This window comes from Panthera pardus, unplaced genomic scaffold, assembly GCF_024362965.1.
Source record: "Panthera pardus isolate Hobbes unplaced genomic scaffold, ASM2436296v1 HiC_scaffold_13, whole genome shotgun sequence".
NCBI classification, from domain to species: domain Eukaryota; kingdom Metazoa; phylum Chordata; class Mammalia; order Carnivora; family Felidae; genus Panthera; species Panthera pardus.
The window spans coordinates 28,784,536-28,928,714 of NW_026526688.1; the positions used below are offsets into that span (position 1 = coordinate 28,784,536).

Here is a 144,179-nt window from a genome sequence, read left to right on the forward strand (position 1 = left end):
TTCAAACCGAGGAACACTGTATAATTTATAAATTTCCAATGTGTCAAGGTATAAATATCAAGGAAACCCCGATGAAACATTCCAGACTAAAGAGAACTGGCCATGAAATACAATATGTGGTTCTAGCCTAGATCCTTTTGCTGTAAGACCCACTACTGGGACAAATGGTGAGAATTACATGGGGTCTAAGGATTCGACGGTAGTAAGGTATTGGTGTTAATTTCCTGATTTTAATGATCATACTGTTATGTAGGAGAATTTCCTTCTTTATAGGAAACACACACTGAAGTATTCAAGGAGTGGTGAGGCGTCAAGTCAGTAACTTACCCTTAAACAGCCCAAAAGTAAAAGTTTTTTCAACTTTTCTATAAGTTTGTGACTGTTTCAAAAAATTTTTTTGTTGTTCTTCAGATCCAAATAGAGGTAAAATCAGTAACCTTTACCTGAAAACAAGGTCATTCTGCAACAATAGGAGCCCATTTTCCAATTCTTTAAATAGGAAAAATTATAATGCACATCCCAACCCCAAATCTCCAATTTCCTAGAAATGTAACAAAATATGATTAATTACCCATGTACAAACAAGAAGCTATCATGTTTGAATGTAAAATGCTTAAAACATGGCTTTCTGATCACCAAACAAAATGGTTTCAATAAACAGTAGTTTTGTACATAGTAGTTTGTGGGGGATAAGCTTAGGAATCCCCCGGGCTTACACCAATGGGTTAACAAGGCATAAAGAAATACAAAGCCATGGGGTGCGTTTAAGCGTCCAACTTCAGCTCAGGTCATGATCTTGCGGTTTGTGAGTTAGAGCCCCATGTCGGGCTCTGTGCTCTCAGTTCAGAGCTTGGAGCCTGCTTCGGATTCTGTGTCTCCCTCTCTCTCTGCCCCTCCTCCACTCATGCTCTGTCTCTACCAAAAAATGAATAAACGTTAAAAAAATTTTTTTTTAAAAAAGAAAGAAATACAAAGCCATAAAATGCTCACACCTGAGTTTGGGTAAACCAGATTGGCACTCCAAGAATAGGGGGGTGCAAAGACACCCCAAGAATAGGGAGGCACAAAGGTGCCAGGAATAGGGAGGTGCAAGGGCACCCCAAAATAGGGAGTGGGTGCTGACCCCCAAAAATAGAGAGCGAGAGGCAAAGGCCTGAAATAGAAATGGCACAAAGGTGCCCAATATATAGGAATAACAAGATTAGATATTCAGGGTGAAAGCACCCCAAATTTACTACTATAGGAGAAAAGCTACTTTCATAGACTAGGGCCAGGTTAGGTAAATTGGTGGACCATGGACCACTGTGCTGCAGGCAAAGCATCCCGGAGCAGAGATGGTTAACAAAATAAAAGGTGCCTTATTAACCCTGAGGTTATTCCCCCTAGCTGTCTCATCCCCAAGGCTGGCAAAGATAAACAGGCATGGCGCCTCCTGTCTGCTGTTAACAACCATCTACCCATCTGCCCAGCGCCTGGATTTTGTTTTATATTGACCCAAACCCCAAACACAGTATATCTTCAAAATCCCCTTTTCCCCCTCACATCCCCAAGTTAATGTTCCTAGTTTCTTTGCCTCTTTGTACATGCCCATCACATTTGCAAGCCTTCTGATCTGAATAAATACGGGGCAAGGACCCTTATTCAAGGCTCTTGTCTTTTCCTAGACATTAGCCATCTCTCGTTTTAATCCTGAGTCTGCTCTTTTGCTGGCCAAAAGAGAACTTTAGACTTAGAGTCTACAACAGCAGTTATCTTGTTTATCTACAATTTTCTTCAATATGCTCTCATCTGGCATGGCACTCATGACATTCCAGGAAAACCAAGGGCTACACATGAAAGATGAATGTGGAAAAAAAACCTTTAGGACAAACATGCAATAGTGGAGAAAAAGGTTCACATTGAGTATTAGCTGTGATATCAACACACCTATCCTATTTTTGACACCATAATGTTCTGTCTATGCATTTGGAATGTCATAAGATTTTTTATAAATCAAGTGTGGGGGACATATTTTTTCCCAATATTCCACTGGCTGAAAATATATCAAGATATATATGTATATAGTGAATTTGGGGTATTAAAAGCACAGCAGCGGTATTGGGGAAATGAAAATCAAAACCACAATGATATATCATATATCCATTAGGATGGCTACTATAGACAAACAATCCAGCAATAACAAGTGTTGGTGAGGATATGGAGAAATTGAAATCCTCTTGCACTGCTGGTGGGAGTATAAAATAATGGAGCCACTATAGAAAACATTATGGTAGGTCCTTGGAAAATTAAAAATAGAATTACAATGTGATTCATCAGTATCACTTCTGGGTATACATCCAAAACTATTAAAATTTTTTTTAATGTTTATTCTTGAGAGAGAGAGAGAGAGAGAGAGAGAGAGAGAGAGAGAGAGAGACTGAGCATGAGCAGGGGAGGGGCAGAGAGAGAGAGGGAGACACAGAATCTGAAGCTGGCTCCAGGCTCTGAGCCATCAGCACAGAGCCCCAGGGCTCGAACTTATGAACCCCAAGATCATGACCTGAGCTGAAGTCGGACTCTCAACCAACTGAGCCACCCAGGCGTCCCTACATCCAAAACAATTAAAAGCCGTTTTGAGATATTTGTGCACTAATATCCATAGCAGTATTATTCATCATAGCCAAAAAATGGAAGCAACCCAAATGTTCAAGGGATGAATGGATAAAGAAAATGTATTACATATAATGGCATGTTCAGCCTTAAGAAGGAAATAAATTGTGACACATGCTACAACATGGATGGACTTTGAGGCCTTTATGCTAGTGAAATAAGTCAGTCAAAAAAAGGACAAACATTGTAAGACTCCCATTTCTGAGGTATCTAGAGGAGTCAAAATCACAGAGACAAAGTAGAATGGTGGTTGCCAGGAACTGGAAGAGACAGGGGAAAGGGGGAGTTGTTGAATGGGTTTAAGGTTTGTTTGCAAAATGTGAAAGTTCTGGAGATGGGTGGCACTTTCTTCAAAACTGACTTTGTCCCCACTTTTTCTCTTCAAATGCTGTCCTGAAGCCTTTTCTGCTCCATACCCCCTATGGGAGGCTGGCTCTCTACCTTCCTTCCCTCTCACCTTTTCAAAGCTATCCCAAGACTATTTACTTCTGTGATAGTTTCCTGGACCTATACCCATCCTCAAACCTTTCTCACAGGTCAACTATACAAAATCAATCAAAGTAATGTTTCAAGTATGTCATCTATTGCAAATGCACACATATAGCCTGCTGAGCCCGCTGTGTTACCTGTGTGGTCTTCCACCGATTTTTCAGGGCAAAACATTGGGACAGACTAAAAACTAGTTTTCTCACCCTGCTTTTTGGGTTCCTGATCTAGGAGCCTGCAATAAGAAGTTTCTCCTACAACCTTCTGTGAGTACTCATCAAATGGCAAAGTAAAAACAATCTGTTAGTGAATATCCTGGGTGTTACTTTTTTTTTTAAAGATTTTTTTACAGATTTTATTTCTTGGGGCGCCTGGGTGGCTCAGTTGGTTAATCATCTGACTTCAGCTCAGGTCATGATCTCACAGTTTGTGAGTTCGAGCCCCACATCACACGCTCTGTGCTGACAGCTCAGAGCCTGGAGCCTGCTTTGGATTCTGTCTCCCTCTCTCTCTGCCCCTCCCCACTTGTGCTCTGTCTCTCAAAAATAAATGGAAAAAAAATTTTAAACTATAAAAAAAAGATTTTATTTTTTAAGTAATCTCCACACCCAATGTGGGGCTTGGACTCACAACCCCGAGGATCAAGAGTTGCATGCTCTATCGACTAACCCAGCCAGGTGCCCTTATTTTTTTTTAAGTAGTCTCTACTCCCAGTGTGGGGCTTGAACCCATAACCCCAAGATCAAGAGTTTCATGCACTACTGATTGAGCCAGCCAGGCACCCCATGGGTGCTCCCTTTAGATGTCAGTCATAGTAAAAAAAACCAAACCAACCCCAAGATTTGAGGGTGGGAATGACAAAAATTTTCTTGCTTTCCTAAAGACAAAATGAAAATCCATTCCACTCAGTATAAATATACTCCAAGTTACAAATAGCAAATGTGTATCATGCATCTTTTATTGCTGAGCTCAGCCACATGCTGGACATTTGGAATTAAAGAATCAATGAGACATTTCTGGCTTGAAAGGAGCTTACAGTCTTTGTAAGAGTGGGAGACGCATGCAAGAAACCAGCCATTAAAACAAAGTGAGATAAATAATGTGAAAAATGCTTCTGCTTGGTGTTACTAGGTCTTAAGAGGAAGACTATATAATTCATCCTACTGGGATTTAGGAATACTTGTAAGAGTAAGGCAACCCAAAGATGAGTCTTGAACAATCTTTTTTGAGTTATACATGTTGAAAAGTTGAGATGTCTTTATTTTTAGAAAGAGAGAGAGAAAGAGACAGCATCAGTGGGAGAGGGGCAGAGAGAGGAAGAGGGAGAATCTCAAGCAGGCTCCATGCTCAGCACAAAGTGTGATGTTGAGTTTGATCCCACGACACCGCGTCATGACCTGAGCTGAAATCAAGGGTCAGATGCTGAACTGACTGAGCCACCCAGGAGCCCCAAGAGGTCTTTAGACAGAGGAGACACACGTGAATGCATAACTTAAAGCATTCCACTGACATTATGTGTGTGGGTCTATGCAATATGGGGAAGTAAGAGGGATACACATCACACCATCAGTCTCCTATGGAATGATTTAAGTTGATGAAGAGGAACAAGAGACTTAACATCCTTGACAAGATCTCAATCTGGCATAGTAACTTGGCATTATCTGTTGGCCGAACACTTGGTTTACCACAGGAGTGAAGGGAAGTACAAGCACATCCTATAGAACATATCCCTGGTTAAAGTATTCCTGGCAGGACTCTTCCTTTTTATTTTTATTTTTAAATTGTGAAATACATAACAAAATTTACCACTCTAACCATTTTTTAACTTTACAATTCAGTAGTAATATTCTCATTAATATTCAGACATGGTTTTAAAACACCTTGGTTGGGAATCAGTGGATTAGGAGTCATCAATTACTTGACTTAGAACTTCCAACATGAAAAACACACTCACTTCTTAATATAACTAAAATATTAGCCAAAGGATTATAATTATTTGTATGCACATAGAGCAATTATTTTTTAATTGAACATGCAAAAATCTAAGATTACTGTAATGCTTTCTGCATATTCTGTAATTCAAAATTTAAAAGGGATTATGTATTAAGTACACAAATTGATGTATGGAATTAAAAATGCAGGTAACATGTCAAAGAAGAGAAATTTAAGACAGATCTTACATTCTTTTAATCCAACAATACTGGAAACTTTTAACTGACGTTCACAAAGACGACCTGCGGTATGAAAATATCTTGAAGGGTCCTCTGAATGAATTCATTATGAAATAAGCAAATAATGCTTTCCTTCATGGGACTGACATAAAGATTAGTTGATGCATGCACAAACAGAATAGCATACTTTTAGCACAAGTCACATGATCAGTAATTGTTGACTAAATGTAAATGAAATCTTTAACCAAACATGTTCAATTGACTAGTTTTCTCAAAACAAATGTTTTCACATAAAAAAATGAACCTGTCATAGACCTAAGTATTATTCTTATCAAATAAAGGAAAATACACTTTAAAAATGAAAGGAGTTACAAATCCCAAGATATATGCAGCTTCCTGTGACAAATTAGAATGCAATGTATTAAGAGATTAAGAGTTCCAAAGAATATTTCAGAGGAAGCTTCTTACAAATTAAAGAACCAGAGGGGTTCTTTAATGGTTACAAGATTCAGAAATAAGATAGTAACAATAAAGCAGGCGGCAGAGTTTACACCTCAAGAAATGAGTAGGATTTATAGCCTTACAAAATTTTCGTCTTAATTTCTAACAAGTTCTTTTAAATCTTATTTCCACATTGCATTACTAAGCAACAACTTCTTACTTTCTCAGTTTCTTGTCATTAGCTAAGAATCTGTAGTCACTGCTCTTATAATTATATTCATCAGAGAAAATTTAATTTTCTTCCTCCACAATATGCTATTTTTTAAGCTGCATGAAAAACTGGGAGTTTATCATGGTACTCAAGCACTGTCAATATTGTAAACATTGAAATCAAACTATGCCTGTAAAAAAAAACATTTAATAGTTTTAAAATGCCACATATACCTGAACATATTTTTTCCCCTAAAATTACACCCGTCAAAGGGAGTATGTATGTGGCGCCTGGGTGGCTCAGTTGGTTAAGTGTCCAACTTTGGCTCAAGTCATGATCTCATGGTTCGTGGGTTCGAGCCCTGCATCGGGCTTTGTGCTGACAGCTCAGAGCCTGGGGCCTGCTTCAGATTCTGTGTCTCCCTCTCTCTCTGATCCTCCCCTGCTTGTGCTCTGTCTCTCTCATAAACAAACATTAAAACAAAAAAGGAGTATGTATGGAGCCTTACTCTATTGCAAAGACTTAAGTCATTACTTTAAAGAATGTCTTTGGGGAAGAAATTAGCCTGAAATGACCTCAGTGAAAAGTAATTTTGATATGTACACAGATTTAAAAAGCATACACCTCAAACAACTTGTAAGTAAGGACGATCTGCCTTGGAAAATTCTGTCATTGGCTCTAATGATGGCAAAGACATTGATGTCGAAGATACATGACAGGATACAATGAAAACTGTTCTACAAAATGAGCTAAAAAAAGCATTTTAAATATTTTTATATAATATCCAATCGGTATTTAAACATGTATCTGTATGTCTAAAAAGTTTATATATTTATTTAAGTTCACTAAACAACACTTTTGGGAATCTCATTGGGGAAGTGGAGGTAGAGTCTTATCTTTGGCTAGATTCAGAACTTAGGTTGTAGAGGCACTTTTACATCAATGGAAGGCAGAGTGATATAATTAAAACAAAAGAATATAGAAGTTAGGTTGATTACCTCACTGAATATTTCAGCTTACATACGTGTCACCCAGTCATTCTCCATTCCATTACTTTGTTTCTTCCATATTACTTCTCATGATGTGATAAACACACGTTTATTACTTGTGTCTCTTGAACAGCAGGAGAACTGCATGAAGGCAGGGACTCTGGTTTATCCTATGAAACTCCAGGCAGTAAAGAAGTTTGTAGAGTGAGGGGAAAGGAAGGAAGGTGATAAAGGCAAAACCAGCTGCAGTGGATGGAGGGCTCCAGCACTTCAGTCATCTAATTCAGCCAGTTCTTTGTGGGTTGTTATTCATGTAATGGCCATGTGTAAGCCAAGGACCAACCATGTATTTGCTCATTAGTCAAGAAACAAAATAGGAAAAAAACCCCAAAACACTGAAACTAGAAGGAATTCAGTTTATTCCAATAACTCTTACGTTCCAAAAAACAGTAATATTGACAAATAAGCAGCGTTTTTTGTTTGTTTACAATGTTTGCTCAAATTTTAATTTGCTCCTTTACTTTTAGGACCAAAGCACATATTTGAGAGGGGGAAAAAAGAAAATGCTACAGTTTTTCATGCTCTGTTTCAAAGTGCAGATTTTAAAATGTAACTGAATGTTTAGATATGTGTTTTTCATTTTTTTGGAAGAAATTAAAACTCATGAAATAAAAATATCACAAGACAGTATCAACAGAATCTGAATGTTGTTTAAAGAAAGCATCCTTTTAACATTTAACTTCTTGTTTACCTAATAGAGACATTTTTAGTAATAAATTTGTAACATCTTTCAATAACCAAGCATAAATCAAGTGACTGAGACAAAGTCATTTTTTGAATAAGTGTTAGTATTACTGTTTTAATACCTGTTCAGGAGTTCAGAATTTTAGACTATTTTCAAATAAAACAACTGTATGGACAACACCCCCCATCCCCCACCTGTATTATTTTGATATTACTTTAATTCTGTAGTCTCCAGATTCCTTCTTTCTTTCAGTTGCAGTCTTGGCTGGACTTTTCCTCTTTACTTTCCCCTTGTTAGAAAAGAACCCTAAGTAATCTGAATTCTCTCCTATTTGGTTACTCTGGGAGGCTTACCCCGGGAGTTCTTACTGTTTTTCTAAATTGAAAAATTAGTTATTCTATGATAAATTTGGCTGAATTATACTCTTTTTGGAGGCCTGTGCTAGATAGCATAAAAAGTTTGCTCACATAAAAAGTCTGAGAAAACTCTGAGGCTCTGCTGTCTGTTCATTAGATTTAGTCAGTGCAAAGTCTGTGTCACGTTTTTTGGGCCCACTAGCACTTGGGGAAAGGTCAGGTCGAGAGGGATCTTTCTAGCTGGAATCTTACAGAAAACAGGAATGGATGTCAGTGGGCAGAGAGAGTGCTGAAGACCATAGTTATACACTACACCCCTGTTCTACGATGATTATTACGGAGACATTTTTTGCTTTTGTGGAGTGCTGGAAAAAGAAAAAAAATCTATGACCACAGGATTAAAAAACTCTATGTGCTGCATTATTTAAATCACTAAAATACAACTAAACTAATGGCATTAGCTAAAGAAATTAGTCCTTATTATTTGCTACAAAATCACTTTTAAAAAAAGTTTGGATTGTGAAATACAATACAAAAGAAATAATCTTGTGGAAAGGGCTCACTAGAAAAGGTGCTAAATGTGCTTTAATTTCAATATGATATAAAACTACTTCAAACATAAAAACTTAAAAAATCTCTACTCAAGGACAAACACAGAAAATATGCAAACGAAATTCCCTATTAAAATATAGATTGTAAGTAAAAATTGAAAATATTGAAATTAAAGGAATTTGTTGCATTAGACACAGAATTGTAAATTATATGAAGTATCAAGAATTATAAAATTATTGGTCTGATCGATCAATTAAAGTAAAAAAATCCTTTTTTAATCTAAGGTAAATGGCACAATGTTACCATAAACAATATATCAAAAAATATCAGACTTTACAAAAATCTTATTTTAAAGATTTTACTACTATTGCTTAACTTTAATCATATTAAATGTTACATTTACTCTCCTTACTCCATTAGACTAATCTCAAAAGAATCTTTATATAAGCTGTTAACAGTTGTGATAGAAACACTTCAAAATATACATTTCAAAATACTGTTAATGTTTCTGATATTGAAACATTAACCTATTGAAAATACTAGCCTATTGAAAATATAGGTATTGAAAATAGCCTAGTACAGTTCACTAAAATATTGCACGGAACTAATTTTGGTATTTTAGATGTCAGAAATCGATTTCCAATTGCATTCTATGATACGCTGTTACATTTAAACATTTTATAAAGGGCTATATGGTTTATATTTCCTACCACATTTACATATATAAAAAACCGTTAAGTAAAAAATGCTTGGAAAAACTTGTTAAATCCCCTTTATTTCAGTAGACAGAAGACTTTTTTTCATTGTCCTGGCTGAAACGGTTCTTGTTGCCATGGAACTGGAAGAAAAACCACAAAGATTTGAGATAAGTTAACAATACAGACTAATGGCACACAATAGTTTAGTGGAAGACCTGAGTTAAGTTAGAACCAAGATATTAGTCGGGGCGCCTGGGTGGCTCAGTCGTTAAGCGTCCGACTTCAGCTCAGGTCACGATCTCGCGGTCTGTGAGTTTGAGCCCCGCGTCGGGCTCTGTGCTGACAGCTCAGAACCTGGAGCCTGTTTCAGATTCTGTGTGTCCCTCTCTCTCTGACCCTCCCCTGTTCATGCTCTGTCTCTCTCTGTCTCAAAAATAAATAAATGTTAAAAAAAAAAAAAAAAAGAACCAAGATATTAGAGTTCAAACTGCACATCTGCCCTTTGATAGCCATGGGATCCTGAAAAAGATATTTAAGGGTCTTCAAGAAGTACTTTCCTTATCTGTAAAGAACAGTAACATCTCTTCATCCCTCATAGGTATTCTGAGAGATTTAAATGGAGTAAAGGATTCACTGTGACTTGCACACAGGGCTCACTTGGCCCCTTCCCTTAGTTCCATTTATGGTGCTGAATACAAGCACCATGAGCAAAAACATCAATAAATGAGTCACAAGGATTTTCACACCTTTAGAAGGACGTAGTTCCTGAAAGCCTGAGAGGTGATCTCTAGATTATTTGCACTCAGGAAAACTGAGTGTTGTGCTTATTGCCTAACACTGTTAGAGTTGCTTTTGAATAATTGTTTCTTTTCCTTTTATTTTCACTTGATTAATATAACTAAGCAGGTTAACAATTAAGATTTTTGAGAATCAAAGCTGGACTTGATTCCAGAGAGATCTTTTTATTTAAGAACACAAGAAAGCTCAAACTGAGAACCTCTGTGAAACAATTGTATTCAAGATTTTCTTCTTCTGAAATGAAAATTTCTACTTTAATTCGTAGGTTTGCCACATCTACTATAGGTTGGGTGTTTAGCCTTACAGGAGCGGCAGCACATCAAGTTAATCAAAAAGGAAAAAGCACATGGGGCGCCTGGGTGGTTCAGTCCGGTGAGTGACTAACTCTTGATTCCAGCTTGGGTCATGGTCTCACGTGGGATGGAGCCCTGCATCTGGCTGTGTGATGATGGTGCAGAGCCTGCTTGGGATTCTCGCTCTCCCTCTCTCTGCCCCTTCCTAGCACGTGTGTACTTCCTCTCAAAATAAATTAAAAAAAAAAAAAGGAAAAAGGGCAGTCATATACTTCCCCACTTCCATTCCTATTTCTTTCTCCTCTCCTGTATAGTTTTTCTTCAGGTTCTGTTTTAGATGAACAATTTCCAGTCCTGTTTAAATTCATTTGGTGGGCCAGGTGGGAAGGGAAAGACACAGAGATAATTAGAATACCATATAATACTCACATGCCGTATCATGTGAGAAACGTGCATAAATAGTATAAGAGGAACTGTCATATGGGAGAACAGCAAGAAGTTCAATGTGGCCTCAACACAAAGGTAGAAGTGGTGGGAGATGAGGCTGCATATGCTGTGAAGGACCCTGCATTCCAAGCTAAAATTTTTGAAATTTATCCTACAGGTCACAGAGCGTCAGTAGTAACTCCAATGATTTTTTTTAAACAAAAAAAATTTCCTTTTTTGGTTAAATGTTTATTTTGAGAGAGAAAGGGCACGAGGCAGAGGGGCAGAGAGAGAATCCGAAGCAGGCTCCATGCTGTCAGCACAGAGCCAGATTCAGGGCTTGATCTCACAAACCATGAGATCATGACCTCAGCCAAAATCAAGAGTCAGACACTTAACTGACTGAGCCACCCAGGTGTCCCTATTATCATTTTTTTGAAGTTTACTTATTTTTAGTAATCTCTACATAGCCAACATGGGGCTTGAACTCATGCCCCTGGGATCAAGAGTCGCATACTCTTCTGACTAGCTAGCCAGGAGACCTGGGAAATAACTTTTTAATTTGAAAAAAATTCTCTTACATTTCTCTATTTAAGACCTTAAAAGATTGTTAACTTTACTTATGATACACATTACCTCTGATGGTAGAATACTGGGGTGTTAGTGAAAAATTGTAGTTTTTGCAGAATTATTAATAATTGTTTTTAAAATTTGATTTAATACTGGTGTATATAAATTTTAATTTTAAAAATTTATGTTCTAATTATGATATTAAAATTTTTTTTTTAATGTTTATTTTTGAGAGAGACAGAGTGCGAGTGGGGAAGGGGCAGAGACAGAGGGAGACCCAGAATCCGAAGCAGGCTCCAGGCTTCAAGCTGTCAGCACAGAGCCTGACACGGGGTTTGAATTCATGAGAACCTTGAGATCATGACCTGAGCTGAAGTCAGATGTTAAACCAACTGAGCCAACCAGGCACCCCTAATCATGATATTTTATAAATAGAATTGTGCTTAAGAGAAAAAAATTACAACTTCTAGTGGCAAATTACTAAGTTGTTTCACGTATGCCCAAATATTATATTAGAATACCAAGAGAAAGAGGGGCGACTAGGTGGCTTAGGTGATTCAATGTCCCAACTCTTGATTTTGGCTCAGGTCATGATCTGAGGGTCATGGGATCCAGCCCAGCATCATGCTCCATGCTGAGCATAAAGCCTGCTTAAGATTCTCTCTTTCCCTCTGCCCCTCTACCCAGCTCACTCTCTCTCTTAAAAAAAAAAAAAAAAAGAGAAAGGTTGCTTTATCAGATTGAAATTTCTTTGCCAAATTGGTTTTTTACTCTTTTTTTCCTCCACTTATCAATATAATGTATTTTCACAGTAGGAAACCTAGAAAATATAAAAAGCACTCTCCACAATCCCCCGATTTATTATGCAGAAGCAAACAAATTAAAATGTTGCATTTCATTTCAGTATTTCTAGGCATTTTTTTTAAGTCTATTTATTTTTAAGAGAGAGCAAGTATGGGCATGAGTAGGGGAGAGGCAGAGAGAGAGAGACACACACACACAGGGAGAGAGAGAATCTCAAGCAGGCTCCATGCTGTCAGCATGGTGCCCGACATGGTGCTAGATCCCAGGACCCTGGGATCATGACCTGAGCCAAAATCAAGAGTCAGATGCTTAACTGACTGAGACACCCAGGCACCCTTAGTCATTTATTTACACAGGTATATTTATATGACATAGTTTTTAAAACTGCCATTGAAAATGTTTATAAACTCTGTGATTGTTGCATTGTATTTTGCAGTGTGGATTAACTATAACTTACTTAACTATTTCCCAAAGTTGGGTTTTACTAAAGGACATATTTGTGATATTACTAGTCTTTGACAGCCAGATTCCCATGTGACAACATAATTCAACTGCCGAAGATAGGAACAAGACTACAAATCTACACAGAAAAATGACTGCTATATATATCACCATCTGTTGTAAATTCCATTTACATGAATGTACAAAAATAAAAGTAAAAACTCAATAAAGTGAACGTTAAAACGTATAAAACTCACCGTAAGTCCAAGGAACTTGTGGAAGCACACCTGAATCAGGAGGGTAAGGGTATGCAGCTTGTGGGAACGCTTGATGGGGAGCATACTGTGAAAAAATCGGCTGCTGAAAATGATAAGAAACAGGCATTTGAGATTGAAAATGCCCATTCACTGGCACCAAGTCGTTTGCTTGTGGCTCCCCAGAAAAGTAACCAGAATATTGAGAGTACAAAAGATTAGAATGTGCATTTTGGACGGTACTTGCAATTGCAGTCAACATCGCAGAAGGAGGCGGCTGTACTTCGTATGATGTTATCCCATGGTATGTCTGGGTAATGGAGCTGCCACTGCTGTTGCTGTAATGATAAACACACCATGTGTAGTAAGGATATGAAGTTCCAAACGGGTGCTGAGAAGAATTATATATTGGGGTACATGCAGACTGTGGAAGTTCGTTCCAACATGCTGCAGCATTCTGAGTTAGGACTTTGGAATTTTCATTATTCTGTTGTTCAGAAAAAGATTGTTCTGTGGTTTGATTTACACTGAGGGTTATGTTCCCAGATGCTCCAACAGGTATAGTATTGGGACTGAATGTATCCTTCATGCATTTTCCTTTTAACTCAGTTTTTGCAGGCTGTGTTTTATTTACTTGAAGAACAGGAAATTTGTCCTGGATAAATTTGGATTCTGAAGGATTGGTGCATGCAGAATTTTTAATAGATGAATTTAATATTTCATGATCTTGAAGTTCAAAGACAGTGTTATTTGTTTCTAAATTGGCAGGGATGTCTCTAAATATGCCATCTACACTTTTTTGTTCACAACTCGCAAAACAACAATCTTTCTTATCACTCTTTGTTTCAGCAGCACTAAAATTCACATCCCTTTTCTTCATGCTACTTAAGTTTCCCTGTTGTCCAGTGAAATCTTCTGAAGTATGAGATGAAATATTAGTTAAATCTATTTTGCCCTCTGACTTTGATATGCAAGTGTCTTTTAAGTTCTTTAAAGGTAAAAGTGAGCCAAGTAGTGATCTTTCCATTTCAGCCTTTTTTGGAGATACATGGTTTCTTTTCAGATTGTCAGATGAACTTGGTCCTATTTCACTTTCACTTTCGAGATGAGATCTTGTAGTCCTATTAAGTGTAACACATATATACAAACAACTTTAAATATATGGAGTCCCCAATTTTAATATAAACATGTATGTGAAATTTTTATTCAGAAGAATTCTTAAGATTTACATTTTCTCTATCAGCAGTATATATGTAACTTATTTACCCAGTTTTACTCCCTTGCCTTGAATTTAGCTACTTTTCCTGCTGACGGTGATAATATTCCACGTTTCAAATGTATTTCTAATATATTTTGAAATATATATAGTGCAGTCAATATTGTAATTACTTTATGCATTGGACAATTCCTAGCAGAGGTGTTTAGAAGTAGGCAACTATGTCCAATATTTTACTGTAGTTTTGCATACATATACCTCCAACTGTTGATGATCTTCGTTACTTGTAAATGGTTATATGTAACTGATGAAACTACCAGCTGTGCCCTGCCCCTGCCAAAGACCACCTTCTGTCATCAGGAGCTACTAAGGTATTTTGTCTGCTCAAGGTTGAGAATAGGAAACACAGACCTCCAGAATACCATGCCAATTTAATATCCTTGACATTTCTACCTAAATTTAGACAATTTCAAGCAGGCTGAAGGAAGTATCCACTAGGGAAATGTCTAGAGTCAGATAGCTAATATAGGTCCCCAGGATAATTATATTTTTTTGGTGTCTCACCAAATTCTTTGAATTGCATGTGGAAAAGAACATGTTGAAAAGAAAAAAGTAATCACTGCTCCCCAGTCAAGAGAAATTAATTTTTGGCCTGGAATTTATATATCTAATTCATGAAACTAAAAGCCTCGTAGTTTACTTAATCCAGCTTCTCTCAAAGGCAGCTGAGTGACAACCTACATCATCATCCAATCCCATGTAACACTTTGACATTTTGCAGAGACTACAGTTTGGACTTTATCACATTTCCAATGAAGTTTCAGTAATGTCTCAACCCTATAGATTGACAGCAGCCTGTATGGTCATTCTTTTATGTACTCTCTTAGAGGATATTCTTCCATGAAGACAGCACCCTGTATTAAACTTATCTTTGAACTTATTTTCTGCTATGTGAGACAAAGTTCGATTCTCTGAGTAGCAAATACCACCTAGATTTAGTTACCAAAACTAAGATGATTATAGAAGTGGTTTATGTTAACCCTTTACAAACCTATTCATCTTTATGCCACTATGCAATTATTTCAAGAGTCTAGAAAACGATTCTAGAAATGTAGTAAATAAAATGTGTATCGAAAAGAGCAAAACCAAGTAAGACAGAAATGAGAATGCTAATCTTTTGTATTCCATATTACTCATTCTCCTTCATAAAACAGAAAAAAAAAACATGGAAAAAAAATGAAGCTTGTCATAAACTGAAAATATTACAGAGCTGAATGAAATAAGAGATGGTCCACATGTCCAGTGGGACCATTTCATGTCAAAATGAAAAAATATAAACAGTGTAGTGAATTTTTCATAAAAATAATTCAGTTCAAAAATAATAAAAATAATTCATTAAAGGTTTTAAAGCATCCTTTCATGAAAACAGTTGTGTATTTATAATATACGTATGCGTGTTTATGACCAAATTCTTAGTAATATAATTCAGCAATTTCTATCTTTTAACCAATTTTGAAATGATTGGTCTGTAACAATTACAAGTTTAAAAAACTCAATCTAATCACTTGTTATATTATTTCATCTCCTTTTTTAGCCAACCAGCTACTAATCCCCATCAATTCTTTAAGTAATGTCTGTCAAGTATGAATTTTACTTTCTTCCTCTAAAAAAAATCACTCTTCTCTAACTTGCTACTTCTATCTCTACTCAGAACTTCCTTATCTTTAAATCACTTAAAAAATACATTTCACAGGACATTACCCTTTAATACTTACAGAATGAAGTTCAAAGTCTTTAAATCTTAATAAAGCACTGTATAATTTGAAACCTTATTCTCCCCCTCCTAAATTTACTCTTGTCCTTTAAGTTACAGGTATGATCCAATAGAGGTATGTACATAAATGTCTTAGTATTGTTCCTTAGTATGTGCTTAGTTCTGTTTAGTTTTTCTTTACGTAGGTCTGCTGGCAACCTACCTGGAATCCTTGAATGTTGCCTTTTCTCTGTTGATTTTTGTGACATCTTTTATGTCAACCTGTGTTTAAAAGTTACAAAGAGAACCGACATTGGCAATGTTATAAAATACAATACATACATATTTTCATCACAGGTACTTACAATTGCTTGTTTGGTCATCATCTAAAATGCACTGTCTAAAACAACATTCATTAATGATCCTCCTACCTTCAAAAACCAGTGATTCTGTTGGACTTCCCATTATGTCTTAAATGTTTGGAGAAACTTTGAAATAAACAATTTACAATATTTTTTTATCCCCATATCTCACAACAGATCTTGGGGTCCATTTATCACTGCCTTTTTTTTTAAATACATACTCTTTTTAGTAAACTGGTTTTTAAGCTCCATTGTTAAATAATTGCCAGATATGGACTTTCTTTAAGTTTATTTATTTTGAGAGAGAGCGTAAGTGGGGAAGGGGCAGAGAGAGGGACAGAGAAATCCCAAACTGGCTCTGTGCTGCCAGTGCAGAGCCCGACATGGGGCTCCATCTTATGAACCATGAAATCATGACCTGAGCCGAAATCAAGAGTTGGATGCTTCACACACTGAGTCAACCAGGTGCCCCTGGACTTTCTTTTTTCAGTCTGTCAGACAGCACCCTCTTGTAAGCCTTGGGTGACTTGCTACTCCCAACTGTCCTCAGAATCTCTACCCTTTAAATCACTGAAAAACACATTTCACAGGATGTTACGCTTCAATACAGAATGAAGTTCAAACTCTTTTTGCCTATATTTTAGACATTCTATAATCTGAAACAGTATTTGTCTCCATCTTTAGCTTACTACTTGTCCACTAAATTAAATTTTTGTTCCAGACTTAATTTGAAACTCATTTCTCAAATAATGTCAATAAACATTGTATCTTTGCTCATATTATTTTCCACAACTTAGATACCCCTGCTTCATTTTAATCTTCATCAAATACCATTTTTTCCTAATTTAAGGCAATGCTTTGGCCTATGCTCTTCCATGAAATTAAAAAACACAATTTTTTTGTTGTTACTTTTCTTCTCAATACTTACAATACCTTTTTATTATTCTCATTTTACTCTTGATGTGGAGTATTACTGTTGTTTTGGATGTATGCTTACAAACTGGTTGTTTATTAAGCATTTTCCTATAAACACAGTGAAATAAATGATTGGTTTCCTGGTGTCTAGAATTAGTTTAACTAACAAACACAATTACAGTAAGCTGAGAAAAAAATCCCATTTTTCATTTTGCATATAGGTTTCTCTTCTGAACTGAAATTCCCAAAAAATTATTTTAAGAGAAGCCTCTGAGGGTAGAGTAGAGGCAAGTATCAGTTTATTATGGGCCCTGGAGCTAGACTGCCTGGTTTTATATCTGGGCTTACCCATTTACTAACTCTGTAACACTGGGAAAGTGACTCGACCTTTCTATGTGTCTGTTTTCATACCTTTACATAAGGTAATAACAGTACCTACATCATAAAGATTTTGTGAAGAATAAAGAGTTAATACTTGTGCATTTATTACAACAGTGCCAGGTATAAAATAAATATTTTCTATAATTTGTTAAATAAAACTTGTTTATGTAGGACTTCTTGTAACTCCTTTATAATCATCTATTGAAAAATGTCTGTCCTGGGGTGGATGGGTGGCTCAGTCAGTTGAGCGTCGGACTCTTGATTTTGGCTCAGGTCATGATGATCTCATGGTACTGAAATTGAGTCCCATGTCAACGTGGAGCCTGCTTGAAATTCTCTTTCTCTCTCTCTCTCTCTCCCCCCGCCCTCCTCTGACCCTCTCCCTCCCTCGCATGCTCTCTCTAAAGTTAAGAAAAAAATCTGTTCTATTTTTCCATGTGGATGATAATGGTCAAGAACACAGGTTCCATTAGCCAATTTTTAATACTTACTACATCAAGTATAGCCTTGTTATATAGGAGTTACTCAATAAATTACTAACTTACTCACATTCACATTGGACTATTCCTTAAGAAGTTATATAAATTTACATTCTTCCAAGAAATGTTTTCCAAATTAAAAAATTTAATTGTACGTTTAAAAATAAGTATTTGCAAGGTATTTCTCATATAGAGAAACATTTCACTTTATTATAAAGATAATAAAAACTGTTTCATCCAATTCTTTTTTTAAAGTAAGCTCTATGCCCATTATGGGGCTCCACCGTTGGTGAATGCTCCACCGACTAAGCCAGCCAGGCACCCCTAATCCAATTCTATAGTTAGTAAATTCATTTTGCAAGGTAATATTCAAAGCATTCTCAATTTTTACCAATCTGCAAACTACTTGTTTGAAGAGTAGACTTGTTCTCAAAAATAATACTTACTTACATAGGCTTTTGTTTTAAAACATTTGTTACCTTTTGTTTTTTACAGCTGGAAACAGTAGTGTTTTTCTGTTGTTTTTGAGGGTCTCCACATTTGTCTACAGTGATAGATCGTTTTTCAGAAGAATGTGAAACAGTTTTCATTATGCACTCTGAAATTGAGGGCACCTTCATATAAATACTAGATTTATTGCTATCCTTCCTAGGTTTTACATGCACATTCGTTTTTTCTTTTCCCTGCAGTTGGGAAGTCTTCTTTCTGTTATGTAGCATTTGGCACAAAATAAAGGAAATGGTTAATTCAGCATTTTTAGTACATATTATCTTCATATGTTCAATAGTTTTCATGACTTTCATAATATGGGCCATTTTCCCTAAATCTTTCCGAGGGGCAGCCATTATATTTTCGAGCAGTGCAGAAAACTGGTTGTGGCTGTATTCCAACTCTGTCATTGTGCTTCCGTAATTTATGGATGCTACACATGGCACAAAGTCAATATATGTGGAAACGGAATACTGAGACTTCTTTAGAAGTTTTTGTATTTCTGTAAGTTCCTGAAGTTCTCTTGAGAGCAAATGAAGAGCGTATGAGCAATTAACAGCTTCACTATATTTGTAAATAATATCCAGATCTTTCTTAAGTTCAGAAATAGCAGTCTCTATGACTTTCCAAAGGCAATCTGTTGAGTTATCTTTAAGAAATGAAAAAGAAGCCATTTTTTCCTGGCAGTGAACCAGCTCAGGAAGAAGTGACAAATCAAACCAAAGCATACCTCGAAACCTCGGTTTGTCTAGTTTCTTTGCCATTGAGTTTTTAAGAAAGTGAATGGTTTCTGAAAGCATGACAATTTCAATATAGGTTTCAATGGCTGCAGGCTTTAAAATTATGGCCCCATGATTGTGGTTTTTCACCATGTCCAAAACGTTTTCTTCTGTGATAAAAATGTTATCTATGTTCTCTTCTTGCAGCATCTGAAAGTATTTTTTTAAAATTTCTAGGTGTTCGGTACATCTCAAAGTGAGGTCCTGTAATTTCTTAGAGTCTGCAAATTCAGCTTGATCTAGTATTTCGCTAATACAACAGATATCTGGGTGTGAAAGCAAAGTACTGTTAAACCCACAGTTTTCTAGGGTAACTGGTGCTTTGTTTATTAGATCATCTGACTTTCTGGAAGCAATCTCCATATTCTCAAGCACAGTATTAGAAATTTGTTCACTGCTTAAATCCTTAGACAATGTATCATATATCTTTTTCAACTTAGAAAAAGCACACTGATTCATTTTGAGTAGCATTTCTCTATTCTCTCCTGAGTATATTTTGCTGAAAGATTCTCTCTTCTCTTTCCAAATAAGACTTTTTGCAGCATCAAAAAAGATATGTTCCAGACCATAAAGAGATATTTTAATACTTATTGCCTCACTGCTCTTAATAAAATTAACTTTAGAGGTGATCATTTCTATGATAATCCACAAATGGTCTTGTTTTCCTGGATAGGAATCAACTTTAGGAGAGTCCCCATACATACCAATCAGCTTTAAAGTACTTTTTCTTAAGGTTTCTAGGTCTCCTAAACTATCTCCAAAGTTAACTCCACAGGTAAATGGAACAGAAAGAGAAAAGTCAAAGCAATCAGAACAACGCTTCATTACTGCTTCACACTCATTAATCTGTCGTTTGTATTTTAAGAATGCATAGTATGAATTATTTTCCCTTTTGGTTTCCTCAAATAATTCAATTAACTGATCATGATAGTTTTGTAACTCACAGAATGCATTATACTTCAATCTTCCTTGAAAAGCAGGATAGAAGTTGGATTGTTGTTGAAATCCACGTGGTCTACCAAGCAGCTCACTGTACAGTGTTTCATCATACCAGAGCAAGCTTCGGTAGGTTGGTTCACCTCCTAAGAGCCTTTTTTTGTTTTCAATGAATTGAATAGTTTCCATCATCATTTGGAGTTCTACCAAGGAGTCAACAGCACATGGCTTTAATTTGTGTCTGCAATTATTCCACAGGTTTTGTTCTACTAATAGTTCTCTTGAAATCAGGATTTGTTCGAGAGAACATTCTTGGTTTCTTTCAAAAGCTTCAACAAATAAAGGGAGAATACTTTGACAGGCCTTAGTTTCTTCCAGTAGAATCTGCAAAGATGATGTTTCATCTGCCCTTCTCAAAATCTGAGCTAGCCTGGCTGTAAGAGCTGAATGATTAGCTGAGCAATGTTTCTCTTTTAATCCATTCGTGTATGATGCAGCCTTATTCTCAGGAGTAGAGACTTCGGAAGTTTGAGAGTCAGTGTGTAAAACAGGAATAGGATTCATTCCTATAATGCCTGGTTTAGAATTACAGGCTATTTCCGAATGCAATGCAGAGTCAGACTGAGGGTCATTACTAACTTTAACTCCCCCTTCTTTCTCTCTTTTGTTAAGATGATTAGAAACTGGGTTATTCAAAGCGACTGCCTCAGTAATGTTTTCAACGTTTAGATGAGAATCAATCAAGTTATTTTTAATTGTTTTCTTGCTTAAGTAGGAGGATTCTTCTAAGATCTTGTTCTTTTGATTTTTGAACGGAGTCTTAACAGTGCATCCTTCAGTCATGCTTTTTTTGTGAAGTGAATCTCTTGCTTTTTCTGCTTGTTTAACTTTCCACATTTTTCTGTCCCAAATGTCTTTATTTGCCATACACTTTTTTGAAGAAGAACCCTTCATATTATCTTTTAAGAGCAAATAACTATCATTGGAAAATAGTTCCTTCATTGTATTTTTCCTACAACTTTTACTTTCTTCAGTTACTAATCTGAGACCCAACTCAGAATCCTCAAGAACATGTGATTCATTCCCATCTATATGGAAGCAATTACTTGAAGAACATTGTTCTGTCTTTAGAAGTTCCTTTCCATCACATCCTGGCTGGCAGTGTGGTACATTGGTGGATGTTGTAAAAGAATCTACAGCAAAAACTCTCTGTTTATCCAAATAAGATTCTGAAGATTCTCCTTCACTGTCTGTCACTGCTGTGGTTGATAACAATTGAGGAATACTGTCAGACTTTTTGTGTGTTATCAGAGTTAGATTTAATGGGTCCTTAAGGAAGTTTTCTGGAACAGTGCCTGGTTTGGAGCTCTGATTAGCAGCTGTCCGTTCTTCTACAGGCAAATTTACTTCCAGGTTGCCTTTACAATCAGATAAAATAAGGTTATCTGGTGTGCAGACATCAACGTTTAAAAGGTGCTCGATATCTGATTCTAAAACTGAAATAACTATGTCAGTTTTTACCTTTGTGTGTGTTATACAGGTTGCATTATAACTTGTGTCTGTGCTAAAACTTACTTTGTCTTCTTTTATGCAACTTAATGATACTGAATTACTCTTATTTATTACTTTATTAGTCTCGGAATTGTTTTCTGCATCCTTAATATTGTGTGCTGAGTGGTTCTCAGGATTTTCATATTTATTAATGTTTGATAAAAACTTTATGCCAACTTGATTTTCTTTTTCAGTTATTTTCTCATCTGGGCAGGCTGGGGAAAATAGACATCCAGTTTTTCCAGAAAACAGCTGAAGTTCTGATGATCTTCGATTTCTCATCTGGCTCTTGTTATAAGCGGAATGACTGGCACTTTGGGATGTGGAGCACAGGGCTAACTGTGACTCAGGATACTCGAAATCACAAAATTCCCTTACATGAATGGTGGTGTGACTTCTGGAGACACTGCTGGCCATATTTCTCTTAGAAATGCACTCTGCGATTCTCGCTCTACTTGCTTTGTAAGACTTGGGCTTTGATACATGAGTTAATGATTTATCCACTTCAAATCCCAAAGCTCTTTTCTCTCCTGGTTTGCCGTATTTTCTTTTTGACAAAAAATGTTTAGTGGAATAATATCTTCTTTCAGACACAGAGCTATAACCTTGAAGGTCACAACTTTCCCAGAAATTATTGCATATTACTGCATATGATTTTGGTAATGGGCCTTTTCTTTTTTCTCCTACTTTAGCTATAAGTTGCAAAGACGTGTGAACTCTTCTATGAGCTTTTTTTAAATGAAGAACAGCTCTGTCAAGTCTTCTGGAAAGACGTTTGCTTTTGCATAAAGATGCTTCACTATTTAGAATATCAAGGACACTCCTGATGTGTTTTTCCGACTTTGAAAAGGTTTTAATTCGTCCTTGGGATAATGAAGAAAAATGTTCAGAAGAGTCTAGACTGGTTAGTCTCCTCTTCTTCCCATAAATTTCACGACGTCTTACATCCTTATGTGGTGTGTTCTGGTCCCTAAAAGGCATACGTCGCTTTCTTTTGCTAATTCTTGATTGTGTGTCCTTTTTACTTGTAATATCATTACAATCAGTTTTTGACCCTGTCAAGGAACATCTGCTTTCATTATTTAATGCTGTGACATTAGAGGGTTCAGTAGGCAAAGGTCCACTGTTTTGTTTTTCAGACACATGATTCACTTGTGTATTATGACTCACATCAAGAGAAAGAGCAATTTCAGACTTATTCACTAGTCCTGATTCTTGCCTTCTATTACCAAATTCATCTTCACATGGATAACCTGAATTTTCACCAGAGCAGTGGGAATACATTTCAAATCCTGACACTTTCCCCTCCTCATTTATTTCTGGTCCTGTGGTTTTAGTTATGTATTTGCAAAAATTATCTTTCAATGCAAGGGATTCAAAAGTGGGATTGAATCCTGGCATTAATGTATTAGTGATTCTAATTTGTAAATCTGGAAGTAAAAGTGGATTGAGCTCTCCTTTGTTTTTTTGTGTAGAGGGATAAAAACAAATACTTTTCTTAGGGTAATGCTGATCACTATTCTCGTTTCTTCTGGAGCTTTTCCTAACTTCCCTCTCCCCATTATTGCTTCCTAGTAGACCTTCCCAATCAATACGAGACTTCAGAGTTTCATATATGGCCCTAAATTCTTCACATGGATCATTTCTATGGCTATGTTGTTGAATTAGAAAAGCATCATCACACTGTTCCAATCCTACTTCAATCTTATTTTCCAATTTGAAACTCTGAAGAACTGAAGTATCACTTACTGACTGATGAAATGAGTCATGTAATTTATTGTTATCCATATCCATTTCACAATCAGAAACCCTATGTTTTACTAACAACCCAAAATCTAGACTCTCAGAAGAACAAGTTTCTTTAATCTGGTATCTTTGGTGATCTTCACGATCTGTGCCCAATGTAGGCACCGTAGCACCAGCTGTCTGCACTGCAGTACTTGAGGCTTCATGTTCTGAAGACCCTTCAACTTTGGGAAATGCTGTGTAAGCCAAATGCTCTACAGTCCTGCCAGTATTTGGAGCATCTTTTTGTTGTGTGGCAGTCATAGTGTCTTCATTTTCTAACAATGTAGCTTCTGTTGACACATGTCTTTCCCCCGAACTCAAATTAAATGTACAACATTCTTCAGAACTAAGAATTTCTACATTGTTGTAATTTTTATTCTCCCTTCTTTCATCTATGTTGGTGTAACTTTGGTTTGTATGAAAACCCTGCTTCTCCTCTCCATATATATTTTCTCTGCTTTCTGTAGACAAGGCAATGTCTTCCTCTTTAGCCTCATTTTCATTTTCTTTATCATTATCTCCTTGTTCTCTGAAATCAATATTCAGGTGTGTATCACTGTGCAACTCTGCATTACAGAACAGAGTATGACCTTCATCAATTTGAAAAGTTTCTCCACAGTCTCTTTGTATGTTCTCTAATGACACTGGGTCATTTTCATTTCTTCCATGGACACATACATATTCTCTAGTTATGTTATAATCTGAGTTGTCATGAGTTGGTTTAATGTCATGAGATGAAATAATTGTATCAATTGGCAGTTCTTTGACCTGGGGAATGTCTTTTGCTTCCTGGAAAGCATCAGTCACAATGCTAACACAGTTTTGATTTGGTTTTCCCAGTTTTAGTTCCATTAGTTTTTGAGAAACTGCAAAACTTGTATGAATGTTATCTTCATAATCTAAAGAGAGTTGAGGATGCTTCTGTGAAAGGCTCTCCACTCTTTGTAATTCCAAACTTAGATGATCTAGCTCATATTCATCCTTTGTGGTAGATGTGGAAGATTTTTGTATTTCTAATTCTTGAGCAATTAATATTTGATCACAATTTTTCCCATAAGAATCAAGACTCTCATCCTCTTTGTATTCTTGGTACAAAGAAATATAATTATCTACTGGACTGACTTTTGCTTCCTTAGTAAAATCAATTTCCTTCCACAAAACCTGCTTTTCTCCACGTTTGGAATTATTTTCGGGGCCAGTGAAGTCTCTCATTTCTCCAATATTTTGGGTGTACTCATGTATGCTTTCTTTCCTTTGGAGAGGAAAAGCTGTAGACATTTGCTGACCAGTCTGAGATACAGTTTCTAAATTAGAAGACCATGACTCCAGAGAGATGTGATTACTGTGCCCTTTTGTACAAATATTCACTGATTCATAAGAGTTATGTGCTTCACTGTTTTCTTCAATTAAAAGTGGGATGTTGCTTCTCAGTTCAGATCTCTGGGCTTCTTCCTCATTGTGTTTTTGGTTCTCAACTTCTGAAACTACATTTGGCAAATACATTGGAAAGGAAAAATTATCTTGGCCCTTACGCTGTCCTGCTGGGGTAATTTTACTGGGAATTGTATAATCATAGTTGTTAAAGTCCAAGTTGTGAGCTTGAGATTGTGAACCATCAAAAGAAATTTTGAAGCTAGGGGCATCCAAACAATTAGTAAGAACAGAATGATCACCAGGCACAACTTCAGATGAGGAGGCAGAATTATTTGGCATGGATGATAGATTTATTTCTGAATTCACAAAATCTAAACTCTTCTCAAGTGGCAAAATCTCATTTAAATCTGTAATATTATCATGTTTTCCTATGCTTTCTTCTCCCCTCATCAGTCTTGGGTCTTTAATGAGTTTTGAAGTAATAACTGTGCTTGAGCCAGTATTGTTATGAAGGGGGAAAGCAGCAGAAAGACCACTTAAAGTATTTTTGAGATGTGCCAAATTTAACATGGGGTCACCATTAACACTTTCTCTGGTATCACTGGGAATAAATGAAAGACCTGAATCATATATATGAGAAGTGTCTCTACATTCTGCTAAATTGTGCTCCATCTGTCCACCGTATGTTTCATATACAGAAATGTTTCCATTTTTCACATTTCCATAGGAATTAGAAATATTTGTGTTGGAAGGATTTATCTCTGAATTTAGTGAGCCGCAAGAACAGTTTTCCTGAACAAATGGATCTACAGGTTTCCTGAAATGTTCAAAGACGACAGTAGCATCTTTTCCTTTTCCAATTCTTTTGGCAACTGTACAGTTATTCAGAGAGCAGGTTCTTTCTGTAGAAATAATAAGAAAATTAAGAAAAAATAGGAAGGAAAGGGTTTCTACATTCAACCCTTAATTCAAATAAACTATGTCATAGGTGGTTTTTTCTTTTTTTCTTTTAATGCTTATTTATATTTGAGAGAGAGACAGAGAGACAGAGCATGAATGGGGGAGGGGCAGAGAGAGAGGGAGACACAGAATCCAAAGCAGGCTCCAGGCTCCGAGCTGTCAGCACAGGCCCGATGTGGGACTTGAGCTCACAAACCATAAGATCATGACCTGAGTTGAAGTTGGATGCTTAACCGAGCCACTCAGGCACCGCAGTCATAAGTGGTTTTAAATGAAAGTTCGATAAATAGCCTAATGCTGATTAAAGTATGTGTCTCAGAAAAAGCAAGGTGAGAAGAAGATGAAAGACAAACCAATAAAATATAAATGATGTACCAGGAAACTGTGTCCTAGAGGTCTTACGAAGAAAGTATTTACCATAAATTTTTTTGAATTGTGACAAATACAAAGAATAGAAAAATTAAAAAGGAATAAAAACACATTGCTCAAAGACTAGGTATTTCTTATATTAATTTCGTATATTCAGATACTTAATAATAGAATCTACATATTAATAGGCAAAATTGTCTCCCCCTTTTATCTACTGTTACCTTGAGAAAGAAAACAGGAAAGAAACGGGAATGAGGTGAGGAAACAGATCAAAAAGGACCCAAAAAATCCTTCCCAGGAGCAAAAGCAAAGCACTACCCCTGTTCCACTAAAATAAGTATTCCTGCAAGTAATATATACAAACAAAAATCTTGACAATGAAAGCAAATTTTCTCTTATAATTTATAGAAATTTATTCCTAAAATTTCACAAATAACTACATATAATAACAAAGGAACTTATAAGAATGCATATTTACCAAGTAAGCCATTCATAAATTCATAGATAACACCATAAAAATATATTTATTAAAACAAATTAATGATGAGAAATTGTGAGATTTATGACATATACGAAACTATAATCATATTACTGGGAAGTACCATGAAATTCTTTTTCACGATATATCGAAAGATAGCTTTGTTGAAGATTTCTAAATTCTATAACCACTTGTAATTATATACATTTTAAGGTTTATTTATTTATTTTGAGAGAGAGAGTGCAAGTGAGGGACAGGTAGAGAGAGGCAAAGAGGAAGAATCCCAAGCAGTCTTTGCGTCAACATTGCAAAAGAGTCCAATGCAGGGCTGGAATTCACAAACTGTGAGATCATAACCTGAGCCAAAGTCGGATGCTTAATCAACTGAGCCACCAAGGTGCACCTGTAACTATACTTTTTAATTATAATAAGCTATAGTAGAAATCTGACCATAACAGAGATGTAGTTCTTAAGAGGAGGAGCTGCAGTGGACAGAAGAAAAGGTGGATCCCTATACTCACTCCAAAATAAAATTCATTGAAAAAAAAAATAAAACCATGAAAGTATTAGAAGAAAAGACAGAGAGATGGTTTTATAATCCTGAGGTAGAAAAGTACTTTTTAAGAATGCCTGGAGATCAGAAAACTAGAAATTAAGAAATGATGTCAATTACATGTAAATTAAATACCTTAGTAGGTCAAAACTCATGATAAACAAAACTTGGACAAACTGGTACGAAGTATTTTCTGAACGAGCAAGCTTTGTACATCATTACACATATATTAGAGTGCATAAAGAGTATACAGACACATTCAAAAGATTAATAAACAGATACTGCAATAGAAATGTGAGCAAGTGTAAGAACAGGAAAATCACAAATAAAAATTGTCAACAAACACAAAAAGATGTCCAACTCCACTAAATAAACAGAGCCATATTTAAAAACTGCTTAGACTGGCAAAGACTACAAAGAATAATTAATATTCTGCAGATGTAATAAACACTCTTATACTGTTCATGGGAGTATGAACCGGTACTAATTTCCTGGGAAGTAAATCTACAGTTTTCAGCAAAATGTAATACATAATACCCAGTAAATCTATTTTTAGAAATGTTTTACTTATTTTTTGAGAGAGCACAGGCAGGGGAGGGGCAAAGAGAGAGGGGAACAGAGGATCTAAAGCAGGCTTTGTGCTGACAGGATGACAGCAGTGAGCCTTGTGTGGGGCTTGAACTCGTGAACCACAAGATCATAACCTGAGCTGAAGTCAGATGCTCAACTGACAGTCACCCAGGTGCCCCTCCAGTAAATCCATTTTTATGCATTCATTATTCTGATATACTTGCATAAATAACATATACACAAGGATTTTTAGTACCATAATCCAAGACAGCTGGAAGCCAGAAACCTAACTATCAATATGAGACTGGTTAAGATTTCAAGATCTACTACAAAGCTACAGTAATCAAAACAGTATGTTACTGGCACATAAAGAGACACACAAGCTTCCAGTTATAGAATGAATATGTCAAGGGAGTAAAAGGCACAGCGGGCAGAATACAGTCGATGATATTGTAACAGCGTTACATGGTGACAGATGGTACCTACACTTGTGGAGAGCATAGAATACTACAGAGAAGAGCTGGATCACTATGTTGTACACCTGAAACTAATGTAACATTGTGTGTCACCTATAGGCAAATTAAAATATTTGAGAGAGCAGAAGCAGGGGAGTGACAGAGGGAGAGGGAGAGAGAGAGAATCTTAAGCAGGCTCCATGCCCAGTATAGAGCCTGACATGGGACTCAAGCTCACAATGGTGAGATCATGACCTCAGCTGAAATCAACAGTAAGATGCTTAACTGACTGAGCCCTCCAGGCATCCCTCAAATAAAAAAAAAATTTAAAAACGAGACTGGGTAGGGGTGCCTGCAGGGTACAGTCAGTTAAGCCTCTGACTCTTGATTTCGGCTCAGGTCATGATCCCATGGGTTTGAGCCCCGCATCGGGCTCTGCGCTGACTGCATGGAGCCTGCTTTCGATCCTCTCCCCCCCTCTCTGCCCCTCCCCTGCTTGTACTCTCTCTCAAAATAAGTAAACTTGAAAAAATGGGACTGGTTAAATAAATACGGCATATCAAGAATTATAAAAGTACTGTATGTATGTACTATACAAATACACTAGAAAAATAATGTTATGGAGCTGTTACAAAGATTAAGACAGGGGTGTCTAGGTGGCTCAGTCAGTTAAGTGTCTGACTCCTCATTTCGGCGCATGTCATGATCTCACGGATTTTTTGGTTCAAGCCCTGTGCTGGGCTCTACACCATGAGTGAACTAACAGTGTGGACCCTGCTTGGGATTTTCCCTCTCCTCTCTCTCTGCCCTTCCCCTGCTCACACACAGTCTCTCTCTCTCTCAAAATAAATAGACTTAAAAAAAAAAGATTAAGACAAATTAATACAAAGCAACATGGGAAAAGAAACTTAAATCAGTTTAATAACCTGAATTTCATAAATGTATGGTAAATGCATATTAACATATACATAATATTAATTAATAAAGTACTTAATGGGAATGCCAGGTATGGTTTTTCTGATGTCTTATACACATTAACTAATTTAATCTTCATAACATTCCCATTTTATTGATAAGGAAATAAAGAATTATTTGCCCAAGATCACAATTTATAAGCAGCAGAACCTTAATCACTAGGTTACATTATTCACTTAAACTGGATGAAGGCGCTTTAAATTTATTCCCATTTTTAGCAGTCTCACCAAACAACACAGAAAAAAGGAGAACAAAAAACCCAACATCTTCATAATATAAGAAACTGTAAGAAAATGAAATTACAATCACAAAGCAAACTACCAAATAGTTATTAGCACCATGTATTCTGTGATGATGGAAATGTTCTTTATCTATGCTATCCAGTACAGTAGCCAATAGCCACATGTAGTTACTGAGCACTTGGAATGTGGGCAAGTACATAAACAAGGGGTGGTGTGAATGAGGAATTAACATTTTTATTAATTTTAACTAATTTAGGTTTAAATAGCCACATGTGACTAAAAGGCTATTGTACTGGATAGCAAAGATCTAGACTAATCTGGAGAGAGAGGAGTACACTGATAGCCAACACATGTGGCCTTGACTTTGGGCATAATACAGGTGTTCCTCAAACTTTATCAGTCTGAAAGGCATCATTGTTTATTGCTTTTTTTCCTTTTTTTCAAATGAGGTATAATTGATGTACAGTATTATATTAATTAGTTTCTGATGTGCAACATAATGATTCAATATTGAATACACTGCAAACTGATCATCACAGTAAGTCTAGTTACTATCCATCATTCTTTGATTAAAGTAATTAGCTATAAGATTATGGGTGGGTGAGAGTAGAAAGTAGGGAAAGATCCTTATTTTATTGCCTCCATTTTAAGCCATCTGGCTGAGGGATAATGTGGATAGAATGACTAGGCAGAAGCTCATAAAGAAAACAGAAAATTTAAAAAAAAAAATTTTTTTTTTAACATTTTTATTTATTTTTGAGACAGAGAGAGACAGAGCATGAATGGGGGAGGGTCAGAGAGAGAGGGAGACACAGAATCTGAAACAGGCTCCAGGCTCTGAGCGGTCAGCACAGAGCCTGACGCGGGGCTCGAATTCACGGACCGCGAGATCATGACCTGAGCCGAAGTCGGACGCTTAACTGACTGAGCCACCCAGGCGCCCCAAGAAAACAGAAAATTGAGCAAACTTCAAATCAGCTAGGTCTAACAGACATTTACAGAACACTCTACCCAACAAAAACAAAACTTCCCCTCTTCTCAGGTATACATGGAACATTCTTCAGGACAGACCACATGAGAGGGTCAATAAATTTAAAAGGATAAAGATAATACAAATTATATTCTCCAATTACAATGGAATAAAATTAGAAATCAGTAGCAGAAAAAATTTGGGGGAAATTCACATGTACACATAAGTGAAATAAAACACTTTCTAAAAAACCAATGGATTAAATAAGAAGTCAAAGGGAAATTAGAAAATACTTTGAAATGAATGAAAATGAAGACACAACATACCAAAACTTATGGGATGCAGTTAAAACAGTACTTTCAGGGGTGCCTGGATGGCTCAGCTGGTTAAGCCTCCAACTTCGGTTCAGGGCTTGTGAGTTTGAGCCTCACGTAGGGCTCTGTGCTGACAGCTCAGAGCCTGGAGCCTGCTTCAGATTCTGTGTCTCCCTCTCTCTCTGCCCCTCCCTTGTTCATGCTCTGTCTCTCTATGTCTCAAAAAGGAAAAAAAAAAGAAAACCAGGGATATTTATAGCTGTAAATATGTACATTATCAAAGAAGCAAGATCAATACCCTAACCTTCCACCTTAAGACACAAGAAAGAGAAAACTAAACCTAAAGCAAAAAGGAGGGAAATAATAAATGAGAGAACAGAAATATAGAAAAAATAATAATGAAACCAAAAAAGTTGGTTCTTTGAAAAAGATAACAAAACTGACAAAACTTTAGCCAAGCTGACCAAGAAAATAAAGAAGGAAGACTGAAATTAGTAGAATAAGTTAAAGAGAGGATACTACTACTGGCTTTACAAAAATAAAAAGGACTATAAAGAAATACTAGGAACGACAGGATGCTAATAAATTAGGTAAGTTAGATGAAATGGACAAATTCCTACAAAGACACAAACCACTAAAACTGATGCAAGAAGAAACAGAAAATCTGAATGACAGTAAGTGAAGAAACTGACTTACTGATAAAAAACTACCCCCCCCCCAAAAGCCTGAATGGCTTTAATAGTCAAGTCTATCAAATATATAAAGACGTATTAATGTCAATTCTTCACAAACTCTTTCCAAAAAATGGAAGAAAAGGAAACCCTTTCAAACTTATTCTATGAGACCAGTATTACTCTGATACCAAAACATCACAAGAAGGCTACAGATTAATGTATCTTATAAATATAGACACGAAAATCTTCAAAAATTTAGTAAACTGATTCCACCAACATATAATAGGAATCACATACCATGACCAAATGGAATTTACCTCAAAAATGCAAAGTTTACTTAATATCTGAAAATCAATTAGTGTGACACAGCACAGTAACACAGTGAAGACTAAAAATCATGTGATCATCTTGATAGATGCAGCAAAAGGATCTGACAAAATTACTACCCTTTCATGATAAAAACATTCAACAAACTAAGAATAGAAAGGAATTTCCTCATGATAAAAGACATCAAAAAACTCCATAGCTAACATCATACTTACTGGTGAGGGATGAATACTTTCCCCTAAGTTTACAAATAAGGTAAGAATGTCCACTCCTACCATTTCTATTAAACATTCAACTGGAGGTCCTAGCCAGGGCTATTAGGCAACAAAAAGAAATAAAAGACACCCAGATTGAGAAGGAAGAAGTAAAACTAACTCTATTTATAAATGACTTGATCTTTTATATATAAAATCCTAAAGAAATCACTGAAAAACTATTAGAACTAATAATGAGATCAGCAAGACCATTTACAAGATCAATACACAAAAATAACACTATTGCTATATACTTCAAAGAGGAACATAAGAAGTGAAATTGAGCAAACTCTACTTACAAAGGTATCCAAAAATACAATACTTGAAATAAATTTAACAAAAGCAGCATAAAACTTACACCCTGAAAACATTTACTTCCTCCACCAGGGTAGCTATAAACAAAAAGTAAGATAATAACATAGGAAGTGGAAAATCCTAGCACTCGTACACTACTGGTGTAAATGTCACTGGTGCAGCCACTTCGGAAAACAGTTTGGCAATTCCTTAAGTGGTAACAGTGTTATCATATGACCCAGCAATTCCACTCCCAACTATATACCCCAAGAGAAATGAGAACACAGGTCTGTACCAAAATTTGTCCAAGAACATTCATAGCAAGATTATTCATAATTGCTAAAAGATGGAAACAACCCAAATGTCCTCAACTGATATAGTTTCTATTTAATGTAATATTATGCCATAAAAAGGAATGAAGTATTAATACATGCAAGAACCTTAAGAACAGTTAAATGAAAGTCACTACTCATGAAAGGCCACTTTGCTTCACATATTTATGAATTCCCTTATATGAAATGCCCAGAATTGGCAAATACAGTTGACCCTTGAACAATATGGGTTTGAACTACATGGGTTCACTCATAAATGGAATTTTTTTCATGTAATATATTGGAAAATTTTTTGGAGATTTGCCACAATTTAAAAAATCTCACAGATGAACCACATAGCCTAGAAATGCCAATAAAAATTAAGAAAAAGTTAGATATTACTGTAAGAATACAGTATATAGAATATATAACATACAATGTACACATTAATCAATGTTTATGTTCTGGGTAAGGCTTCCAGTGAACACTAGGCTATTAGTAGTGAAGTTTTCAGGGAGTTACAAGTTAAACATAGATTGCGACGCTGGCACCTCTAACCCAAGGGTCAGTCGTACTAAGAGACAGAAGGCAGATTAGCGACTGCTTAGGGGCAGGCCTGAGGAGAAAGGGATATGATGGCTTTTCAAGAGTATAGTTTCTTTTTGAACCGATGATGATAACATATCACACTCACTGAGCTGGCAGAAACAGACATTTTTTTAAAAAGTGTATGTGTTGGCAAAGATATAGAGTAATTATGTAACCTGATGCAACCACTTTTGAAAACTAGTTGATATTATCTTTGGATTAAGTTGTACGTTTCTGATGTAGACATTATATTACTCTATACCAAAACTCTTGCCCATATGCACTGAGACACTTACATAAATGTTTAAAACAGCAATGTCTGGAATATGAAGAAAACTGGCAAGTATCCAAACATCCCCAGAGGAATAGTGTGTAGTCAAAAAACAGAATAATGTGTGTGTGTGAATACATATACATGAAGAAACTCAGGTATGCGTATCAGCATAGAAGAATCATACAAATGGAACGTCTGGGTGGCTCGGTCGGTTAAGCATCTGGCTTTGACTCAGGTCATGATCTCACGGTTCATGGGTTAGAGCCCTACAGTGGGCCCTGTGCTGACCAGCTCAGAGTGTGGAGGCTGCATCAGATTCTGTGTCTCACTCTCTGTCCCTCCCCTGCTTGTGCTCTATCTAATCACTCTCTCTAAAAATAAATAAATAAACTTCAAAAAAAAAAAAAAAAAGAAGAATCACACAAAGATAATACTGAGCAAAAGGAGTCACAAAAACATCTGTAGTATAATTCCAGATACATAAAATTAAAAAGTTAAAGCATAACTATTTTGCTTACAATTTGATAACGTATTAGAAAATAATATTCAGAAGTTCTACTACCAGCACACATGCTACGGAAGCATAATAATGTCTGTATCTTACCAGCCCTCTTAGGAAATCCTGTTGAAAGGAACCTCAAAGATGTAATAAGGTGTCCACTATCTACTTTTTGGCCAATAAATTTTACAGTTACTGTTGCATATGGAAGACAATGCCTAGGTTTATCTACTGGCTTTGAAAGAACATTGTATTCATAGAAGTATACCTGAAAAACAAAGGAAAAAAAAACATTTTAAACTAATTAGTGTTAGCAGAATTGAATAAGCTCATATTTTAAAAAGTTATGTAACTAACTTCATGTTTGTTATTTATTCACCTGCTTCCATATACCCACTTCTCCCCACATTCTTTAACTCTAGTTTTTTTTAAGGTATAAATTTTTTCTCTCAACCACACATATTTTCTTTGGTATGTTATTAGTGTGGGCAGCAGCATAAACAGTCTGTTTTTATTTTTTCTTCTTTTTTAAAGAAAATTTTAAAATGTTTTATTTATTTTTGAGACAGAAACAGAGCGTGAGCGGGGGAGGGGCAGAGTGTGAGGGGAGAGAGGGAGACACAGAATCTGAAGCAGGCTTCAGGCTATGAACTGTCAGCACAGAGCCCAATGAAGAGCTTGAACCCATGAATGGTGAGATCATGACCTGAGCTGAAGTCGGACGTTTACCCAACTGAGCCACCCAGGTGCCCCAGAAACTATTTGTTTTTAAAAAGAGATTTTTTTCCATTAAAAGTTCAACGTTTTAGAGGTGCCTGGGTGGCTCAGTCGGTTAAGCGTTCAACTTCAGCTCAGGTCATGATCTCACGGTTTGTGAGTTCGAGCCCTGCATCTGGCTCTCTGCTGTCAGTGTGGAGTCCCCGTCAGATCTTCTGTCCCCTTCTCTCTGCCACCTCCCCTGCTCATATTCACTCTCTCAAAAAGAAAAAGAAAATTAAAAAAAGTTCAATGTTTTGCATATGCTGTTAACCCTAAGTTTTATTTGGAAGAGAAAGTTAATTAGGAAAATAATAATTGCTTGATACATTTTACATGTGGGAGCATATACATACTTCTAGAAAATTTATCTTCATTTAGTCATATAGATGATGATATGGAATGTTTACCACATATAATTTAATATTCTACAGAAGAGGAAAGGTCTACTAAGTATCTCAGCAATTTATGATGGAAAATTACTGTTTCACATGTAATGATGAACATATAAGCGTTTTCTCCTGTTGTGATTTCAAAATAGCTTGTTATAAAAAAGTTGGCATGTTTTGCAAGTTAGGAATTAATCTATGGAACAACTAAATAAAAGAAAGCAGCCACTGTATTTTGAACAAGGTTAAATGCAAATTTGGAAACTTCTTTACTACATTCCCAAATCACAAATATTAAAGAGCTTTCATTATTTATTTAATGTCTTACTATATTGAATAAAATAAGGGATTTTCATTTAATATTTCAAGAAGCTGTTTTAAGTTGTGTATCATATAGTGTGAAGCATGTCACTTTCAAGTAGTCACATGAACCCAAAAGTTAACATACTGCTGAATTGCAGGCTTGTAACTCAATAGCATCTTTCAGAGAAGGTATACTTCTTGACATGTGGCAATCAAAGTTAGGAGAAGGATCCAAAGAAACTTTGTTTTTATCCAATGAAGGCCGAATTTTCTTCACTTTTCCAAAGAGAACCTAAAAAAAAGGCAAAAAGCAGGTCATAAAAATATATTAGAACATTTTAAACTCCCATACAGAACATAAATTAAAGCCGTCTTTTTTAAGGGAAGAAATACAAATGGATAATCCATATCCCACATGAATAAGATGACTTACTGTATTCATATCAATTCCCCTTCTAAATTAAACTTAGGACTATAATACCTGTAATTAAAATTTTAGAAAACCTATTTGTAGAAATGAATTTTAGTCTAAAAACTTATTTGGAATACTAACAAACAACAGCCCAGAAAATTTCAAAAAAATGTTTTTAGAAGAAAGTTTTGGGTCAGAGGTAACAGAATTATGGAACAGGGCAGGCGACTTGCACTTCAAAGGTATTAAATATATTTAAATTTTTTTTTTAATATTTACCTATTTTCGACAGAGTGAGAGAGAAAGCATGAGCGGGGAGGCACAGAGAGAGAGGGAGACAGAGGATCCAAAGTGGGCTCTCTGCTGACATGGGGCTCGAACCCACGAAATGTGCGATCATGACCTGAGTCAAAGTTGGACGCTTAAGCCACTGAGCTACCCATGTGCCTCAGTATTAAGTATTTTTTTTAAAGGATGGTATTACCACAAAAAAAGGCAGTGGGGAAAAAGAACAAAATAAAAAGCCCCAGGTAAGTCCAAGCATCTATAAAAATACAGTATAATGTTAAAAGTACCATTTGAAATAAGTGAAATGAAAACATATAATAAATAAGTATAAAACAATTGAAAGAATTAAATTACCTTAACATATACACCAAAATAAATGCCAAACCGGTTAAATATTTAAATAATGCAAACACTGTAGAAAGTCAGTATTTATCTAATCTCAAAGTGAGAATTATTTTCTAAGCATATGTGCCATGAATCCATAAACCTAAAACATAAAACTGTAAAATATTACAAAACATTTGTACATCAAAAACAAATGAGTATACTAAAAGACAACCTACTGAGTGGGGGAAAATATTTGCATGTAACATACCCGATAAAGGATTAGTATCCAAAATATATAAAGAACTTCTAAAACTCAACCCCCAAAAAAAAAACAATCCAGTTAAAAAATGGGCAGAAGATGTGAACAGACATTCCAAAGAAGACATACACATGGCCAACAGATACATCAAAAAATGCTCACATCACTCATCATCAGTGAAATGAAAATCAAAACTACAAGATATTAACTCACACGTCAGAATGGCTAAAATCAAAAACACAAACAACAACAGGTGTTGGCAAGGATGCCAACCCTCTTAAACTGTTGGTGGGAATGCAAATGGGTACAGCTACTCTTGAAAGCAGTATGGAGGTTCCTCAGAAAGTTAAAAATAGAACTACCCTATAATCCAGCAATTTCATTATTAGGTATTTACCCAAAGAATTAAAAAAAGACTGATTCAAAGGGATATGTGCACCCTGATGTATAGAGGCATTATCTACAATAGACAAATCATGGAAAGAGCTCAAATGTGCATCGACTAATGAATGAATAAAGAAGAGGAGGTGTGTACACACACACACACACACACACAGAGGAATATTACTCAGCCATAAACAAGAATGATATCTTGCTATTTGCAATGATATGGGTAGAGCTAGAGAGTATTATACTAAGTGAAATAAGTCAAAGAAAGACAAATAGTATATGGTTTCACTCATATGTAGAATTTAAGAAAACAAAAATGACCATGGTGGGGGGGGGGGGGGAGGAAAGACAAGAAACGGACTCTTTTTTAAAAAAAATGTTTAGTTTTATTTATTTATTTATTTTGAGAGAGAGAGAGACAGAGAGAGTGAACAGGGGAGGAGCAGAGAGAGAGGGAGAGAGACAATCCCAAGCAGGCTCTGTGCTGTCAGCTTGGAGCCCGGTGTGGGGCTCAATTCCATGAACTATGAGATCATGACCTGAGCCGAAACCAAGAGTCAGACACTTAAATTGACTGAGCCAGCCAGGTGCCCCCAGACTCCTACCTATAGAGAACAAACTGATGGTTACCAGAGTGGAGGTGGGTGGGAGGATGGGTTAAATAGGTGGTGGGGATTAAGGAGCATGAGCATTAAGGAGTGCTCATGTGGTGAGCACTGGCTGTTGCGTGGAAGTTGTTGAATCACTAAATGGTACACCTGAAACTAACATTACACTGTATGTTAACTAAATGGAATTTAAATAAAAACTTTTAAAAAATGGGCAAAAGACATGAACAGACTTTTCTCCAAAGAAGACATACAGGTAGCTAAAAGACAGATGAAAAGATGCTCAACATCACTCATAACCAGGGCAATACAAATCAAAACCACAAGGAGATATCACCTCACAACTGTCAGAATGGTTAAAATAAAAAACTCAAGAAACAACAAGTGCTGGTGCGGATGTGGAGCAAAAGGAATCCTCGTGCACTGTTGGTGGGAATACAAACTGATGAAGCCATTCTGGAAAACAGTATAGAGGTTCCTCAAAAAATTAAAAATAGACCTACCCTATGATCCAGCCATCACACTACTGGGCATTTACCCAAAAAATATGAAAACACTAATTCAAAGGATATATGCACCCTTATTCTATAGCAGTATTATTTATAACAGCCAAACTATGAAGCAGCCCAAGTGTCCATTGAAAGACGAATGGATAAAGAAGATGCGGTATATAATCATATACAATGGAATAGTATCAGCCATTAAAAAGCATGAAATCTTGCCATTTGCAACAACATGGATGAATCTAGACAGTATAATGCTAAATGAAATAAGCCAGTCAAAGAAAGATACCAAAGAACTTCACTCACATGTGGAATTTAAGAAACAAAACAAATGAACAAAGGGAAAAAAGAGACAGGCATTTGGCTGGCTCAGTTGGTAGAACATGCAACTCTTGACCTCAGGGTCATGAGTTCAAGCCCCATATTGGGTGTGGAGTCTAGTTAAAAAAAAGAGAGAGGAAGGCAAACCAAAAAACAGACTCTGGGGGTGCCTGAGCGACTCAGTCAGTTAAGCGTCTCACTTCGGCTCAGGTCCTAATCTCCTGGTCTGTGGGTTTGAGCCCCACATCAGGCTCTGTGCTGACAGCTCAGAGCCTAGAGCTTGCTTTAGATTCTGTGTCTCCCTCTCTCTCTGCCCCTCTCCCACTCATGCTCTGTCTCTCTCTCAAAAACAAATGAACGTAAAAAAAAATTAAAAAAAAAAAACCACCCCAGACTCTGAACTATAGAGAATAGATGGTTACAAGTGGGGAGGTGGCGGGGGGGGGGGGGGGGGTTGGTGAAATAGGTGAAAGGGATTAAGAGTACACTTACCTTGATGAGAACTGAATAATATATGAAACTTATGAATGACTATATTGTACAGCTTAAACTAATATAACACTGTATGGTTTTCATACATACATACATACATAGTTAATTTCCAGTATGTATACTGGAATATGTATACATACATAGTTAATTTCCAGTAACTATACTGGAATTAAAATTAAAAAATTAAAAATAAAATATCACTGTTTACCAACAAATCTTAAGGATTCTTAATTAATTAATTAATTTTATATAAAGAGAGCACACAAGTGGGGGAGAGCAACAGAGGGAGGGAGGGAGGGAGGGAGGGAGGGAGGGGGAGAGAGAGAGAGAGAGAGAGAGAGAGAGAAATCCCAAGCAGTCTCCACGCTCAGCATGGAGCCCAACATGGGGCTTGATCCCATGACCCTGGGATCATGACCTGAGCTGAAATCAAGAGTTGGATGCTCAACTGACTGAGCCACCCAGGTGCCCTGGGAAATATATTTTAATAATAATTTATAGATAGCATATGTCATAGTAAATTTTATAGATCAATTTGGCTAGGGTATAGTGTCTGGATGTTTGATTGAACATTAGTCTAGATGCTGCTATGAAGGTATTTTGTTGAGATGATAAAAAAATTCCCAGATGAAAAATCAGTTCACTTTAAGTACATTACCCTGGATAATTTGGGTGAGCCTTATTTAATTGGCTAAAGGCCTTAAGAGTAAAAAGGGAAGTGTCTCAGAGAAGAAATTTTTCATCAAGACTTCAGCATAGAAATCTTGCCTTATGGATTTCATACTTGCCAGCCCAGAAATTGTGAATCAATTCCTTTATGTATAAAACATATACAATATAAGACTAAGATGTAGCATATACACAATATATTAATATATTAATTTGGATCAGAGAAGATATTGGCATTGAGTAGGATATACAAAGAAACATTTATGTGGTCATGTATGGAAAACAAAACAAGTATAAAATTTAAAAAAACGAATACAATTAACTGATAAAAGGTGGATGAACATATAATTCATATGACAAAAAGTATACATTTTATTTGAAGTCAGGAATTCAAGGGGTGCCTGGGTGGCCCAGTCAGTTAAGTGTCCAACTCTTGATTTTGGCTCAGGTCATCATCTCATAGTCATGGGAATGAGCCCTGTGTTGGGCTCTGTACTTAGCGTGGAGTCTACTTGGCAATCTCTTTCTCTGCCCCACTTCTGCTCTCTCTCTCTCTCAAAATAAATAAATGAACGTTTAAATTCAGCAATTCTATTATTGTTATTTTTTAATATAATAATACATTCATTCATAATTTAAAAAACTAAATATAATGTGGTATCCTGCATTTGGGTACTAGAAGAGAAGAAAAACAATAGAAAAACTGGCAAAAGGTAGTCTGTAGCCTAGTTAACGGTACTGTACCAATGTTAGTCTCTGTTAGTCTTTTTATTTTATTATTTTTAACTTTTACTTTTTTACTGAAATATAATTGACAAATACAGTATTAGTTTCTTAGTTTTGACAAATGTGTCATAGTGATGTGAAATGCTAACAATAGGGGGATGCTGAGTGAACTGTGTACAGGAACTTTCTGTATTTTCTTTGTAACTTTTCTGTACATTTAAATTTATTATAAATTGGAAAAGTTTATTTTTTAAAAAAGAAAACATTAAGTGATAAAATATTGTCCAGAGAAAAGCCTAGCTCACACAATATGCTTTAATGAATTGATAATGTCTACAAATCAACTAGAAAAAAAAGAAAACACCAAAACGGCAAAGGATATAGCCAACTCACTAAATATTATTAATGAATATATGCAGAATGTTTAAACTCAGCAGTGACTGCAAAAATAACTGAATCATCAATGAGAAACTATTACATATAAGACTGGCAAAGACTTTTTAAAAAAAGTATACTATATATAACAGATGTTCTGACACACTGTGGATAGAAATGTCAACCAGTACAACCTTTCTCAGGATAACTGGGCATTACATATCAAAAGCTTTTACAGCTCCTAATCTTATTCCTAGGTAGGAATTAACCAATTAATTCACAGCAAATAATCATAGGCATAAAAATATACCTACAAGGATGATCAAAGTAGTACATAAAACACACACACACACAAAAGCAAGTAACTTATATCCCCAAATTTTAAAATTTGTTGTGCAAATAATGGTAAGGCTATATAGTAGAATACTGGGTAGTTATTCAAAAGGTTATTAGAGAAAAATACTTATTTAATGCAATTAAAAATGTTTACCTTATAATCAGTGAAAAAAGTGATATAGTATGTAAAGAATACATTTTAATTACAATTATACATGCATATTTGCACACATAAACAGAAGACTAGGTATAGATATACAAGAAAATTAACTGGTTATTAATGAGTTCTTTGGAGCTTCTTAGTATGCACCAGATTTTCTAAAGTCAGGATGTATTGTTTTAATATAAAAATAAATTATGCTTTATTAATTTGATAATATTCGAGGCCTAAGCACATAAGGAATTATTCCAAAGGAAGCATTGGTTTTATGTGTACACACATCCTATATTACAAATCTGAGGATCCTGACTACCTACTCTGAATTTAGTAGTCCTGGCAAAGCTAAATTTAACCATAAAAGTCTATCTTAACCAATTTGTTGATGCTTAAGATTTGGAAAGACTTATTTTTTTCAATTTTGAGTAATTTTAGACTTTCAGAAAAGTTGCTAGTTTTGAAACTAGTTCAGAGGTCCTATATATACGTGTATCCAGTTTTTCCAAATGTTTTTTTTTTTTTTTTAAAGTTTATTTATTTTTGAGACAGAGAGAGACAGAGCATGAATGGGGGAGGGTCAGAGAGAGGGAGACACAGAATCTGAAATGGGCCCCGGGCTCTGAGCTGTCAGCACAGAGCCCGAAGCGGGGCTCGAACTCACGGACCGTGAGATCGTGACCTGAGCCGAAGTCGGACGCTTAACCGACTGAGCCACCCAGGCGCCCCAGTTTTTCCAAATGTTAAACCTTAAATAAACATGGCAAAACTAAACACTGCTATGTTGTAATCTGCAATTAATGTAACACTGTGTCAACTATACTTCAATTAAAAAATAAAACAAAAAGAAATTAACATTGTGTAATACTATTAACTAAAAGAGTAGGAATTTAGTGGGGCACCTGGGTGGCTCAGCTGGTTAAGTGTTTGGCTCAGGTCATGATCTCACAGTTTGTGAGTCTGAGCCTCACATCAGGCTCTGTGCTGACAGTGAAGAGCCTGCTTAGGATTCTCTCTCTGTCCCTCTCTCTCTGCCCCTTCTGTGCTCTCTGTCTCTCTCTCAAAAATAAATAAATAAAAACTTAAAAAAAATTAACAGTAGGAATTTAGTAACTTTAGCTTAAGTCAGAATTCTGTAACCAATGTTTTGTGAAAAAAACACTTAAAGCACTGTGGTATTAATTATGGTCTAAACAAGAGGAAGAAAGAGAAAAGCGTCATTTAAGACAGAGAAAAAAATAAAGACAAAGATGATACAGGCTGAATTTGCTTACTTGGGAGTTTTGTTTTATGCTGCATACCCAACTAAAGTCAGAAATAGGGGAAAATTTCAAATGATGATGACAATAATATACGTATGATTTATTTTATATAATGCAACTTAAGAACACTAATAATTCAGACTGAAAGGAGAATATGTCTGGGTCAATTTAAAGCAACTAAATATAACATTTAGTATTTGTTTTATGCTACCTACCTTAAAAATTATAATACTTTCTACAGTAATGCTTTTACTGTGAGCATAATTCAAAGCAATGTCAACATGTCTAAATACATAAATTCCAAGAAGAGGATTTCCTAATATCTTGAATGTAGATGCTCTGGTACTTATCCCATTTTGATATATTTCAGCCACATCATTCTGAGTAAGTGCTAAAAAGCAGAAATGTTCTTCAAGTTCTCTGCCATGTCTTCCACTCTCACGCATCTCTGACCTAAAGCAAAACAAACTGTGTGTAAGTTAAGTGAGAATATTGACAGAATTTTCAAGGAGAAAATAAACATTTCGACTTACTGCAGTTACAAAGCAAGAGAATCACTGATAACATTCAGAAGCACCACTATTCTGGGGCGCCTGGGTGGCTCAGTCGGCTGAGTGTCCGAGCTCGGCTCAGGTCATGATCTCACGGTCTATGGGTTTGAGCCCTGCGTTGGGCTCTGTGCTGACAGCTCAGAGCCTGGAGCCTGCTTTGGATTCTGTGTCTCCCTCTCTCTCTGCCCCTCCCCTGCTGGCACTCTGTCTCTCAAAAATAAACATTTAAAAAAAGAATTTAAGAAGCACCACTATTCTATTGTAACAAGTTAGGCTGAAAATCATCTAAGGAAAGAATTCATGAAGTAGATAACTACTCATCCAGGATTATGGACTACATTCCGTATAGCCCAGTGATAATAAGGGCTAACATTTCTTGAATGCTGCTAATATGCCCAATATGTTAAGACTTAACTTTTACATGCATTTTCGTAATTTTTTTCTGAACCCTTGAGCAATTGACTATTGTTGTTTTTTAATTGCTGTTGTTATGCCCATTTTTTCCCTAGTCTCCCTAGCCCCTGTTATACTCATTTTAAAAATGAGGAATATGAAGTTCAGAGAATTAAACTTGCCAAAGCAGCAAGATGACAGAGTTGCAATTATATATGGGAACTCTTGTCTGTTAAGTTCCAGAGCTCAGAGTCTCACCTATTTGTGCTATGGACGAAAGAACATACATTTTTCTTTTTTTATAAAGATTCTTTAACATGCATTTCCTAAGTACGTATAGAGACACATGTATGGTAAATTATTAGGGACATTCTCTATTTCTCAGGGATTCATATAACAGCTGGAAAAAATAATCTAGGATTTGATTATAGTGTACTCCTATCACAGAAGAAAATTATGAATCCTACTCAAAACTGATTGTAATCTTAAGTACATACATTTTTTTTTATAATTTTTTAATTTTTAAATTCATTTTTGAGAGAGAGAGAGACAGACAGAGTGTGAGCTGGGCAGGGGCAGAGAGAGAGGGGGACACAGAATCGGAAGCAGGCTCCAGGCTCTGAGCTGTCAGCACAAAGCCCGACGTGGGGCTTAAACTAATGAACCACGAGATCATGACCCGAGCCAAAGTCAGGCGCCTAACCCACTGAGCCACCCAGGTGCCCCTGAAGTATATACATTCTTGCAATTTTGACTGTACTCTGCAACAAGAACTACTTAAACATAGAAAACTTGTATCTCCCAATTGGCAGATTCGAAAGGGAATTTTATATGGCTTGTTCAGATGTAGCAGCAGCAACAACTGCCAAGTCAGGTGATATAATAAAGAGGTTTGATCACTAGAATAGAATGGAAGTGGGATTCCAAATGATCATCACAGTGGAGAACCTCAGAACCTAAAAAGTAATGTGTATACCACAAAAAGAAAATTATTCTTGAATACCACATGCTCCCAACAGTTCTCTGGAATGGCACTCACAGAGTCTGTACAAAGTATACCAAGCACACTGGCATATTGATGTTGATTTTATTTGTATGAATAACTGTTTACATTACACAGGACCAGAAAACACATGGCAACAGTTACAAGCAAGACTGACTGATTATATCATGACCACTCTGTCCCAGGCCCTGGAAATGGCAACCTTAACTTTCAACTCCATGTATCATCATCTCCTGCTCTTGCTTTCAACTTGATATCAGTAGATTCTATGAAACACTAAGATCTCCATGTTGATAAGGTTTAATTCTCACAGAAGAATTATTTTTTTGTTTTCCCAATTTCTCAACTGGTTTTTCCTAGAATCTGGAACATCATAAGCTTTCTGAGCATACCTAGAAGGAATTCCCACATGGGCGTACTAACAACAACAGCACAAAGGATGGGAGGAAGGAAGGAAATGTTCATTGTTGCAAGGTTCTTAACACTACACACAAATATAACGTTATATGAAGGTATACCGCGTAAATCCTAGAGCAGGGTTTCGCAGAAGTGGCACACACCATTGACATTTTGGGTCGAATAATTCTTTGTGTTACCTAGTCATCGTATCAGCTTAACATTATATCCTCTTAAAGGTCTGACTAAAATGTAAAAATATAACCTAGTAAAGATTTGACCCAGGACTCTAAAAACCTTTATAAAGTAGAAAATATTCCCAAGTTTTGTATTTGTTATTTTTTTATTGTTGTTTTTTATTTTAGAGAGAGAAGGGGAGAGAGAGAATCATAAGCAGGCTCCACGTTCGACATGGGGCTTAATCCCATGACCTTGGGATCATGACCTGAGCCGAAATCAAGAGTCAGACGTTCAACTGACTGAGCCACTGAGGCCCCACTTGTATTAGTTATAATACTGATAAATACTTCCTTGTTTTCAATACATGTTTTCAAAATTACATTTGAAAAACATTTAGGATTACATATGATTTAGATAAAGGTGAGCAATAGAAAATTAGTCTATGGAAGTTTTTTAAAAATAATTTAATTCCACTGTAGTTAATATATAGTGCTGTATTAGTTTCAGCTGTACAATATAGCGATTCATAAATTTCATGTATTACTCAGTGTTCATCAAGATAAGTGTACTCATTTAAAAATGTTTATTTATTTATTTTGAGAGAGTATATGTGCACACATGCGTGCATGTCGGGGAGGGTCAGAGAGAGGGGTAGGGGAGACAATCTCAAGCAGGCTCCACACTCAGTGTGCAGCCTGACGCAGGGCTTGATCTCACAACCACAAGATCATGACCTGAGTCGAAATCAAGAGTCGGACATTTAACTGACCAAGCCACCCAGGCACCTCAGATGAGTGTTCTCTTAATTTCCTTCGCCTATTTCACCCATCCCCCCACCACCTCCCCTCTGGTTTTTGTTCTCTATAGTTCAGAGTCTGTTTTTTGGTTTGTCTTTTTTTTTTTATTTGTTTCTTTGTTTTATTTCTTAAATTCCACATTATGAATGAAATTCTATGGTACCATTTCTCTGACTTGACTTAATTTGCTTAGCTTTATACTCTCTAGATCCATCCATGTTGCTGCAAATGGTAAGACTGCACTCTTTTGGCTGAGTAATATTCCATTGTATATACACCATATCTTGTTTATCCACTCATCTTTCAATGGATACTTGGGCTGCTTCCATAGTTTGGTTGTTGTAAGCAATAAGCAAAGGCTGCATATACCCATCTGAATTAATGTTTTCCTATTCTTTGGGTAAATACCTAGTAGTGCAATTGCTGGATTGTAGGGTAGGTCTATTTGTAACTTTCTGAGGAACCTCCATACAATTTTTTCAGAGTGGCTGCATCAATTTACATTCCCACCAACAGTGCAAGAGGGTTCCCCTTTCTCCACATCCTTGCCAACACCTGTTTCTTGTGTTGTTGATATTAGCTATTCTGATAGGTGTGTGGTGATATCTCAATTGTAGTTTTGATTTGCATTTCCTGGATGATAAGTGATGTTGACCATCTTTTCATCTGTCTGTTAGCCAGCTATATGTCCTCTTTAGAGAAGTGTCTGTTCATGTGTTCTGCCCATTTTTAAATTGGATTATTTATTTTTCCAGTGTCTTTAGAAGTTTTTTAAAAGGCTGGTTCTTCAGAGTTATCAGACACTAGGAGCTATGTCAATTTATTAAATGACAGAAGCTCTGAGTCTCAAGACTTCCATTTCAAATACCACAGGTTAAATAAATTTGAACAGTCTTTTGTGTTTGTAGTAACATGTAATCATATAAGAATATAAAGATCTAATACATACAACGTGACTTATTACTGAGAGAGAGAAGCTGAAGAGACCCCATTTTTTTAAATGTTTATTTATTTTTGACAGAAAGAGAGAGACAGAGCATGAGTGGGGGAGGGGCAGAGGGAGAGGGAGACACAGAATCCGAAGCAGGCTCCAGGCTCGGAGCTGTCAGCACAGAGCCCGATGTGGGGCTCGAACTCACAAACTGTGAGATCAAGACCTGAGCCGAAGTCAGACACTCAACTGACTGAGCCACCCAGGCGCCCCATGAGACCCCATTTTTAGAAAGGATCTGCCTCTGCTGTTTTTCTGCGAGGCCCCATTTACTCATGTTCTATATTTTTGCATCTCAATAAACCAAAGAAGCTATGTTCCCACCCTAAGTGGGAAACAAGAAGGTTAATCATTCTAGGAGTTTTGTCCTAGGCCCCCAAACATCTGATTACATCTGAGACTCAGATCCTAAACACGTTCCAGGACATTAGCTTCAAACAAACCTTCGCCAAATTTTGGCATCAAAATCCTTACCTTTGGGGTGCCTGGGTGACTCAGTTGGTGAAGTGTCTGACTCTTGGTTTTGGCTCAGGTCATGACAATTGGTGAGTTCAAGCCCCACATCGGGCTCTGTGCTGGCGGTGTGGAGTCTGCTAGGGATTCTCTCTCTCCCTCTCTGCCCCTCCCCTGCTTGTGCTCTGTCTCTCTCTCAGAATAAATAAACACATAAAAAAAAAAATCCTTGGGGCGCCTGGGTGGCTCGGTCGGTTGAGCGTCCGACTTCAGCTCAGGTCACGATCTCATGGTCCATGGGTTCGAGCCCCGCGTCGGGCTCTGGGCTGATGGCTCAGAGCCTGGAGCATGCTTCCGATTCTGTGTCTCCCTCTCTCTCTGCCCCTCCCCCGTTCATGCTCTGTCTCTCTCTGTCTCAAAAATAAGTAAACATTAAAAAAAAAAAAAAAATCCTTACCTTCGATGATCAGAAAATAACACCTATTATTCACCTGTCACTTGCCTTTGATTAAATCCTACCCTGGACTCCTGTAAGAAAATATACCTTCTACCCTTTTCCAGTATAAATGCTAACCCCAAGGGGTAAGACTCATTCTCCATCTGCTGTATTCTGCCTGTTACTTAATGCTATTCAATAAACTCTTTTTTTCACTTCCTGGCTGACATTTGATTTCCATCCTGCCCAAAGCCAAGCATCCTCTTGGATGGTCCTGCAGGACCCCTCTCCAGGGTTGAGGACCCAGCCTGCCTGCATCATTACCAAGAAGCAGGCAGATTCTATGCCAACATGATATTTATATTATCTTAAATATAAAAAATACCTAACAGTTAAGAATAATTTTCCAGAAATATTTTCTTCTGTTTTTATGCCACAATGCTGATGAGGGAGAAGTGTCACAATCTGTCAGCCCCTGTATCCTACAGATACTTAAAGCTCTGAAGTGCAAAGTTCAAAAACAACTCAGTAGTCAAATGTTAAATCTGCAGATATACTCTTGGTTGTGGGTTGATCATTATTTTTTTAGCCACTATTTGATTATACATTAATTAAATAAATGTAAAAGACTTATTAGCTAAGAAAATTCACATGGATAGAGATGTATAAGTTAACACAGCACAACAAATGAATGGTAGAAACAAGATATGATCTGGGTATCTTTTGGAAGACCATGAACTTAGAACTGATGGTGTGCTACCATGATGTTTATCTACTGAAATTAACTACTACAGAGTACAAGGTATAAGTGCCTCAGACAGAATGCCCAAGTCACAGTTAATTACATTATACAGAACAGATTCCAAGATACCGTGTATATAATAGGTAGTGAATTTTTTTGAGTAAATGAAATACTTTAAGTATATCATTATCTCAAAGTTTAAGTGGAAATAAAAGAATGCTATTTACTTAGCTACTAGGGTATGTGGAGGAGAGAATGAGAGTATTCAGTTAAGTATGTGCTTTAGGAAATACTTAAATAAAATGAAGTAACTGGTTTTGGAGGGCTGGAAAAAGAATTTAAATGTTTTCAAATCCATCAGATTGCTGACAGGTGATCAATGTCTAGCTGGCAAAAAGCAGAATACATGAAATGAAGCATAGTCAAGCTAAGAAAAATGGGGATTTAACTAAGTTTACAGAAGTACATCTTTGATTCAAGGGTAGTGATGTCACAAAGACAGTGGAGTAGCAGACCCCACCCTCTGGCCCCCTAAGAAAAGATCAACAATTACATAGCTACCTACAAACAAAAACAGCTCTGGCAGAGCTTTGGCGTTCACTTAAGAAACTGCAGCAACATGGTGGCACAAAAAAAACTGAGAGTAATTGCACAAAAAGGGAAGGACGAACAGCTTCAGTTTGCCTGTATCAGCGCACAAATCAAGCTGGCATTTCTCGGTCCCAAAAGGGTATTTACCAGGTAAAAAAGAGTTCCCCTCACCAGAAAAGTGAGAGTGAGGTGAGTAACCAGCTTCCCTACCCCTCTGGGGCACTTCACGAAGGATCAAGGATCTGCTTTGGTTTTACCCAACCAGAGAACGGCAAAGCTGAGACATACAGAGACTGCTGGGAACAAGGAAGAAAAGGAGAGGCTACCTGTAGCAGCCATACAACAGGAGCAACCACCTTCCTACTGACTTGTTCAGCAAACACTAGCAGCTTTCACTACTGAAGAAACCAACGGCCACAAAGCTGTGGCATACCCCTGCAAATTTCACTAGTTTCAGACCCACCTATTTCTATTTGCTGACACCAGCTGCCCAAGTCTCTCTACCCACTTTCTGCCAGCAGCCAGCCAAAGACCCTCTGGCTCCGAGAGTGTAACACACCCATGCAGACTCCTGCAGCTGACATTCACCAACATGCAGGTGCTCAGGGCAAGCCCCCTCCAGTTGTGTACTTATATGCTACTGGGTAAACAGCTGTCACCAGCCTAAAATGCTGTGTGCACACCATGCAGAGATCCTGCAGCCACATCAGACCACATCCATAGTGAAGGCTCCTACGGCTGCATGTGGGGCCAGATTAAGCCCTGTCTTCTGTCGCTGGCCTATAGCCACTCCCAACTATGCACCTGCATACCCTCTGGCCCAATCTCCATCACTGACCTCCACATTGCTATGTGTCCAGGGCAAGATCCAACCGACATGGTAGTGAACACAGCCAGATCCAGCTGCCGGTACACATGCTGGTGGCTGGCCTGTGCTGCCTGTCCTGACTTCCACCATTACATGTGTTAGCAGCTGACCCCTGTTACAACATAGGCACCTGCAACTGAGTGTGTGCGCATGACAGACTCAGGCCACTACTGCTGCTTGCTCTGGTCCCTAGCTGACAGACCAGGAGAAGACATGAGAACCCCAAGAGCTCATGCAGGTTATGTGAATGTCTGGCAACACTCACCAAGGACCACAAAACTGCCAATAGTCTGCAGGCCAAGACCTAATCCAATGAGTTCCCATCCACCCCCTCAGATCTGGAGCTACCATAAGCCGTGGTACCCTGCCCCCACTTGCAGGTGAGGTCTACACTTACCAACGTTCAATGTATAAAGTCTGGAAGAGGTGACCACTTCTTCAAATTCACAGACACCTATGCAAAGCTAAGAGGATTATGAAGAATCAGGGAAACATGACTCCACCAGAGGTATCTAGTAAACTTCTAATAACTGGCACAAAGAAATGGAGATGAAGAATTTGCCCTACTAAGAATTCAAACTTTCTCTACACATTCAACATAGTATTGAAGTCCTACCTAGAAGAATTAGGCAAGAAAAAGAGATAAAAGGCATCCAAATTGGAAAAGAAGGTATCCAAATTGGAACTGTCACATTTGCAGATGGCTTGATATTATATACAGAATATCCTAAAGACTCCACCAAAAAACTCTCAGAAAAAATGAATTCAGCAAAGTTGCAGGACACAAAATCAATATATGGAAAATTGTTACACTTCTATAAGCTAAAAACAACTATCAGGAAGAGAAGAGGGGTGCCTGGGTGACTCAGTCAGATAAGCATCTAACTCTTGATTTTGGCCCAGATCATGATCTTATGGTTGTGAGATGGAGCCCAGTGCGGGGCTCTGTGCTGAGCATGGAGCCTGCTTAAGATTCTCTCTCTCTCACTCTTAAAAACTGAGAACAAACTGAGGGTTGATGGGGGGTGGGAGGGAGGGGAGAGTGGGTGGTGGGTATTGAGGAGGGCACCTTTTGGGATGAGCACTGGATGTTGTATGGAAACCAATTTGACAATAAATTTCATATATTGAAAAAAAAAAAAAAAAGATTCTCTCTCTCTCCCTCTGCCCCTCCCCTGCTCACATGCTCTCTAATGAAAATAAAAAATAAATAAAAATTTTTTGAAAAACCCCATTTACAACTACATTATAAAGAAGAAAATACCTAGAAATAAATTTAATCAAGGAGGGGAAAGACCTGTACACTGAAAACTATTAAGACACTATTGTCACTATTAAGACAAAGTGAAGAACTCACAAATAAAAAGATATTCCATGCTCATGAAATTAGAAAAATTAACATTTTTAAAATGCCCATACAACCCAAGGCAATCTACAATTCAATGCAATCCCTACCGAAATTTCAATGGCATTTTTCATAGAAATAGAATAAATAATCCTAAAACTTATACAGAACCACAAAGACCCCAAGTAGTCAAAGTAATCGTGAGAGAGAAGAACAAAGCTGGAAGCACAATGCTCCTTGATTTCAATGATAATATAAAGTTATAGTAATCAACACAGCATGGTACTAGCATAAAAACAGACATATAAATCAATGGAACAGAATAGAGTCTGGAAATAAACCCAGGCATATGTGGTCAATTGATTTATGACAAAGGAGTCAAGAACATACAATGGGAAAAGGACAGTCTCTTCAATAAATGGTGTTGGGAAAACTGGACAGCTATATGCAAAATAGACTACTTTCTTACACCACTCATAAAAATTAACTCAAAACAGATATAAGACCTGACTGTAAGACCTGAAACCATAAATCTCCCAGAAGAAAACATAAGCAGTAAGCTCCTAGACATCAGTCTTGGCCATGATTTTTTGGATCTAACTCCAAAAGCAAAGGCAACAAAAGCAAAATAAAGAAGTGGGACTATATCAAACTAAAATACTCTGCACAGCAGAAAGAACCAACAAAAGGAAAAGACAACCTACGGAGTAGGAGAAAATATTTACAAGCCATGTATCTAGTAAGGGGTTAATATCCTAAAATACATAAGGTACGTAACAACTCAAAAGCAAAAACACAATCTGATTAAAAAATGGGCGGGGCGCCTGGGTGGCTCAGTCAGTTAAACATCTGACTTGAGCTCAGGTAATGATCTCGAGGTTCATGAGATCGAGCCCTGCATCGGGCTCTGTGCTGACAGCTCAGAGCCTGGAGCCTGCTTCAGATTCTGTGTCCCCCTCTGTCCCTCTGCCCCTCCCCCACTCATGCTCTGTCTCTCTCTCTCTGTCAAACATAAATAAACATTAAAAAAAATTTTTTTTAAATGGGCATAGAACTTTAATGGACATTTTCCTAAAGAAAATCTACTAATGGCCAACAAGTACATGAAAAGGTAGGTGCTCAACATCACTAAGCATCAGGGAAATGCATATCAAAACCCAATGAGACACTGTCTAATATCTGTTAGAATGGCTATTCTCAAAAAGACAAGATAAAGAGTGCTGGTGAGGATGTGGAGGAAATGGAACCCTGATGCATTGTTAATGGGAACATAAATTGGTGCAGTCACTATGGAAACCAGTATGGAGATTCCACAAAACATTAAAAATAGAACTACTATATGATCAAGCAATCCCACTTCTGGGTATGTATCTGAAGGAGATGAATTTGCTATCTTAGAGAGATATCTGTATCCACCATGGGGTACACACACACACCCACACCATAGAATACTATTCACCAATAAAACAAAGGAAATCCTTCAGTTTGTGACGTAAGAATGGACCTTGAGGGCATTATGTTAAGCGAAGTAAGTCAGAGAAAGACAAATACCATTTGATCTGACTTACATGTGGAATCTAAAAACATCAAATTCATAGAAACAGAGAACAGAATGGGAGTTGCCAGGCCTAGGGTGTAGGGGAAATGGGGAGATGTTGGTCAAGGGTACAAACTTTCAGTTGAAAGATTAATAAGTTTGGAGGATCTATGGGACAGCATGGTGACTACAGTTAACAATATTGTATTGTATATTTGAAAGTTGCTATGAGAAAAGAGCTTTAATATTCTCACCATAAAAACAAAACAAAACGGTTTATGATGTGAGGTAAAAGGAGTTAACTAACCTTACTGTGGTAAACATTTCATAACCTATGTATTAAATCATCACATTACATACTTTAAATTTACACAATGTTATATGTTAATCATATTTCAATAAAGCTAGAGGGAAAATGTTTTAATATTTATTTTGAGAGTGTGAGTGGGGGAGGGGCAGTGTGAGAGGGAGAGAGAGAATCTCAAGTGGGGGTCAATCCCACAAACTCTGACATCATGACCTAAGCCAAAATCAAGAGTTGGATGGTTAACCCACTGAGCCACCCGGGAGCCCTGGAAAAAATAATTTCTAACTCACACAAGAAGTCTGGAGATGATAAAGGCAGGTATTAGTTTTCTATTGCTGCTAGAACAAATTACCACAGACTCAGTGGATTAAAACAAATCAAGTTTATTTTATAGTTAAGTAAGACATAAGTCCAATGTAGGTCTCATCAGGTTAAAATAAAGGTGGCATTTGAACTATGTTCCTGTCTCAGGCTCTGGGGGAGGATCTCTTCACTTGTTGGCAAAATTTACTTGCAGACGGAGCACTAACATCCTATTTCCTTTCTAGCTATTTGCTGAATGCTGCTCCCAGGTTCTAGAAGTTACCAGCATTCCTTGAGTCATAACACCTTTCCTCCATCTTGAAAGCCAGGAAAAGCAGGCTGAATCCCTCTGAAATTTTTCCTGTCTCCTCTCTGACCCATTCTGCCTTCCTCTTACATTTCTAAGAGCTCATATCGCGAAACTGCGCTCACGCAGGTAATCCAAGATAATCACCCATCTGCAGGTTTGTGATCGCAATCAGATCTGCAAAGTCTTTGTTGTTATGTAAAATAACATATTCACAGATTCTAAGAATCAAGATGTGGGCATTTTTGGGGATGCACTGTGCTGCCTACTGAAGGCAGATTCTGAATTTACTCAGTTCCCCCAAAATATTAAGGATTCAAGTTTCTTTGCTTTGACTCTCCTTACTGCTGTCTATAGCTTTACTTTTATCTTTGGCTCCTCTAAGTCTTAAGAAGGCTGCCAAGCAGCAACTAGACCTATAGCTTCCTTGCTTGCGGTCCTTAATAGAGACACTGCCTTCATCTCAGGATTTCCAGGCAGGTCTCATACAGTATCCTAGTGAACCATACAGACCAGGCCTGTACATCAGTAAACCAATAAAGGAGAATAGGACAAAAAAAAAAAAAATAGTTTAAATTATGTAAGATGATTTGGAATTGTTAGAAAGACTATAGTCTACTAACTTGGTTACCCTTTGCACACACCCTTCTTCTAACACATACACTTTCAAAAATGCTTAGGCTCACACAAAACCCTTCAACCTACCTCACAAAAAGGGAACAAGCCAAAATGTCATCCAGTTACTGCATCTAACTTCAGATCCATGATCTGACTAACATGCCTTTATTTCCAACAGGTCTGGATATAGATCCCTATAGTTAACATCCATTAAGGTAATACAGCTATAAGATTATTATCTACACCCAAAATACATTGGTAAAAGGAAAAAAATAGGGTAACTACAATTAAATTCAGAAAAGTAAACCATGATACAGCAGTGGTCAGTGTTAACTGGCCCTTAGCACACAGTATGTCCTTTTGAAAAGAAGCAGCTAGTATTTTTTACCCTCAAAATTCTAAAGGCTAGTAACCATAGCAAGATCACGGTTAGACAATGGTTGCAATTAGGACTTTGTCTCCTGGCAACAAGCCTCTAAATCTTCCCATCTTCCAAGGCTCTGAATTTGGAATGGCCTTTACCTACTGCATTCCAATTAGAAACTATCCATTTCTTCCCCCAAATTGCATTTAAAAAATACCTTTACTGTATAAACCTGAGTAGTTTCCATTTACCCAGTAGAAAATCCTTGAAGAAGGTATCGGGAAGGTTGAAAGTATGTGCTCTATAGCATACTTATCTCCTGTTAAATCTCTTTTCTAATCCCAAATTCAAACTAACTTCAGAAAAGATGAATTCTTTACCTCAATCTAATTTTATGAGGCTGACCTGTGAAACCACATGAGGAAAGAATCTTTCTTACCAAATCTGTAATCTGAATGTTTAAGGTCTTTTGGGTCTAAGTAGGACACGGTCAGGGCACTTCAATATCCTCAAATTTCTGTATAATTTCCTTCCAAACCACAGCCTCAGGAAGCAAATGGTTATGCCCCAAAGTATAAGGGAATATCACCAACATCTCAAGTTGGAACCCTTACTGCCCTCTCTCCAAGTTAAATCCATAGTATACAATCTCTTACTTGCAAGTACCCCTGTCCCAGTACGAAATTCAGTATCAGCTGGAATGCTGTTGGCCTCAAGCACAGAAACTTGTTCAAACTGGCTTAAAAATAAGTTGACTTCTTATAAAAAGAAATTCAGAAATCTTGCAGCTTTTATCAGGGTTGACGGATTCTGTGGCTCCAGATGTCATCAAGGATCCAGGTTTTTTCCATCTCTTTATCCTGCTGTCCTCAGCTTTAGGGTCGTCCTAACACTAGTCTCTTTATTACCTCAGTGGTGCTATCAGTAGCTTAAGCAAAATGCTTCCTTGTTCACATCAGATTGGCTTCTCTTTCCTAGAGACCCCCACGTCAATCCATCTTCAGTGTGTTACTGACCCAAACTGATTTAGTTCAGCCCACCCTTGGAATCAATTACCGTTAAAGTAAATGAAGTAAACCACAGACGGCTCAGACTACATCTGGGGTGAAACAGAAATGGAGATGTCAAGTACTAATTCAACGATAACATTAAGTTGGGTACTGACAATCTTTAAAATGACATCCTTTCAATAAATTTGAAATGTTTAAAAGTAAGTAATATTAAAACAAAAAGGGTCAAACTGATACAAATAAGGCAATGGCCTTAAGAATAATTCAGTTTCTCTTTTACCCACTAATACCAGCTCAAGTTTAATTCTTTAAAGCATCTCTTAAAATTCTTAAGAATAATCAGTCCCTCATCTGTGCACCTGTATGTTTATGATAACGCTGTATTTTATATTTAGCTGAATGTGTTCTAAACTAGAATGTGAACTCTTTAAGGCTGAGGAAAAAACACTCATTTTCTCTGAGGGTATCAAAAATAGTGTCTGACACAATAGGCACTCAGATGTTTAATGAATGATCGAATACATAGATGTTTAGATTATTAGCACTTTTACCTATTTCAGATTTAAGAAGTGATAGATGGAATGGAGATAAGAAGTGGAAATTAGTGTCCTTTTGGAGATACTTGCTTTTGCTGAGCCCATAGACATATTAACTCCTCCAAGGTGAGTGATAAAAAGAAAAGCCAAAAGCAGTCAATGTTACTATACCTTTTCTTTTCATTCTATTATTTTCTTCTGCTAACCATTCTTTTTTAAAGTTTATTTTTATTGTTTTAATTTACATCCAAGTTAGTTAGCATACAGTACAACAATGATTTCTGGAGTAGATTCCTTAATGCCCCTTACCCATTTAGCCCATCCCCTCCCATAACCCCTCCAGTAACCCTCTGTTTGTTTTCCATATTTAGGAGTCTCTTATGTTTTGTTCCCCTCCCTGTTTTTTATTGTTTTTGCTTCCCTTCCCTTATGTTCATCTGTTTTGTATCTTAAAGTCCTCATATGAGTGAAGTCATTTGTCTTTCTCTGACTAATTTCCCTTAGCGTAATACCTTCCAGTTCCATCCACGTAGTTGTAAATGGCAAGATTTCATTCTTTTTTGATTTCTGCTAACCATTCTTATTTATTTTTCCTTTTATTTTATTCCCACTTGTGCCTTAAGGTTAATTAAGGGCCCTTTAAAACCTATGGAGTTTTAAAAAATGAAATAAAAATTTGTGCTCACTTCAGCAGCACATACACTAAAACTGGAATGATACAGAGAAGATTAGTATGGCCCCCTGTGCAAGGATGATATGCAAATTGGTGAAACATTCCACTTAAAAAAAAAGAAAGAAAGAAAAATTTAACTTAATTTAACAATTAAGTGCCCACTGTGTTGCCAGTTTCATGCTATGGACATAAACACAAATGAGATAAAACTCACAATACAGGAGAATCTCACAAAACCAATATTTGTAGTAAGAAAAATGAGTATAAAGTACTATGGGAAACAAATGAGTTTGTCTAACTGGGCAAATACCTAAGAAACCAATAAATCTATATTGTTGGTTATTTGCAATGTTCTTACATGTCTTGTTGCATGGTTCTAATTTCTCTGCTAACTTTAAGAGGTTGTAAATTAAGTGTTGGGCAGGGGGGCATTACAAAAAAGGGTAAAATTTTAAAAAGCCTAAAAGAACCAAAATCAAAGAGCAATACCAGGAATTAATTTTTGATCAAACTATTACTTCAATTTGGAAGTGGCAGGATATATCCAGTCCATTCTACTTTTGCTCAAAACTGTGGTTTCTAGATGAAAGAATATGCTATCAACTATATCTGTCATTCCCACCAATTCTCTCAAAGTGATACCAGGGGGTATGTATGTTTGAGTCAAGAGTAATTAATTTTAAAACAAAAAAAGAAACAAAAAACATTCCAAAATGAGTTCTAAGTATGGGTCTTGCATCAAACTACAGTTAGGTTTTACATTAAATGCAAATTGATAAAGGAGAAAAATTCAGAAAATGAAAAAGCTATATTGTATTCACATAAGATCTAGACCTATAAATGCAAAATGTTTATGAGAAATTGCATATGCTTTTCTTCTTTCTTATCAAAACAACATAATGGATTATGCCTTCCCAAAAAGTACAAGTAGTACTTTTGAAAAATTAATATCAGAAATAGTTGTATACCTGAAACTAATGTAAATACTATGTGTTAACTATACTCAAAAGTTTTTCAGAAGAAAAAAAATAGTGGCTCTAGTGGAATAGCTGGAAATAGCCAGATATAATCTTGCCAAATTAAAACATCAACTAAGTCTCTGAATGGTTGAGTCAAGGAAAAAAAAGTTATTTTTCTAAATTCTTTTTAAAATTTTTTTAATGTTTGTTTATTTTTGAAAAAGAGAGCACAAGTGGGGGGAAGAGTAGAGAGAGAGGGAGACACAGATTCTGAAGCAGGCTCCAGGCTCTGAGCTGTCAGCACCTGACTCGGGGTTCAAACTCACAAGCTGTGAGATTATGACCTGAGCCGAAGTTAGATGCTCAACCGACTGAGCCACCCAGGTGCCCCCATTTTTCTGAATTCTTTAACTGCTGTTTTATATTATGCAGGAGGCACAAAGAATCTATAAAATGGCTGCTCAATAAATGTGCTGATATATGCTTCTGAAAAATTTATCAGGATTAAAAAACTACAAGTGTCTGAAATCTGGCTACGTTAACCTGTAAAATTTATTAACCAAAATATCACACTTAGCTCTTCACTATTACACAAGGCCATGAGAAGCCAATAAAATAATGAATAAATAATCTCTGTACTTATTTTTGTAGTGGTACTTACCAAATCTCAAATGGTAGAAATTACTAATTTATATAAAACTTTATAGTAAAAATGAAAAAAAAATCTCAACTTTTAGGTCGTAATAACTTACCTCTTAGAAGTAAATTTTTTTTCCAGATCCTCATTGTGAACCAGTTTTGTATCCCCAAACTGCCATGATGATTGTAGATCACAGCCTACATCAAGCCGGCACTGGTTAAGAGTATCATGTATGAAACTATACTCTCTAGTGTTGGTGCAACAAGGTGACAAGTAAGCTAAAGATAAAGAAAAGGGCAAGTGGTTATTTGACTTTAAAATTACATCTTTGTACATCTACACAATGACATATAACTATAATATCAAAACCAGAAAAATAATATCGGTACAATCCACAGATCTTAAGATTTTATCAGTTTTACATATACTTGTATTTGTGTGTATAGTTCTATGCAATTTTACCATATATATAGATTCATGGCAACCACTATAATCAAGATTCATCACCACAAAGATCTCCCTTACTGTTTTATAAACAGAATCATACTGAAAACCCTATTCCCCTTCTCTGCCTCTAAGTCTTGAAAACTACTCATCTGTTCTCCACATTCTATACCTTTGTCATTTCGAGAATGTTTTGTTAAGTAGAATTTTGTATTTGTGACCTATGGACATTGGATTTTTTCATTCAAGATAATCCCTTTGAGATCCAACTAAGTTGTTATTTCAGTAGATGGTTTCTTTTTATTGCTAAGTATTCCATGGTATGGATGTACCATAGTCTAACCATCCACTCACTGTAAACCTAGGTGGTAGCCAATTTTTGGCTATTCTAAATAAGGCTGCTATGAACATTTGTGTATGGTTTTTGTGTGGACCTAAGTTTTCACTTCTCTGGGATATGCCCAAAAGTGCAATTTCTGGGTTATATGATACTTGCACGTTTGGTGTTTTTAAGAAACTATCAAACTGTTTTTCAGAGAGTGGCTGAGCTATCTTACATTTCCACTGGTTATATGACTGATTTGGTTTCTCCATATCTTTGCTAACATTTGGCATTGTTATTCTTTTAATTTTAGCTGTTTCATCAAATGAGTAGTGGTATCTTATTGTGGTTTCCATTTCCTTAATGGCTATGATGTTGAACATCTTTTTATATGCTCATTTGCTGTCTGTACATCCTCTTTAGTAAAATGTCTGTTCATGTTTTTTTCCTTACTATTGGAATGTCTTTTTCTTACTATTGAATTTGCAAAGCACTTTACATGTTCAAGATCTGAGTTCTTCTCAGATACATGATTTACAAGTGTTGACGAGGACGTGGAGAAAAAGGAACCCTTGTGCACTGTTGGCGGGAATGTTAGTTCTTCAAAAAATTAAAAACAGAAATACCATTCGATTCAGTAATTCCACTACTGGGTTTTTACCCCCCAAAATGAAAACACAAATGTGAAAAGATACATGAACCCCTATGTTTAGCACATCATTATTTGCAATAGCCAAGGTATGGAAGAAGCCCAAGTGTCCAATGATAGATGAGTGGATAAAGATGTGGTATATAGGGGTGCTTGGGTGGCTCAGTCGGTTGAGTGTCTGACTTCGGCTCACGTCATGATCTCAGAGCTCATGGGTTCCAGCCCCGCGTTGGGCTCTGTGATGACAGCTCATAGCCTGGAGCTGCTTTAGATTCTGTGTCTCCTCTGCCCTTCCCCAGCTCATGCTCTGTCTCTCTTTCAAAAAAAAAAAAAAACCATTAAAATTTTTTTTAAAAAGCTGTGGTATATATATTTACAATTTAATATTACTCAGTCACAAAAAAAGGATAAGATCTTGCCATTTGCAACAACATGGATGGACCTAGAGGATATTATGCTACATGAAATAAGTCAGAAAGAGAAAAAACAAATACCATATGATTTCACTTATATGTGGAAAATAAAAAACAAAAAGTAAAAATCAGACCCATAAATAGAAAAACTGATGGTTGCCTGAGGGAAGGGGGGGTGGAAGGAAGAGCAAAATGGGTAAAGGGGAGTAGATATGGGTTTCTCATTATGGAATAAATAAGTCATGGGGAGAAAAGGTACAGCATAGGGAATATAGTCAATGGTACTTAACAGTGTTGAACATTGTATGGTGACAGATAGTAGCTACACTTGTCGGGAGCACAGCATAATGTAGAGTTGTTGAATCACTATGCTGTACACCTGAAACTAATGTAACATTGTGTGTCAACTATACTTAAAACAAAAAAACAAAACCCTACCTTTTCTCCCACTAAGCTTGTCTTTTCACTTACCTAACAGTCTTTTACAAAAATTTTTAATTGTGATGAAGCCAATTTATCAACTTTTCCTTTTTTTTTTTAAAGTTTATTTTTTTTTTTTAGTAATCTCTATACCCAGTGTGGGGCTCAAATTTATATACCTTGTGCTTTTGACATCACTTCTGAGAACTGTTCTAGATTCTTCAGATATTCTGTCATGTTTTCTTCTAAAAATTTTAGTTTCACATTTTCCATTTAAACCCATGATTCTTTTTCCACGATTTTAGTTTCAAGTAATCTCTACATCCAGTTTGGGGCTTGAACTCACAATCTTGAGATCAAGAGTCGCATGATCTACAAAATGAGCCAGCCAGGCCCCACCCATGATTCAACTGTAATTATGTTTTGTGTGAAGTAGGGAGAAGTTCATTTTCTTGCCTATGGATGCTGTCCAATTGCTCCAGCAATATCTGATGAAAAGACTACCTTTCCTCCATTGAATATACTTTCATAAAAATTAATTGAAAGAAAATCAAACAAGCGTATTAATGTGGGTTTATTTCTGGAGTCTCTATTCTGTTCCACTCATGTCTATTCTTCTGCCAATGCTACGCTGTCTTGATTACTGTAGCTACAGAGTAAGCTTTTAGTATTGAGCAGAGTAATTACACTTTGTGTTTCTACTTCAAAATTGTTTAAGCTATTCTAGTTTCTTTGCCTTTTCATGCAAATTTGAGAATAAATTTATTTACAAAAAGACTTGCTGGGATTTTGAGAGAAATGGCAATAAATCTAAATTTGCGGAGAACTGACATCTTCATTATGCTGAGTCTTCTAATCCATGAATGTAAGTACACCTCCCCAGTAACAGATTCTCTTTGATTTCTTTCATCAGCATTTATTGTTTAAAGCATAAAAACACCATACATGTTTTTGTTAGACTTCTACATATGTATTTCATGTTTTGAGCTATTATAAATGGCATTATGTTTGATATTCGTGTTAATTTTCATGTGCCCCTTGCTAATCTATAAAAATTTAACTGATTTCTTCCATTTTTTAAAAATTGAGACATAGCTGAGTTGGTATACAATAATATATTAGTTTCAGGTATACAACATAGTGATTCAACAATTATATACTTTACAAAATGCTCACCACAATAAGTATAGTTACCATATGTCACCATCCAAAGTCACTACAATATTATTAATTATATCCCCTAGACTGTATTTCTCATTCCCATGACTTAACTTATAACTGGAAGTTTGTACTTCCTAATCCCCTTCACTTATTTTGCCCATTCCCCCAACTTCTCTCCCCTCTGGCTACCCTTAGTTTCTTTTCTGTATTTATGAGTCTATTTCTGCTTTTTTCTTGTTCACTTGTTCTGTGTTTTAGATTCCACATGTTAAGTGAAATCATATGGTATTTGTGTTTTTCTAAGTTATTTCACACAGTATAATACCCTCTAGGTCCATCCATGTTGTCACAAATGGCAAGATTTTATTCTTTTTTATGGCTAATATTCCTGTGTGTATGTGTGTGTGTGCACATATACTCCATCTTCTTTATGCATTCAACCATGTATGGACACTTAGTTGCTTCTATGATTTTTGTATTTTAATCATGCATCCAGTGACCTTGCTGGACTTACTAGTTGGGGACTTTTTTTTTTTTTTTTTAATTCCTTGGGTTTCCCTACGTTATCTTCAAACAGAAAGTTTTATTTCTTCTTTTCCAATCTCTGTTTTTAAATCAATTTCATTCACTTTTTGCACTGGCTACAATTTCCAGCACTATGTTGATAAGAATGGTAAATGAGAATGTTCTTGCCTTCTTCTCTTACAGAGAAAACTTCAGTTGTTCATCATTAAGTGTGATGTTAGCTACAGTCATTTTTAATATACTCCTTATCAAGTTGAGGAAACTGCCCTGTTCTTAGTCTGCTGGGTCTTTGTCATGAGTGTTGAAACTTGTCAAATGCTTTCTTTGCATTAATTAATATGATTATGCAATTGTTCTCTATCCTGCAAATATAGATTCACTTTCAAATACAAAACCAGGCTTGCATCCCTCAAATAAATTTTCTTTGGTACTGTGGTCTAATTCATTTTATATACAGTGCTGTTGAATTCGCTTATATTTTGTATAAGATTTCTGCACCAATATTCATGATGGATATTGGCATGTGTTGTTCTTTTTTTGTATTGCATTTGTCTGCTTGTAATATCATAAAATTATTTTCTATTTTCTGGAAGAGGTTCTGTGGAATTTGTATTAACTCTTTTTTAAATGTATAGCATTCTGGGGCATCTGCGTGGCTCAGTCGGTTGAGTGTCCTACTTCAGCTCAGGTCATGATCTCATGGTTCATGAGTTTGAGCCCTGTGTTGTGCCTGCCGCTGCCGGTGCAGAGCTCACTTCATATCCTCTGTCCCCCTCTCTCTCTGCTCCTCCCCAGCTTGTGTTCACTCTCTCTCAAAAATAAAATAATTAAATTAATAATTAATTAATTAAATGTTTAGAATTCTCCAGTGAAACCATCTGGGTCTGGAGATTTCTTTTCCAACAATGTTTTGTTACTTTGTAGTTTCGGACAAATGGGTCTATTTCATCTATGTTTATGTAAGTAGATCTGTTCATAGTATTCCCTTATTAACCTTTAATGCTGTGGGTCAGAAGTGATATCCCATTTCATTCCTGATAGTGGTAATTTGTAACATTTGTCCCTTCTGTCAGTCTTGCTAAAGGTTTGTCAAGTTTTTTATTTTTTCAATCAACCAACTTATTTTTCATTGATTTTCCTTCTTTGCTTGTTTTGGGCTTGTTATTCCGTTCTTATTTTCTTAAGGTGGAAGCTGAAGTTACTGTTATGAAATCATTCCTATTTTTAAAAAATTTAATTCCAGAACAGTTAACATACGGTGTTAACATATAGTTTCAGGTGTACAATATAGTGATTCAACAATTCTATACGTTACTCAGTGCTCATCAAGATAAATGTACTCTTAACTTCCCTTCACCTATTTCACCCATCTCTCTACCCACTTCCCCTCTGGTAACCGTCAGTTCTCTATAGTTAGGAGTCTAGTTTTGGCTTGTCTCTCTCTCTCTTTTTTTAATAATTTTTTCAGTGTTTATTTTTGAGAGAGACAGAGTATGAGCAGGGAAGGAGCAGAGAGGAAACAGAGAATCTGAAGCAGGCTCCAGGCTCTGAGCTGTCTGCACAGAGCCAGACAGGAGGCTCAAACTCCTAAACGGAGATTCATGACCTGAGCCAAAGTCGGACACTTACCCGACTGAGCCACCCAGGTGCCCCACTGGCTTGTCTCTTTTTAATTTTGTTCATTAATTTTCTTCAATTCCACATATGAGTGAAATCACATGGTATTTGTCTTTCTCTGACTGACTTATATTGCTTAGCATTATACTCTCTAGATCCATCCATGTTGTTGCAAATGTCGATTTCATTCTTTTTTATGGCTGAATAGTATTCCACTGTGTGTGTGTGTGTGTGTGTGTGTGTGTGTGTGTGTGTGTGTGAGTGAGAGAGAGAGAGAGAGAGAGAGAGAGAGAGAGAGAGTATTCCACATCTTCTTTATCCATTCATCTATCAATGGACATTTGGGCTGCTTCCATAATTTAGCTATTGTGAGTTATACTTCAATAAACACACAGGTTTTTGAATTAGTGTTTTTGTATTCTTTGGATAAATACCCAGTTGTGGAATTACTAGATCATATGAAATCCTTTCTATTTTCTAATGTTAAGTATTCAGTGCTATAAATTTGTTAGCAATGCTTTAGCTGTGTCCCTAAAATTCTGCTATGTTGCATTTTCATTTTGATTCAATGCATTTTATTTCTCTTGAAATCTCATGAATATTTAGAAATGTGTTATTTTCCATGTGTCTTGAGACCTATTACTTTCTATGAATTTCTACTTTGCATATGGTCCAAGAACATATTCTGTATGACTTCAATTCTTTAAATATGGGGAGATGTGTTTCAGGGCCCAACATATTGTCTATCTTGATAAGTGTCAAATGAGCGTTTGAAAAGAATATCTACTCTGCTGTTGTTGGGTGAAGTCATGTATAAATGTCAATTAGATTCTGTTGTTTGATGGTGTCAAGTTCTTCTGTATCTTTGCTGATTTTCTGCCTTAATAGTTCAGTTCTACCAATTGTTGACAGAGGCATACTAAAGTCTCCAGCTGTAAATCTGAATTTGTCCATTTCTTCTTTAATTTCTAATAATTTTGATTCATGCATACTGAAGCTCTGTTGTTTGATGTATACACATTAAGGTTTGCTATGTCTTATGGGTAGATTGACCCTTTCTCTCATCATTATGCAACATCCCTCTTTGTTCCTGGTAATTTTCTTTCCTCAGAATTCTGCTTTATCTCATATGAATAAAGCTAGTCTTGCTTTATTTTGGCTGTTTCCATGGCCTTTCTGCCTATGTTACTTTAAAAAATGTGTATCACTATATCTGCAGTGGATTTATCAACATTATATACTTCAGTCATCTTAAAAAATATATTGTATCAAAAAAAAAAAAAGAAAAAAATATATTGTATCATTCAGGGCCCTTGTTTCTTTCTTCTCAAGTGCACATGGAACATTCTCCTAGATAGCTCACATACTGGGTCACAAAACAGCCCTTCCTAAGTATACAAGAATTGAAATCATACCATGCACATTTTCAGACCATGCTATGAAGCTTGAAATCAACCACAAGAAAAAAGTCTGGAAAACCTCCAAAAGCATGGAGGTTAAAGAACACCCTACTAAAGAATGAATGGGTCAACCAAGCAATTAGAGAAGAAATTAAAAAATATATGGAAACAAATGAAAATGAAAATACAACAATTCAAATGCTTTGGGATGCAGCAAAGGAGGTCCTGAGAGGAAAATACATTACAATCCAGGCCTATCTCAAGAAACAAGAAAAATCCCAAGTACAAAATCTAATAGCACACCTAAAGGAAATAGAAGCAGAACAGCAAAGACACCCCAAACCCAGCAGAAGAAGAGAAATAATAAAGATCAGAGCAGAAATAAACATTATAGAATATAAAAAAACTGTAGAGCAGATCAACGAAACCAAGAGTTGGTTTTTTTGAAAAAATAAACAAAATTGATAAACCTCTAGCCAGGCTTCTCAAAAAGAAAAGGGAGATGACCCAAATAGATAAAATCATGAATGAAAATGGAATTATTATGACCAATCCCTCAGAAATACAAGCAATTATCAGGGAATACTATAAAAAATTATATGCCAACAAACTGGACAACCTGGAAGAAACGGACAAATTCCTAAGCACCCACACACTTCCAAAACTCAAACAGGAAGAAATAGAAAACTTGAACAGACCGATAACCAGTGAAGAAATTGAATCAGTTATCAAAAATCTCCCAACAAATAAGAGTCCAGGATCAGATGGCTTCCCTGGGGAATTCTACCAGACATTTAAAGCAGAGATAATACCTATCCTTCTCAAGCTGTTCCAGAAAATAGAAAGGGAAGGAAAACTTTCAGACTCATTCTCTGAAGCCAGCATTACTTTGATTCCTAAACCAGACAGAGACCCAGCAAAAAAAGAGAACTACAGGCCAATATCCCTGATGAATATGGATGCAAAAATTCTCAATAAGATACTAGAAAATCAAATTCAACAGCATATAAAAAGAATTATTCACCATGATCAAATGGGATTCATTCCTGGGCTGCAAGGCTGGTTCAATATTCGCAAATCAATCAATGTGATACATCACATTAATAAAAGAAAAGAAAAGAACCATATGATCTTGTCAATTGATGCAGAAAAAGCATTTGACAAAAATTCAGCATCCTTTCTTAATAAAAACCCTCGAGAAAGTCAGGATAGAAGGAACATACTTGAACATCATAAAAGCCATTTATGAGAAGCCCACAGCTAATATCATTCTCAATGGGGAAAAACTGAGAGCTTTCCCCCTGAGATCAGGAACACGACAGGGATATCCACCCTCACCGCTGTTGTTTAACATAGTGTTGGAAGAGCTAGCATCAGCAATCAGATAACAAAAGGAAATCAAAGGCATCAAAATTGGCAAAGATGAAGTTAAGCTTTCACTTTTTGCAGATGATATGATATTATACATGGAAAACCCAACAGACTCCACCAAAAGTCTACTAGAACTGATGTATGAATTCAGCAAAGTCGCAGGATACAAAATCAATGTACAGAAATCAGTTGCATTCTTATACACTAATAATGAGGCAACAGAAAGACAAAAAAAGAAACTGATCCCATTCACAATTGCACCAAGAATCATAAAATACCTAGGAATAAACCTAACCAAAGATGTAAAAGATCTGTATGCTGAAAACTATAGAAAGCTAAGGAAGGAAATTGAAGAAGATATAAAGAAATGGAAAAACATTCCACGCTCATGGATTGGAAGAATAAATATTGTTAAAATGTCAATACTACCCAAAGCTATCTACACATTCAATGGAATCCCAATCAAAATTGCACCAGCATTCTTCTTGAAGCTAGAACAAGCAATCCTAAAATTTATATGGAACCACAAAAGGCCCTGAATAGCCAAAGTAATTTTGAAGAAGAAGACCAAAGCAGGAGGCATCACAATCCCAGACATTAGCCTCTACTAAAAAGCTGTAATCATCAAGACAGCATGGTATTAGCACAGAAACAGACACAAAGACCAATGGAATAGAATAGAGACTCCAGAATTGGACCCACAAAAGTATGGCCAACCTAATCTTTGACAAAGCAGGAAAGACTATCCAATGGAAAAAAGACAGTCTCTTTAACAAATGGTGATGGGAGAACTGGACAGCAACATGCAGAAGAATGAAACTAGACCACTTTCTTACACCATTCACAAAAATAAACTCAAAATGGATAAAGGACCTGAATGTGAGACAGGAAACCATAAAAACCCTAGAAGAAAAAGCAGGAAAAAAACCTCCCTGACCTCAGCCGCAGCAATTTCGTAGTTGACACATCTCCAAAGGCAAGGGAATTAAAAGCAAAAATGAACTATTGGAACCTCATGAAGATAATAAGCTTCTGCACTACAAAGGAAACAATCAACAAAACTAAAAGGCAACCGATGGAATGGGAAAAGATATTTGCAAATGACATATCGGACAAAGGGCTAGTATCCAAAATCTATAAAGAACTCACCAAACTCCACACCCGAAAAACAAATAATCCAGTGAAGAAATGGGCAGAAAACACGAATAGACACTTCTCTAGAGAAGACATCCAGATGGCCAACAGGCACATGAAAAGATGCTCAACGTTGCTCCTCATCAGGGAAATACAAATCAAAACCATACTCAGATACCACCTCACACCAGTCAGAGTGGCCAAAATGAACAAATCAGGAGACTATAGATGCTGGAGAGGATGTGGAGAAACAGGACCCTCTTGCACTGTTGGTGGGAATGCAAATTGGTGCAGCCATTCTGGAAAATAGTGTGGAGCTTGCTCAAAAAATTAAAAATAGATCTACCCTATGACCCAGCAATAGCACTGCTAGGAATTTACCCAAGGGATACAGGAGTGCTAATGCATAGGGGCACCTGTACCCCAATGTTTACAGCAGCACTTTTAACAAGAGCCAAATTATGGAAAGAGCCTAAATGTCTATCAACTGATGAATGGATAAACAAATTGTGGTTTATATACACAATGGAATACTACGTGGCAATGAGAAAGAATGAAATATGGCCTTTTGTGGCAACGTGGATGGAACTGGAGAATGTTATGCTAAGTGAAATAAGTCACATAGAGAAAGACAGATACTGTATGTTTTCACTCTTATGTGTATCCTGAGAAATTTAACAGAAGACCATGGGGGAGGAGAACTCCCCCATTGACTCTAAAAAAGTTAGAGAGGGAGGGAGCCAAACCATAGGAGACTCTTGAAAACTGAGAACAATCTGAGGGTTGATGGGGGGTAGAAGGGAGGGTAGGGTGGGTGATGGGTATTGAGGAGGGCACCTGCTGGGATGAGCACTGGGTGTTGTATGGAAACCAATGTAACAATAAATTTCATATTAAAAAAAATAAATAAAAATATATTGTGTCAACCCGTTTTTTTAATTGGTATATATCATTTACACTTAATATAATTGGTATGTTAGGGCTTAAGCCTGCCATTTATCTGTTTTTCCTCCACTGTTCAATTCTTGATTTCATTTTCCTGACTTCCTATGGGTTACTCAAACATTTAAAAAAATCCATTTTGATCTATTTTTATAAAAATCTTTTAATTCTGATGTAACTGTAGATTCACATGTAGTTGTAATATATAATACAGAAAGCACCTATATTCCCATTCGCCCAGTTCCTTCCAAACGTAACATCTCACTTTATAATTATTTCCTCTATATACACTGAGAATCACATCAGAGAATGTTACAACTTTTTTTCCAACTGTCAAACATAATTATAAAACTCAAGAGAAGGATGGCTCATTATATTTCCCTGTATTTTGAATCTTTCCTTAATTCCTAATGTTCCCAGCTTCCTTCTTCTGTTGCTTTGTTTAGAGAACTTTGTTCAGCCATTCTTTCAGCCATGTGTTGATGAAAAAATTTTAATTTACTTCATCTGAAAATGTCTACTTCATTTCTATTCCTGAAGGATATTTTTGCCAGGGATAGAACTATGGGTTGACAGTTCTTCTCCTTCTATACTTAAATGTTATGCCACCTCCTCTAGGCTCCATGGTTTCTAATGAAAAATCTTCTGTCATTCAAAAAAATTTTCCCCTATAGGGGCACCTGGCTGGCTCAGTTGGTTGAAGCACATGACTCTTACTCTTGGGAGTCATGAGCTCAAGCCCCCTGTTGGGCATAGAGTTTACTTAAAAATTTTTTTTTCCCTTATAGATATGTGGTTGCTCTAGTTGCTTTCAAGATTTTTCTGTCCTTAGTCTTCAGAAGTTTGATTATGCTGTGCTATAGCATGGACTTTTTGGGTTTATGGAACCTTCAGCCTTTTGACTATGCAGGTTTATGCCCTTTGCCAAATTTGGGAAATTTTTTAGCCAATATTCCTTCAAGTACTTTTCTACACTCTTTCTCTTCTTCTTTGGGGACACTGAGGACAAAGATGTTAAATCTTATATTATTGTTCCACACATTCCTGAAGCTCTGGTATTTTTTTCTGTGTGTGCATGTGTACGTTCTCCCGTGTCATTCAGGCTGAGTAGTTTCTATTGTTATTATCTTCAAATTCACTGACTATTTCCAATGTCTTCTTCTCAACTCTTCTCTGGATCCATCCTTTGAGTTTTTATTTTGATTATTGTATTTTTCAGTTCCAAAATTTCTACTTGGTTCTTTATTACATTTTGCATTTTTTTGTTGAGATTTTCTATTTTTTCATTTGTTTCAAGAGTGTTCATAGTTGCTTACTGAAACACCATTATAATGGCTGCCTTAAGAGCCATGTCAGATTAATTCCAACATCTGTTTCATCAGAGTATTGGCATCTATGGATTACTTTGTCTCATTCAAGTTGATATTTTTCCTGGTTGCTAGAAAATGAGTGATTTCAAAAAATTTTATTTTGGTCATTTTGGATATTGTTAAGATATTCTGGATCATATTTAATCTTGGGTTTTACCAAGCCTCTACTGAAATTGAGCTAACAGGGGAAACTGCCAGTAAGAAAAGGGAGGGACTGATTTCTTTACCACCAGATTGGACTGAAATCCTGGCTCCCTAAAGAGTCTCCAACAACACTGTGTGTGTGGGGGGGGGGGGGGGTGCTTTGTTACCATGAGAAAGGGGTAGAAGTCACTGCTCCTGACTCAGCCTCCAATGACAATGTGGGAAAGGGACAGGTGTTTTGTAACTGACAGGTGTGATAGCAGTCCAGGCTCCATACTTGGTCTTCATGGACTCTATTCCAAGTGAGAAGGGGTGGCTCATCACCACAGGGCAGGGATGGAAAACCACTGACACTGCAGGGGAGGGGATGCCAGGGAGGGGAACCTGTTACTGCCATGAAGGGGAGAGGAGTGGATAGAAGTCTAAGCCCTCCACTTAGCTTTTGCTAACAAAGGTGTACCGACTATATTTCCCCCCCTAGTTTTTTGTAGGAATAAGGGATATACTGTCAAATAAGTTTCTATTTTTCTAGGATGTGCCCTTCCTAGTCCTTTTCAAGGGAGAAGACACTTTTCTTGGGGCTTTCTGTGTCTATTCCAGCTGGTATTCCTGGACTGTTGGCATATGATCTGAGACATGGAGGAAACACAAACATAAAATCCAGAGAACTTACTGCAGTGACATTCCTTGAGTCCCAGGGTTTTTAAGTGGTCCATCTTCTCTACACCTTCCAAAGTCTTCTACTATTTGTTTTGTGTATAATGTCCAGCAATTTTAAGTGTACTTAGTGAAAGGGATAGGAGTCATGTCTGTTTCATTGTGTGTGAACCAAAGGTACATGTGTGTTTAAGGAATTAAAGGCATGACTTCATCTAATTTTATATAGTCAAAACAGAAGATGAACACAAACTAAGAATCAGAAAAATGCAGTAATAGTTATAAAATAACCCCGCCTTCCTTGGAAATAGTAAATATTACCTTTCCCAGCTGCCCTCCTGATCTTGGGAATAGTGAATTTCTTCAAAGGATTGACTTCTACACCAGCAAGTAATAAAGGCTCACTGGTTGAGTTCATTTTCCATAGTGTCTTGTGTTTAGCAATATCTTTCATTTCCATTTTGTTGGTGGCCTAAAATCAACCCGAAATTATTAAACAAAAGGTCAATTAATAAGTAAGAGGCAATGGCAGTAAAACTTTAAAATTTCTTACATGGAATTGAACACACTGTCTTGGTCACACTCACAACAGTTTCCAATCACAATTTGTCAGGTCACCCAAAATAAAAAATTAACAGCTTTAGCTTTTACATAATGTTTTAAATATTTATTTTGTTAGCTTCTAATAAACCTTTTCTCTGTAATTTATAAAACTGTAATGGGGTAACTAAAAGTGTGTGTTCCTGAAAAGTTTAATAACTTCCAAACAATTAAAAAAAAATGTTTATTTAATTTTGATGGGGTAGGGACAGAGAGAGAAGGAGACAGAGGATCTGAAGCAGGCTCTATGCTGATGGCAGTGAGCCCAATGTGGAGCTCAAACTCACGGACTGTGAGTCATTACCTGAGCTGACACCAGATGCTCAACTGACTGAGCCACCCAGTCACCTCTGAACAACAATTTTTTATTAACATTTGGTAAAATTCTTGCCAAATACTATGTTTTTAAAAAGCATTTTGTCTATACACTTCTGTGAACAGAATGAATTCTCTAAATCAGAATCTCTGCCTGTGGGAAAAACCTAAAGTTGTAAACCAACTACTACAGGACTATCCCTACATTGGATTGCCTAAACAGTCAATCATTGGCTAATGTTCCATAGTATCACTCTATAAATGGATTAAGACCTCATATATTGTCATACTATAAAAGATTTCTTTTCCTCCCTTCTTTCTCTCTCCAACCCTCCCTCCCCTCCCACCCAACACATACAGTTAATTCTTAACCTTTCAAGCAGAACTCGTACTAGGTATTGAAGGAAAGTTATGGAGTCTACACACAGAAATATATGTAGACATGGATTTTTTCATACCATTTCATAATATGGTTCATGGACCTCCTGATAGCTATTAACTGCTTAGTTCCAACTTAGCTCATAATCTACATTAAGAGCTGCCAAAATTCTACAGAAGGATCATAAAGGATAAAATTCTACAGAAGGTTCACAAAAGATTTTCCCTTCAATCCCCACTCCACCCTTTATGGGAGATAATCTTACAATCTCCCAAACATGGATCAGAATAGGGAATCTGAATAGACAGAAATCTCTAGAAACAGAAAATCAGCCTTTCTCTCATCTAGCTTCACTGATAGACACCAGTGGTGTTGTCACCTAACAAGAACACCCACAAGATACACTATCTTGAGTCAGGGCACCTGGCTAACTCAGTTGGTAGAGCACGTGACTCTTTATCTTGGCATTGTGAGTTTGAGCCCTGTGTTGGGTGCAGAGATTATGTAAAAATAAAATCTTTAACAACAACAAAAGAAATACTGTTGCCAAGATATACCAGCCTGAGAGATAGCTGTCAAGATAGCCATATTCATCTGGTAAGGGGGAGAAGGAAGAATAATTTATTTAATGACTTAAATTACAAGAAAACTTTTCACTTAATCGTGATCTATACCTACTGTACACAAAGGGATACTACCATCACTTGAATATACTTGAAGGGCCAAGTGCTGCAACAATCCTCAATACTGCCTTTAACTATAGTTAAACTGTATTTTCAGGAAAGGTGGATACTATTATAGCTGTATGGTTTCTTATACAATGTTCCTCTAGTACAATTTACTAATAAAGTGGGCCTCTGAAATTCACTGGTTTTGTTCCTTAGTGCTTAGGATAACACTAAGTCACAAATTAGCTAAGTTAAAAACTGTAGTGAAAAATGAATATTCAGGGCACAATGGTATTCGATGTTCTTTAAAAAAAATTTTTTTTTAATGTTTGTTTATTTTTGAGAGACAGAGAAGAGTATGAGCAGGGGAGGAGCAGAGAGAGACGGAGACAAAGAATGTGAAGCACGCTCCAGGCTCTGAGCCATCAGCACAGAGCCTGATGTGGGGCTCAAACCCACAAGCTGTGAGATCATGACCTGAGCATCTGAAGTTGGACGCTTAACCGACTAAGCCACCCAGGCGCCCTTCAATGTTCTTTATTAAGTTGCACCCAGCAATTTTTCAAGTAGGAATAATACTTGAAAAACTTCAGCCTAAACAACTTAGCCATATTAAAGTGATAACAAATTCATATAAATCTTTATATTCATATTCACAGTCCCATAAACATATCCTGTTCTGTAGTATATAACAGGATATGTTTTTACATATGTATGCAAATGGTTGAGTGTCTGACTCTTGATTTTCACTCAGGTCATAATCTCGTGGTTTGTTAGATCAAGAACCACATCGGGTTCTATGCTGACAGTGTGAATCCTGCTTGGGATTCTCTCTCTGCCTCTCTCCCACTCATGCTCTCTCTCTCAAAAGTAAATAAATAAACACTTAAAAAATAAGTATGTATAGGGGCGCCTGGGTGGCGCAGTCGGTTAAGCGTCTGACTTCAGCCAGGTCACGATCTCGCGGTCCGTGAGTTCGAGCCCCGCGTCAGGCTCTGGGCTGATGGCTCGGAGCCTGGAGCCTGTTTCCGATTCTGTGTCTCCCTCTCTCTCTGCCCCTCCCCCGTTCATGCTCTGTCTCTCTCTGTCCCAAAAATAAATAAAAAACGTTGAAAAAATTAAAAAAAAAAAAATAAGTATGTATATTATGATCAATGTTAAGCTAACACACTTGAAGATTATACAAAATAATACATTCTAGGAAAAAAATTATTAAAACTGATTTAAGAAGGAATTACAAGAATTCATCATCTTAGTACTGTCAAGAAGAAATTAAATTAGAAGTTACAAACTGATTCTAAAAGTAAAAATGATATTATGGGGCTCCTGGATGGTTCAGTTGGTTAAGCATACAACTCCTGATTTCAGTTCAGGTGATGATCTCACAATTGTGAGATCGAGCCCCATGTTGGGTTCAGCACGGAATGTGGAGCTTGCTTGGGATTCTCTCTCTGCCCCTCCCCTGCTCGTGCTCTCTCTCTAATAAACTTAAAAAATAAAAAAATTAAAGTAAAAATGATATTAATATATCACAAACCATCTGAGTTCACCCCAGAAATGCAAGGGAGATTTATCAATAGGAAATATGTACATCTCATTTACTACATAAACCTTTTAAAAGTATTTTGCCTATACACTAAAAAAGAAAAATCAAGTGATTCTCTCAATAGACTATGATTATCTCATAGACTTATGATTTTTTTTTTTTTAAAAACATCTTAGGAAAGAGGAAGCGACAGAGAAATTGGTAACGAACACCAAAAATTTATAGCAAATTGCTAAATATCAGGAGCACTACCTTTTCAATTAAGAATAAAATAAGAATGCCTTTGTTTCCTTTATCTCTGCTTCCCTGTAACAGTGGGCTGGTGGTGCTCACAAGGGCAAATGGCAAGAAATAAAAGGTATAAAGGCAAGTTAAAGGGAAAAAAGAAAAGGGCTTGGGAATTTCTGGGAGTAAAAGAGTGTTTCAGCTTGTAAGAGAAAACTTAGATGAAGTTTTAGATGAAGAATGAATTTTACTTAGAAAGGCAAAAAAATCATAATGTTTCAAATTTTGGTTCTACCATTAATTAACAATGTTATATTAGGCAAAATGCCTAACTTCTCTGAGACTGATAATATCAATAATATTTCACATGGTTGTAGCACCTGTATGCTATAATGGACACAATTAACTATTTGTATATTCCTAAAGTCTATCCTATGGAACCAAGTTACACTATTTGTCAAGAAACACAGGACTGCAAAGATAACCTGCTTAGAAGTCAAGTGATGTTGGTTCTAATACTAGCTCTTAATAGCTCTCTAATACTAGGAACTACTCAACTAACCTCCAACAATTCACTAACTTCTGCAGTGTGTTACTCTGTGTGCATTATGAATTGTATTACATTTTTCAGGGACAAGTAATGGCCAAAGAATAGATATCTTTTATGCCAAATAGTCAGGCTAAATATTTGATCCTCTTGAAGTCCATTTTATTTTATTTTATTTTTTTTAATTTTTTTTTTTTTCAACATTTTTTATTTATTTTTGGGACAGAGAGAGACAGAGCATGAACAGGGGAGGGGCAGAGAGAGAGGGAGACACAGAATCGGAAACAGGCTCCAGGCTCCGAGCCATCAGCCCAGAGCCTGACGCGGGGCTCGAACTCACGGACCGCGAGATCGTGACCTGGCTGAAGTCGGACGCTTAACCGACTGTGCCACCCAGGCGCCCCTTGAAGTCCATTTTAGAAGAATATTTGTATTGGGTTTCCAAAGACCATCATCAAACATTAAGGACTTGCATGTTTGGGAGATTAGAGATTACTAAATAAACCTGCAAAATCTTTAACCTGATTGTCAAAGAGTCTTAATAACAGAACCTGTTTCAAGTGAAAAACTTAGCCTTAGAGTTTCTTTAATGAGACTCAACTGCTATCAGTTGAGTCCTTATACAAGGTAACTCAGGATGACTGCAGATACACAAAAGCATTAATGAGAAAGTTTTTTTTCAGTTCTCTTTCAAACTTTTGTATGAATCAGCTTGTTATTAATTTATCTTTAAAATCTCTAAAACTTTGCTGTTCTTTAACAACAACAAAAGCAATGCCTCAGTTTCAGGATTTTCTGGCAAATAATACTGTTCTAACTTATTTTTACACTTACCTTCTATTTGTGCCAAATAATACTGACTTCCTATTCATTTTCCATCCCAAAATATACTTAAGTAAAAAATAAGTCTACTTTAGAATATTACAGAAGTTACTGTAATGATGATATGCAGATATGGCAAAGATCATTCATTCCTCTTCTAGTAATCTCAAAAAAGAGTTCCTGATGAATAAAGAATACTCTCAGAACTTAAGTCACAAAAGTAATTTCTGAGTTCTTCTGCAGAGTTCTAAATGGTTCAGACTAAGAATTATTTGATAAGCAAATGGTTAAATCAGATCACACATATGATAAACTGCATATACAATTAGTGAAATTAAGCCAAGAATCCCTTAGTTAAGACTATATAATGGAGAAATAAAATACATTTTTGTCATATCTTTCATTTTACAGATCAGGGATTGGCAAACGCTGGCCCACTATTAGTTTTCATAGGGACTGAAATTTAAATGACTGGAAAAAAGTCAGGAATAGTATTTGTCGCTTAAAAAATTATCTGCAACTCAAATTTAAGGGTCCATGGTAAGTAAATTTTACTGGGACACAGCCACACCAATTTATCTATTGTCTATGGCTGCTTTACTATTAGAAAAGCATAGCTGAGTAAATGTGACAGACACTCTGGGGCCCACAGACTAAAATATTTACTACCTAGCCCTTTACAGAAAGAGTTTGCCAACCCCTGTCAGAGATGAAGCAACACAACTAATTGGGACAATAAAAACTAGGTCTTATGACTTCCATTTCAGGGCTCTTTCTCCCATACTCCCATTGTCTCAATTATCTCTCTACTGTATTATGAATTTCAAAGTGAGTGAATCCCTACTCACTTTGCTTCTCTGCATCTTGCCCAACAGCATTTAAACAGGCTCAAACCTGATCATTTCAAAACCAAAATAGGATTCTACCAGGGTTATACATGTCTTTATCTAGATCACCTTACTTCCTCCTCAATCTACTTTGATTTTCAACTCCACCTCAACAGCAATCTTCAGTTACCTTTTTCACATCAGTCTCTCACTCACGTAAGCACACTTCTGGCTCATAACTTACTTGGCCTGTTTACATTTGATACTCTTGACCAATCTGCCCCACTCTTCCCTGATTGCTGTGACTTCATAATCCTGATTTCAGGTGGTCCTTTCTCAGTCTCTTAATAATTCAACACTAAAACATTATTGTTTTAATGTTTCCTTCTATAAGGGAAATAAGAGAATATTCTCTTTGAAGATTTTTTTAGTAGTATTTATCAAACTAATTTTAGCCAACAACAAAAACAAAATCTTGTGGTTTTAATTTGCATTTCTTTCATTACTAGTGAGGTTGAGTCATTTTTTCCCTGTCACTTGTTCCTCCTATCTTTTTCTCCATTTTTTCTTTTTTACAAGTAAGATGGTTTTTAATGATTTGTAAGGATTTTATACACAGAGATATTAGTTTTTGTCTGTCATAATAAAGGTTGCAATATTTTTGTCTTAATTTCATTTACGGCATTTGTATCCCATAGCAAAATTTTAATTTTTGTGTAGTTTAATTTCTCAACCTTTTATTACACTGGATTTTTATCTTAACACCATCAGTGTAGGAGAGTTCCAGTTGTTCCATATTTTCAACTCACATAATACTGGCCCAGACTTTAATTCCTGCCGATTCGGCATTTGCCGATGTGCAAATGCTATCTCACTGTGGTTAGTTTGCATTTGTCTGATTTTTCATAAGACTGTGTATATTTATTGGTCATTTGTGTTTTCAAACCCGTGAAATGCCTGTTCATGTTTTTTACCCACTTTTTTATGAGGCTATTTATTCTACTCTATGTATTTGCCAAAAAAAAAAAAAACTTTTTTTTTTTTTTTTAATTTTCTTAACGTTTATTTATTTTTGAGACAGAGAGAGACAGAGCATGAATGTGGGGAGGGTCAGAGAGAGAGGGAGACACAGAATCTGAAACAGGCTCCAGGCTCTGAGCTGTCAGCACAGAGCCCGATGCAGGGCTTGAACTCATGGACTGTGAGATCATGACCTGAGCCGAAGTCGGCCACTTAACCGACTGAGCCACCCAGGCGCCCCCCCAAAAAAATCTTTTTGAGATATGAGCACTTCATCAATCATATTTGTTGCAAATAATTTCCCCTCACTTTTTAAACTTATCTTTTCACTTTTTTGAAAAATATTTAATGTGGTTGAATTTATACACTTTTTCCTTATATTTTGTTTTTGCTTTTGATAAACTTTAATAATTCTCCCCAAGATCATAAAGAATATCCTCTCTATTCTCTTCTATGAAAAGTTTTATAGTTTTGCCTTTTACCTTCAAGTCCTTAAATAACCTGAAATTCATGTTAGTCTGAGGTAAGAAGGGCTCAATTTTTCCATATGAGTATCCAGGGTAGCATTAGAAAAATCTTTCCTTTCCCTATTTATCTCTGGTATCTCTGACATTAATCAACTTTCCACATATGTATGATTTCTAGGCTCTCTGATCTGTTTTATTGGTGTCTTTCTGCATTCCTGCACCAACACCACACAATAATAAATCTTGATATATGTTAGGATAAAACCAAAAGAAAATAAAAAACAAATCTTGTTTTTTGAAACACCTTTGCTCTTACACACATATTTTAAAATAAGTTTGTCTAAAACATAAAAGACTCTTAAATATAGAGAACAAACAGAGGGTTGCTAGAGGGGCGGTGGGAGGGGGATGGGCTACATGGATAAGGGGCATTAAAGAATCTACTCCTGAAATCAGTGTTGCACTATGTGCTAACTAACTTGGATGTAAATAAATGAAAAAATGAATAAATAAATGAATAAATAAATAAATAAATGTAAAATAAGTTTGTCTAATAAGAAATCTTGTTTAGGTTTTAACTGGAATTTCACTGATCTACTACTGATCAATGATATTGTTTTATGAGTCTTCCTCTCTTGAACATGGGTTATCTTCCTATTTATTCATGTCCTTTATATCTTTCAATAAAGATTTCTTTTTTCCACAAGGGTATAACATGTTTTAAAGAATTTATTGTAAGTTCTGGGGTGCCTGGGTGGCTGAGTCAGTTAAATGTCCAACTTCAGCTCAGGTCATGATCTCATGGTTCATGGTGTTTGAGTCCCACGTGAGGCTCTGTGCTGACATCTTGGAGCCTGCTTGGATCCTCTGTCTCCTTCTCTGTGCCCCTCCCTTGCTCTCTCTCTCTCTCTTTCAGAACTAAATAAACATTAAAAAAATAAAGGATTTATTCTAAGTTTGTCATAATTTTTAAATCACTACACATTATCTTTTTAAAAAGTTGTATTTTATTCACTGCTAATGTTTAAAGTGGTGTTCATGATAATGACAATATTTATCTGTAACACTTATTAGGAACCAGACACTTATCTAAGTGCTTTAGGTATATATTGATCCACTTAATCATCATATCCCTATAAGATTCCCTTATTTTAAATTAGGGAAAAAAGTGTAAGTTAAATAATGTGCCCAAGGACAGAAAGCTAGGAAGTGTTTGTTGGAATTTAAAGCCAGGCAGTCTGACATTGGCATGAATACACTCAATTGTTAGGCAAAATGACTTTCACTGAAACTGATTTCTGTACACTGACTGCCAGCAACCTTGCTATGCTTCTATTGATTCTAATAATTTGTCTTCATGAACAATCATAACCTTTCTGAATGAGGAAGGGCATATTATAATGATTTTCAGCATGTTTCTTTTTTCCAATTATTATACCATTTATTTCTTGTGCTTGCCTTACTGCGCAGGCTAGAAGTTCTAACGTATGTCAAATATAAGTGATAATGGCAGGTGCCTTGGTCTTTTCCCTGAACCTAAAGGGGAAGTTTTAAATCTTTTACAATTGAATGACAAATTCTATTTTTTTTTTTTTTGAAAGATATCCTGTATTGGTTAAATTTTCCTGGGTATAAAATTCTAGACTGACTGCTATTTTCTCTCAGCTCTCTTAAGATACTATCCCACTACTTCCTGTGACCCACTGCTCCTGTTAAGAAATCACCTCCAAAAGCAGTGTGGAGGTTCCTCAGAAAATTAAAAATAGACCTACCCTATGACCCAGCAATAGCACTGCTAGGAATTTACCCAAGGGATACAGGAGTACTGACGCATAGGGGCACTTGTACCCCAATGTTTATAGCAGCACTCTCAACAATAGCCAAATTGTGGAAAGAGCCTAAATGTCCATCAACTGATGAATAGATAAAGAAATTGTGGTTTATATACACAATGGAATACTACGTGGCAATGAGAAAGAATGAAATATGGCCTTTTGTAGCAACGTGGATGGAACTGGAGAGTGTGATGCTAAGTGAAATAAGCCATACAGAGAAAGACAGATACCATATGGTTTCACTCTTATGTGGATCTTGAGAAACTTAACAGAAACCCATGGAGGAGGGGAAGGAAAAAAAAAAAAAGAGGTTAGAGTGGGAGAGAGCCAAAGCATAAGAGACTGTTAAAAACTGAGAACAAACTGAGGGTTGATGGGGGGTGGGAGGGAGGGGAGGGTGGGTGATGGGTATTGAGGAGGGCACCTTTTGGGATGAGCACTGGGTGTTGTATGGAAACCAATTTGACAATAAATTTCATATACTGGAAAAAAAAAAAAAAGAAATCACCTCCAATATAATTGTCACTCACTTAAGGGCAAATCTTTTTTCTCTGACAGCTTTTAAAATCTCTTCATCTCTGGTGTTCTGCATTTTCATTATAATGTTCTAGTGTAAATATTTCATGGACTTGTATTTAAGGTTTGGTATCTTTGACATTTTTGTGAAATTTTCTGCAACTTTATCTCTGAATATTGTTGTGGCATTGTTCTATTTCCTTAGAATAGAAATTTTAGTTACCTGTGTTTAAACTTCTACACCTTTATTTTTCATGTTTCTTAACACCTAATTCATGTATTTCATCTCTTTTTCCTAGGTTGCATTCTCAATAAAGTTGATTTAAAATCAATAGTTGATTTAACACACACACACACACACACACACACACACACACACACACACACACAAAACAAAGAGTGATATAATATCTGGGTTACTTGCTTTAAAATTATCCAGTTAATAACTGCTGAAGCTTGAAAATGGGTACTTGGGGACTCATTATAGTATTCTATTTTCATATATTTTGGAACTTTCCAGAATAAAAACAGAAGCATAAAAGTGGCTAAATGTGCATAAATTATCTTTAAAAATTTGTTTTAATGTTAACTTATTTTTGAGAGAGAGAGAGAAACAAAGTGTGAGCAGGGTAGGGGCAGAGAGAAGGAGATACAGAATCCAAAGCAAACTCTAGGCTCTGAACTGTCAGCACAGAGCCTGATGTGGGGCTCGAACTCACAAACTGCAAGATCATGACCCGGGCCAAACTCAGACGGAGCCACCCAGGCACCCTGAAATTATCTTTAAAAGAAATCGATAACGTTAGCTGTCTATGGAGAAAAGAATACTAGGTGGTTTAGGAATGTGGAGGAATTTATCAGTTTACATTTTTATTACCTTAAGTTTTATCTTCATAAATTTATAAACTCTTAAAAATGAAAATAATTTGTTCACTATTGCAACAAAAAATATAAAATACATAAGAATAAACTGAAGAAATGATCTGGGCTGATAGGAAGACTTCTAAAAACTCTGAAGGTCATAAAAGACTTGCTTAAAGAGGGAATGAGCATACTTTATTTTTGAGGAATACTTATTATGGTGAATATTTAAAATTGTCCTACATTAAGCCTCTAAAGTTGATTCAATCTTGAAATTGACAAAAATAATACTAAAGGTTATATGGAAAAGAAACAATCAAGGAAATTCTGAGAAAGTTACTGGAGGAAGAAAACTGGACTATTAAATATTATAATTTATTCAATAATTATAGCAATTATAATTAGCTGGGTAATATCACTCAATTAAATTTAGGTTTTATTAATGAGAGAGGATAGTAAATAATAGGCAATTTAAAACTGTAGTTATCGACACAAAAATAAACAATGGAATACCAGAGTCAGAAAAAAGACCAAAAGTCCCCAAGATTTTGCAGATGTTAATAATGGTATTTCAAATCAGTGAGGCAATCTACAGTATTCAAACAGAACCTAGCCATATGGAAAACAAAAACACAAATTTAAAACTACAATGAAATTTTTCATACCTCTCAGATCAGAAAATATTAAAGTCTGACAATATCAAATGCTTAAAAAGGTGCCAGAGCAAGTGGAACTCTCATATACTTCTGGTGACTGTGTAAACTGGTACTGTCACTTTAGAAAACAACTAGGCAGTATCTAGTAAGGTTGAAGATGTGGATTATCTTCTGACCTAGAAACTCCATTCTCTAGGTATAAATACTCAAGAAGCAATTCACAAAGTGTGATCCGAAAACTTCTGGGAGTCCTTAAGAGCATTTCAAGGTGTCAGCAGGTCCTCTTTTCCACCTACATATCTGTGAGGTCATATTATCTTCATATTCTTCAACCAAAACAACAAAAACTGCAGAAGACTAAATGCAGAAGCAAGTGTGAGAATTCACTTCTTTTTTTTTAAGTTTATTTATTTATCTATTTATTAAATGTTTGTTTATTTTTTAGGGGTGCCTTGGTGGCTCAGTCAGTTAAGTGTCCGACTTGGCTCAGGTCATGATCTTGTGGTTCTTGAGTTCGAACCCTGCATCCGGCTCTGTGCTGACAGATCAGAGCCTGGAAACTGCTTCGGATTCTGTGTCTCCTGTTCTCTCTCTGCCCCTCCCCCGGTTGCACTCTCTCTCTCAAAAATAAACATGCTGTCAGCGCAGAGCCTGATACTGGGCTTGAACTCATGAACTGTGAGATCATGACCTGAGCTGAAATCACAAGTCAACCAAGTGAGCCGTCCAGGGTGCCCCACACCTGATTTCTATTAGCCTGATTTGCAGTAATAGAAAACAACAGCACTTTTTTGGGAAATAGTTATTTTTCATTAAAATATTACTTATGTCAATATGATGGATGTGTTGCTATTTCTAAATGAAAAATTAGTATGGTTAAAAATTTCTTGCTTGTAACTAGGTACAGGAGATACAATCCCCATTAACAAAAGTTCTTTACGGTCTTAAATTTGAAGGGTGATTAAAGGGATCCTATATAAAGAATACATTTGGTTTTGTCCCAGCAAAGAGTTTCAAAAACCCCTGGAATGTCCTAAATGACAGGAATGACTTTGTTATGCTAAAAGGTGACTCATGGTGGGCCCCTACATAGTTTCAAAATCGGGGCTGGTCACCAGAAAACCGTGTACGTGATTAGACAGCTAGGACTTTCAGTTGCTCCACCCGGGAGAAGGATTAAGAATGAGTTCAATCACATGTCCAATGATTTAATCAATTGCACCTCCTTAATAAAACCCCAATAAACACTGGACACTACAGCTCAAGGGAGCTTACTGATTGGTGAACGCAATGATGTGCTGTAAGTGTGATGCCTCCAGACTTCACGGAGGGAAGACATGGACTGTTAAGGACCCTCCCAGGACTGCATTCTATGTATGTCCTTTGTAATAAAACTAATTTTAAGTACACTGCTTTTTGAGTTCTGGGTGTTGTTCTAGTGAATTATTGAAACTGAGGGGGTTCGTGGGAACCTCTGAATTTGTAAGCAGTTGGTCACAGGTATGGGCGGCTTGGGGAACCACTTGCGACTGACATCTGAAGTAAGGACAGTTTTGCGGAAGACTTAGCTCTAATGGGAGTCTGACACTAAATACAGATGGTCAGCATTTGAACTCGATTGTATTGCACTGCAGTTAGGGTGGAAATGTCAAATTTTAAAACCAACATCTCTGACAACCATTATCCTAGAGAAGCTCCTGTACATGTACACCTAAAAGCAAACTGAGGAGTGTTCAGAGCAGCATTGTTGCTGATGTCCATCACTAACCAGCAGGATGGATAAACTGTGGTATACAACATGCCAGGGAATACAACATGAATGAAAATGAATCGACTACAGCTACATGAAACGTAATGTCAAAACAAGTTGTGAAAGAGTAAAGTAGGATGCCATTTATATGAAGTTTAAAAAATGCGAAACTGAACAACTTAGGAAAGAAGAAATATGATAGATAGCAGGCAAATCATCAGCTCAGTGTGTAACAACCTTGTTAGTTTCAAAGGAAAACTTTCAATTCTATACCAGGTGAACATATAAGTGAGGGTAGAAAAAAATACACACAGAGGGTTTAGACAAATTCGTGCTTCACATACCTACAGTAATATCCTCCCTCTTTCCGACCACTCATTCACGGGGTTTCGTTATGTGTGTATGACTGAAGACTGATATAACAATTGTGTTATATCATTTCTAGGCAACATATTTTTTTCAAATTTCAATGTTTCTGATTTCAGGACATTTATTAAAATCAATATGAATTTTTTAAAAATTAACAACTACCAATTATGAACTTTAATGTACTATTTACTATTTCCCCCACCAAAGATTACTATTAAGTTGACAATAGTATGCCAAAGTATGGCAATCTACAACAGAAAAAATATGATAGACATGTTACAAAACTGAGTGGCAGGCAGCTGAATGGTGCTAACAAAAAATATGTGACCACCAAACATTTGCTATTTTTCAATAATCCCAAAACTCTCCATTTAGCATTCCATACTGTAACTATTACACTTCATAAATTTCCTACAGTAAAAAACAAAAAATTCCTAAAGTATCAAACTGGCACTCATCCTGACCTAATACCCAGCCCATTACTGACAAAGAAAACAGAGGCCTGAATGTTTCAGGAGGAACTTGTACAACCAGAATTATATTACTATATTGAAACTTGGCTTTTAATGATTTATTTAAATGAGCTTAAAATTTTTTATCAACCTGAGTTCTTAACTTTATTAAAGAATAATAAATTTTAAAATAGTAATATAATTAGACTGTGTTCGTTCTAACTGGAACCATCTCAGTGTTCTAAAATTCACTGATTAGGTGAAATGTAGAGAAGGTGAAATCAAGTCTTTAATTTGACCACTGCTATCAAATGATATAATAACAATTGGTAGACAAAGGATGCTTTGATCAAATATTGTTGTCTTTGATAGTTTTGGCTATATGAATATTCCAAATATGAAACTGGTATAGACAGAGATGATGACTGTGCAACCAGAATACAGCTGCTCGTATTGGTAAGACTGAAGTTTCACAACTCAGGTAACACCAGCAAAAACAGGACTTGGGTAGAAAGTTATAGAATCCTTAACTCTTTTACCCTGCCTGGCTCACATGATGTCAGTACTTGGGTAAGAGAAAGTCTTTGGCAGGTGTGCAAGGGTTAACATACATGCAAGTATTAACATATACCCTTTCTTAGAAAACTACTGGAAGATGTGCTTTGGGGTGGGAAAAAAAAGAATGAATCTAAAATAAAGATGACGTGGGATTAAAAAAAAAAAAAAAAGAATGAACCCAACCCAGAGTAGTGACCTTAGGATGGATGAAAGTGGCACACAATTTCTAGGAAACCCTCAGTGTAGACTGAAGCAGGACAATGGAGGGCTCCAGAACAGAATTCCCCACACACCTGGAACTAATATAACATTGTACATCAACTATACTTCAATTAAAAAAAAATTCTCTAACTTAAAAAGAAAAAGGAACTTATGTATCTCAGCACCCCAAAAACCATTACTGGCAAGTACTAGCACATTTGCAGAAAAAATGTTACATTTAAAAGCAGGCTAAAAAAGCTATTATTAATTCTAAGGAGAAAAGTTAGACAATCACAGTTGTAGAAAACAATATGTAGATCATAATAATGTGAGCACTGATTTCTAACAAAAAATTATAAATATGTTGGAAGGATGGAGGTAGGTAGTGAGATGGTGGTGGTTAGGAGTTATGTTCTTATCTACAATGATGACAAAATCAATGGATAATTTCTATCATTGATAAATCAAGAAACACTAGTAAAAGCATATTACCTAGAAGTGTGGAGGTGAATACCTAGGAAAGTAACTACAGAAGTTGAAGGTTGCTGCCCCTAGGAAGTATAACTAGGAACAGAAGAGAATGGGACAACAGACAACTGTCTTTCATTATATATATTTAGTATTATGACTTTTTGAAATTATGTGCAAGTAGCAATGCTTCTATCAGATGAACTACACTTTTTTGTTCTTGTTTTGTTTTTATCCTGCTTTGGTATCAGAATAGTACTGGCTTCATGGAATGATTTTGAATGTGTTCCCTCTATTTCACTATTTGTAAGATTTTGAGAAAAATTGTCATTAGTTATTTTCTTTAATGTTTGGTAGAATTCACCAATGAAATCATATGGTCTTGGGCTTTTCTGTGTTGGGAGGTTTTTGATTCCAAATTCAATTTTCATTCTTATTATAGGTATAAGAAGATTTCCTATTTCTTGGACTCAAGATTCATGACTCAGTCGTGTTAACTTGTACATTTTTAGGAATTATCTGCTTTTTTCCCTAAGTTACATGATTTGTTAGTATATAATTGTTTATAGTAATCTATTATCACACTATGTATTTCTGTGTTTTCTCATATTGGTTTTTGAGTCTTTTCTCTTTTTTTCTTAATGTAGTTAAATCATTGCCAATTTTGTTTATTTTTTGGAAAACTGATCATTACTTGAAAAGTTAAGTTATTGTTTATTCTGGTCTCTATTTTATTTATTTCTGATTTTTCTTTGTTATTTCCTTCCTCCAGTAAATTAGAGTTAATTTTTTTTTCCTAGTTCCTGTGGTGCATATATGTATTTTAGATCATGTATTCAGAAGTATGCTTCAGGTAAAACATTTTCTTATTGGAAAAAAATAACTTTAACTGAGGGTACTCACTTAAGATAAAGCCTATCAGAGGGGAAGTGGGTAAGGGATGGATGAAACAGGTGAAGGGAATTAAAAGTTCACTTATCATCATAAGCACTGAGTAATGATTGCTGAATGAATTGCTGAATCACTATACTGTACATCTGAAACTAATATAACACTATATGTTAAGTATACTGGAATTAAAATAAAAACTTAATAAAATGAAATTATCTTAACAAAAAACCCACAAAAGTTAATATTTTAAGAAAGTAGAGTATTTTATACTTCATATTAGGATAAAAAATAACTTGTAAGGCTATGCCATTACATGTAGCAAAAACTTTGCTAGGAATCAGAATATCTAGGAAGAAAATTCTAACACCTTTCACAGAGATTTGCATAAATGGAAAAATCAGAAGTTATCTGTGAATTCTGGTATCACATGTCAAAAAGTTCTTACCGATCTAGGTAACATCTTGAGAAATATGAAGGAAAGTTTGCTTTTGTTGGTGGTGGTAGTTATTGTTATACAAATGTTCCAAGTCCTTTTACACTTACAGCTTTTTTGTTTTTTTTGAGAGAGAGTGTGTGTGCGTGCACGTATAGGAACAGGAGAGGGGCAGAGAGAGAGGGAGAGAGACAATCCCAAACAGGCTCCCTGCTGTCAGTGTGGAGCCCAATGTGGGGCTTGATCTCATGAACTGTGAGATCATGACCTGAACGGAAACCAAGAGTCAGGTGCTTAACGGACTGAGCCACTCTTAATCCTTTTTTTTTTTTTTTTTTTTTTAATTTTTTTTTTTTAACATTTATTTTTGAGACACAGAGAGACAGAGCATGAACAGGGGAGGGTCAGAGAGAGGGAGACACAGAATCTGAAACAGGCTCCAGGCTCTGAGCTGTCAGCACAGAGCCTGACGCGGGGCTCGAACTCACAGCCCTCACAGACCATGAGATCATGACCTGAGCTGAAGTCGGCCGCTTAACCGACTGAGCCACCCAGGCGCCCCGAGCCACTCTTAATCCTTTTCCACTCTTAATCCTACTTGGTTATTTGTATCATTCAGTTTTTATAACATTTTTATAATTTGACATTTTTATAAGTGAAGTGTGTGCTTTGATTTGGAATTGGCTAGTTCACTGAATACTATATAGAAAGTGGTGATATTTTGTATATGAAAAGAAATTAAGGCTAACAGAACAGTAACTCTAAGCTTACAAAGAATATAAAATAAATATTCAGAGATTAAAATATTGAAGAAACAGGGATTAGATAGTTAAAGTGTGAAGAAAGTTTTAAAAAGTCCTTTCTCACTAGACATGTGCCTGGAAAGGACATGTTCTTGGCATCTCCCTATTTCTCACTGTGAGTAACATCTTTTTAATGTAAATATGTAACACTGAACTCAGGGTTTGGGTTATCATACAATTCTTCACTAAACAGAATGCATGAAGAGACAGTCTGAGATACTTTAAGCAGGAACTGACCTGTTTCTACTGGAAGAAAATACCATGGGTCATAAAGTAAATTCAGCAGGGGGAAAAAAAAAAAAAACCTGGCAAAAACACAGCAAAAGTTCAATAATAATTATGCCTTGAGTTATTGGTACTATCCTTTTTACTTTCTGTTTTTGTATTTTTCTACCATGTTATCTCAAAGGGATTGCATTAAAATCCTTCTAAGATCCTAGGGGAGCCTGGCTGGCTCAGTCTGAAGAGCATGCAACTCTTGATCCTGGGGTTGTGAGTTCAAGCCCCACATTGGGTCTAAGAGCTTACTTAAAAAAAAAAAAAAAGTGTTCTAAGGTCCCGTATTATCTATAGAAGGGTGAATATACTGATTAACTTTAGACTTAGTTACACATGCATGTTTTAATTTCTATGCTAACAAGACAGAGGGATAATTAATTCTGGTTTGGTGAAGTCTCAACTCATTGACCTATTAACATTGACAACTATTTTTTCAATAACTGCTACCACTGTGCTCTGCTAATCTGCCTCCTCCCAATCTGCTGGGGAGTAGAATCTCTTATGGATTTCGTAACTTTTAATTCACTCTTAATTATTAAAAGTCTGATTTAATTAAAATAAGAAAATAAATTTATAATAGAGAAAATGAACAAAAGACCAAAATTGCTTCTCTGTAACAGCGAAAAAACCCCGAACAATAATTGTGCTGAGACTGATGAAGGAGGAAAAAAAGATACAGATTCAAGGCAATTCCTTTATGAATCCCAGTAAGATTTCTTTCTTGCAGTTAGATAAAAATGATTTTAAAATTAACGTGGATGAGTAGGTACTTGAAAGGCATGGTTTATTTATTAAATGGGGCCAACATAAATTAAATATTTGTAATGAAATAAGATCCTAATTGAGAACATAATACAATATTTCAAGTTGGATATGAATGTACAGTATAATCATTCATTATACTCTCTAGAAATGCGAGGCATTTCCAGGGAAAGGAAATCTAGAACCTTAGGGAAATTATTAATGAAATAAGTGACCAGGACAAATCCAGCTGGTAAAGAAGCTGGTAAAAAAATAAACAACAAAAAAATCCCACTGGTTAAAGAGAAAGAGATTATAATAAAACTAAACAGCACAATAGTAAAGATGGAATGGGAGCCATGTCAAGAAGAGACTGTAGGCGCCTGGGTGGCACAGTCGGTTAGGCATCAGACTCTTGATCTTGGCTCAGGTCATGATCTCACGGTTTGTGAGTTCGAGCCCTGCATCTGGCTCTGTGCTGATGGCACAGAGCCTCCTTGGAATTCTGTCTCTCCTTCTCTCTGCCCCTCCCCAACTTGTGCGCGCGCCCTCTCTCTCTCAAAATAAATAAATACACTTAAAAAATTAAAAAAAAAACACAAAAGACATTGTAGTCAAAAAGGTAGAGACAGTGCCTGCAACACAGACACAGTGACTAGTACTTGTTTCTGGTAATGTGGAGTTTCCAAGTGAGAGTGAAACATTACACTGAGACCAAAGGCAGAAAGATCCAGTCCCATGGAAAGGAATGGGGTGGTGACAGAAAAATGGAAGGTCTTGAAGAATTCCTTCTGATGCCATCATAAACAAACAGAACACTCTGAGGGAAAAATGAATACTGGAGGAATTTTGAAAGATCTCCCAAAAGGTGAGGTTGAATTGATCATAAAAGAGCAAGATTATGATCTGTATCGTGGTAAGAAAAAAAGCTCATACCAAAAAAACCCAAAAAGCAAAAATATAAAGCCTAATGATTCAAGGGTTAACACCTAACTTCACACAGATTTTCAATAAATGTCTGTTGAATTAGTGAGGCGGGGGGGGGGGGGGGGGGGACTGAAGAGGTAAAGTTAAATGATCCATTATTTTTCATGGACTAGAAGCTTGTAACCCCTTAAAGGGGCAGAGGATGCCCCTTAGCGGCTACCAGTAAAATCTATTAATTCTCTTGTTTCACTTACAGAATGTTGTTGACTTTTGTCTATCAATTTTATCAACAGCATCTGGCTGAGTATCAGATCGTTTATTCTTACTGATTTCAGATTCAACATCTATGTAGCCATTTTTTTGTGACACATATCTCATAAGATAAATTTACAAGTTATCCAGAGGTTTACATGTCAACACTTTGTGAAGACACAATAAAGAAAGCTCAATTTCATCCTTGTAGTGTCTCAGAAATCTACCCTAAACTCTCTCTCTCAAATTCTTCTTTAATTTGAGGTTTGGCTTAGGGGGAGGCAGTGATATTGGGAATGCCTACATGAAGAACAATGATAATCACAAATAGTCGTTTTGTTGTTGTTTTTTTAAACTGGCCCTTAGGAGCATCTGGCTGGCTCAGTCAATGGAACATGTGGCTCTTGATCTTGGGATCATGAGTTCAAGCCTTACCTACACTGGGTGCAGAGATTGCTTAAATGAATAAACTTAAAAAGACCCCAAAAAACCCAAACTGCCTCCTAGTCTTATACACAACAGGCAGAAGTTACTAAACAAAAGATGCTTCTAGATCATTTTTCATATAAAATTAACAGAAACTGGAAACAAAATAGCAAAGGAAGCTCATGTAGTTTTCTTACACTTTCAATTGTATTTAAGATGGACATTAGGACTATCTTATTTCTTTTCTGATAATCTTTGTTTATTCTGCTATTGTCAAATCCCAGAATCTTTTAGGAAAAGCACCATGTGAAGCTTATCAAATCCTCTTGGAAAAGATGAGCCATCTGTTGAGTCCTATTTCCCTGGAGGGCATTACTGTGAGTCAGAGACAAGGGCTTATAACTACACAGTAATTCCAGTAGCTACCTTGACTCACTACAGAAAATAACAAGGAAGATTAAAAAAAAAAAAAAAAAAAAAAAAAAGCAAACATAATTCCCAAGAGAACAACTCTCCTCCATTGATAACTTGTTTTACTTAGGTTTAAAGAGTTAGATAAGCAGAACCTGTGTGCTTCTGAAAATCAGTGCCCACATCAACCACTTCTCTAGAAAGATGTGGTGTATCAAAAGAAAATGTCATACATTAGAATGCACTATATATCTAAACTCCTGGACATTTAGAGTAAAACTGTACTAATTTGAATGATTATGGAAGAATAAAATCTTACTACCCCGGGGGTGGATGTAATAAATAGATTATGAAATGTTACCAAATAAAAACCTGAGATTTACCCAAAAAAATTAAGAGAAGCTCTCAGGTTTGTTTTGAAGACTTTGCTAAGACTGAACAAGCAATTTTTTCCCCAAATGTAAAAAAAAGTCTGGAACTGATCACAGTGACTAGTTAAAACATTGGCAGAAAAATATCTTAAAATCTCAGGCCCAGTTACAAGTAGCTGAGGCTAACCTGGCTACAGAGCTCAAACTCCTGCAACTTAACAGTCCAACTTTTCACTTTCCTTCCAAATTGTCTTTATGAAATTAACTTGAAAAAGAATGGTTTTGAAGTATTTATGACATAGTAAGGAAAGGACTCCATACAAGAAGTCAGCAGACTTGGATTTCTTGTCCTGATTCTGCCACTCACTAAACACCTGCTCCTAAGCTTTACTCTTCTCATCTGTTTTCAGTAAGGCTTAAAGCTGAAAACCGTAAAATGTTTTGCTTCCTCCTATTCCTATCCCACTCTCTACCACTACCAAGCTCTATTTATTTACATTTTCTCTGTGGTTCCACACACAGGTACGTGCAAAAAACTGTACTGTGTATGCAAGCTGATGTCATAAAAGTTTGGCAGTTTCAGAAGTTAAAGAGCCTTGATACCCTTACTTTTAAACTACTTAGAAAACTTATTTCCTCAGAGTACATCTGTGTATGACTATGGCACTTTTATTTTTTTAAATGTCAACAGTTGGCCCAATTTCCATCCTCTGACATGTTTTGTTTTCAAAATCAAACAAGTATCATTTAAAACCCATCCAGTTAATATGTGGGTGACCACATGTGACAATAACACTTTTGATTAAAAATGGAGAAACAAAAACAATCTGGCTACAAAATAAATGTCTTATTCTGCTTAAGTACTAGCTCAAAGGTAATTCCAAACCTCAAATAACACAAATATTCTAAGCAATATCTGCATATTGGCCTGACCTTCCAATTTAGTTATTCAAAGATTCAATACTTATGGTAAATTAAGGTCAATTTTGTATGGGTCAATGTTCTCCACTGGACTATAATTTACCCATTTTTAAATCTCCAGCAGCAATCACAGATCCTCATAAGTACCCAATAAAATTTCCTGCAAAGGATACTTTAGTATTTCAATGTGTGGAAAAATACACATATTCCTCACATATCTTTTTTATTGTGAAATTATTTATAAGTCAATTATAAAGTAGATTACTGACAGTGAGTTTAAAAAATCAATACAGTATTATAAGTACCAGCAGTAACAAAACCATTATTTGAAATACTTACCACTCCTCAATGGAATCTACCATCATACAGTTATGATCAGGACTCAGTCCATACATGAAAAATGACAAAGGAGTATCTACAAAAAAAGAAAAGGCAGAGGTGAAGAAAATTATGGTCACATTCTCCGTCACGAATAAACTCTTTTTTGTTCTGCCATTTTTTTCCTCGTGAATTCTGCTTTCCTTTTAGTCCTGTTTCATTTGGGGGGAGGGTAGGTTCCGTTTTCTGCATGTCTCAGTACCTTCTCTATTACACCCTTGCATTCTTTTCTCCTCTCCTCTTCCTAAGTCTTTCTCTTCGCTTTAGTACGTTCTCATCTGCTATTCAGAATCAGCTCACCACTTTTATGCAGCCATCTAGCAGAGAAAATGACATTGTGACATAGCAGATGAGCTTGTCCTTGTACTTTTATATATAGCAAAAAACACTAAACACAAACACTGATAGTTTTATACCAAAAGTTTAATTAAGTCACTATAAACAGTTATGGTACATGCTATGCACCATCTAGGTACTTTATATACAGTATCTCATTTAATCTGCACTGATTAGCAGTATTACCATTTTTTCCAGATGAGAACAGGGAGAATCAAAAAATTTAAGAATCTTGCCTAAGGTTATCCAATTGCTAAGTTGGTTTTCAAGTCCAATCTTGATATCTGGATTCTAAACCACTAAACTATCCTAACCATTTTTTAAGTTTCTTTCTAGAGACATTTAAGCCATAACTCTAATTTTATGCACCATGGAAACAATAAGCAATTATAAAATATGTCCAAATCTTAATGACCTGTTTATAATTAGCTTCAAATTTATGTCTTGATTTCAGGATAACAGACTTATGCTTTGATTTCAGGATAATATTAAAATATAATTTATGCCCTGATTTCAGGATAGTACTACTGGTTACATAATAATCTCTATATGATGCTATTCCATACCTTAAAATGCTACACCTTCTTTAAGAAAAAGTATGTTTTTATTACTGATACATCCAGCAAAATTTTGAACTCCAAATTCTAGAGTTTTTCTATTTTCCAAGTTAAGCATTCAAGAAAATTAAAAAAAAGTATTTAAAATAGACATTGTAGGAGCACCTGGGTGGCTTAGTCAGTTAAGCGTCCGACTTCGGCTCAGGTCATGATTTCACAATTCACAGGTTCAAGTCCTGTGTCAGGTTCTGTGCTGGTAGCACAGGACCTGCTTGGGATTCCGTCTCCCTCTCTCTCTGCTCCCCAACCCCCAAATAAATAAATTAACCTTAAAAAAATAAAATAAAATAGACATTGTAGATCTACTTTTGAAAAGAAAACGTCATTACTACACATTTTAAAACTCTGTAAAAACAAAAGAACATGTTAACCTTTACTGATAATTTTGCCAATGTTTTAGTGAAGTGCTTTAATGAAGTGTTATTGCCAAAAGGACCCAAAGAAATAAAAGTGGAAAAAATACACAGAAAAAATCAGAATCAGTATAGTCACAGAATATCAAGGTAATAAGGATAAGAGACTGACATATAAAAATAAAATGACAACTAATTTGGAAACTAAAAATTCTGAGAATTTAATGATGATAGTCTATCACTCACAAATTCCCACGATTGGAGCTAGCATTCACATAAGAATATCAATAATGGTATGAAATATTTAGTAATAATTAGATGGATGACATGTACATTTGGAAATCAACGATTAGTGCATTTGCTTGTCTACTGTAACTGTACTAAGTTAAAGGATAATTTTTAAGTCAGTACACTTAAGAATCCAAAGCAAACTTGTAAATTAAGACAACGGGGGTGTATAAAAAACAAATACGTATGAAGATGTAAAAGTTACCAATACTCTTAATTTGATCATAGAAGTTGCTTAAGAAAGCACAAAACACAAAAACCCTTGCGCAGAGCCGTTTCAGACTTTCTGGAATAGCAAAACAGTGGCAAACCCCTGAAATAAGGGGAAAAACTGGCTATGGGACACTGAAATTAAAAAGCAACACCAACCTAAGGCACCTGGGTGGCTCAGCTGGTTGAGCATTCGACTTCAGCTCAGCTCATAATCTCACAGTTTGTGAGTTTGAGCCCCACATTGGGCTCTGTGATGACAGCATGGAGCCTGGAGCCTGCTTCAGATTCTGTGTCTCCCTCTCTCTCTCTGCCCCTCCCCTGCCCCTGCTCACACTGTCTCTCTCTCTCTCTCTCAAAAATAAATATTAAAAAAATTTAAGTTTAAAAAAGCAACACCAACTACAAATTTAATAAAGAAGGTACTGATTTGGTAAGCCTTTCCACAAATTCATGGGAGGCATTTCATTAAAAGAGAAAAGAAGGGATGCCTGGGTGGCTCAGTTGGTTACACGTCCCACTCTCGGGTTTGGCTCAGGTCGTGATAACATGGTTCATGAGAACTAGCTCCACGTCGGGCTCTGTGCTGACAGCATGAAGCCTGCTTGGGATTCTCTCTCCCTCTCTCTTTGCCCCTCCCCAGCTTGTGTGGGTGCTCTCTGTCTTTCTCTCTCTCTCTCTCTCAAAATAAATAAATAAACATTAAAAAAATAAAGAAAAACTGCCTTCAAGACTTTTCTCTACTAGAACCTATGTAGTACAGTAACTCTGAATTTAATCTGTAGAGGAATGTATGTTTGTATGGGTATGGTTGAAAATATTCACTAAAGTTTCTATTAAATATGAGAATTCTTGGGGCGCCTGGGTGGCGCAGTTGGTTAAGCGTCCGACTTCAGCCAGGTCACGATCTCACGGTCTGTGAGTTCGAGCCCCGCGTCAGGCTCTGGGCTGATGGCTCGGAGCCTGGAGCCTGTTTCCGATTCTGTGTCTCCCTCTCTCTCTGCCCCTCCCCCGTTCATGCTCTGTCTCTCTCTGTCCCAAAAATAAATAAAAAACGTTGAAAAAAAAATTAAATATGAGAATTCTATATTCATTGATATATGTCAGATTTTCTTCTTTAGAACTACCCATTTACCAAGAAAAAGGGAAAAGACCTCAATTTCACCTCATTTTTAACCTGTTTCGGGAGAAGCTAAGAATGTATTATGTAAGAATTCAAATGGCAGAGAGGTCAACAAAACTGTTTAGTTGTAAGAAAAAAATCCACATAGGGGGGGCGCCTGGGTGGCTCAGTCGGTTAAGCGTCCGACTTTAGCTCAGGTCACAATCTCGCGGTCTGTGAGTTTGAGCCCCGCGTCGGGCTCGGGGCTGATGGCTCAGAGCCTGGAGCCTGCTTCTGATTCTGGGTCTCCCTCTCTCTCTGCCCCTCCCCTGCTCATGCTCTGTCTCTCTGTGTCTCAAAAATAAATAAACTTAAAAAAAATATCCACATGAAATGTCAACTTTCTATTCTTTAGGAACTTGTATTTAAGGCCAGAAAATACAGAAACAGGTCAACTTAAGAAGATGAACAAGCAACACGTGTTTGGGTATAAAATTATATTGGAAAATTAAGTAAGCTTGTTATGAATTTGTCAAATTGACACATATTAACTGGAGCACCAGTGGATGGTGAACCAAGGCTCAACAACAGACCACAAGAAGAACTGAAGAGAAATTTGTTACAGGTCCTGGAGGAAGTAGTGGACACACCTCAAGGGACTACACAGGAGATGAAGGCAGAGTGAAGACGCAGAGGCAGGACCTGGGCACATGCCTTTATTAGGGTCTGTGAACGGAGTGCTTTGGGGTTCGTGGGCTAAGATGGATTGGTCAACTCAAAACAAAAGAGCAGGGTTTTGGTAAGCTGCACAGGGGTCTTAACCAAGGGGCGTGTAAGGGAAAGGCAGTGGGAGGCAGGAGAGACAGGTGATCAAAAGGGCTGCTGGGGAAGTCATTTCAGAAACTTCCATTTACTTGTGACTCTGAGGGCTAATATCTAGGGCATGCATTTGCATGAGGGAGCTAGGGTCAGTTTCAGGTCACCAAAGGCTGCCTGGCCAAACAAAATGACTGCTGAGGCAGCTGTACTGTGGAGGAGCTTAGCTAAACTCTCAACAAAGCTTGAAGTGAAAAGAAGCAGGGAAATGACCAGTGTGGCAAGATTTGGGTAAAGAATCTATTCCTCGTAAATTCAGATATTTAGGTGGCTGAGTTTTCAATCAATTTTTATAGAGGTCTGAAAAAAGCTTTGTGTTGAAAAAGATTTTAACAGACACCTCTAAAAAATACTGTTCAGTAAGTCTGTTACCGAGTTATATACTATACACTCCAATTATAGTTCCCTAGATACACAAGCACCAGCAACTAATGTTCACATTCAGGAAATTACCTGTATTTCTGGTCTTAGTGAACGAAGGGCAGTGATTCTCAAATTGGGGTCCCTAGACCAGCAGCATCAGTATTACCCGGGAACTTGCTGGCAACGCAAATCTTCTGGGCTCATCCTAGACTTTCTGAATCAGAAAATCTAGGAATTAGACCCGGCAATCTGTGATTGGACAAGTTCTCCAGGTGATTCTGATGGTTTGAGATCTACTGGTAGGTAATTCCGAGGAAAGCATCCAATCAGCTACATAAGAATAGTTTCTCCCCCCCACCCCCCATCTTCTTTTCCATTTTTAGTATTAGCAAGCAATTCTTTTCAACCAGAGTCACTATTAGGAGAAAGAAATGTTCTGAATTAGAAACATCACTTTCAGGCCTAATGCTCCTGGCAAGGAAGAATCTGAAAGAAATTTTTAAAAAGACTGTGGGTTTGCTCTTTTGGGGTGGAAAGGGAGGTAGGCAATCAATTCATTTAACAAGTATTTATCAAGCAGCTACCTTGTTCCAGGTACCCAGCAAGAAGGAAAGACAAGGAAGTAAAAAGAACTCTAAAAGCCACCAACAATTTTAATTTGGGTATCTTCAATGTAATTAACACAGGATGCCTATTCCAGGTGTGTACACAGGCAAAATACCAAATGAGTAATAAGTAATAATTATTTTTACACTGAAGCAATGGACTAGCAAAGCAAAAAACAAACAAACAAACAAACAAGGTTCATTCCTGATGATCTAGAGTTGGTGGTTCTCAAACTTTAACATATATCAGTCACCTGGAGAGCTTATTAAAACAGATTACTGGGTCCCACATCTCTAGAGTTTCCAATTCAGTATGTCTATGCTTGAAGCCCAAGAATTTTTTTTTCTTTAAAAAAATTCTTTTTGACATTTATTCATTTTTGAGACAGAGCACGCAAGCAGGGGTGGGACAGAGAGAGAGGGACACACAGAATCTGAAGTAGGCTCCAGGCTCTGAGCTGTCAGCACAGAGCCTGACGCAGGGCTTGAACTCACAGAGCATGAGATCATGAGCTAAGCTGAAGTCGGACACTTAACTGACTGAGCCACCGAGGCACCCCAGAATTTTTTTTTTTTTCTAACAAATGACCAGGTAATGCTGATGGTCCTGGGACCACATTTTGATAACCACCAATCCAGATGATCAGGCATCATTAAATTTGGGCACTCCAGGAAGGAAAGGTCTAAGAATTACCAGTTCATTTCTCAAGGCCTTCTCATTTGTATTTATCGCTAAGATTTAGTCTGTCTCCCTGAGGGCAAAGAGAACAGGAGGGACGGATTATCTTTTAAACTATGTGGTTTAATTATTTTATCACAACCCAAATTCAGTTGACTATGTTGCCTTAATCAATCTACAGTATGAGGGTTTCTTAAACTAGAAGCAAAAGCCAGTATTCAAACATTTCCATGGTTTTGTGGTGACTCAGAAGTCCTAATTTTGTTTTGATGTCCTATAGTGTATGAACGGATTTTTCTAAAAATTTGGGGGCAGGCTCTCCCTTCAGTCCCAAGGAGGATCCTGTATCTATTTAATTATACACAGTCAAATGAGAGTAAAGTTAAAAGTAATTTATATGCTTTAAAGACTATCCCAAGAGTCTAGGCTATGGGAAATAGTACTCCTAGTCCAGCTGCTTTTCATCAGGGGAATAATTAAATTTAAGGGGCCCCCAAGGGTTAGGACTCCCCTGCTTCCTTTCCCGTTGGAGTCCAGGAGCTTTGGTAAAAATAGATCAGGTTCCACAAAGAGGCCACGGTCATCCTGGCCACAGAGAAAGGTGAGAAAACAAGTCAACTCTTCATTAACTCAATCCTCCAGTCCTAGCTCTTCCTTCAACCTTCTCAAATGCCCAAATTCTAACAGGCTTAACCAAAAAGAAACACTCTACCATGAAGTAAACTAGCAAAGGATACTTTGCAACCTATTTTACATGGAAAAAAAACTGGATTACCTACACTCCTCCTATATATCAACCTTGTTTTATAATTTATAGGTGAACATAATGAGAGATTGTTACTACTTAGTGAGCCCAATTAATAAATACAAAGAATGCCTTCCTCTAAGTTACTGTATTGAAAACGAGTGAAAAGCAAATGAAACAGCAGGAAAGTTACCCCCTTGCCAGACTAAAGCCACTTCTTTCCTCCCTATGCAGATATAAACAGAGAGATGATTGCCTGACCAAAGTTCTGGAAAGCAGATGTGTTGCTCGAAGGGTATAAAATATGGATGTGTATTGTGCTACCAGGCTGTCAAAGATGAAGAGATCAATCAATAGAACTCCAAACTGAGTCCATTCTCTGTGTGGCAGAAGAAAATTACATACAAAAGGAGTTAGGGAATTGTAAAAGCACAGGAATGAGATTAGTAGCTAATCTATTATGGCTATGAGATTTTAAAAAACATATTAGGGAAATACAAAGGCATAATCAGATGACTAAAGATAATGACATACAATTTTCAAGGGAGTTAAACACATGAAACTCTTGGAAGAGAAAAAATAATAATAAAGAGCTCCTTATTTAATCCTTGTAGAAGACTTATCAGTTATTTTCCCCAATAACAAAGTAATCTCTAAAATTGGTCTTACCTAAAAACCCACACAATTCATTTTTATTAATATAGGTATACAGGTAATAGATGAAGCATTGTTTGATAAATTTCTAAATAGGACTGAACCAACAATGAGTCAACTTTTCCTCTTGCATTGGATTGTTTTCTAGTTAAAAACCAACAGTATTCCTCAGATAGCCCTTCAAAGTCAATGAATAGTGTACTGAATCATTCTTGCTATTCAAGGTGTTGTTTTCATTTTAAAACATTAAGCTATCTTTCTGTGTTGGTCCAAAAAATTCAACATCTTGTATGGAAAATACAGCCATCAATTATTAGTTACCTATTCTGGTCTGCTGAACCTAAAAGAAATGCAAGGTTGAGGCCAGAAAGATAAGGCAAAAAAAAAATTTTAATGTTATTTATTTTTGAGAGAGAGAGAGAGAGAGACAGAGAGAGAGACACACACACACAGAGAGAGAGAGAGAGAGAGAGAAAGCAGGGGAAGGACAGAGAGAGAGGGAGACATAGAAACCAAAGTCGGCTCTAGGCTGTCAGCACAGAGCCTGATGCGGGGCTCGAACCCATGAACTGTGAGATCATGACCTGAGCCGAAGTCCGACGCTTAACTGACTGAGCCACCCAAGCGCCCCAAAGTAAAAAAAATTTTAATGCTGGTTTATTTTGAGAGAGCATGTGTGGGCATGTGAGGGGCAGAGAGAGAGGGGGAGAGAGAATCACAAGCAGGTTCTGCACTGTCAGTGCAGTGCCTGATGCAGTGCTCCATCCCATGAATAGTGAAATCATGACCTGAGCCAAAATCAAGAGCCAACGCTCAACTGACTGAGCTACCCAGGTGTCCCAAAAGATAACTATTTAATATTGGATCATGTATATCTGTAAAGGAGTCATACCCAGAAAACACTAATATGCAATTATAATTCTTAAATAAATATATCTAATTATATATCCTTCTGATAGAAGAGGCATGATGTTCATTTTAAAATTAATTTTTTCCATATTTAAGTTTAAATTTGAGAAGCTAACAACTAACAATAATAATATGCACCCTTATCCTATCAAGAATGGATTTCAATATAATTTGTCTATTTCTAACATCATACTCATTTTAAGAGTCTACCTGACTGTAATAACAAGACTTCTCAAAAATTCTGTAGAAGCCATGTCTGAAATACTAAAATAAACCTGGTGAGGATTACACCAAGTAGACTGGAGAATTCCAATAAACCTGTAGGCAAAATTTGAGTATTATCGAGTCTCCAGAAGAAAACTAACCAGAACACCCTACGCAAGGAAATGAATTTGCATCATTTTTCTTGGCTTTTCTGATGCTAGTCTTCTGTTAGACTAAAAATTTTAGTCCCATTTTTAAATAGTCCACAAATATGAGGTGAACAAAACAGACCAATTTGCCATTAGCTTTCTTCAGACTCAGAAAATCTGCAGCAAATAATTTTCCTTAAAAAATTTAGCGTAAGTAATTTAGATAAATTGTTGGTTTTTTGCAAAAAAAATTTTTTAAAGTAGGCTCCATGCCGGTGTGGGGCTTGAACTCATGACCCTGAGATCAAGAGTTTCATGTTCTACCTACTGAGCCAGCCAGGTGCCCCCAGATAAATTATTTTTAAAGGAAAATTATTTGATTCATTCATGACTTAGATCAGAGATAAATAGTTCTGGTGGCAGTATGGTAAAGCCAGATCACCTAGTTCCAAATCCTGTTCTGCCCTTACTAACTATGCAACTTTGGACCAGTTACCTAATCTCTCTGTGCCTCAATTTATTCATATATTAAAAATAGGAAAATTAACAAATATCTACTCAAGTTAATTCAGTTGATCAATACTCCCCTGCTGTATGAGTAACTAAATTAATATATGCAATATATACAATTGACTTACAGAACAAAGCACTATTCAGTGTTGGTTATTATTATTAGTATGCGTTTGATCACATAATGAGATAAAATTTTTAAATTCTTACAGTTTAATGTTAATCATCTAACATTCATCCTCTCTTTTTCAAATATTCATATGATTTATTGACCTGTGAAGCCCTATTCTCTTTTTAGCTTTAAGAGAGAACAAAACTAGGGGTGCCTGGGTAGCTCAGTCGGTTGAGCGTCTGACTCCTGATTTAGGCTCAGGTCGTGATCTCACAGTTCATGGGATTGAGCCCCATGTCCAGCTCTGCACTGACTGTGCAGAGCCTGCTTGGGATTCTCTCTCTCGAACTCTCTCTGCCCCTACCCTAATTGTGCTCTCTCTCAAAATAAATAAACTTTAAAAAATCCTTCAAAAAAATGAGAACAAAAATATATAAAGTGCATGTACTTGTATGGGCTAAATATCTCAGATAGGCAGGCACATAATAAACTTGGAAAAACTAAAATACTAGGTTTAATTGATTGAAACGGGCTTTAAAGACAACTGCAAATATAAAAGGCTGGGTTTTTGAGAGAGAAAGATGGATTTGTGAAACTTTTCTTTAAAAATTTGCTCTTTTGCTCTTTGAAGTTGCTTCTTATTCCTTGACTATTTCATTATACACAATATACCCCACAGAGTATAAAGGATGTATAAACCTGGAGACTGTTGTACTGGGCAGGGTGAGTCAGTCAGAGATAGAGGAATGCCATGTGGTTTCACTCATATTTAGAATTTAGTAGACAGAACAAATGAGCAAGGGGAGGGGGGAGAGAGGGAGCAGACCAAGAGGCAGACTCTTGTCTGTGGAGAGGAAACTGGTGGTTGTGTGGGGGGTGGAGTGGGTGATAGGGATTCGCGAGGTGCACTTGTTCTGATGGGCACAGGGTGTTGTGTGGAGGTGTTGAATCGCTATATCGCACACCTGAAAATGGTGTTGCACTGTGTGTTAGCTAACTGAAATTTGAATAGAAACTTAAAATGGTGCACCTGGGTGGCTCAGATCCTGATGTCACAGATGTGTCAGCCACATCAGGCTCTGTGCTGACAGCTTAGAGCCTGGAGCCTGCTTTGGGTTCTGTGTCTCCCTCCTTCTCTGCCCCTCCCCTGCTTGTGCTCTCTCTCTCTCTCAAAAATAAATAAACATTAAAAAAAAATTTTAAGGAAACTTAAAAAAAAGAAAGCATAAATCCAAGGTCAAAGGGCTTACAGACTTTCCTGACCACCATTATGATATGTAATTCTACTAGCAAAGAATTTGATTTTATAAAAGCTCAGTCCCTTTTGAATTTGTTCTTTTATTTATTTTTTTTTAATTTTATTTGAGAGAGAGAGAGAGAGAGAGAGAGAGGGAGAGAGAGAGAGAGAGAGAGGGAGAGAGAGAGAGAGGGGGAGAGAGAGAGAGAGAGGGAGAGAGAGAGAGAGAGGGAGGGAGAGAGAGAGAGAGAGAGAGAGACAGAGACAGAGAATCCCAAGGAGGCTCCACACTCAGCACAGACCATGACCCTGGGATGAGGACCTGAGTAGAAATCAAGAGTTGGACACTCAACTGACTGAACCACCAGGTGCCCCAGGATTTGTTCTTTTATACTAATGGTACAAAATTATGGCAATGTTTTCATCTACTGATATTAGGAAATATTTGTTCATGTCTTCCTTCATTTCATTTTTTGCTCATAGTTTCTGCTAAGACCTGTCATTAAAATGCTTACATGAACTTGAAATGTCCCTCTAAAAGCTTTACTTGTAAGCCACAGAGTATAGAACACTGGCTTATCAAAAAAGAGGCCACTACAAGGTCCAATAACTATAGACTAACGAAAGCAGCAAAGGACTGGCAGTCAAAACCTAGGTCTAAATCCCAGTTCTGCTAATATCCAGCTATTACGCTTTATAAACTGGGAACATGTTCCTGTAAAACTACTTCAAGTTTATTATTGCTAAATTTGTTTTGGCAAAACAAATTTAAAACTCTAAATCTTTTAGAGTCTGATGAAGCTATATATTTTCCTCAGCAAAAATTATCACAATCCACACATTTTTTTTTGCAAACAATCAGGGGCTTCAAGTAATCACCAAAGTCCATGTGTCCTAAATTAAGAACCTCTAGACAAGAGGATTACAATGGTTTCTGCTGATTTAATATACAAAAATGCCATTTATTCATTCCCCTCCTTTTCTCTCTCTCACACACACACTTTGCAGTTTTGCTGTTCAACCTATAAACACAGCAGTGCTAACAAGCTTATGCTTATAAAAGTGAAAAAGAAATTAAGTTTTACCTTCACTGGCAAAAAGTAAGTATGCCCCCCAACTCGAGGTGTGTGCGCCAGTTTCAGATTGTATCCTGAGAAGCTAGATACTCAAGTCAGTGATTTTCTCTCTTGCGACCTTGTCCTCCATATCCTCAAGTTGAGTTACAGTAGGTTAAACTTGTCAGAAACACTTAAAAATCAAAATGGCTTTATATATATAGGGTCTAATAAGCACTACCAAAGCCATCCAATATGAAAATGATGTTCTGATAAGGATTTAATTGTTCACATATATCCACAGCCATACTAATGACAGCAGCAGCTGCAGCTTTGCCAAAGTCTCAGCTGTGGTAATTAAAGACAGACTCTCAGGAGCAACTAACTATCGTTAGTTTCACAGGGCAGTAATTACAAAGGCTTTGCATTATGTGGATTATACATTCCAAGGATATAGAGTTGCTACCAGACTTCAGAGACTATCTTAAACAGGCAAAATTGCTCATTAAAGCAATCATCAAATTTACTCTATTAATGAGTTTAAAATTCTCTTAAGTTTGGGGGGAGGAGCCGAGATGGTGGAACAGCATGGAAGTTTTTTTGTGGGTCTCGGGTCCATGAAATACAGCCAGACGAACACTAAACCATCCTGCACACTTAGAAAACTGATCTGAGGATTAACACAACAATCTGCACAACCTGAACCACAGAATTCAGCAGAAAGAGAAAAAATTCATTTTTATTTTCATTTAATAAAAATATTTTTCTTTAATTTTTTTCTACTATATTTTTTACTTTTGTGTAAATTTTCAAAAATTCTCTTAAGTTTGTTCAGCTTACTATGCATCTTTACTTCACCTTGTAAAATAGAGCTATTTTTAAAAAGTTATTTTTTGACAAGCTAAGCCTACCTCTGGACTAACTTCATATAACTGAAAATATCACAAAGTAAAAACAAATCAGCCTAGAATATCACTTATAAACACACAAAAAATCAATGAATAAAACACTGGTATTCTGGAAATATTTTTTAAACCAAAAAGTTCCTTTTTGATAAAAGTACGTAACAAATATGAATGGAAAAAGGTAAGGGTTAAAGGAAAATTAATCCCAACTGTGCAACACATTTAGGGTTTGCAGTTAATCAGATTCCATCACATCTAACGGGATAACAAGCAGGCACTTCATATTCCTTAAAGCATTCTTCTTCAAAGCAAAGACATTTACAAATAAATAAAAAATAGGAACATAGCAAAAGCTGACCAAAGCAACACATTTACCAAAAATCAGAATTGCCAATTTTCTAAAATTAATCTTCAGGTATTGTAAAAACGGTGATTGTTATCCCTAATTTAAAAATTTTGTAATCCAAGTAAACTATATCATGTTTAAGTATAATAAAAAATAACTCTATAACTTAAAAGTGCCTTAGTAGCTGTTGTACTGAGAGAAAAGGTAATCCTTAAGTCACTTGCAATTGAGTACAAGTACCATTATAATATATTTTATTAACAAAAGTAGTCTAATTATATTTTACTGGTTGTAGAAAGCATTTTAAAAATGTAAACATAATTGATATATAACATTTATTAGTTTCGGGTGTGCAACATAATGATTTCATATGTATATACTGCAAAATGATAAAACCTTTTTAATGTAGTAAACTATAAAAATAAAATGAGGCTGAAATACACACTAAAATTATCACTAGTGTTAAATTTCCAGAAAATTTAAATAAAACTTATCATGCTTATTTTTCCTGTTGATTAACAACTAACCTCTAAAGATAATTGCAATTTTCCCCTAGTCATACGAATTCTTCAATAATTTTTTAAAAGTTTTATTTATTTATTTATGAAAAGTAATCTCTCTACACCCAACGTGAGGCTCACTCTCATGACCCTGAGATCAAGAGTTAGATGCTCTTTTGATTGAACCAGCCAGGCGCCCCAAATTCTTCAATAAATTTTTAAAAAGAAAATACGCATAGGTTTTCAAGACATTTAGGCACGGTCTCCAAAATTTTGACATCTTTATGATTAGACTCAGATTTTAAAATATCTGGGGAATAAGATAAAGACAGTTTTCTATGTGTGTGTTTAAATTAGAAGCTTTTAAGAAAATGAGCAATGACAAAGCACTGAAAATACCTATAAATACTGATTTCAGTCCTCCAGTTCCCTTGGCCTCTTCTGTTAAAATGTCCTCCTTTCCAATGTACACTGACATATTTTGAATGAAGTCTAAAACCTTTTTAGATTACCTAATATATTTTCTAAAATGTGAATTCAATGACACTTTTCTTAAAGCTTGTACCATTTCTATTGGTACCTCCACACATACACACTTGGCACATAAGTGACAAAAAAACAAATTCAAAAACGTAAATAAGCGAATTACAATTTTGTGTCACTTCCACTTTATATTTTGAAATAGTCCCACACTCATCTGTCACCCCAAAAGGCAAGCATTGCACTTACGTGTTGGGGTGCTTTACATTGCACTTGGAGCCCACAATTTTTAAAACTTGAGGAGCACTGGAACTGTCCAGTGCACTGGAAAAGCCCAGGAACTGCCGACCTTTCCACTTTCTGTGCCATCCTTACTAAACTGCTTTCCACACAGCCACCAGGGCGGCCGTGTACCTCAAACCGAGCATTCCAAATAAATTCAACCCCAGAGCGGAAACGATGGAAACTGCCTTAAAAGAGTGGAGTAGGAATGGGCTTAGGCAGTGGCTCATACTAAACTACCTGAGGTCAGGAGGCTTTTTCTGCACCCACGCCAGGGTGGGACCCGAAAAGTTTCAGTACGTTCAAAGAACTGAACCAAGAAGCCAAGAATGATCAAAGCGAAGCAGTCTCGCAAAGCCTCCACTCAGCCCTTACAACGGCCAAAGCGCCTCGGACACGCGGCGGCCGCCTCCCCGGGCGCGAAGGTCCGCCCGCCCGCCAGCCCGATCTGCCGTCGGGGGATGCTCACCTCGGGCTCACCCTGCACGCCCGCCTCCCGAGCCGCCCTCGCCAACCCGAGCTCCACGGGCTCCTGCAGCGAGACAGCGGGCGGCCAGCGCCGGCGGGCATCGTCCGAGCGCGCGGGCTCTGCTCCGCCGCGATGCGGCGCGCGGATGCCCCGGGTGGCCCGGGCGGCTCAGCGCCTCGCGACTTCGCGAGAGCAGCCGTCACCCGGGCGGCGTTCCCCGCCTCCACGCTCGGGAGTCGCTGGGTTGTGCGTGGCTGCCAAGTTGCGGCGGGAGAGGGCGGCAACCCCCACCCCCGCCCTCCCGGATCCTGAAGCCCCGCCGCGGTCCCGCCCCGCCCCCAGGGAAACCGCACGGAGGCTAATCCAACCCTGGCGCCTGGCCCCGTGCGAGGCACACAGCATTCGCACTGCTCCCTTCGACTTTGTGGCAACTGAGAATCAAGAGGTCGGGGATCCGTCCAAACTGTGGGGTTTCCCCTCCCGGTTACCGGTACCTGAATCTCCGTGGTGTCGGGATACCTCTGCACGGGGGCGAAGGACGCGCGAGCGTGGGAAGTAGCTCATCCAAGGGAAGCTAATATTTAGCCAGTAACCTGGCCGGCGGAGGCCCACCTTTGGGCTCAAGTTAAGAATCCCTGAACTTCATGATGATTAACATGCTTTCCCTAATTCACCAAGAACCTTGCCAGCTTCTAAACAGTCGCCACCTCATTCCCCACAAACCTTAGGCAGCCTTCGTTGTCCAGTCAGTTCCTCAGAATCGAACTCCTCACAGCGAAACAAAACTCCTGGCACTTGCTTCCCAAGAAACTTCAGGAACAAGCGGTGCTCGCAGGCACGTGCGCACGCGGAGGCGTCCGTCCGCGGAGGCGGTCGCTTCTGCACGTGCGCATTGGGTGGAGCAAGAGATCCTATTGGGGAAGGCCTGAAGAGCGAGGGGATGGCGGACTGGGTGGACGTGGACTTTGTAGACTAGTTCGGTGTCCCAACGTGAAACGTGTGCTCAGTGCATACTCCGTTTGCACATGATAGGCTCTCAACAAACGTGTGTTGAATGACTACGTGAATGTAATGTGTTTGCTACTGACATCCTTTCGACTCAGATGGAGAGCTGGGTTTTCTTCCATAAACTGAACAGAATGGGCCTTGCTTAAGTAAGCCTCCAGGTATCCTCAGCTCTACTGAAACAGCCATTCTGGTACATTTTTTTTGTTCACTTTATAATTTAAAAATTTTGGAAGGACTTTATATATGTTCCACAGGTAATGGCCAGCTGCCTTTAGCTAGAACTTGAGTCTGGAGGTGGCAAACACATCACAAGTTTGGAGGATCTAAATTATGTCTTTGTAGCATGGCCTCTTAACAGTCCTGATTCAAGGGTTATGTAGATCACAGAATACAGGTACTCCAGTAGAGGAACTTGGATTTAGTTTTGCAGTCCATGCTTGAAGCATCCTGCGCGTTCATGGGTAAAGATGTTGGGACAAGGAACCCAAATGGTACAACATTTCATTTCCCAATAGCCACTTAATTTAAGGCAAATTTTAAATGTATTTTGAAACTGGAATGTAGCATGTCATGAGATAGATATTTAAAAAAAAAAAAATCAGTATAGGGGCGCCTGGGTGGCTCAGTCGGTTGAGCGGCCGACTTCGGCTCAGGTCACGATCTCACACTCCGTGAGTTCGAGCCCCGCGTGGGGCTCTGAGCTGACAGCTCAGAGCCTGCAGCCCGTTTCGGATTCTGTGTCTCCCTCTCTCTGTGACCCTCCCCCGTTCATGCTCTGTCTCTCTCTGTCTCAAAAATAAATAAACGTTAAAAAAAATTATAAAAAATAAAAATAAAAAAAATCAGTATACAGCAAGGTTTTTGTTCCTTGGATTGAAGGTCTTACCTTAAATTGAAAGGGGAGTTTCAGGGATCTGTGAATACACTAAAGTGATATGAAAATGAAAATGTTTAAGTTCAGTTTAGTGAGAAAAGGTTCTGTATTTTTATCAGATTCTCAGATGTGTGACACTCCCCAAAGTGGTAAGAACTGCTTTATGTTTATGTGCCTATAAAACATTGGTATTTCAAGAGATTATTTTAAGTTCCAGTTTTGCTCCATTTGTGAAATAAAATTTTATTGCTCTTTTTATACTCTATTTTGACAATAAACAAAAGTTCATAATTGACCTACTTCTCATTTTCTCCTTCATTGACCCTTATCCTTACGTTTGTTTTTATTTTTTTAAGTAATGTCTACACACAAGGAGGGGCTCAAACTCATGACCCTGAGATCAGGCGTTGCAAGCTCTACTGACTGAGACAGCCAGGTGTCTCCCTTATCCTTCCTTTTACACTTAAGAGTTAAGGTACCCAGCAATTGTACTCCTAGGAATTTGCACCCAAGGACATGTGTAAGAATTTCATACCAACACTATTCATAATAGCCAAATATTGGAAACAACCCAAATATCTATCAAATCAAACAGTGGCATATTCATCCACCTTTCATTAGCAGCATCCATCATTCCATTAACAGCAGTGAAAACAATAAACTACAGTTAGATGCAACAACATGAATGAAATACACAATGGTAAGGGAAGGAGGTCAGTCAGAAAATAATACATATTGTGTGTTGCCATTTATATACAGGCCAAAAATAGGCAAAACTAAACTCATTCTAGGGATGCATATTTACATGGTTAAAGTATACAGAAAAACAAAAAAAGTGTTTCCCAAGAAAGTGTGCTGCAGGATTACAGGTGATTTTTATTTTCTTTTTTGTGCTTTTCTGTAACTTCCAAATTTCTTACAATGGACATATGTCATTAGTAGGGAAGAAAATAGGTGTTATTTTTTAAAGTTGAAGTATAGTTGACATGTATTAGCTTCCAGTGTACAACATACTGATTTGCCAATTTTATGCGTTATGAAATGCTCACCACAGTAAGCATAGTTACCATCTGTCACCATTCAAAGTTATTATAATATTATTGACTACATATCCTGTGCTATACTTTTCATTCTTGTGATTTATTTTATAACCAGAAGTTTATACCTCTTAATCAACTTCAACTATGTAGCCTCTCCCCCCACTTCCCTCCCCTCTGGCAACCACTAGTTTGTTCTCTGTATAGAAAGGTCAAAAGTAAAATGCCATGATGAAACTGAACAGAAGAATTATCTTGTGAGCAACTCTATATAATGATACCAAACCTACAACATCAATTTCTATTTCTTCTATTCCCATTTTTGCTTCCTTTTTGAAATTCTGAAGAAAAAAAATTTACCATTTACTTACCATTATCTAGAAAATTGATTTCTATTTTATTTCGTATCATTTTCTTAGATACACCTGTACTTCATTTACTGTTAACTTCTTAGTTTGGTTAGTTTATTTTCATCTTTTGCATATGAAGAAAACATTGGCTTCATCCTATGGCTTTCTATATTTGGTATTTCCATTATTGTTTTCTAAAGAATACGTATTTACATTTTTAATTTCCTCTTCAGGACAAGAGTTATTTTGGAAAAGGCTTTTTATTTATTTATTTTTTATTTATTTTTGAGACAGAGAGACAGAGCATGAACGGGGGAGGGGCAGGGAGAGAGGGAGACACAGAATCGGAAGCAGGCTCCAGGCTCTGAGCCATCAGCCCAGAGCCCGACGCGGGGCTCGAACTCATGAACCGCGAGATCGTGAAGTCGGATGCTTAACCAACTGAGCCACCCGGGCACCCCAAGCCTTTTTAATTTCTAAGTGATTTAGATGTTGTTTTTTTCTATTCTTATTTCCCAATTTAATTACAATACAATCAGAAAATGTGATCTGTGCAATTTTGCTTTGGGGAATATATTGGGGGGGGGTTATGTAGCCTAAAATGTGTGATATTAATAAAGTTTCTATTGCTATTTTCTACAGTGCATAAAATGTAGCATACACATATCTGTCTTACTACTCACATTAGTCAGACTGTCAAAATTGTGATTTTTTTAATCTACTTAATGTTTGTCTTTTAAACTTTCCAAGAAATCAGAGAATCGTGCACCCAGAGAAATATGTTTCAATCAATTTCTCCTTAAATTTATGGCTGTTTTTTCCTCATATATGTAGAACTATATTATTTGGTACATAAAGCTTTATGAGGATTATATTTTCATGTGTATTAGATCTTTTATCAATATAGGATGAATCTCTTTATAACATTTTTAAGTTTTTCTTTTCATTTTTTAAATAATTTATTTATTTTTTTAATTTACATCCAAGTAAGCATATAGTGCAACAATGATTTCAGGAGAGATTCCTTAATGCCCCTTACCCATTTAGCCCATTCCCCTTCCCACAACCCCTCTGGCAACCCTCTGTTTGTTCTCTATATTTGAGAGTCTCTTATGCTTTGTCCCCCTCCCTGTTTTTATATTCTTTTTGCTTCCCTTCCCTTATATTCATCTGTTTTGTATCTTCAATTCTTCATATGAGTGAAATCATATGATATTTGTCTTTCTCTGACTGATTTCACTTAGCATAATACACTCTAGTTCTATCCACGTTGTTGCAAATGGCAACATTTCATTATTTTTAACTGCCGAGTAATATTCCATTGTGTGTGTGCGTGCGTGTGTGTGTGTGTGTGTGTGTGTGTGTGTGTGTATACCACATCTTCTTTATCCATTCACCCGTTGATAGACATTTGGGCTCTTTCCATACTTTGGTTCTTGTCAATAGCACCGCTATAAACACTGGGGTGCATGTGCCCCTTCAAATCAGCACATCTGTATCCCTTGCATAAATACCTAGTAGTGCAATTGGTGGGTCATAGGGTAGTTCTATTTTTAATTTTTTGAAGAACCTCCATACTGTTTTCCAGAGTGTCTGGCACCAGTTTGCATTCCACCAGCAGTGCAAAAGGGTTCTTCTTTCTCCACATCCTCACCAACATCTGTTGTTGCCTGAGTTGTTCATGTTAGCCATTCTGACAGGTGTGAGGTGGTATCTCATGGTGGTTTTGATTTGTATTTCCCTGATGATGAGTGATGTGAAGCATTTTTTCATGTGTCGGTTGGCCATCCGGATATCTTCTTTAGAGAAGTGTCTATTCATGTCTTTTGCCCATTTCTTCATTGGATTATTTGTCTTTTGGGTGTTGAGTTTGATAAGTTCTTTATAGATTTTGGATACTAACCCTTTATCTGATAGATCTTCTCCCATTCCATCAGTTGTCTTTTAGTTTTGCTGATTGTTTCCTTCTCTGTGCAGAAGATTTTTTATTTTGATGGGGTCCCAATAGTTCATTTTTGCTTTGGTTTCCTTTGCCTCTGGAGACGTGTTGAGTAAGAAGTTGCTGAGGCCGAGGTCAAAGAGGTTTTTGCCTGCTTTCTCCTCGAGGCTTTTGATGGTTTCCTATCTTTCATCCATTTTGATTTTATTTTTGTGTATGGTGTAAGAAAGTGGTCCAGGTTCATTTTTCTGCATGTCGCTGTCCAGTTTTCCCAGCACCATTTGCTGAAGAGACTATCTTTATTCCATTGGATACTCTTTCCTGCTTTGTCAAAGATTAGTTGGCCATATATTTGTGGGTCCATTTCTGGGTTCTCTCTTCTGTTCCATTGACCTGAGTGTCTGTTTCTGTGCCAGTACCATACTGTCTTGATGATTACAGCTTTGTAATACAGCTTGAAGTCCAGGATTGTGATGCCTCCAGCTTTGGTTGTCTTTTCAAGATTGTTTTAGCTATTCGGGGTCTTTTCTGGTTCCATACAAATTTTAGGATTGTATGTTCTAGCTCTGTGAAGAATGTTGATATTACTTTGATAGATTGCTTAAGTTTTTATTTTAATTCAAGTTAGTTAACAAACGGTATCATATTTTTTTAAGTTTATTTTATTAATTTGGAGAGGAAGGGAGGGGCAGAGAGAGAAGGAGAGAGAGAATCCCAAGCAGGGATTTGTGTCTATTTGTCGTTTGGCAAATGTGTAAATATATATGTAAAATAGATTCCTAACGTTAAAATTGTATCAAAGCATTAAAAAATAAATAAAACAGGGGTGCCTGGATGGCACAATCAGTTAAGCATCTGACTCTTGGTTTCAGCTCAGGTCATGATCTCACAGTTTTGTGAGTTGGAGTCCTGCATCGGGCTCTGTGCAGGCAGCATGGAGCCTGCTTAGGATTCTCTTTCTCTTCCTCTCTCTGCCCCTCCATCATTCATGCACAATAAATAAATAAATAAATAGTAGTGCAAACCCTTTACAGGTATAACTGACATTAGTCATCTCATTTTATACTACTTTTCATGCATCTTTGCTGTTTCTTTTATTTCATATCTTTTTTTTAATTTTTATTTTTTTAATGTTTATTTATTTTTGAGACAGAGAGAGACAGAGCATTAATGAGGGAGGGTCAGAGAGAGAGGGAGACACAGAATCTGAAGCAGGCTCCAGTCTCTGAGCTGTCAGCACAGAGCCCGACACGGGGCTCGAACTCACGGACTGTGAGATCATGACCTGAGCCGAAGTCGGCCGCTTAACTGACTGAGCCACCCAGGTGCCCCATCATATCTTTTGATACATGGACTATATTTTCTTGTTTTCCTCTAGTTTTTTCGCAGGTATAAAAACCTTTGTTAACTAAGCAATAATAAAACCTATACTCTTTAATGAAATAGTTATCAAAAGAAACAGTACCTATTGATTTCCTTAATCATTAGTTAAGGAGGTTAACATAATTTTCATACCAGTTGTTGATATCACCTGGAATTTTAGACCCAGAGTTTATTTGTTAATTAATTTATTATATTTTCATTTTCAATAATTATTGCTTTCTTCTGTTTTTAATTATAGTTAAAACTGTTATCCAGAATTAATTCTGTATTTTTACATCTTTCAAATTGTTTGAATATTGGTCTTTTAAAACTTAATTTTGGCTGGTAATTGATCGACCCTTTTGCCTGCGGACTGGCTTTCCTGCAATTAGCAATTTTCTTTTTCTATGACAGCATTCATTATAGCATACGTAATATAACAGTTGTTCTTCCTGCTTCTTCAGGAAAAGAGATATGCAAATTTTTTTGTTCTTTGTCCTTCATTTTTGTTAGCTTCCTGTTTATCATTTTTCCTTTGTCCCTTTTTTCTGTAATCTGTGAGATCTTTTCAAGTTTGTTCTACTTGTCATGAATTCAGTTTTTGTTTTATTTTTTTTAATTTTCTATTTTGAATCAAAAAAATTTTAATGTATTTATTTTTGAGAGAGAGAGAGAGAGAGAGAGGAGGGGAGGGGCAGAGACAGAGGGAGACACAGAATCCAAAGCAGGCTCCAGGCTCTGAGCTGTCAGCACACAGCACGATGTGGGGCTCCAACTCATGAACCGTGAGATCATGACCTGAGCTGAAGTCGGACACTTGACCAAGTGAGCCACCCAGGCGCACCTTGAATTTTTTATTTTGAAAAGCTGTTTCAAAACTCAGAAATATCTCAAGAATACATGAACTTCTATGTATATTCACCTGGATTCACCAATTATTAACATTTTGATAGATTTGCTTTAATAGGATATCTATCCTTGAATCCATTATCCCCTCTTTCTCTCTCAGTATGTATCATATGTTATTTTTACTATTGCTGAGACACGTGAGAATAATTACATATGTCATGACTTATCTTTCAGCTTCTATCTGCTCAAAGCGAGGAATTTTTCTTATATAACCCATAGTCCAGTGATTAAATTTAGGGAATTGAACCTTGTTACAATACTATTTTCTTACAATATAGCCCATATTCAAAATCCATCATTTATTCCACTCATGCTTAAATACAGGAGCCGATCCGTAACCACACATTACATTTAGTTGTGGTGTCTCTTTGGTTTCCTTAAACCTAGAAATCTTCTCAACTCTGCTTTGTATTTCATGACTTTGATATTTTTGAAGAGTGTAGACCAGTTGTTTTGCAGTGTGTCTCTCTACCTGGGTTTGCTATAATTAGAATCAGGTTATTCATTTTTGGCGGGAACACCACATGCATGATGTTGGTCCTTCTCAATTTATCACACCAGGAAGAACATTATGCCCATTTGTCCTGTTAACTGGTAATTTTAACTTTGATCACTCAAGATAGTGTCCACCAGATTTCTCCACTATAAAGTTACTTTTTCACTTTACAATTAATATGTGATTTGTTAGGAAATATCTTGAGACTGTGTATATTTGCTGTTCCCATCAAACTTTCACTGAATAATTTTAATATCCATTGATTTTTTTTGTCTGAATCAATTTTTATGGTGATTTTCCCAAAGCAAGGATTTTTCTAACTCTGCCATTCTGCACCTAATTCAGTTTCTGTTTCTACCTACTTCCTTTTTATCACAGTCTATTGACTTATAATCTCATCTTTCATCCCTGGGCTTGTCTATATTTTCTGAGTTTTCCAGGTACAAAGAAGATGTTCTCTAAAATTATATCTGTTTCTTCTATCAGTTTTTCTTTTAAATATACACACTCCCTTTGAATCTAAAATCTGACTTGTACCTCCTCCTTCCATATTACACGATCTTTCCTTGGGCTCCATATAGGAACCCTCAGCTATTTCATTTGTAGAAGAATTTCCCCCTCCTTCTACCTATTGACTGTTGTCTTCTGACTTGAACTAAAATCCATAATTCTCATATCCTCTCAAACACCATGCTTTATCTACAAAAGCGAGACTATTCCTGTTTGTTTTGTTAACTACTATGTCTTCAGACACTATACAGGTAGTAAATGTTCCATTAATATTTATCAAATGAATGAATGGTTTCAATGTATGCATTTGGCGTCCTTGAGGATTGCTTTTATGCCCAGAAAAGATTACTCTAGGGTTCCTTGCTTTTGTAAAATTATTGTGCTATTTATTAAGGTTACACATTTTAAAATTCGTTTCTTCCTTAAGCTTTTAAATCCACCTTGCAAATCCTATTATTTGATTTATAAATGTATTAAGCTATAATAATTACTTTCAAAGGCACTTGCTAAATATTTGGTCCCATTTATAAACTTAGATAATTGAACTTATTTTTTGAATTGCACTTATAAATTTAATGAAGTCAGTGCTCTTTTTCTATGTATTAGTTGTCCAACGAACAAACTTTCCTAAGTATTGAATAATTTTTATAATGCAAAAAAATTAAGCATAAATATAGTGATTCTTGAGATTTTTTTTCATGGTTCCAATACTGTAAGCTTAAAATTTAACCTTAAAATTATAGCCTATATAGATTATTTTAGCTATACAATTTCAACTAAACTCCTAAGATTACTCAGACATATTAAAAAGCCAAAATTTTCTTAAATACTTTTATACTTAATTCTAAATCTTTTGGTTTTGAAAGATGCTTACCTGCAAAAGAAACAATGATAGAAGTATGTTCTATGTAATCTCCGTCTGAAATTCAAACTGTGTGTGTTTTTATCTGTCATCCTCACTCCTAAGGTAAAAATTACAGAATGTCTTGCATAATTTTGTCAGATGAGGTCTAAAACAGGGGTCATACTAGATAATAAACTAAAGTGGAGTATAAATAGTATTTTCTCTATTATCTGATAGTATTTATGCCTACCACTATTATAGTGCAATCACTGATTTTCTTAGAGTCGCCCCCAACTTTCCATGAGCGATTTGAGGGAAGGTACTGTTTTCCCCATATCTATATCCCTGAAACTCAACACAATATTTAAGAAAGTCATATTTGTTAAATGTTAGTAAATGAATTCCAGTTTCAATGAACTTGGGCAAATTGTCATTCCATCCAGTAGAGGGCAGCTATGCACACAGTACTGTACAGAGCGATCCCTGCATCAGGACTGAGGAAACCAGCCTTCCGTACTTGAAAAATTCTATACTTCCCACTCTCTAATTATAGCAGTGCCGTCACTCCAGCACTCCCACCCCACCCTAGGGCTTGTGCCCATACACTCAGAATCAAGGTCAGTCAGTCTAAGAGAAAGACTCACACATCCTGCACAATTTTTCTTGTTCTATTGAAAAATCTCAATCAAAATCTTAATCTGTCTTTTCTTTAGAAATGCAGAACTCTCAGGGCGCCTGGGTGCTAAGCTGGCTCATGATCTCACACTCTGTGAGTCTGAGCCCCTCATCGGGCTCTGTGCTGACAGCTCAGAGCCTGGAGCCTGCTTCCGATTCTGTGTCTCCCTCTCTGCCCCTCCCTGCTCACACTCTGTCTCTCTCTGTCTCTCAAAAATAAATAAATGTTAAAAAGAAATTAAAAATGCAGAACTCTCTTACCTGAAAACATTTGGGGAAAAAAATCCACATAGGCAATCTTTTCTTTTTAAACAATAGTACTTGGGTATATTTATGCAGAATTCTAGATATTGTAGGTATTGTCATCACCCTTTATTACATTAATATAACCTTTAAAGAAATTATTTCCATATGATTTTTTGGTTCATATCATATACTAAACTGCCTATCAGAGAAAAAAATAGAAGTGATCATGTTCACAGTGTGTTCTATTTCTATTATAGCTTTATATAGTATGCAGGGGGGGAAAAATGATGATTTCTCTTGTTTTTCCAACAAGAAAAGATATACCCACTGAGATGCACCAATTTTATGACATTAAAAAATGTGGTATTCTGGTGGGATTGGAACTCTGTAAAGTTCTGTGCAGAACACAAGTAAATAGTTAACATGTTATCTCACTCACCTTCACAGCTATTCTATGAAATAGGCAGGGGCAGGGTTAGCACAAAGCCAGTGAAATATAAGTTTCAGGGGGTGCCTGGGTGGTTCAGACAGTTAAGTGTTGAGATCTTGATTTCGGCTCAGGTCGTGATTTCACTATTCCTGAGTTGAAGCCCCATGTCAGACTGCACTGACAGTGTGGAGCCTGCTTGGGATCCTCTCTCCTGCTCTCTATCCGCCCCTCTCCTACTTGCTCTCTCTTTCTCAAAACTAAATAAACTTAAAAAAAAAAAAATGTAAGTTTCAAGATTCTCATTTGCCTGACCCCTCCCAAGATCCTGAAAGAGGCTGCAGCAGTGTCTTTGCATGGCTGTATGTTTTGGTTAAAATTTATAAAATATATTTTAATGGCAATTGGTTAAGACCATGGATTCAACTTCATTTCCCTCTTCCACTTCCCTTCTCCTTTAGGGTGGTGTTCAAAGGGCTGTGGGCAATTTTAGGATGTGACTGTGGGGATCTTGAATTGGGGATACATTTAATTTGAATTTGTGTCATAAATTTTTGTATTTAACAGCCATTTCTGTGTCTAGTGTATATGCTGAGAAGTTGCATCATGATTTAAATGTTTCCAGGGTGCATGGGTGGCTCAGTCAGTTGAGCATCTGACTTTGGCTCAGGTCATGATCCCACAGTTCATGGGTTCGAGCCCCGCATCAGGCTCTGTGCTGACAACCCAGAGGCTGGAGCCTGCTTCAGATTCTGTGTCTTCCCCTCTCTCTGCCCCTCTCCCACTCCCACTCTGTCTCTCTCTTTCTCAAAGATAAATAAACATTAAACAAAATTTTAATAAAACATTGTGAATAAATGGATAAATAAATAAATAAATGTTTTCTATTGTGCTCAGCACCAATATTTACCAGAATTTCTGTTTGTAGGACACAAACCTGTAATAGAGCTTCAAACAGTAATATATAGGTTTAAATTCACATTATTTCAATATCCCAACTATCAATAATAAAAAAATTATCCAACCAAGCTGGAAGACTACATTATTTTCCTTTTTCTCACTACTGAAAATGGCACTACAACATTTATACCACACAAAGCGGTTTTAAGAGAAAATGAAGACTAAACATGGAGAGAACATATATTAGAGGTGTATCAGGTAGTTAATAAAATATCGTGTTATTTTCCTGAATCTCATGGTGTTGTGGTATTTTCCAACTGCTTACATCTGTGTTTTGTTAATGATATTTTTTTCTTATTCATACCTAATTTTGTGTTCATAATTTTTATTCTTTTCCTTAAACATGGGCCCTCAAAACCATATAAGATTCAGGACCCCAAATCCTGGCTTCTATTCTGGAAATAGGAATTATTACCATAATAGGGAAGTAAAACTGAGTTTCAGGAGATTAACAATTTCTCTCAAGTCGCAGACCTTGCAGAGTTCAAATGCAGATCTGTAATCCCAAGGTCAGTTTGAAGATTGGTTTAACTTACCTCTTCTAACTAGCTTGGATTCATTATTTCTAAATCCTGTCTCTTTATGAGCAATGTGGTATATACCTGAAGAATATTTGAATGCACACATTTTCAGATTTCGTCTTAAATTCATATCCAACAGGTTTAAGGTTAAATTTCTTTGTAAAAAATTGAAATAATAAGTGTTAGTGAGGATATGAAGAATTAGAACCCTCATATATACATTCCCTGGTGAGAATGTAAAATGGTGCAGGTGTTGTGGAAAATGGTCTCACAATTCCTCAAAAAGTTAAATATAGGCTTACCATTTGATCTAGGATTTCCACTGCTAGGTACATACCCAAAAGAAGTGAAAACATACATCTAGGTAAAAACTTGTACATAAATGTTCATAGTAGCGTTATTCATAATAGCCAAAAAGTAGAAACCCAAATATCCATCAACTAATAAATGCTAAACAAAATGTAGCATATCCATACAATAGAATATTATTCAGACATCAAAAGAAGTGAAGTTCTTTTTATTTTTTTCAGTAGGTTTCACACTCAATGGGAGGACCCAGTGCAGGACCTGAACTCACAACCTTGAGATTAAGACCTTGAGATCAAAACCCCAGGTGAGATGAAGAGTCTATTGCTTAACTGATTGAGCCATCCAAGCACCCCTAAAAGAAGTGAAGTTCTGACTCATGCTACAACACAGATGAGGCTTGGAAAACATCATACTAAGTGAAAGAAACCATAAACAGAAGGTCACATACTGTATGATCTCATTTATATGAGATGTTCAAAATAGACAAATCCATAGAGACAGAAAGTAGATTAGTGGTTGCCAGGAGATATGGGGGAGGGTGAGTGATTATTACTGGATATGGGTTTCTTTTGGGGGTGGTGACAAATATTCTGGAATTACCAGCTGGGGCTAGCTGCACAACATAGTAAGTATACTAAAGGCCACTGCAGTGTACAGAATAAAAGGGTAAATTTTAGGGGTGCCTGGGTGGCTCAGTCAGTTGAGCTCCTGACTCTTGATCTTGGCTCAGGTCCTGATACTATGGTAGTAGGATTGAGTCCTGGGTCAGGCTCTGAGCTGAGCATGGAGCCTGCTGAAGATTCTCTCTCCCTCTGCCCGTATCCCCAACTTGTGCTCTCTCTCTCTCTTTTTTAATGTTTATTTATTTTGGGGAGAGACAGAGACAGAACATGAGCAGGGAAGGGGCAGAGAGAGAGGGAGACACAGAATCCGAAGCAAGCTCCAGGCTCTGAGCTGTCAGCACAGAGCCTGATGCGGGGCTGGAACTCATGAACTGTGAGATCATGACCTGAACCAAAGTCAGTGGCTTAACTGACTGAGCCACCCAGGTGCCCCCTTCCTCTGTCTCTCTCTTAATAAATAAATAAATAAATAAATAAATAAATAAATAAATAGGTAAATTTCATGGTGTGTGAATCAATTTAAAAGCAGGCAGAAAAAATTAAATTTCTAGTCATTTCTTATTCTGAGGCATGTTATCCTTTTAAATATAATACCATGGTAAAGTAATACATGAGATTTATTAAAATTTTAGCACGGGATTTCTTTTTTCCCAGCGTTGTTTTTTGGAAAGAGGCCTACTTTCATGGGTGCTGCCAGCTGAGTGATTTTTGTTTTCCAGAGTTCTGATACACATTTTGTTGTGTTGATCAATTCTCTAATTCCTAGTCCAACCTATAGGTCACTGGAAATGTATCAGACCTCATATCTACGAAGGAAGGGACTAGAGAAATAAATGTAAATCTACGAGAGGGTAACACATACACTCAGTGATGTATCCTCTCACTGGCTCCTCAGTAAAGCATCACCTAGCTCACCTACAGTACAAAACTCTTCAAGTTAAAGGTGAATATCAAAGATGACCTCACACTGAAATTCTTCAGAAAACAAGTCTCTCACAAAATACCACAGGATATTTTCTCAAGAGTTATTTCTGATCTTCTCCTAAAATGCAGTTTGGTTTGACCAGTCCAGTTTCTCTCACTTGGAGTTTGGATTCTTCCCCCTAAACTCAGAATAAGATATTCAGGTTTTATTTACTCCGAGGCTTTATTCAATGGGTACAAAATGGTGTGCCTCATCCTTTTATCTCCTCAGAATTTTTTTAGTGAGAGTAATAATGACTGTAAGGAAACGTGTGTGTGTGTGTGTGTGTGTGTGTGTGTGATATATTCAAATAACATATCAGAAGTCAAACTCTGTATTCTCATCCCACAAAGATCATTGTTAAGACCTTGATATAGGTAAGGCCATGCTAATGTCTATATCTGTATTAGTGGTTCTCAATCCAGGGCATTTTTGCCTTCCAGGGGACATCTTGCAGCTCACTGTGAACTTGAGTTCTTCCTAGAAACCACTGGTGAAAGCTGGGTATGAGGACTCTATTTTGGGCTTCAGGTTTCTTAGTTTATGGTTTCCCCACCAGGCAAAGAACATCCTTTTCTTAAAAAAATATTATTTTATTTTATTTTTAAAAAAATTTTAATATTTATTTGTTTTTAAGAGAGAGAGAGACAGAGTGCAGGTGGGGGAGGAGCAGAGAGAGAGGGAGACACAGAATCCAAAGCAGGCACCAGGCTCTGAGTTGTCAGCAGAGCCCAATGCGGGCCTCGAACTCATGAACTGTGAGATCATGACCTGAGCCAAAGTTGGACACTTAACCAAGTAAGCCACCCAGGCACTCCCCTGAAATTTTTATTTTTAAGTAATCTCTATCCCAATGTGGGGCTCGAACTTACAACCCTGAGATCAAGAGTTTCATGCTCTACCAACTGATCTAGTCAGACAGCCCAAGAACTTCCCTTGATGTATTTTCCATCACTTCAATGAGATTTTGGCAGGTGTGAGAGATAAGCATACTGCTTGGACCATCAAGTTAATATGCAAATTTTAAATACAAAACATATTGTCAAAATCAAGCTTCCAAAATAAAACTTGCACCGGTTCACACTTCTATCAGTAGTAGACAAGTATGCCAGTTTCCCATTCCCATACTAGTTCTGGGCAAAATCGATCCTTTAAATTTTTCTCAGCTTCATAGATTCAAAATATTTTCTTTTTCTTTGATTTGCATTTCTCTGATGGTCTGTGAATTTACTATCTTTTTATCTGGGTAATACTATCTTAGCTTCTGTTTCTGCAAATTTTGTTGAATCCCCATTCATTGTTCTACTGAAGTGTTTCTTGATTTTTATTGATCTGAAAGATATACTAATGCTAGATGTATTAAATGTATTTCTGCCATATGTTGCATGTATTTTTCCCAGTTTGTCATTTGCATTTTATTGTTATTTATGGTGTATTTTGCTCTAGAAATTTAAAAATAAGTTTTGTAGTTAAACCTGTCAATGTTTTCCTTCAGTTTCTGATTTTGGTGTACTACTTAGAACATTCCTTTATTTTACCTTCTTTTTTGTTTGTTTGTTTGTTTGTTTGTGTTTTTTCTAAGTAATCTCTATACTCAACATAGGGCTCAAAATCACAACCCTGAGATCAAAAGTTACATTCTCTACTGACTGAGCCAGCCAGGTGCCCCCCCCCCTTTTTTTTGTTTCTTGAGATAAATGTATAATGACCAATGTTCTGTACTTATTAATATAACTACTAAACATCATTGAATTTTCTCTGAATAGGATTTTTTTAATGTTTATTTATTTTTGAGAGAGAGAGAGAGAAAGAGAGCATGCACGTGTGCGCTCGTGGTAGAGGGGCAGAGAGAGAGGGAGACACAGAATCCGAAGTGGGCTCCAGGCTCTGAGTTGTCAGCACAGACCCTGATGTAGACGTGGAGCTTAAATCCACAAACCACGAGATCATGACCTGAGCCAAAGTCAGATACTTAACTGACTGAACTACCCAGACACTCCTCCCTAAATAGGATTTTAAACTATATTCTAAAAGTTCAGATCACTAGTGTGACATAGTTGTTATATTGTAAATAATCTATAATTTCAGAATTTTTCAGTTTTATTGTGTAATTTCAGTTTTAATTTCTTCTTTACCTAAGAGTTATTTAGAGGTTTCATTTAACATTTCCAAGCAATTGATTTTTTAAAAAGTTTTCTTTTTCTTGATAGCTTCTATTTATTATTTTATTTTGGGCAGAGATTTCTACTTTGTAGAATTTATTATTTTTTTTATTTAAAATTTTTGTTTAATGTTTATTTATTCTTGGGAGAGAGACAGACAGAGCATGAGCAGGGGAAGGGCAGAGAGAGAGGGACACACAGAATCCGAAGCAGGCTCCGGGCTCCGAGCTGTCAGCACAGAGCCAGACTCAGGGCTCGAACTCACAAGCTGTGAGATCATGACCTGAGCCAAAGTCAGATGCCCAACCGGCTGAACCACCCAGGCGCCCTTGTAGAATTTATTATTTATTGACAATATGACCCCTTAATCTCTATGCAATTTCCTTTATTCTAAAATAAGTCATCTTTAACTAGCCTCATGAGATTACTCACACCATCATAATCTCTATTCATAGTACAGGTCTTTCCCAGTTTCACCTGAACAGTTATAATTTGATTCTTACTGGCTTCTCTCTCTTCAGAATAACTCTTTGTTTACACTTTCTTTCCATTTCTAGAAATGTCTGAAAATTTCTCAGGTATGTAGAAAATGGTCTTTTGAGCATTTGAAGAGTCTTATTATAGGCACAGAGCACAGTTCCACAGGGGATTATGCAGACCCTGAACTAGACCTACGCGGTGGAATAGGCCATGCAGAACAGATTTGGCATGTCCTGGGAGGTGGGGAGTGAGTCCAGACCAACAGGTAGAACAAAGTTTTTGAGAGATCGGGAAAATCAACAAGATTGATCTCAAGGTAGTCCACAAGTAAGGTAGGAGTGCTTTAAGAGGCTTGGGGAATAAACAAAGGTGAATTCTGGAGGCAATGGAAATCAGAGATTCACATAAGCAGGGGTGCCAGGGGTGCCTGGCTGGCTCAGTCGATAGAGCATGCCACTCTTGATCTCGGGGTCATGAGTTCGAGCCCCATGTTGGGCACAGACCCTACTTAAAAAAATAGGTAGCCAAAGAGATCAACCACTGGAGTCAACAACTGAGAAGAATTCAGGTCTCCAATCCTAAAAAGACTGTGGACCTGGAAAGGTGACCAAGATTAGAATTAAGCAATGTGCAGCAAGGCAGAAGAATGCCAGTCACTGTAATTCAGGCAAAGTATGGGAAGTGTGAGAGTGTATATGTGATGGTACCAAGTTCAACATTTTTGGGTTCAAACTCCTTCAGTGTCTTCCAAAGATTGGAATTGACCTTAGTGATGAAGTATGTCCTGGTTTACGGTAGGGAGTTGGTGGCGGAAAGGGGAGATATTAGACATAATTTGGCATAGTATACGGAAAACTCAATTCTCTCATCAGCAGTCTCCTTCTATATATGATATTCTACAATGGAACTTTATTTTTTTCAATTTTTTACTGAAATACAATTGGCATATAGCACTGTTTAAGTTTAAGGTGTATATTATAATGAGTTGACTTACATATATTGTGAAATGATTACCACAATAAGTTTAATAAGTATCCATCATTTCATATATATACAAAAAGAAAGAAATAAAATGTTTTTGTTTCCCCTTATGATGAGAAGTCTTAGATTTTATTCTCTTAACTTGCAAATATACCATACAGCAGCGTTAACTGTAATCATATTGTACATTACATCCCCAGCACTAAATATCTATGTCTGGAATTGTACCTTTAAAAAAATTTTTTTTTGATGTTTATTTATTTTTGACAGAGAGAGAGAGACAGAGCATGAGCAGGGGAGGGGCAGAGAGAGAGGGAGACACAGAATCCGAAGCAGGCTCCAGGCTCTGAGCTGTCAGCACAGAGCCCGACGTGGGGCTCGAACTCACAGACCTTAAGATCGTGACCTGAGCCAAAGTCAGACGCTCAAGTGTCACCCAGGCGCCCCTGGAATTGTACCTTTTGAATACTTTCATCCAAGTCTTCCACCCTCTACCCCTGCCTCTGCTACATCTGATCTTTTTTTCTATGACGTTTCTTTTCTTTTCTTTTTTTTCTCACATTGAAGGATATTTGTGATTTTTTTTAGCCCAGAAATAAAGAGAATAATGTAGCTCCATGTATCCATTATCCAGATTCAACAATTATCAGTCTCCTGCAATTTTCATTTCATCTCTCTGTTTGTGATACATTGAGGAGTGAAACGCATGAATACAAAGTATCATCCAATTTTTATTTTAAAAGTAACACACACAGAAAGAGAGGGAGTGTGTGTGTATGTGTGTGTGCATTTGTACATGTGTACGTGTGCGTGCGTGTGTGTGTGTGTGTGTGTGTGTTTAGTAAGAGATCTAGAAAAAAAACACATCAGACTAGGCGATTATCCCTAGTGGGGAGAATGAGTGAGTGGGGTAACAATAAGGCAGGTGGGTAAGATTTTAATTTTTTACTTTATACTCCTGGGTGTTTTTTTTTAATTTAAACAACATTATATATTGCTTTTGCAACTAAAATAAATGGAAAAAAATAGGGGTGCCTGGGTAGCTCAGTAGGATAAGTGTCCAACTTCAGCTCAGGTCATGATTTCACGGTTGGTGGGTTTGAGCCCCGGGTCCGGTTCTGTGCTGACAGCTCAGAGCCTGGAGCCTGCTTTAGATTCTGTGTCTCCCTCTCTCTCTGCCCCTCCCCCACTAATTCTCTCTCTCTCTCTCTCTCTCTGTCTCAAAAATGAATAAAACATTTAAAAATTTTTTTAAAATAAAGGAAAGCATTTTACCTAAAGAGTTTAACAAAATTAACCAACACTATTATTACCATTAACTTCAGAGTTCAAGGGAGAAATTTAGTCCAGCATTTACCTATGGCTTTCATAATATTTTCCTTTTCTGCTGTATCAGATATCAACAATTTATTGAACCAGTTTTAATATATATGCTGCCAGTGTAACTATATGGAGAAAACTGGCGGTATTTCCAGAGAAGAAAAAACTAAGCTACCCAGTGACAGCAAAGGCCTGAACAAAATTAAGACGAAGGCTGGGAGTTGTTAATAATTGATTTGATCAGTGCAGAGTGGGTTGTGACAGGAAGATGAAGAGTGGCCAAATCTTCTGCCTTGCATTTACATCGTTGCATTCACATGGAATAGGAGGTGAATTCAGGTATTGCTTGCTCTCTGGAGACAGATAAGCGGTTACTCACACAATAAACATTGTATCACAAAGGCAAAGCTGTTACCCTGACAAACACTAATTCTTTGTTGTGTCTCTTCTGTAAACACATGAAATAACTTTCAAGCAAAGGAGTGAGTTGGTGCATAATACTGAGAAAAGCTTGAGGAAGTGCCTTTTAATGGACTGAATTGTGTCCTTCCCACATTCTAGTGAAGCCCTAACTTCCAGTGTGGCTGTATTGGGGATAGAGCCTCTAGGAATGTGTAGTAAAGGTTAAATGAGGTTGTAAGGGTGAGGCCGTAATTTGATAGGACTGGTGTCCTTTTAAGAAAAAGAACAGGGGGCGCCTGGGTGACTCAGTTGAGCGTCCAACTTTGGCTCAGGTCATGATCTTGCCGTTCGTGAGTTTGAGCCCCACATGCAGCTCGCTGCTGTCAGTGCAGAATCTGCTTTGGATCCTCTGTCCTCGTAGCTCTCTGCACCTCCCATGCTGGAGTGCGTGCATGCTCATGTGCTCTCTCTCTCTCTCTCTCTCTCTCAAAAATAAACATTTATTATTAAAAAAATTTTTTTAACATTAATTTATTTTTGAGAAAGAGACAGAGAGACAGAGCACAAGCAGGGGAAGGGCAGAGAGAGAGAGGGAGACACAGAATCTGAAGCAGGCTCCAGGCTCTGAGCTGTCAGCACAGAGCCTGATGCGGGGCTCAAACTCAAGAACTGTGAGATCATGACCTGAGCCAAAGTCGGACGCTTAACCGACTGAGCCACCGAGGCACCCCAATAAATAAACATTTAAAAAAAGACAGAAAGAAAAGTAAGAGACACCAGAGATCTCCCTCTGGCTGTGTGTGAAAACACCAAGGAAATGCCATGTGAGGACACAGAGAAAGGCATCTGTCCACAAACCAGGAAAAGAGGCCTCAGCAGAAACCAATCTTGCTGGCACCTTGATCCTTCTGTTGATCTTAAACAACAATATTTCTGTTGTTTAAGCCAACCAGACTGTGATATTCCATTATGGCAGGCCTGGCCGACTTAATATAGTGCCCACCATCTTTTTTCAAGACTCTTTTATGTAAAATACCTAGGAATAAACTTAACCAAAGAGGTAAAAGATCTATATGCTGAAAATTAAAGAACACTCATGAAAGAAATTGAAGAAGACACAAAGAAATGGAAAAACATTCTATGCTCATGTATTACAAGCACAAATATTGTTAAAATGTCTATACTACCCAAAGAAATCTACACATTCAATGCAATCTCTATCGTAATAACACCAGCATTCTTCACAGACCTAGAACAAACAATCCTAAAATTTGCATGGAACCTGAAAAGACTCCGAATAGCCAAAGTAATGTTGGAAAAGAAAACCAAAGCTGGAGACATCACAATTCCAGACTTTAAGCTGTATTACAAAGCTGTAATCATCAAGACAGCACGGTAGTGACACAAAAATACACACATGGATCAATGGAATAGAACAGAGAACCCACAAATGGACCCACAAATGTACGGCAAACTAATCTTCGGCAAAGCAGGAAAGAGTATCCAATGCAAAAAAGACAGTCTCTTCTACAAATGATGTTGGGAAAACTGGACAGTGAGATGCAGAAGAGTAAAACTGGACCACTTTCTTACCCCATACACAAAAATAAACTCAAAGTGGGTGAAAGACCTCAATGTAAGACAGGAAACCATCAAAATCCTGAGGAGAAAACAGGCAACAACCTTTTTGATCTTGGCCACAGCAACTTCTTACTTGACATGTCTCTGGAGGCAAGGGGAATAAGAGCAAAAATGAACTATTGGGCCTCATCAAGATAAGAAGCTTCTGCAGAGCAAAGGAAACAATAAATAAAACTAAAAGGCAACTTATGGAATGGGAGAAGATATTGCAAATGACATATCGGATAAAGGGTTAACGTCCAAAATCTATAAAGAATGTATCAAACTCAACACCCAAAGAACAAATAATCCAGTGAAGAAATGGGCAAAAATCACGAGTAGACACTTCTCCAAAGACATCCAGATGGCCAACCGACACACGAAAAGATGCTCAACATCACCCATTATCAGGGAAATACAAATCAAAACCACAATGAGATACCACCTGACGCCTGCCAGAATGGCTAACATTAACAACTCAGGCAACAACAGATGTTGGGGAGGATGCAGAGAAGAGGGTATCTTTTCACTGCTGGTGGGAATGCAAACTGGTGCAGCCACTCTGGAAAACAGTATGGAAGTTCCTCAAAAAATTAAAAATAGAACTACCCTATGACCCAGCAATCGTACTACTAGGTGTTTATTCAAAGGATACAAAAATGCTGATTTGAAGGGGCACATGCACCCCAATGTTTATAGCAGAGCTATCAACAATAGCCAAATTATGGAAAGAGCCCAAATGTCCATCAACTGACAAATGCATAAAGAAGATGTGGCACTTAACACTTAACCCAGGTGCCTCTCAATGGCTGTTTTTAAAGTTAAATTGTGCACATACTACCCCCCAAAGTTCTTATAGGTTGGTGATAAACCCAAGTTGGCAGAAAAAAGATCCAAATCAATGTGACTCTTAATGATACATAAATGATATATACTACATTTCAGGTAATTGGTTTTTTGTTTGTTTTATATTTTAGAGAGAGAAAGAGTGTGAGTGAGGGGTGGAGGGAGAGAGAGAATCCTAAGCAGGCTCCATGTTCAATGCAGAGCCTGATGTGGGGCTTGATCTCATAACCCTGGGATCCTGACCTGAGCCAAAATCAAGAGTCGGATGCTCAACTGACTAAGCCACCAGGGTGCTCCTCAGGTAATTAGTTCTTAATCATAACTGGCTGTAAGATCTTTGGTGAGGCACTTAGCTTGTTTTCTTGTCTGTAAAGAGAAGGTATTCACTGCTATTTGTGTTTTTTTCCTGAGACGCGTGGTTCAGAGAAAAGTTTGAGAGGCCCCAGGCAAGATGATCTGTAAGATTCCTTTGAGTTCTAACATTCTTTCAGTCATATGTCATAATTCACAGTCCGAGCTGCATGGCCTGCTGGGACATTCTAACAAGCAGGATCAGGGAACGAGGACCAAAAAGTGGCAGTACTGTGGAGAAACCCCAGGGGCATCAGCTCAGCCTGAGGAAGAGGTGTGCAATCAAACAGCAAGTCCATGGGGATGTGGCAAACTCCAGGTGGCTCTAAATCAGCAGTGCTCTCCAAGAGGGAAAACCTGATTCTGAGAGCAGTGGGAACAGTGCTGTGCAGGTGCATTTGCAAATCACAAGTCAGGGGAAACTCAGAGTAGAGTCATTGCAAGGAATAACAAGAGTTCTGAAGAAAGACAGTAGAATAAATCCAGGAAATCTGGGATATGGTTTGCCATGCTGGAATTCAGGGCCAAGCTTTATTTCCAGTGAGGAAGCTGCTTGGGGGCAGAGAACCCTACAAGGCAAATCAGACACACAGGCTATATTTGGAAATGGTGGGTGAGTGAGTGAGTGTATCTGTTTGTGAGGGGGTGGGAAATTGTAGGCAGGCTTGGCTCAGGGCTTACACAGACTTCCAGCACTCTCTTCACCTTTGGTTTACCAGTAATTTCCATTTCCCCACTACTTGCCCCTGGGGAGAGCTTCTCATTTCTTACCACACTAGGTTTTCATGGGTTTAAAAAATGGGTAGGGCTGAGCCTGCCAAGGGCACAACCTGAGTTAGTGGTGGCTGATATTTAGCCAGTGCCTGCGGGTACTCACCTAGGCCTGAGAGGTGAGATCCCACTGGACATTTCCCCTTTCAGAGCCAATGTTGTGTCTGGAATGGCCTTTGTGATTCTTGTTATGATTATAAGACACATCTCAGCATCAACTATCAGGGAATTTTGGAAAGAAAAACAAGGTTTTTTCTCACAGGTCCTGAAGGGTCCTTGGCACACGTAAGGCCACACAGAAAATTCTCAGGGACAGAGTACACATGGGCCTGGAGTTCTGCTTTTATTGGGGTTGAGGGCCTAGGATTTTGCTCCTTATTGGTGAATTTATTTTTTATTTTAATTAAAAAAATTTTTTTTAATGTTTATTTTTGAGAGACAGACAGAACATGAATGGGGGAGGGGCAGAGAGAAGGATTTTGCTCCTTATTGGTGAATTTTATTTTTTATTTTAATTAAAAAAATTTTTTTTAATGTTTATTTTTGAGAGACAGAACATAAATGGGGGAGGGGCAGAGAGAAGGAGACCGAATCCGAAGCAGTCTCCAGGCTCTGAGCTGTCAGCACAAAACCTGACACGGGGCTCCAACTTGTGAAATCATGAACTGAGCTGAAGTCGGATGCTGAACTGACTGAGCCACCCAGGCACCTGCCTCCTTATTGGTGAATTTTAAACATAAGAATGGGGATTAAAGAGTGGAAAAAGAAAAACAAGTGGTTAAATGATCAGCTAAGTCAGCCAGAGATCTCTAAAACAAAGGAAACTTCAGAGGTGGGGTTGTCTGGCTCTTTAGTCTTATAGCTGGCAATGTGTTTATTTGAGAAAGTAGTCTTTAAATTTCTTTTTAATGTTTTTATTTATGTCTGAGAGAGAGCACAAGTGGGGGGAGAGGCTGAGAGAGATGGAGACACAGAATCCGAAGCAGGCTCCAGGCTCTGAGCTGTCAGCATAGAGCCTGATGGGGGTTCAAACTTGGAAAAGCAAGATCATAACCTGAGCTGAAGTTGGACGCTTAACCGACTGAGCCACCCAGGCCCTGAGAAAGTAGTCTTTGAAGTAGATGCTTCAACAATCAAAAGCTTAATGTCAGGTACTTCCATTGTAATAAAAACAACTGTCAGATGCTTACATTTCATGGGAGCTAGACCAAATGGCAGAGTCCTATGAGGCTGACTTAGTGCACCAAAGAAAAGAAGGTTCTCTTAATTACAGCTGTCCAAAAAGTGAATTATCAGCTGTTAGTTGAATTAGAGTTGTCTAATGATATATGAGGATGCTCTTGAGAGAATTCCTATCTAAGCTATCAGCAAGCTGATCATTCTGCCTCTAAAGTTTATCTGTAAACTGAGCGCTTCCCTTTACCCTCTCTCTAGCCCAGCGGCCATCATCAACTCCTGCCTGAACCACTGCAGTCACCTCCTCACTAAGGCTCCCTTTCTCAGGAAAGGCTTAAGCTTTGTTTGGAAGGCTCACCCGAGTAGATCAGGCTCACTTCAGATGATCTCCTTTTATATTAATTCAAAGTCCTCTGATTTAGGGCCTTAATTACAACTGCAAAATCCCTTCACCTTGCCATGTAATACAATATGACCATGGGAGCGATAGTCCACAATATTCACAGGTGCTGTATATACTTGGGGGGGGGGGATTATACAAGGGTGTGGGTCATTGGCAGCCATCCTAGAATTCTGCCTACCACAGGCAATATCACTAGCCTTAGCATGATCCCATGGGGAGCTCTGGAGTATGAATTACATTCAGAGTTTGTGGAAACTTGAGGCAAGGAAGCTTGACTTTCATATTCTCACCAATTGGTTACTGGTTAAGCCGTCTCCAGGGGATACAAACTCCCAGGTATTTTGGGCTCCCAGCAAGTATAGGCAGAGGCTCCAGTAGCTCTCAGTCTGTTGTATAAAGACACGTATAAAGTCAGTTGTATAAAGTTGCATGTGCAAGCCATTAAAAACAAAAGAGCCCAGAAAATGGGAGACGGGCACACAGGAAGAATTACAGAATTATAGGGGATCCAGTAAAGTACCAACAGTGGCCACTGCCATCCACTCATTCTAATACCCAGATCTACTTGGGTCTCGCTTTAAGTTCATTCCATCCTGTCTTGGCTCCTTCAAGACGGAGACTGGTCACGTTTCTTGGGCAGAACTTACCGAAAGAGCATTGGTGAAATGAGCTAAAGCCCCGTTGGTACAGTCAGTCTGGAGGTCATAAGTGATACTCATCATCTCCCTTCTCTACCTATGCTAGTTTGTCTCATCCTTAGCAAGCATTTCTTCTGGTCCCAGGGGGCTTACCTACTGAAGTGACCCAGACCCTCATCCTTGCTAGTTCAGCCCCTGGTTCCCAGGCCCTTATGCCATTTCTGCTGCAATTGGCCCATTTTGAGTTAAAACTGAGCACGAGGGTAGCATGCCTTGCCCCAGTGGGTCCTCTGAGTCCCAAGGGCACCTCTCCTGCCCCATTCTATGGCATTAGCTCTATCTCCTCATGATGAACACAGACACCTGCCCCTGCCAGTGTAGTAACTCATCTTTTTTTGCCTTTTGTTTGAATGGCATGAACACGGAATGACCATGTGACAGCTATAGCTATAAGTTTGTTAGAACCCTTAGGGTGTCCCAAGGCAGAAGCGTTTCCTCTCTGGCAGCCAGGATATGTAGACTGAACGAACCTATACTTATAGAGATAAGAAGGATAAATTCTCCAGGTGGGTCTCCAGAAGTGATAGTGAACAAAGCCACTGCGCACAGCACCATATTCAAGGCTGTTAGTTGAAGGTATAATAACATTCTTAAGGGCAGTGGCCTGAACTTGGAGCGAATCCTCTCTAAGCTGGTGCCATTGCTGCATCTTTAAGAGCATTTTTAAAAGCATCCCACCTCTTTATCAGGCAAGCTGTACTTAGGTGATGGCATCTGTGGTTGGGCCAATAGATCTTGTGGCCGTTGGCCCTTCCTGTGACTTCTTTGCTGTTAATTGGTTCCCTTTGTATGCAGAGTGAGGCTTTGTTATGTGGGATCCCAAGATATTGTAGGCAAAGAAGTCAAACTCAGAAAATGTGTCAATCCCAGTGAGGAGAGTGGCTGCTCCTTCCTGGGTGGAAGGGATCTAATGTAATTAACTTGCCACCATGGCACTGATTTTCCTTGTTGAGGGAAAGTGCCATATTGCAGGCTCAGTGGCAGTCCTTGCTAGTGATAGACCAGACACATTTAGCAGCCACAATCGCAATCGCTAAATCAGCCTTGGTGAAAGGGAGTCTATGCCACTAGGCTCCATTTTGGCCGTCTTTATTCAGGCACCAGGTGGCTGGTGATAGAAGTCTGACATTTTGGGCAAGTCCTTAGCTGTTTAATGCCTCTTCTGCAATGGATCCACTCTGACGGGCATCACACTTTGGCCCACTCCTATAGGCCCCCAGGCTGTCACATCCACTGTCTTATTCCTTCCAGAGCTCTGACCGACCAACCAAATTATTCACCACAGCCTATGAGCAATGGTGAACTAGGGAGACAGTGGCAAAAATGGTCCGCTCCTGTGCAGGCAAAAGGGGTATCTGTTGTTGGCAGACAATTTCAAACAATAATAAAAATGCCTAAAATTCAGTTCACTTTTTATTATCACTGTGCAGTGACAATTCTAAGCAATGTAGGTATTAAACTATTCCTCCATGCTGGGGTGGAGTGCTCCCACTGTCCCTCCCCACAACGTGGTATTTCCCAACAGTATCTGTCCAAGATACCATGATATCCTTACCCCTTTCTCTCCATACTAGCGGGTGGCCAGGCACACTACCTGAAACTCAGACCTTTAAATGGATTTCTCCTCACCGCTGTCTTTTGAGAACACTTTTGCATGCGGTGGGCTATAGTGCAGCCTGTTTCATTTGTAGCTTGCTCCAATGAGCTGACCAACCATGAACTATTCCAACCTGACCAAACGTTATAGTAAGTGAGCTCACCTTGTCTCTGGTGGTTAAGATCTGTCCCCCAACGTCTACTATTCTGGAATCCTTCCATCCCCATTGTCATTAAGGAGAATGGTTCTATAACAGCATCTGGAACCATCAGCCCTCAGTAATGGAGGACATCACAACTGAGGAGGTCTCGGGAGTGCTATGTCCCTCTCACTAGAACATTCCTCATTGCATAAGTGAAAGGAGTGTCCTTTGGGCCCTCACAAGGAACAGAGTGGGTCCTTGAGTTTTAAATAATTGATTCATTCTGACATGTTCTTATCTCTGAGCCTTTAAATGCCATCCTTAACACTCTGCCAAGGCATTTCTGGCATCTCCGCTTCTTTTAATGTGGGCCATTTTCCCCCATAAACTTCTAAAAGCCATCTCAACAGCACATTAGAACTGGTTCCATTGTCAGGGTGTTAAATCCTGAGTGATATAATAGTACTTCATATTAAACTCTTCCTTCTCCAGGTTAGTATACTGTCCCCCACTCAGGTCCGGCACCCTCAACATCCACTCCCAGATAGGTTAGCCAGACCTTGAATCTCCTTCAGTAAATATTCTTTGTGGCAAGGCCAGTACCTCTCCAATCAGGCTGCAGTGAGATTTGTTCCTTGTTCCTGGTTTAGTGTGGCCAGGAGGGGAGGAGGGTGCCACACTGAAGGAGGAGGGCAAATTTTGTCCTGAAGAGCACAGGACATCTGCTTCATTTGAGGCCTTATGTAGTCTTTATTTTTATTTATTTATTTTTTAAAGTTTATTTCTTTACTTCGAGAGAGAGAGCACATGTTGGCTGGGGAGGGGCAGAGAGCAAGGGAGACAGAGAGAATCTCAAGCAGACTCCACACTGTCAGCTCAGAGCCTGATGTAGGGCTTGAACTCATGAACCATGAGTTCATGACCTGAGCTGAAATCAAGAGTTGGGCACTTAACTGACTGAGCCACCCAGAAGCTCCATGAAGCCTTCTATAGTCTTTAGGCAAGGGGTGGGCTGCTATCTTCTGGCCAGGGACACTGAGGCCACTTCTGCAGAATAGAAGGTTCTCAAGGAACCTGAACAAAATCTGGGTACAAACCCAAAAATGTCCACTACACTGATCAAAGAGGCATAGAGGTATATCTTTTAGTTCTTCCAAGAGGTTTTCCTCATTACCTGGGTAGTTTTGATAGGGAAAAATTATGAGATGGCCCACAGGACTGATAGGGAAATTCCAGTCCCCACCCGAAAACTCCCCTTCCGGGTTCTTCTTTCTGTCCTGCCTCTCCTGCGTGCTAAATTACTACTAATGCAGAAGTAACAGACAATAAATTGTCCCCCATGCTTACACTCAGGACTCAGACCTTTGGAGAGTGATCTCCTCTGAGCCCGCCGGTGTGAAATAAACCTCCTGCCTTCCAAGATCTCCGAGTGCTGCTTAGTTCTTCCGCTGGGTGATCTAGACCAGGTTCCGTAACAGTTTGACCTCTGCGTGAGAGAGGAGAGCAAACCACAGGCATTTGGACAATACCATAGCCAAACCAGTAGATCCTTTACACTATTTATTGAATTGATGAGATGAGAATTCTCTCTTGTGTGTATGTATGTGTGTGCCTTGTGACTCTTCAACTAGCAGGTTTCTTCTGGGCACATGCTTGTATTCCTCATTTAATTGCCATCAGGATTAATGTGCCCACATTAGTGACAGTAGTATAAAGGAAGGATGTGGCTATTCTTGTCCTTTGTTTCACTGTGGATAAATTTCTACACGATACCTATTTATAGGAACACAAAGCAAATAGAACAGCAGGATGTGGATCTGAGAATTAATGAGTACCTGTGATATAATGATTTATAAGAATACATACACTCGATCATTCAGATGACCAAAATATATTTCTCAGATGTATTTGGTCTTCATCCACAGTTTTTGAAAATGCTTCAGAGCCATAAAGGTGAAATGAGTGTCTTGTTATTAATGAAGGTGACTTTTGGAGCTCACCAAGGCTAGAGGTTGGAAGTGAAGAGAGCCAACCTTATGATTAAAGGTTGTGATTAACCTTTTGAATTTTTAAAAAAAAGTTTATTAATTTTGAGAGAGAGAGAGACAGAGAGGGAGACAGAGCAGGGGAGGGGCAGAGAGAGGGAGAGCGAGGATCCCAAGCAGGCTCTACACTGTCAGCACAGAGCCCAATGTGGAGCTCAAACCCATAAATCGTGAGACCATGACAAGAGGCACACACTTAACCGACTGAGCCACCCAGGTGCCCTGTGATTAAACTTTTAGTCCCACCACTCCCAGACCTCTGGGAAGGAGAGAGGGGCTGGGGGTTGAATCAACCAATGGCCAATGACTTAGTCAATCACAACTATGTAATGAAGCTTCCATAAAAACCCAAGAGAATAACTTTTTGGTCCTTTTCAGAGAGTTTCAGGAACCATAACATTTCCACATGCCTCTGAGTCAGGCCCAAGCTCTATGAGGACAGAAGCTTCTTTGTTTAGGATCTTGCCCTATGTATCTCTTGACTGGTCTGTTGATTCATATCTTCTATCATATCGTTTAATAAATTGGTAAACATATTTCCCTGAGTTCTGTGAGCTGCTCTAGAAAATTAGTTGAACCTAAGAAGGAGGTTGCTGGAACCTCCATCTGTAGCCTGTTGGTCAGAGACACAGATAACAGCCTGGAGCTTGTGACTGGTGTCTGAGATCGAGGTTGGAGAAGGGCATCTCATAGAATTGAACCCTTAACCTGTGGAATCTGATTCTATCTCCAGGTAGATAGTGTCAGAATTGAGTTGAATTCTTGGACACTTTGTTGGTGTTCAAGAATTGCTATTTTGGGTACCTGGCTGGCTTAGTTGGTAGAGCATGTGGTTCTTGATCTTGGGATTGTGAGTTTGAGCCCATGTTGGGTATAGAGATTACTTAAAAATAAAATCTTAAAAAAACAAAAAAATGTCTAGGTGTTGTGTATGGGACACACACCCATAACACATTGGAATTGAGTCCAGGAACTCCAGAAGAGCACCCATCCAGTTTAAGTCCTGATTTACAGGCATCTTAGATGGCTGCACACATAACCATAGTTTAAAAAAGTTCAACTCAGGGATCCTGGGTGGCTCAGTCGGTTGAGAGTTTGACTCTTGATTTGGGCTCAGGCCATGATCTCGTGGTTCATGCGTTCTAGCTCTGCATCGGACTCCACACTTCTAGCACAGAGCCTGCTTGGGATTCTCTCTCACCCCCTCTCTCTCTCTCTCAAAAAATAAATAAACTAAAGAAAATTTTTAAAAATTTCAACCCTTAGGGGCACCTGGGTGGCTTAGTTGAACATCTGACTCTTGAATTCAGCTCAGGTCACCATCTCAAGTTTTGTGAGATCAAGCCCTGCATTGGGCTCTGCGCTGACAGCGTGGATCCTGCTTGGAATTCTCTCTCTCCTTCTCTCTCTGCCCCTCCCCTTTTCATACTCTCTCTTTCAAAAAAACCATAAATATTAAATATATATATATATATATATATATATATATATACTCCAATTACAGAGGAGCTAAAATGTGAAAAAAAAAAAGTTCAGCTCTTAGAAATTATCCAAAATGAGAACTTACAGGAACAGAGCAAGTTTAACTAAATGACTTTTATTTAATTAGCAAAGATATGCTGTTCTCCTATTGTACGCCAGGCATTTTGTTAGGGAAGAGGCATACAGTGATGAATAAGTCACAGTGTTTCTCCCTGGGCTTTCAAATTAGTGGGGGAAGCACACAAGTATATAATTACATCATATGAACACATACCTCTACCATATATACTTGTGCTGGGTACAAAACTAGGGGCATATACAGGTTAACAGAGGTGTAGAACACATTGCTCCAGCCTCGGGAATCCTTGGTAAAATTGTGATTAAAACTTATAAACACAGAAGCCCACAAGGTCACTAATTTTTTTTCCCAACCAGAGATACAGTGGGAGTATTATGTTGCATCTGCCTCTGGCTGCTTCAAGTCTTGATTATGAGACAGAGGAGAAGACAACTTAATCACAGTGTCCAATAAATGATTAGCTCTTAAAGGAGCTATCATGACCACCACCAAAAATGTTTATTTGCTTCCATCATGATAGATGCTGTGGTTTCTGGGGGGGGATAGAGAGCCTAAAGGTCACCTCCTTTACAAAGACTTTCCTGGTCTCTTCAGCTAAATTTTTCCCTGCACATTTACCTCTTCTTTGGCATTTATCACATTATATATTACAGCTTGTTCTAGCTCTTTAATTCAGTGTCTGATTTCTGGATGTAGAGGTTATGTGTCACTTGTTAGCTTACATGTAGATGGTTTTTACTTAATGTATGCGGACAAATGAGTGAATGAGTGAATAGAATGCCAAGACCTTGTAGTGGAGTTGGGGAGATAGATTATGTACACATGAAAAAGCAATTATAGTATTTTAAGTCTAGGTCATCAGTAATATAGTTAGGGTAGTAAGGAAATGCTTTGTAGCTATACCCATCATAATGGTAGAATTGAAAAAAAATGAAGGAAGACCTTGTAGAAGAATGAATGAATGAATGAATGAATGAAGCATCTGTTATATAAAAGACACTGTGTCAGAAAGATGCAAGAGTAAACAAGACTAATATAGTCCTGCCACTCATGAGAAGTAGATACAAAACAAAGTAAACAAATGATTATACAATGAAAATTGTTGTAATACTACAAAGGAATGCAATGAGGTGGTATATTAAAGGGACAATGTGGGGGACCTATTTTAGTGTGATGTTTAGGCAGAGACCTGCAGAGTGAGTTCAAATTATCCAGGAGTATTAGTGTCCTAGAGCCACCACAACAAATAACCACAAAATTAATGGCCTAAAACAATGGAAATTTATTCTTTTACAGTTTTTGAGCCCGGAAGTCCAAAATCAAGGTGTTGGCAGGAGCGTGCTCCCTCTGAAGCCTCAGAGGGAGAATACTCCTTTGCCTCTTCTAGCTTCTCCTGCCTCCTGGAATTCCATGGCTTGTGGCTGCATCCCTCAACTCTCTGCTCCTGTCTTCACAGAGAGCCCTTTGGATCTTCTCTGTGTGATGAGGGAGCATAAGGCAAGTGGGGGGGCAAAGTACAAACTAGCACACAACCCCAGCTCCAGGTGGGTTATGTGTGATATTCCTCAGGCAACTCTTGCTGCCCAAGAACAAAGAAAAGGGGAAAACAAATAGTTTACTGATAGAGATCACAGTCGTGCAGGACATGAGTCTCCATCAGTTTATAAATATCTTAGTAAATTACAAGAAAAAGGCAATCTTACCAATAGCCTAATTTCCAAAAACCTATAGACTCATTTTCCTGGAGCTCTAATATCACCCTCCCCTCCATGATGATATGGAGAACAAAGGCAAGAAGGAAATGGCAGGTAAAATTAAATTTCCTTATAACCTGCAGCCCATTGACAAATACTTGAGACAAATTTGGAGTATAACACTTCTCCAGGAACCCCCTACTGCCCTTTGTTAATGCCTTACTGGAGGGAAAACAACCTTAGCTTGACAATAGTAAGGGCCTGGCATTTTAGGAATCTTCCTAAGCATATCAGAGTCCTTCTGGAGGCCTCCTGTTTGCCTTTACCTCCCCAACTCCATAGCATATAACCAGTCACTCTTCACAACCCCAGTGAAGCTCTTTCTGCACACGGGTCCTGTCCCTGTGCTTTAATAAAATCACCTTTTTGCACGAAAGATGTCTCCAAGAATTCTTTCTTGGCCATCAGCTCCAAATCCCTACCATTTCAAAACCTCATCATGTGGGTCACAAATCTCCCTCTTCTTTCTCTTATGAGAAAATCACTCCTTAAGACTGATCTGTAACATTTTGAGATCTGTAACTTAATTACATGTGCAAAGGTCTTATTTCCAAATAAGGTCACATTCACAGGTACTGGCTCAGATATATCTTTTGCAGGGACACAATTCAACCCACTACATCAGTTGAATGGGTATTCCAGAGTGAAGGAAGGACAATGAGTCTTTTACAGAGAGGAAACAGCATGTGTGAAAACCTGCTACAGAAAGTAACACAATACTTTAATTCAAGCAATAGAAAGGAAGACTCCCTTTTAAGCACACATTGAACAGGTTTGTTTACAGCTGCTTCCTTCCAATTCCCCAATAAAATGACAGAAAATGAATTTGAAATATAAGAACTCACAAGGATAAAGAAAAACAGAGACAACAATAGTATGTCAACAAATTTCTGGAAGATAGTAAGCGGGGGGGGGGAGTGATTAATAACATTAACAGAACAGAGAAGGCTGAACCCTTACATGTTTGCATAAGGAAGATGACAAAAAGGAGCAAGTCCATTTCCCAAAAAAACACAGAAAGTGTCAGTCCCTGGAGGCACTAGGAGCAGTGGAAGGTAAGGGTAAGTGATGGGGTTAAAACCAATGATCAGCTAAAAATCTGTATATAAATAGATTCCAGTTCTGTTTCCCCATGTTTCATAGCTAGGTGACAACTTTCCTCCAGCCTCTGCAGGATACCAAAGGTTTATAATCTGGAGAAATTGAATTAGAGAAGTTCCATGCTTGAGGACACCAGGCAGCATTAAAGACAGTCACATGCAGGACTAATAAAAAACAGAATAAGTAAGAATTTGCATATTGAAAGGCAGACATCCCACCCCACCCAACCAACCACCTTTCCCTGTTCATCTCCCAGAATGGTAGCAATCAAGGTTATACTTCCTAGGTAGAAAAAAAACACAAGGCACTTCTCTAGGGAAACCGAATGGTCCCAGAGGAAAAGTTACAAAAATTGATATTTTTAGGTCTCTTAAATCACTAAGGTCCTTGCCTAAATGCCTACAGTGGTCAAGCCAGTCTATGCTCACAGAACTTCAGTCAGCTTTGTAATATTCCAATTTAATATGAGGGGACAATCATGGGTCTTCATACATTGGAAGAAAACCAGTATCATGAAATACAAAGACTAGAAAAATCACTCAAAGGAAACAGATACTATAAAGAGCAAAAGAAAAACCTTGTAAGTATAATATCGTCACAGAAATCAGAGAAGATACTCTATTCATGAAACAATACACAGTTCTGTTAAAAAAAAATGGAAGGAAGAGGGGTGCCTGGGTGGCTCAGTCATTTAAGAGTCTGACTTTGTCTCAGGTCATAATCTTAAAGTTTGTGAGTTCGAGCCCCATGTCAGGCTCTGTGCTGACAGCTCAGAGCCAAGAGCTTGCTTCAGATTTTGTGTCTTCCTCTCTCTCTGCCCCTCCCCTGCTCGTGATCTGTCTCTCTGTGTCTCTCAAAATAAATAAATGTTAAAAAAAATTTTTTTTTAAATGGAAGGAAGAGCATTTAGAAATTAAAAAGATGAGAGATTAAGTAAAAACTTTCAGGGGTGCCTGACTGGATCAGTTCGTACAGCATGTGACTCTTGATCTCGGGTTGTGAGTCTGAGTCTTACAATGAGTATAGAGATTACTTAAAATCTTTAAAAGAAAAATAAAAACTTTCAGTATAAAGACTGGAAGATAAAGTCAAGAAACTCTCAAAATGTACAACAAAACGGAAAAGAGACAGAGCATATGGTAAACTGATGTATAGGAGTTTCAGAAAGAGAAAAAAAATGTATATAGGGGAATACATTTTCTTTTTCCTTTTTTTTAAAGATTTCATTTTTGGGGCACGTGAGTGGCTCAGTCGGTTGAACATCCAACTCTTGATTTCGGCTCAGGTCATGATTCCCAGGGTCATGGGATCAAGCCCTGTATTAGGTTCTGCATTGAGTGTAGAGCTGGCTTAAGATTCTCTGTCTCTTCCTCTGCTCCTCTCCCCCGATCACACACACTCTCTTTCTAAAGAAAAAAAAAAAAGATTTTATTTTTAAGTAATCTCTACACCCAACTGGGGCTCAAAACCCACAACTCTGAGATCAAGAGTTGCACATTCTACCTACTGAGCAAGCCAGACACCCTCTCCCCACCTATTTTAGGGGAGGGGATTTTCAAATGAAAAATACAAGAACATTTCTCTGAACTAAGTTTTAAGATTGAAACCATCCTTCAAATTCCCAGGATAATGCATGAAGAAACACCTAGCTGAAGTATTAGATATAGTCTTGGTTTATGTGAGTATTCCAGTTACGTTGGTTGTTCAAAGCTCTCCTTTAGTAGATTCCGCAGTAAGGGCCCGTGAAAACAACACACAAGAAAGTCTGAGTTTATGTGTGTTAATAATAGTCCGCCTCTGCCCCTTTTTATTTGAAAGTCATTTTTGCTGGATATAAAATCCTTTACACATTTTCTGCTCTTAAGTATTTTAAAGACACTCCATTTCTTTTGGCATAATCTGTTGCTGACAAAAGTCTGATGATAGTTTAATTTTCTTTCCTTTATATCAATTGCTCTTTGTGCCTAGTTGCCCAAACAATTTTTCTTTCAAGTCCAATAATTTTATTAGAATATGTCTTGGGCTGGTGATTTTCAGGTTGATATAATTAGATATGAGGCACACTCTTTCAACATGTGGTTTTAAGGGTTTTTATTTTTTGGCTGTTCTTTTTTTAGACAAGATGTCTTGACTTATAGTTTTAATATTTGTTTTGTCCAGCTTATTTTACAAGGGAGACATTTACTGTTCTCACCTGCTGCTGGAGTGGACAAAACCTTTCCCATGTTCAGATGCTGTTCTAAATTTGACTCACTGTGCTTTCCGATGAATACCTGTTAGCCATGGGGCTCTCCTATTTTCAGGTCTTTCAGAATACCATTACTTGCCCCTGCTTTTCTCCTGCATAAACGCAGATGCTGTTACAGGTCCTATGACTGACGGCTGCTATTTTGTTCTCACCTGCTTGTACTTTGGGGTTCAGGGGATATCTCTTAGTTTTTTGTTTGTTTGTTTGTTTGTTTTCCCTTTAATTACTCTGTTTTTAAGTGAAGATTTGGAGAGATTCAAAATGCTTCTGCTGCTGCTGTCTTCCCAGAATCATCCTCACTGGAATAAAGAAAAAGCTAAAATCTACAGAGGGTCAAGAATTAGAAATATGCTGTACTTATTACCAACACCGGAAGCAAGAAAGCAGAGGTGACATGTCTTCAAAATCTTAAGGGAAAAATATTTTTGACTTAGAATTCTCTACCCAGATAAACTATCAAAAATGGTGATGGGAGGGGCACCTGGGTGGCTCAGTCAGTTGAGCATCTGACTTTGGCCAGGTCATGATCTCAGGGTTCAAGGGGTTTGAGCCCTGCATCATATTCTGTGTCTCCCCTCTCTCTCTGTCCCTCCCTAGCTTGTGCTCGCTCTATCTCTCAAAAATAAATAAATAAAACTTAAAAAAATGTTTAAAAAATTTTAAGAAATGGTGACGGGAAGATAAAAGATATTCTCAGACATAAGCATTTACCTCCCAAACCCTGTTTCTCAGGAACTTTCTGCATGGTATATTCCTTCAAAATGAAGTACATTTCCAAAAAAAAAAAAAAAAAAAAAAAAAGGAGGTAGACATGGGATCAAAAGAAATAGGAGATACAACATAGAATAGGGATAAAGAGGACTCCTGACAGGTCCCTGGCTTGTTGGTTCAGTCTGTAAATGTGTGACTCTTGATCTTGGGGTCATTAGTTTGAGCCCCATGTTGGTATAAAGTCTTAAAAAAGGAGAGAGAGAGAACGCCCTAGGTGATGAGAAAAGAAAGTCCTAGGACTAAAAAAAAAAAGTGAGAAAGAAAGTCCTGGGATAACAGTTTTGCCAAAAGCCTAGAGAACAACTAGTTAGATTGGAGTAGATGACTAGTAAGCTCTAAGAAAACACAGATGCATGCACACCAGCACTGATGCATTTGAGGATATGAAAAATACTATTAAGTGGGTCGTGTTTATTTATTTTTATCTTTTGTAAATATGAAATTTATTGTCAAATTGGTTTCCATACAACACCCAGTGCTCATCCCAACAGGTGCCCTTGTTTATTTATTTTTAATGTTTATTCATTTTTGACAGAGACAGAGTGTGAGCAGCGGAAGCCAGAGAGAGAGATACACACAGAACCTGAAGCAGGCTCCAGGCTCCCAGCTGTCAGCACAGAGCCTGATGTGGGGCTCAAACCT

The 144,179-nt window shown here is 37.4% G+C and overlaps 1 protein-coding gene, 1 long non-coding RNA gene and 1 other non-coding gene across 6 annotated transcripts; 2 read left to right on the forward strand and 1 right to left on the reverse strand.

The window, feature by feature from the left end:
* Nucleotides 1-7,349: 7,349 nt before the first annotated feature.
* TEX15 (testis expressed 15, meiosis and synapsis associated) lies at nt 7,350-107,877 on the reverse strand. 4 transcript variants are annotated; one of them, XM_019466844.2, is made up of 12 exons: nt 107,778-107,877; nt 93,030-93,105; nt 71,475-71,625; nt 58,697-58,862; nt 42,800-43,037; nt 35,608-35,754; nt 34,120-34,282; nt 18,470-25,809; nt 16,077-16,135; nt 13,128-13,222; nt 12,888-12,990; nt 7,350-9,438 (listed from the first exon to the last, which is right to left on the reverse strand). In XM_019466844.2, exons 3-11 carry the CDS (start codon nt 71,611-71,613, stop codon nt 12,923-12,925), a joined length of 8,415 nt encoding a protein of 2,804 aa, XP_019322389.2. In that variant the 5' UTR covers nt 71,614-71,625; nt 93,030-93,105; nt 107,778-107,877; the 3' UTR covers nt 7,350-9,438; nt 12,888-12,922. The 4 variants fall into 4 exon arrangements, with proteins under 4 accessions (XP_019322389.2, XP_019322386.2, XP_019322387.2 ...); XM_019466841.2 differs by having other exon boundaries at nt 13,128-14,005; XM_019466842.2 differs by having other exon boundaries at nt 12,888-13,222.
* Nucleotides 56,991-57,098, forward strand: LOC128776755 (U6 spliceosomal RNA). Its single transcript, XR_008421933.1, has one exon. It is a non-coding gene; the product is annotated as a U6 spliceosomal RNA (small nuclear RNA).
* On the forward strand, nt 90,201-99,835 carry LOC109277273 (uncharacterized). Its single transcript, XR_002085077.2, has 4 exons — nt 90,201-90,250; nt 96,390-96,698; nt 97,808-97,913; nt 99,477-99,835. It is a non-coding gene; the product is annotated as an uncharacterized LOC109277273 (long non-coding RNA).
* Nucleotides 107,878-144,179: the final 36,302 nt, after the last annotated feature.

Coding starts and splice junctions, on each gene's coding strand:
- TEX15 (XM_019466840.2), bottom strand. CDS start 71,613: ATGGAAATGAAAGATATTGCTAAACACAAGACACTATGGAAAATGAAC. Junction 14,006..16,076: donor GCAACATTCAAGGATTCCAG/GTAGGTTGCCAG, acceptor TACACTTAATAG/GACTACAAGATCTCATCTCG. Junction 9,439..12,887: donor ACAAGTTCCTTGGACTTACG/GTGAGTTTTATA, acceptor TTTTTCTTCCAG/TTCCATGGCAACAAGAACCG.